This window comes from Syngnathoides biaculeatus, chromosome 3 (assembly GCF_019802595.1).
Source record: "Syngnathoides biaculeatus isolate LvHL_M chromosome 3, ASM1980259v1, whole genome shotgun sequence".
In the NCBI taxonomy this organism is placed as follows: domain Eukaryota; kingdom Metazoa; phylum Chordata; class Actinopteri; order Syngnathiformes; family Syngnathidae; genus Syngnathoides; species Syngnathoides biaculeatus.
In genome coordinates this window covers 25,171,325-25,306,430 of record NC_084642.1, presented here as the reverse complement: position 1 = coordinate 25,306,430, position 135,106 = coordinate 25,171,325, and the positions used below count along the sequence as shown (strand labels likewise).

The 135,106-nt window shown below is 40.9% G+C and overlaps 4 protein-coding genes and 2 long non-coding RNA genes across 9 annotated transcripts; 2 read left to right on the top strand and 4 right to left on the bottom strand.

Moving 5' to 3' along the window:
* Positions 1-13,537: 13,537 nt before the first annotated feature.
* Positions 13,538-15,211, bottom strand: LOC133498456 (BTB/POZ domain-containing protein KCTD12-like). The gene has a single exon (XM_061815296.1). It carries the CDS (start codon positions 15,068-15,070, stop codon positions 14,288-14,290), a length of 783 nt encoding a protein of 260 aa, XP_061671280.1. The 5' UTR covers positions 15,071-15,211; the 3' UTR covers positions 13,538-14,287.
* A 14,108-nt stretch (positions 15,212-29,319) lies between these two features.
* Positions 29,320-35,821, bottom strand: LOC133497802 (high-affinity choline transporter 1-like). The gene is made up of 8 exons (XM_061813977.1): positions 35,632-35,821; positions 34,876-34,989; positions 33,407-33,562; positions 33,188-33,336; positions 32,399-32,542; positions 32,093-32,246; positions 30,600-30,817; positions 29,320-30,504 (listed from the first exon to the last, which is right to left on the bottom strand). The coding sequence occupies exons 1-8, from the start codon at positions 35,813-35,815 to the stop codon at positions 29,830-29,832; spliced, it is 1,794 nt and encodes a 597-aa protein (XP_061669961.1). The 5' UTR covers positions 35,816-35,821; the 3' UTR covers positions 29,320-29,829.
* Positions 35,822-39,844: 4,023 nt separating this feature from the next.
* arl6 (ADP-ribosylation factor-like 6) lies at positions 39,845-50,323 on the bottom strand. Of its 2 annotated transcripts, XM_061815003.1 has the most exons (9): positions 50,145-50,323; positions 48,922-49,068; positions 48,679-48,740; positions 48,527-48,595; positions 48,357-48,451; positions 47,729-47,858; positions 43,162-43,217; positions 43,001-43,054; positions 39,845-42,876 (listed from the first exon to the last, which is right to left on the bottom strand). In XM_061815003.1, exons 2-8 carry the CDS (start codon positions 49,039-49,041, stop codon positions 43,029-43,031), a joined length of 558 nt encoding a protein of 185 aa, XP_061670987.1. In that variant the 5' UTR covers positions 49,042-49,068; positions 50,145-50,323; the 3' UTR covers positions 39,845-42,876; positions 43,001-43,028. The 2 variants fall into 2 exon arrangements, with proteins under 2 accessions (XP_061670987.1, XP_061670986.1); XM_061815002.1 differs by having other exon boundaries at positions 39,845-43,054.
* LOC133498316 (uncharacterized) lies at positions 49,075-54,035 on the top strand. Its single transcript, XR_009794262.1, has 5 exons — positions 49,075-49,664; positions 52,993-53,074; positions 53,327-53,497; positions 53,627-53,741; positions 53,909-54,035. It is a non-coding gene; the product is annotated as an uncharacterized LOC133498316 (long non-coding RNA).
* Positions 51,495-119,185, bottom strand: epha6 (eph receptor A6). 3 transcript variants are annotated; one of them, XM_061814998.1, is made up of 21 exons: positions 118,700-119,184; positions 106,424-106,488; positions 95,563-95,691; positions 94,902-95,051; positions 94,659-94,820; positions 94,333-94,561; positions 71,589-71,744; positions 70,295-70,636; positions 58,296-58,420; positions 57,884-58,046; positions 57,185-57,290; positions 56,307-56,377; positions 55,141-55,266; positions 54,313-54,498; positions 54,158-54,219; positions 53,848-54,063; positions 53,605-53,772; positions 53,338-53,531; positions 52,957-53,061; positions 52,395-52,544; positions 51,495-52,188 (listed from the first exon to the last, which is right to left on the bottom strand). In XM_061814998.1, the coding sequence occupies exons 1-21, from the start codon at positions 118,848-118,850 to the stop codon at positions 52,074-52,076; spliced, it is 3,171 nt and encodes a 1,056-aa protein (XP_061670982.1). In that variant the 5' UTR covers positions 118,851-119,184; the 3' UTR covers positions 51,495-52,073. The 3 variants fall into 3 exon arrangements, with proteins under 3 accessions (XP_061670982.1, XP_061670983.1, XP_061670985.1); XM_061814999.1 differs by lacking the exon at positions 52,957-53,061 and having other exon boundaries at positions 118,700-119,185; XM_061815001.1 differs by lacking the exon at positions 52,957-53,061 and having other exon boundaries at positions 53,605-53,754.
* Positions 93,287-94,582, top strand: LOC133498317 (uncharacterized). Its single transcript, XR_009794263.1, has 3 exons — positions 93,287-93,593; positions 93,693-93,777; positions 94,461-94,582. It is a non-coding gene; the product is annotated as an uncharacterized LOC133498317 (long non-coding RNA).
* Positions 119,186-135,106: the final 15,921 nt, after the last annotated feature.

Sequence of the window (135,106 nt, the reverse complement as noted above, 5' to 3'; positions counted from 1 at the left end):
ACTGATTGAGTAATGCAGCCCTATGGGGGGCACAAACCAGTGCAATCTGTAGGCCGGTCCCAAGCCCGGATAAATGCAGAGGGTTGCGTCAGGAAGGGCATCCGGCGTAAAAACTGTGCCAAACAAATATGAGCGTTCATCTAAAGAATCCCATACCGGATCGGTCGTGGCCCGGGTTAACAACGCCCGCCCCCGGCACTGCTAACCTGCAGGGCGTCGGTGGAAATTCAGCTACTGTGGGTCGAAGACAAAGAAGAGGAGGAAACCGGATCCAGCGTCAGAAGAAAAAGAGGAATGCACAGAGCCTACAACTGAGTGTAGGGACTTTGAATGTTGGGACTATGACAGGAAAAGCTCAGGAGTTGGTTGACATGATGATTAGGAGAAAGGTTGATATTCTGTGCATCCAAGAGAGCAGGTGGAAAGGTAGTAAGGCTAGAAGTTTGGGAGCAGGGTTTAAATTATTCTACCACGGAGTAGATGGGAAGAGAAATGGAGTAGGGGTTATTTTAAAGGAAGAGCTGGCTAAGAATGTCTTGGAGGTGAAAAGAGTATCAGATCGAGTGATGAGACTAAAATTTGAAATTGAGGGTGTTATGTACAATGTGGTTAGCGGCTATGCACCACAGGTAGGATGTGACCTAGAGTTGAAAGAGAAATTCTGGAAGGAACTAGATGAAGTAGTTCTGAGCATCCCAGACAGCGAGAGAGTTGTGATTGGTGCAGATTGTAATGGACATATTGGTAAAGGAAACAGGGGCGATGAAGAAGTGATGGGTAAGTACGGCATCCAGGAAAGGAACTTTGAAGGGCAGATGGTGGTGGACTTTGCAAAAAGGATGGAGATGGCTGTAGTGAACACTTATTTCCAGAAGAGGGAGGAACATATAGTGACCTACAAGAGCGGAGGTAGAACCACGCAGGTAGATTATATTTTGTGCAGACGATGTAATCTGAAGGAGGTTACTGACTGTAAAGTAGTGGTAGGGGAGAGTGTAGCTCGACAGCATAGGATGGTAGTATGTAGGATGATTCTGGTGGTGGGTAGGAAGATTAAGAAGACAAAGGTAGAGCAGAGAACCATGTGGTGGAAGCTGAGAAAGGAAGAATGTTGTGCGGCCTTCCGGAAAGAGGTGAGACAGGCTCTCGATGGACAACCGAAGCTCCCGGAAGACTGGACGACGACAGCCAAGGTGATCAGAGAGACAGGCAGGAGAGTACTTGGTGTGTCATCTGGTAGGAAAGGGGAGAAGGAGACTTGGTGGTGGAACCCCAAAATACAGGGAGTCATACAAGGAAAGAGATTAGCGAAGAAGAAGTGGGATACTGAGAGGACTGAGGAGAGGCGAAAGGAGTACATCGAGATGCGACGTAGGGCAAAGGTAGCGGTGGCAAAGGCTAAACAAGAGGCATATGAAGACATGTACACCAGGTTGGACACGAAAGAAGGAGAAAAGGATCTCTACAGGTTGGCCAGACAGAGGGATAGAGATGGGAAGGATGTGCAGAAGGTTAGGGTGATTAAGGATAGAGATGGAAATGTGTTGACTGGTGCCGGTAGTGTGCTAAATAGATGGAAAGAATACTTTGAGAAGTTGATGAATGAAGAAAATGACAGAGAAGGAAGAGTTGAAGAGGCAAGAGTGAAGGACCAGGAAGTGGAAATGATTACTAAGGGGGAAGTCAGAAAGGCATTACAAAGGATGAAAAATGGGAAGGCAGTTGGTCCTGATGACATACGGTAGAGGTATGGAAGCAATTTGGAGAGATGGCTGTGGAGTTTTTGACCAACTTATTCAACAGAATACTAGCGGGCGAAAAGATCCCTGAAGAATGGAGGAAAAGTGTTCTAGTTCCCATTTTTAAGAACAAAGGGGATGTTCAGAGCTGTGGGAACTATAGAGGAATAAAGTTGATGAGCCACACAATGAAGTTATGGGAAAGAGTAGTGGAGGCTAGACTCAGGACAGAAGTAAGTATCTGCGAGCAACAGTATGGTTTCATGCCTAGAAAGAGTACCACAGATGCATTATTTGCCTTGAGGATGCTCGTGGAAAAGTACAGAGAAGGTCAGAAGGAGCTACATTGTGTCTTTGTGGATCTAGAGAAAGCCTATGACAGAGTACCAAGAGAGGAACTGTGGTACTGCATGCGTAAGTCTGGTGTGGCAGAGAAGTATGTTAAAATAGTACAGGACATGTATGATGGCAGCAGAACAATGGTGAGGTGTGCCTTAGGTGTGACAGAGGAATTTAAGGTGGAGGTGGGACTGCATCAGGGATCAGCTCTGAGCCCCTTCCTGTTTGCTGTGGTAATGGATAGGCTGACAGATGAGATTAGACTGGACCATGATGTTCGCAGATGATATTGTCATATGCAGTGAAAGCAGGGGAGCACGCAGAGGAACAATTGGAAAGATGGAGACATGCACTGGAAAGGAGAGGAATGAAGATTAGCCGAAGTAAAACAGAATATATGTGCGTGAATGAGAAAAGTGGAGGGGGAAGAGTGAGGCTACAGGGAGAAGAGATAGCGAGGGTGGACGACTTCAAATACTTGGGGTCAACAATACAGAGCAATGAAGAGTGTGGTCAGGAAGTGAAGAAACGGGTCCAAGCAGGTTGGAACAGCTGGCGAAAGGTGTCTGGTGTGTTATGTGACAGAAGAGTGTCTGCTAGGATGAAGGGCAAAGTTTACAAAACAGTGGTGAGGCCGGCCATGATGTACGGATTAGAGACAGTGGCACTGAAGAAACAACAGGAAGCTGAACTGGAGGTGGCAGAAATGAAGATGTTGAGGTTCTCGCTCGGAGTGACCAGGTTGGATAGGATTAGAAATGAGCTCATTAGAGGGACAGCCAAAGCTGGATGTTTTGGAGACAAGATTCGAGAGAGCAGACTTCGATGGTTTGGACATGTTCAGAGGCGAGAGAGTGAGTATATTGGTAGAAGGATGCTGAGGATGGAGCTCCCAGGCAAAAGGGCGAGAGGAAGACCAAAGAGAAGGTTTATGGATGTGGTGAGGGAAGACATGAGGGCAGTTGGGGTTCGAGAGGAAGATGCAGGAGATAGGCTAAGATGGCAAAAGATGACACGCTGTGGCGACCCCTAACGGGACAAGCCGAAAGGAAAAGAAGAAGTAAAACTGATTGAGTATGGCCAAAGAATGCTGGATGGTCATTTGACCAGGTCACTTTAGAGATGAGGGAGTTGGTTTTCCCCAAAAGCCACTGGAGACATGTCTTATTTTTGTGGAGGGGGGAGGGGTTGACATTCTCCATATGCTCGGGATTATCTTGAGCCGATGGTGAATTCAAAGCATGTGTAGGAAATCAGGAAAAATGTACTTCCTGGCCACAACTTTAGGCACACATCCAAGCACAAGCTAAACGTTGCAGCACTCTCATAGTAATAGGGGTTGCCAATATTTTGGTTACTTATTCCGCTACTTGAAGATATTAGCTGTTTAAAACATCTTAGTACAATGTACTGTGAAGAAAATGAGAATTTGAATGCCTTACTATATTCCAAGTTCTCCCACTTAGAAATAATGGAGCGGTCTGAAATTTTCATCGTAGGTGCATGTCCACTGTAAGCGAGATAATCTAAAAAGAAAAATCTAGAAATCACAATGTAAGATTTAACGATTTGTGTGCTACAGCTGCAAATAAGTATTTGAACACCTGTCCATCAGCTAGAATTCTGACCCTCAAAGACTTGTTACTCTGGCTTTACAAGTCCACCTCCACTCCATGTATTATTCTGAATCAGATACACCTGTGTGAGGTCATTAGCTGCATAAAGACACCTGTCCACAGACTGTGTTTGGAGGAAGACGAATGATGAGTTCCATCCCAAGAACACCATCCCTAGTGTGAAGCATGGGGCTGGTAGCATCATGCTTTGAGGGTGTTTTTCTGCACGTGGGACAGGACGACTGCACTATATTAAGGAAAGGATGACCGCGGCCGTGTATCGTGAGATTTTGGGGAACAACCACTTTCCCTCAGTCAGAGCATTGAAGATGGGTCGTGGCTGGGTCTTTCAACATGACAATGACCCAAAGCACGCACCCAGGAAAGCTTAGGAGTGGCTCCATAAGAAGCATATCAAGGTTCTGGCGTGGCCTAGCCAGTCTCCAGACCTAAACCCAATAGAAAATCTTTGGAGGGAGCTGAAACTCTGTGTTTCTCAGTGACAGCCAAGAAACCTGTCTGATCTGGAGAAGATCTGTGTGGAGGAGTGAGCCAAAATTCCTCCTGCAGTGTGTGCAAACCTTGTGAACAACTACAGGAAACGTTTGACCTCTTTAATTGCAAACAAAGGCTACTGTACCAAATATTAGCATTTCATTTCTCAGGTGTTTAAATACATATTTGCAGCTGTATCACACAAAAAATCATGCATTCTGGTTTGTGATTGTTCTTTTTAGATTATCTCTCTCACAGTGGACATGCACGTACGATGAAAATTTCAGACCCCTCTCTCATTTCTAAGTGTGAGAACTTGCAATACAGCAGGGTGTTCAAACTGTATGACTGCTTCGAAAGAAAGTTGTACATCTGATCGTGCCAGTTCAAAGTGAACAATCCTTTTTCAGATCACTTTTTTTTTTTTTTATAAAACTACTGCAATGCATCACATGGTACTGTGAGTCTGTTCTTAATTTTGAAGCTGCTGAAGAAATTGTTTGGTCCACAAATGAAACAAGCAGTGGTAATTCATTCAAATAAGATGGATGTTTAAATGGATGCAAAAGAAGTCATTTCAAAATATGGCGAGAGACCTGTCAGCCATATTTTCTCATCTGCAGCAGTATGAGAATAGTTCTCGAGACAAATGCGATTGTTTTGATTCGGATCTTATGGTGGATTTACAATCTTTGTTTTGGAAGAATATCCCGTGAAAGTCGTTTTTTTTCCCCGTTAAATCCTGTGTGTATTCGGTCAATACTTTTGATCTATTTTTCATGGGAGTGGCTTGAAAGTGGTTTTATAAAAGTGCTTAAAGAAAATGTTTTCCTCCCTAGAAAGCTCTGTTAACTTTCCTTAAAAGGTTTATCATCTGTGAGCTGACTTCTTCCTGCTCTGGCCTCCCTTTTAAAAAAAAACTTATCTTTCCAAATGTTTGAATTTCTTCACTTTTTTTTATATCTGATTCTGTGTGACTCCCTCTGCAGCACATGCACTTAAAGTCTTCAAGTTTAAAGTCTTTGAAAGGGATCCTGCTCTCTAAAATGCAAAATGGCATTAACAGTTTCCATCTTCGGCCCTGCATTCGGTCAACGAAATGGTGACAAGGTGACACATTCAAATGTGATTAATGGGAACTAGTTCAAAATACGTAAAACTCAACCTTCAACAGTCTGCTATGGTTTAGCAAACTTGTTTCAACCTTGTACTGTTAGTGTGGACGACACAGGAAGCAGTGTGGAGCCGGGACATATCTGGCAAGTGTCTCTGGTCAACATTTCCCAGAAACTTTTTGTCAGGGGTGACATTTACTTGGGGAGAGAGGGCAGATTTTTCTCATGTGTCCCATAAGGAGTTAATTGATGCCTGTATAATAATACATTTTTTTTTAACTTTGGAAATCTGTTTTATATTGATCTTACATTGCATCTTGCCTATTTTATCTATATTATTTGCTTTGTTTAAGCTTTTATTTCATATTATGCCATGCTAAGCACTTTGATCAGCTGTGTTCTTAAAGAGCTTTATAAATCAAATGAAAATAACATGTACAAGATAATAATGTTCACAGTTTGTTAATTAATATGGTAATAAAGTGTTTTATTATGGCAAGGGAACATTAATATTGTGTGTGTGCATATCAATGGATTCTCTAAAACTAAATCATCAATTTACACAAAATCTTTTAAAGTGGTGGAGCAGCATAATATATTATTTTGGTGTATATCCAGATAAAAGTACTCACCCTGGATTATTAAATTAAATTATGGCAAGGGATCATTAATATAGTGTGTCTGCATATCAATGGATTCTGTAAAAGTACTCACCCTGTATTAAATTAAATTATGGCAAGGGAACATTAATATTGTGTGTGTGCATATCAATGGATTCTGTAAAAGCTAATTCACCAATTTACACAAAATCTTGTGAAGTGGTGGAGCAGCATAATATAGTATTTTGGTGTACATCCAGATAAAAGTACTCACCCTGGATTATATTTTTGTTTTGGCACTGACTAGTTTGGAGAACTCCCACAAAGACAAAGTACTTATTGTGTTACACTTTTTCATATGAGATAATATTCTTTATTCTCTTAACTATACTTGCAGTATTACAAAGCAGCCACTTATGCCTCTTTTTTTCTCTGAACTGGCAGTAGCAAAGTGTGTATCAAAAACAGTACTTTCAGAACTAGACCACAGAAACTCAGAGGAAACACTCAAAACACATGGGTTTCTTCACCCCCTAGACAGCAAGTGCTGACCATTTTGGATAATGAACACAATTTTGAGTTGATGAATAACAACTCAAACTGTAAAACAAATGGTTTTTTTTTAAATAAAACACCTTGAACTTTTTGTAGCACATCCACAGGATGATGTAAGATCCGTGATGGACTTCTAATCAGCTTGCTTCATGTCTTGCCCTTTCAGAAAGCTCTGCCAGTATCGAAGAGGTAAATAGGAGCGTGGGGGGGCGCTTGGTGTGAAGAGGAAGCCCAAGCAGTCACAGCAGCGGGAGGAGGATGTTCCCTCGCTTCCTCTCTGTTGCCTGCTGCTGTTGAATGCTGGCAGCCTTCAACCTCCTGCTTTACCGGCATAGTGTAAGGCTCAGCGTTGCTTACTGGGGGCTGCAGCCAATCTCCGGTTTGCCGCTGGGTGCCGAGAGCGCCTCAGCGGAGGCTGCCAACATTTATCCTCCTCGAGTAACATAAATAACACAAAAGCATAAAGGAGCAAAACTGGAAGGAAAATTAGCTGTGGATATGCCACTGCTTCACCAGCTTGTTTATGCAAAGATTTTTTGGTGAAAACGGACAAAGTCTAATGCTTATTATTGATGGCTAGATTTTGTTTAAATTCAGCATATTTCATATTTACTGTTAGAGGAGCAACCCTGTGCCAATGAACTCGTGACATCTCTTTTAAAAAAAAAAACTTCAAAGCTTTCAAAATTGCAGTTATTCATCTACTGACTCTCAGTAGTCAAATACAATTACTTTTTTCAATGCCTGCCTTTGCTTATGTGGTTTGCAAGATTTTTAGAATATAGTAGAGTAGAATCTTTCTCCTGCTCAATTTCATTACTGAGAGGAGTGACTGTGGCTTCAAAAAAAAACTGCATCTGTTAAAATGTAAAAATTTAATGGATTTTCTTTTTGGGTGTATGGTTGTTTGTCCATATGAGCCCTGCCTCTCGTCAAAGGTCAAGTGGCGTAGGCCCATGCTAATATGGAACAATCTTGAGAAAAAGCGGTATAGAAAACCAAAGGGAGGACGATCGGGTGTATTCACCAACTCAAGAGCTGAACTCCAATGAATCTAAACCAAAAATATCAGGAATAAATCACAGACATGGAATGAGACAGTGTGCAGTGTTGGAAAGAGGACATAAATAGTACATTTTGCTACATTCCGGTCTCTTCAATTCTACTGCAATTCCATATAACTACACAAAATATTGGGAACTGTCAAAGAAGTAACTTGTTCATTTTAGACAGAACATCAGGACAGGTATTTTTAAGGTGACCAGAGATTTCTTTTTTTCTAACCTTGTGACGCCCATGGGTTAATCTTGTAAACTAAAGTGATCATTCCAAAATGGTTTTAACCCTGCAAGATTTGTGATTATGGCTAACAAATGGCTGTTGATAGCTGGAGGACTGGATGACATTAACAAAATGATCTCCATTTAAAAAAAAAAAAAAAAAAAGTCATGTTTACACTGTAAGCTTTTTGTCCAAAGAATGGTTTCACTCTTCTCCTAACAGACTTCAGCATGACACTGGCTGCTTGTCTTGCTAAAACGACTACATTAGTGCTTTTAATGTGATTATCCACGCATGGGCGCATCCATCAAGTCTTCCTCAGAAGGATTTGCGAAGCAAACGCTTGTGAAACAAATAATCTTGTGTGTAGATGGAACATTTTGAAAATACGTGACCTCAGTGCCATTTTGAAACGTCCCTGGTACGCAAGTGTGCCATTACAGCAGTTTTGAACTATTTTATTTTCAACTCTTAAATAAGGACACTATGAAAGTGAAATTGGCAAGGAACTACTCATGTATATTTATTGCTTAAATGTGTACTTCAATGTTCAGACAACTAAGTGACTTCAATTAATTAACATTGTTAGCCTTCCAGCAATCCCTTCCTCAGCAGTAAACCTAGTAAAATGTTATTTTGTTATGCCCTGCAATATGAAAATGCACGCACCACTTTCATTTCGCTCGACTGCTTTCCATTTCCATGCTGCCATGAAAGACTTGTGAAATCATTAAAACGGCTCAATATGTTAAATTGAAAAAAATATTTAAAACATCTTGAGAAATGATGTACAACTTCCCCCTTTGTAACATGGGCACCAATTTTGAGGATCAGTTTAGTGAATGCTGTCCCTGTTTTGTAGTTCATTGTGCTCTGCTTTTGGACCAAAATGCTTAGCTGTTCCAAAAGCTTGCCATTGGTTTCCCCAGAACGACATGACATAAAATGATAGTGCAGTGGTATGGTCGCCCTACTTTGGCGCAGGCAGTGTGGGTTCAGTACCCACAGAGTGATGGTGTGGTTGTGAAGGTGTAAATGGTTGTCTGTCTGTATGATAGACTGGTGACCAGTTGAGGGCGTAGTCCGCCTTTTGCCAGGAGTCAGCTGGAATAGGCTCTACGCTCCCTCAACTGAAGAAAATTGATGGATGGACATTGATTGACTCGGTCTTGCCCTGGAACGATTTTTTTTTGGTGACTTTGTACATCAACTTGCAATTGGCGCTTGACGACTTGCAATTATACAAAAATAATATGATGTACATAGAATAATTGTCTTTCTGGTTTAGAAAACAACATTCCACTTTTCACAGAGATGATTGCTTGGCTCTTTGCTTGTATGGCTGTTCTTTGGGAATAGACCAGCTCATATTGTCAAACTAAGTATTTCTTTCGGCTTTTCCCATTAGGGGTCACCACAGCGGGTCATCTCAGACGAATGCTCATTTGTTTGGCACAGTTTTTACGCCGGATGCCCTTCCTGACACAACCCCTTTGCATTTATCCAGGGAGAAAAGAGCTGGAGCCTATCCCAGCTAACTTCGGGTGAAAGGCAGACTACACCCCGGACTTGTCACCAACCAGTCGCTTAGCAGTTATCGATAGCATCATTGAGTGGGAATTGATCCCACACTGCCTGCACCAAAGGCAGGTGTGTGTACCACAACACCATCAGTGACTACTCACATTGGAAAACTATCGACTAAAAAAAATGGAATGGATAAGTGTGTTTTCATTTTGTTTTATGTTATATTTGGGAAGAACCTGAGAGACATGAGTAAAACTTAATGACAAAAATGAAAGGATTGGGTGAGAATGAGACTTCAAAGACGAGGAGACTTTATGTAGTCAAGGGCCTTGAGATTTCCTTTTCACACTTCTGCCTGATTTCAACAAAGAACAAATATATCTTAGTGCACAAAAGGCGACTTTGTTATAATCGTGGCAATGTAGAAGGTCTGAAAATGTGAACAGAATTCGAGGCAAGCAGGTCACAGTTAACAAGCGGCAAAGGCTGTGAAAGAAGAAGTGTGAAAGATTTAATGAACCTAATTTGAAGAATGCCAGAGAATCTGCAAATGCTCTTGGCTCACTTGTGTCCTCCTCCACCAGTGATCCCTTGCTCTGTAAACGTGCATGTCTCATGTCTGGCTGACACTTTTCTCATGGACAAATCAATATATTGACTAAAATGTGTTTTTTTTTTTTTTTGTTTTGTTTACAAGGTTAAATCATTACACGCAGAGGCCTGTTTTAAACAAATTTGCCAAAGGACTGACGATTGATCACTTCTGAGCAGACGGGTAGAGTAGCCTAAAGTTAGATTCAAGTCTGTTACTTTTCAAGTATATAACTCCAGTCAAAGTAAAAAAAATAGTCCCCCAAATAATTACATGAGTAAGAGTAAGGAAGTACTCTGTGGGGGAAAAAATACTAGTTTAAAAGTACTGAATAACTAGTGAGTAACTTCTGGTTTATCTTTTTTGTGTGTGTGTGTGTTTCTTTCAGCTTGTCCCTTTCGGGGTCGCCACAGCATGTCATCTCAGATGAATGCATATGTACGTTTGGCACAATTTTTACGCCGGATGCCCTTCCTGACGCAACCCTTCTCAGGGAGTGGAGGCCCCAGTGGGATACGAACCCACAACCCTTGGTTTACCAAACCAGTGCTCTAACCACTGAGCTACGGGGCCTCGAGCGGTTTATCTTTTTTTGTATGTGTGTCAAATAAACCAATTAAATAAAATGCTAATGTGCAAATTCAGATATTGCTGAAGAATGTCATTTATTATAAAACTACAAATTTTTTTTTATCAAAAAACATCCATCCATCCATTTTCTTAGCTGCTTATCCTCACGAGGGTTGCAGGAGTGCTGGAGCCTATTACAGCTGTCAACGGGCAGGAAGCGTGTTGCACCCTGAACTGGTTGCCAGCCAATCGCAGGGCACATAAAGACAAACAGCCGCAGTCACAATCACAGCTAGGGCCAATTTAGAGTGTCGAATTAATAGTGCATGTTTTTGGGATGTGGGAGGAAACTGGAGTGCCTGGAGAAAACCCACGCAGGCACGGGGAGAACATGCTAACTCCACACAGGCGGGTCCAGGATAGAACCCGGGACTTCAGAACTGTGAGGCCATTGCTTTACCATATGAGCAAACGTGCCACCTATCAAAAAAACAATCCTTGTAAAATAACAAATTAAGGCAAATTCACCTCGAAATATATCTTTCTACTTGTCAAACACCACAATAATGAGGGCTCTCAGGCAGACTGCAAAAACAGGAACAAGCTCCAGTGGATATAAAAAAATCTACACACCCCTGTTCAAATTCCAGAGTTTTAACCAGGATCAATCATTTACATTTTTTCAACCATTATCTGATTTATCTTTTTGAGAGGTGGGTGGGTGGAAATAAACAACTGAAATAAGCATGAATATTATTTATTTGGACTTGACATTGAACTTGCCACCTTTTTGGCCCGGTCACCGTTGCAAAAGAAATGTTACATTTAACTGGTTAAATAAAATACATGTTTGACTTGAGACCATAAAATATTTCCCATATGGACAGCCAAAACAATGCCAAATCATCTGGAATTTAATGCAAGGTGATTTCTCCAGTTAGAGGTGGGCTGACATACCCAAGTGACAAAATTGCGCTGCTTGGCTGTTGTTTTTTGTAGTCTGTAATGTAAACACGAGTTGCGGATGGCTGTAACGACTCACTTTGATTGGCCCACAAAACCCAATGGAAGACTTTGTGTGTGGACGTGTGACTTTCTTGTGTCATTTGATTAATTAACGTCAGTCAAAGATCGCACTGTGATAATCACTGTGGATTGGAGCAATGGCACTGGACACTGAAGTCAAAAATGAAAGTCTAAAAATAGATGACATGCAATAATTGATAAATGGAAGTAACGAGCGACATGTGGATTACTGAAACTGAGAAAAAATACTTTCTTCTTCACATAGATACTGCAATAAAAGTTAAAAATATGCTTCATTAAAACTACTCTCACAAGTATAATTTATACAAAATGTTACTTGAGTAAATGTGAAGGAGTAAATGTACTGCATTGCGAAGAACCTCTGCTTATAACCACTGAAAATTATGTAAATTAATCGATGCCATTTCCGGCTATTGATTTAATTGTGTGCAGTTTTGTGCAGTCTGACTGAGAGAGGAGTCTATCACGCATTTTTTTTTTTTTTTTTTTTTTTACTGTTTCAGTTTACTCTTCTGGTTCTGGAGCACCATTTCTTTCTCAAAAGTCACAGTCATCCTTCCTATTTCCGGTCCAGATGGTCGGGTCAGATGACAGTGAGTTGTAGTTGTTGCTTTGTGTAGGAGGGAGGTTTGTCTGTTGAATGCACTTTAGAAATTTGATTTGATGCATGGTGAGGTTTACTGGACATTTGGAAATGAGGAAATAATTTTTTGTTTTTGTTTTTGCCAATGAACAAATTTTCAAAAAATGTGTTTTTATCACATAATGCTGAGCTACAACAAAGTCAAAGTCCCTCAAAAGAAGAGACACTTGATTTGTTCAAGAGAAATCTGCTTTACTTCCTACGTTTTGCTTTTCAGACCAGGGGAAATAACTGAGCCCCGAAGGCGGCCCACTTCGTAGTTATGGCTTCCCTCTGAAGGCCGTGATGACTGTGGACCTAAATGACGGGATTATCACATATAATTAATGACACGACAAATTGACAAATTTAAAACAGATAGCCTATAAAACACACTTTTCAATTACTACATTTATTTTCAAAGAGGGATTGGTAACAAAAAAATAGTTGCAACATGTTTATATTATTACAATAGAACATAATTAGCAATTTTTAATTGCTTTCACAGGCCACATTAAAATGACCAGATCTGGCCCTCGAGCCACCGGTTTGACACCAACGCCCTAAGGTATCAACTCAAGTGTGAAGGAGTTGAGTTTACTCTTGTACTTAGAGACTGGCCAGCAAGTGTTGTATTTTCAAAAGAATTGCACATAAAAATCTGCCAAACTTGGTTGTGTCAGCTGCAGCGGAAATGTGGTTTCAATTCTTCTTCTTCTCTCTTTTGAGTCTGAAACCCCATGTGTGGGCAGGAAATGGTCTAACTTTGTATTTATTTTTAATGTATGGACACTGCTCACATATCAATAGGCCCTAATAAGGCATGTGGCTCGAAGCCGCATGACCTGATGGCGAAAGTTTCAATTCCACTTATTTTGCACGTGTGACCAAAAGATCATTTGATAGTTGTCGGGGCAGGCTTCAGCCACACTATTGACTTATCAATATATCACTTAAGTAGCACCAGCATGTGCAAGTTAAATCATTTGAAAATAATTCAATGTATATAAGACATGACAATAGCTTGTTATATGAAATTTATGGATACCAGCTGTCAAATGGTCAGCACATTTGCCTCACAGTTCTCTGCACTCAGGGTCGGATCCGCCCTCACTTTGTGTGCCGTAGTTTGTATGTTTTCCCTGTCCCTGCGTGGGATTTCTCTGGGCACTCCTGCTTCCTCCCCCAGACCAAAAACACGCACGGTAGGGTAATTGGAAACTCTAAATTGCTTGTAGCTATAAATGAATGTGAGTGATTGTTTATATAGTGTATATATATATATATATTCCTTGTGATTGGCTGGCGACCAGTTAAAGGTGTGCCCTGCCTCTCGCCCAGATTCAGCTGGGATAAGAGCCACTACGCCCCCAACTAGTGAGCATAAGCATAATGGAAAATAATGGAATAAATGGATGCCAGCTGTTAAATCATGAGATATGAATTTCCTTGTCACACTTTATTCAATATAGTTAAATACACAGATCATACACATGTCACAGGCTATTTTGGGCTTTTTCTTTTAATCTGAGAATCAGAATGAGCCAATCTGACTCCCAGTCATGTAAATGATTATTATTGCAATACAAATATTTTACAAAAAAAATTAAGTGATGAGCATTTTCTTGTTGTTTATATAGACCAAGTACAATCCTGAGCAACAAAGGGATTTTAAAAATTATTCCAGAAGAATTTCTAAAGCTAAGCTCTGTCATAATACCACCAAAACAATAATACACGTACAAATAGTAGGTGCATTTAAACACCAAGCAAAACATTTTTACATTTCATGTGCTGGATGCGCTTGGCCATCAACAAGGTGAGGATCCCATGAGTAGCCCATAAGCATGTTCTAAAAAGAGCTACGCGTAATTGTTTTGTTGGAATGTTTAAGAAGTGATTATAAACTGAAACCACATGGGGGGGGGGATGTTGCACATTTATGTTAATCAATTAAATTGAATGACATCAAACTAGAGGTCATTTGAGCAAGTGTGTTACTTTTTGCCATGCGTCTCAAACTTTGATACTCACTTTCCAAAAGGTTGGTGACCCCCACCTGTATGAACACTTTTTCTCCTTAGCGCTTAAATACCGGATACACAAAGTGTACCTAGAAAACACACGGTAGACTACAATAAACACTGCAGAAATAAGTGGCCACTGCCACGTCCAAGGGTCCATTGGAGTTCACCGACTGAAAACGTACTCGGTGTAGCTGGTCCACACTTTGTCCTCGCCCGGGTCGCTGCTGGCGTACGAGCAAGTCCCCGTGGAGTTGCAGGCAACCATGTGGAAGCCGGCCTCGGCCAGCCGGTCGAACGCCTGCTCCAGGAAGTTGTACTTGAGGTAGTACCTGGACGTGTATTTGTCCGGGGGTCGGTCCGGGTCCCGGCTCTCGTTCAACGTGTCCCCAAACACTTCTTTGGCGAGGCAGATCTTGCTGCACACGGTTATCCTGGCCACCCGGCGGAATTTGGCGTCCGCCTGGATGTCTCTGCCGATGGTGTAGCTGCCCCGGTAGCCTATCGTGATGTAACCCGCGCTCGTTCGGTGTGAGGAGGGCGAGGTGGCGGACGGGCTGGCGAGCTCTGCCTCTTCCGGCTCCCCGCTGTCCTCCGTGGGGGAGCCGTCCTTGACGGGGGCCGCCAGGCGCCTCGACAGCTCCGCGAGCTGGAAGAAGTCCGCTTCCTTCTGCAACCTCCTCCTCTCCTTGAAGAACTCGGGCAGGAAGAGCTCCGAGTCCCGCAAGTAGTCCAGAATGTAACGGAACAGAAAGCCGTCTCGGTCGAAAAAGTAGCGACCCTTGGCGTCTTTGGGAAGCTCGTCCGGTGAACTTTGGCTGAACTTGGCCCACAGTAGGGAGTCTGGCACCGCCCTGAGCGTGTCCAGCCCGGTCACGTACACCTGACCACCCACGTTCAGCTCCACGATGTCCGGGAAAGTCGAGCTTTGGCCGTCTCTCGCCTCCATCTCTGCTCGCAGTTGAGGGCACGACAAGTTTGCTCGTGTTGCTAATTTTCAGATGTGTTTTATACGGTTTGGCGGAGTGGGAGGAGAAGCGACACGACAAGGCGGCCAGCACAGCTTTTAACTGTTCACTGGGAGTTAAGAAGCCCTTCCCTTCCACTGTAACCTCATATATTTGTTGGGAGAGAAAAAAAAGTTTGCAACGTACAGTGACAGGCAGAAAGACCATCGAAATGCTTTTCCATTAGATGGCAGAAAGTGCCACCAACTTCTGTCGTCCCACCTCTTGCTTTTCACAACAGAAGGAGTCATGCAGGCTTCCTACAAGTATTGCAGCTTTTTTTCAATTTAACAGGCCCACATTTCACACATTCTTGCTCTTTGCCCCCCCCCCAACAATATTAATAACAGCTACAAACTATACTTGAGATATTTGTCATGTCAAATGATTGCCTTGATTCAATAAATGTTCAGAAATTATATAGATAAGAATTTAATCTGGATATATCCATCCATTTTCTTAGCTGCTCATCCTCACATAGGTCCTGGTGGTGCTGCAGCCTATCCTAGCTGTCATTGGGCAGGATGCAGGGTACACCCTGTACTGGTTGCCAGCCGATTGCAGGACACATGAAGCCAGACAACAGTTGCACTCACAATCAGACCTAGGGGCAAATTTAGAGTCTCCATTCAATCTGTGTTTTTGGAATGTGTAGGGAGACCTCCAAGCAGGCTGGGCCGGGATTCGAGTCCCGGTCCTGAGAAGTGGGAGGCCAATGCTCTAACCAGTTGCCCCATCGAACCGTCAAAATCTATTTTTTTTCTTTAATGTATGGGAATTTAAGAAATGATGGTGTGCAAGGACATCATACATTACCGTGGTTTCATTCTTTCTTCGCCATGAATGTTGAACGGTACCTTTCCTAGATGAAGCATGAAATTGTTCATTTACAAATGCTTTGGAGAATGTTGGAGATACGACTTTCATGCAAGATCCACACTCTGCCATTGTCGGTGAATGAGAGTCGGCATTGTTCTCTCTTCCCTGTTGCCCTATGATTGGCTGGTGACCAGTTGAGGGTATCCCTCGCCTCTCTCCAAAAGATGGGTGGAATTGGCTCCAGCACACCCCCAACTCTAGTGAAGATAAGCGGTATGGAAATGGACAGATGCTCTCCTCGGGTTGTTTTTCAGGAACTCCAGTTTCCTCCCACCCTCCAAAAACATACATGCAAATGGTTGTTTGTCTGTGTGCCCTGCAATGGGCTGGTGACCCGTTCAGGGTGTACCTCTCCTCTCGCTCAGAATCAGAGATCGGTGACCCGAGTGATGATACGATGTATGGATGAATGTTTGTGAATGCCTGAATGCAGACAGTACTACCCCAGGACATGAATCGTCTTTGACCGAATCTGTGACCAGCTAGGAGTCCCAATTCATTATCTGTGATGTTTTACTTTGGAGTTGGCTAAAGCAGAAGGTGTACTGTTCTCGACCAAAGACTTTGGAAGAACTTGCAAGGCGATTGTGAGATGTTACTGGGGGTGAAATCGTCAATCTTATGCTGCATTTACAGCACTACGCCGGAGTACTTCAGGCCATAAAGAAATAGTTGACTTCCTCAAAGGTGTCCCACTTGTGTGCATTCACGGAGATGATGCTCGTCCACCAGCGGCGCGCTGCTTTCGTGATCTGCACACTGGGTGTTACCACAACAATGACGATTTGTCGAGTCTGGAAAAAAAAGTCTTTGTTGTATTTATGGAGTGATAACCCGTCCTACTGTGCCTCTGATTGGCTACTGGCAGGCATCAAGACAGGATTTTTAGTGGATATTGATTCGCTTAAGCACTTCAGCGACACACACGCATACATAGTTACACAATGCTGTGTTTCTCTGGACGCATATTGATCATGTTTTCTATGTCACTGCTTATTTTTGTGTGTCTCAGATGCACGATACACAAACGAGATCCCTGTCATAGTGTTGCATTGTTTTTCTTCACCAGCTACAGGACCTCAGTCATGATGCACTGTTTGACATTACTGTAAAATTTAGTGACTGTATTTATCACATACCTGACAGTAAAATGCTTTTAAATTGTTTTACAGCAATTAACTCTCATTTTCACTGGATCATAGGATAGCATGCATAAAATACTGAACTGTTGCCGTAAGAAATACGTTCATCCTTAATGTTTGGGAACAATAAAGATTAACGTAACATTGGCCATTTGTGTTGTATCACCCATACTTTGTTAAATGTGTATGTTATTTAACTCTTACATTTAAGGTGTACTAGAATGACTGTGAGTTGGGTGCAGTATATTGATTTCCAAGTCAATGCTGCGAAATGTGAACTAAAGTAATACATTGTGTGATTATTTATGAACAAAGGTGCACTTACTGTCATTGCTCAACTTGTGTTGCTTCTGCAAGCCCAAAAGAGCTCATGTTTACCTTGTGTGACTCATCAGTGCCACAATGAATAGAAACATTCATTTGACACGGTCACCAACTGGTAAGTTACTACGGTTCAAGTATACATTAATTAACTGGCAGCAGTGTATATGCAGTATGTTTAACAATGTGGTAGAAAGTATGAACAGGCTCAATCAGCAGTCCATGTTGGGACAAAAACCTTCTGGCTTTCACTGAAAAGCCAAATGGGAGTTTTGCCTTTAGACAGGACAAGGATTCCAAGTATATATTCAAATCACGAAAAGAATGGCTTCAGCAAAGCAATATTAATATTTAGTTTTTCCAGACTGAGCACAGACGTGAAAGAATAAAAATCTGTGGCTGCAGTAATATCTGAGGAGGGCTGTTTGTTAGAATTTAGAGCAATTTTTCAGAGAATAGCAGGTGGACACTGTATTGGCAAGTCAAGGCAAATGTAAAGAATACATCAGTTTGGACAACAACAAGAACAACATATAAGTACAAATTACTTTAATTACATCTCTGCAAATTTTTGGGTCTCTGGACTGTGAAATTATCCAACCAACTAAATATTGAGTCAGTTTTTTTGGGACAGACCAGTGGGGTTCATTTACACAACACCACTGCACTCGTATCTCCACTTAGGACTTGAAAAGTAAGATGGGTGAAGAGCCAAAATTCCAAGCAATGATTGGACTATGTAGATGCGCTATAATCCCATAATTGTAGTCTTAGTACAGTTGAACATTGGCTTCTGATAGGCTCCACATACTCTTCGGTAAAAGTTTCAAACTGAAGGCCTGTGGGCCAGATCCGGCCCACAACATAATTTTATGTGGCCACGAAAATAAATCATATGCATCAACTTCCATAATTTTACACAAATCTTTACCAAAATTTCAAATTTTCATATGTAAGAAATAAAAACACTTGAGATATTGCAACACATTTTTGTTACCAAACCCTTTTCTATATATACTGGAACAGTAGCTGTACAAACTATTATCCTGACTTCTGATTTTAAAACTAATAATTCATTTGTCATTTATTTGTTGTTCCTATGTAATAATGTAATGATAGAGTTAAACGGTAGTTGTAGTTAATAAAATGTGCAAAGTGTTCTGTAATTTTTGATTTTGGTGGAAGTGTATTTTGAAAAAATCCTGTTACAGACGTCACAATTTATAAACCAACGATTGAATTTGTCTTATTAGTGTAAATAAACACTGCATATTCTTATTAAGTGTGAGTAAAATGTGACGATACTTGTTACCAGATTATTTTTTAAAGGTATCTGAAAATTCTGCACCTTTTTGTCTTTTTAGAATATCACTTTGAGTGAAACCAAAGACAGTTTTTCACGTTTCAGTGTGAATATGATGAAGTGCACCTTGTAAAATATTGATCCTTACACAGACTAACAATGCTCGGTATCTTTACAGTTAGGAGTTATTATTTTATATTTATCTTTTTAAAGAACCATCACAACAACCAGATACAATTACTGTACTGGCAGTTGTTTTTTTTTTTTTTTCTTCAAAAGGGTTACTGCGATCATTCTTGCATGCTGTTGACATCTAGTGGAATTTTTGCCAAGGTGCACCATACCTACAAAGTTCTGAAAAGTAATGAATAATAATTACCTTTTAAAATAAAACACGAACAGTGACGTTATACCAGTTGCCTTGGCTATGTGTGACAATAATCTGCAATTTTCTGGAAAATGAGATAATGGCAAATGAATCATCCCCCATCACGCACGCAGTTTTTTTTCTCTCATTGTGTCCATGTCACTTCCTTTAAAGGTCACATTTTCTCTCTCTCTCTCTCTCTCTCTCCTCTCTCTCTCTCTCTCTCTCTCTCTCTCTCTCTCTCGCAGTTTGCCAGACCATAATTGGATAAAGGAAGTAAGATGGCAATTAGAATAATGAGAAATAAAGATATATTATACAGATAATATATGTAAAGATTTATATTCATGTTTTTAATTGTATCATAATCATGGACATTGCAAGCAAAAGTACCCTCCACTTGTCTTTCCCTTCTTCCGCAATTTTTTCCCCCAATTATACTCACTCCAGTCTGCTTGTATTCAGTTTTGGTCAGATGTTTTCATACACTCATCGTGGGCATGGAGTTCATATCATTTTTTTAAATATTTCATTCTTATAAAATGAATGTACGACACACATACATTTTTATGATGATGATGATGTTCTTCCTATACCTTTTTGTACTAGCAGTACATGGTGTCTCAGTATATTTGTGTTGTAAATTGTTTTTTAATTCTAGTTTTTTCCCCACTGCAGGTTCAAGAAAAAAACTTCACTCGAGAAAGCTCTCTTTCCCTCGATGGCAGATTTCAGCTCCACGTCCCAAAAGATTTTCAATTGGATGAGGATCAGGATTCACTTCTGGCCATTCTTAAACAGTCCATTTCTTCCCCCATTTCCATCATTGCTGTGTGCTTCTGGGTGTAGGCTTTGGTAGGTTTTTCCCTTACTTCCCTTTGCCACAAACCAAGTTTTCTTACACTGGGTAAGACATCCATACATCCATCCATCTTCTTAGCTGCTTATCCTCACAATTTAGCTTCCAATTTATGTTGCATGTTTTTTGGGATGTGGGAGGAAACTGGATTGCTCTTGGAAAACCCATGCAGACACGGAGATGGCATGTAAATTCCACACAGGGAGGGCTGGGATTGAACCCTGGACCCCAGAACTGTGAGCTTTACAGTTGCGCCTCTGTGCCACCTGGGTAAGACATTTCACCATAAAATCTCTTGATACTTGTCTTATTTCATGACAACTGTGATACACTCGAGGTCTCCAATATTAGACGTAGCAAAGCAGCCACAAAGCCTCATGGCATGCTTGACTATTGGCAGGGTTTTCTTTTTCATTGAAGCTTCACTGCGCCGTCTGTAAATATGCTGTTTGCGTTCATTGCTAAGAACCTCTAATTTTTCCTTCATCTATTCATAAAATGTTATCATTTGCTCTTTTGTATCAAACATGTTCTCTGTAGAAAACTTCATGCAGAACAATAATGGTGAGCATGATGGTACATCCTTACATACATAAATAACCATGCACGCACACACAGATACATAAGGTACATGGACACACAGGCAAGCACGCATGTCGTGTACATGCGTACATTCATACAGAGTTTTTAACATGGTGCTGAAGGATTTTGACTGTCTTAGAAAAGCCAAGCCCTATTAATATCTTTGTTGATAGGCAACAGAGAAAGGATTTGTTTGGCAGCACTCGTCAGTTCAACTGGTACTTAGAACAATGAGAACATCCAGTGAATTCAGTAAGTAGAATTTCAGGTTTACGCAAGCTGTAAGTCTTGCTATTGTGAGATCATCAATTCAAACAAGTGGATACAAACAAAAAGTTATTTTAGTGTGTTGTCTTAATGCCGGTGGAATACATGTGCTGTGGAGCAAGTGGATGGAATAAAGTAATGAAGAAGTAGTGCAATCCGCAATTCCTCAAATTCAAAGAAAATGAACATCTGAAGTTTAGACAAAAGCAAGTCTTCCAACAGGACATTGGTCTCAAGCACAGTCCTGAGATTAAATCTACTGAACATTTGTGGATCGTGCTTAAAAATCACCCAACTGAATTTAACAAGTCTGGTCAAGCACCCAGAGAGAATTGTGCCATCTTGTTGGTGGCAAAAAAAAAAAATCTGATCAAGGTACTTGAACATTCATTCATTCATTCATTCATTTTCCGAGCCGCTCATCCTCACAAGGAGTGGGAGTGCTGGAGCCTATCCCGGCTATCATCGTGCAGAAGGTGGAGTACACCCTGAACTTGTTGCCAACCAATTGCAGGGCACATATAGACGGACAACAGTCGCACTCACAATCCCACCTACAGACAATTTAGTGTGTCCAATCAATGTTGCATGTTTTGGGGATCTGCGAGGAGAAAACCCACACAGGCATGGTGAGAACATACAAACTCCACATAGGCGGGGCTGGGATTTGAACCCCAGTCCTCGGAACTGTGAGGCCAATGGTGTAACCAGTTCCCCACCGTGCCTCCGTACTTGGGTATATTTAATGAAATATTAGTGATGCATGAATATCCAGTATTAGAGTATGTATATATTATTTTGACTTTGTTGCAGATGGATTACACTATGTTTTAGAATCATTCTACCTTGGAAGAACAGAATGTTTCAACTAAATTGTTCGCCCCCCTGCCCTCTAATTAACATGACATGTAATCTTCTGGCTATAGCTACTCCGTCTTATTACACCAAGAAGGGATGCTGACAAGAACAGATGTCAGCATGATGAAGATAAAAACTGTCAAAAAAAAGCATAGAATTTTTCAATTGAATGAGACTATATAATTGTCCAGTCTTGTGCATGTGAGGGAATGTGTCTGTACAGCTTTGTGTGTGTGTGTCTACTTGCCTGTCTTGATCTTAGCATGCCAGTGACCCTCCCTCATCTTTGATGTGACTCCTAGTCAAACACTGTCAATCTGCAAGTTACTGGAGTGTGAACTCTCCTCCAACTTCTGTGCTCTTTCTACTCCTCATGTGAATGTTGCCTCTGCAAACTCACATTTCACGTTCAATCGCTCCATGGCAATACATTCGAAAATCATACTAAATTCCATTTATTATGTTCATTATTCCATTGCTTCCTTTGTTCATCCATCCATTTTATTGACGGTTAATTCGGGTTGCGGGTGTGCTGGAGCTTATCCCATTGACAGTTTTTCAGTGTTTTTAAAAGGGAAAATAAGACTCCATAATATTGCACTTTATAAAACGAAATAGTCATATCATGATTAAGAATCAAACAGTTTGTGCACCAGGATTAATTCATTGGGCCTCCTCTGCCCTCATGCAGTCATGCAGACTCAAACAAGGAAGAATTTCACAACTTAAGACCCAGGAGGCTGTGATAATATTAGTCCTTTTTCACAGAGAATAGAGATAATATGTTTGTGAGTAGAAGGTGTATTGATAATCTAAATGTATTGCTGCACCATCTGTATTCAAATATCTATTGCTGAGATCATTTTAACACTGACACATACAGTAGATGCTAGTAATGAGCCCATATTATATTTCCCATTATGTGCTAGCAATAAGCTAACAGCCCTTGAGGCAAAGTATTCTGGCTCTTTTAGATACACAGCATTTGATTGTCTTTGTTTTATGTTTAGTGTGTAAACTTCAACTGGGAGTTCCACGTAACAGGTTGGAACGTCTTTCTTGAAGAATTGCAGACTGCCATCCGCTGCCTCGTTTGTAGGGAGTTGAGTTCACTGCCGCCATAGAGTGCTGCTGTCTCAAAAATTTCCTTCCTAGTTAAAGGAAAATAGCCAGTCATCAGCACATATCTCGAAAAACTCAGATATGCAGCATCCAAAGCGCCATTGTATATGATTTTCACTTTGTAAATTGAACTACAGTAGTAAATTTTTTTTCATATAATCAAATTTATTGAAAGGCAATATTCTGTTTGCTGGGATGTGATAATTTCCATATCCACGTGACACCGTTAGTGTGGCGGCATCGTCAGGATTGACCTGCCTCTCCAGGCAGTGTGTAGGCCAATGTAAGCTTCTTCTGCTTACAGATGTCAAATGCAACTGTTCCTCATTGCCCCGTGAGCACCATCACATGGTAGGATATATATACACTCTAACACTTGCTGACACGTATGCAGTGTAACCAGTGTGTTTTAGTGTACTGTGTTGGACAAGTCACACAACATTTGCCAATGTTGGAATTCAGTGTGCACATAAGGTGCACCACATTGTAAGGTACCATGTCTGATGTGGTGCCTCATCTATTTAGAAGAGAATTTAAGACCTCTACGATCATGAAAATATGGTACATTTGGAAAAAAAACTTTGAAGAGCAAAATCCACAAATATGTGGGGGTCGCGCATGAGCAAGGGTACATTGTATTTCTGCCCAGGATACATGTAGGATATAAATAATCCATCCATCCATCCATTTTCTTGGCTGCTTATCCTCACAAGGGTCACAGTGCTGGAGCCTATCCCAGCTGTCAATGGGCAGGAGGCGGGGTACACCCTGAACTGGTTGCCAGCCAATCGCATGGCACTTTATCCATCCATCCATCCTCTGAGCCGCTTATCTCCACGAGGTTGGCGGGAGAGCTGCAGCCAATCCCAGCTATCATCGGGCAGGAGGCTGGGTACATTCTGAACTGGTTGCCAACCAATGGCAGGGCACATGGACACAGACGAGTCGCAATCACAATCACACCTAGGGGCAATTTAGAGTGTCCAATTAATGTTGCATGTTTTTGGGATGTGGGAGGAAACCGGAGTGCCTGGAGAAAACCCACGCAGGCACGGGGAGAACATGCAAACTCCACACAGGTGGGTCCGGGATCGAACCCGGGTCCTCAGAACTGTCAGGCCAACGCTTTTCCAGCTGATCTACCGTGCCCACTCCATAAATAATATAAATCTCAAATAAAGGTAAATGATATTTGGATTGGGATCAAGTTACTTGCTTGTTAATTTGTGATTTGTAAAATGTTTCTGTTATTATGAAAAATATATTTCGGACTTTGTCTTTTTTTTTTTCCATCACGGGGTCTCCAGATTGCCTTCCATGAAATACACACATCATCATCATCATCATTATGCAATCACCCTAGGAACTGAGACCCATAAATTCTTGTGTGGCTCCACCTCAAAGTGCGTCATACATGAATGGCAAATGTTCAGAAGTTGTGTGACGAGCCTTATGTGTGTGACTCAGTGTGTGTGTTGTCATCTTCACCTTCTATCAGGGTAATGTCTGTACCCTTGTCCTCTTCAATCAGCTCTAATGGATCCTCTGGCTCAGATTCAGCAAGAGCCCTGGTAATGATACTAAACACACACACGCAGAGAACAGGGTGTGGTTGGTGGCCATTACGCGTCGTGATGAGCTAAGAGGTGTGACAACCATCCCATCATTTCTAACCATTCTTTATCCTATTTTTTTGCCGTCCCATTAGTTTTGGGGAATGATCCTAATTTCTAATAATAATTCTAATGAATTCTAATAAGATGTGATACATTCACTATGATGGTAAAAGTTCCTTAGAAATGAAAATCCTTGTAATCTAAATATCACATCTTTACTTCCCCCACTGTGTGCACGATTGTGAAGGGTTCACATGGGTCCCATCCATCTTGCTCCTCTCAGCCTCGATTCGAGAGCGAACCGGTCCCCAGGGGCGAATGTGAGCTATTGTATGTATGTGTGGTCCCGACATTATTCCCCCCGCTGCATTTCTATGGGCGGGGGGGCTGGTTGTCCATCCTTTCTGTCTTTATGAAAGCACTGCGCTGTGAGGAAGATGATGGGACCTTCCACTGATGGAGACACACAAAATCAGAGGAACAGCCTACTACAGTACGCAACACTTTCACTACTTTTGAAAATGTATAGGAATGTCAGAGAGGAAAAAATATTCGAACATGTAATGTATATTCTAGGCTGCACAGTATGTAAGAAAATTAAATGCCAAGAAAAATAAATACAACAATCACATATTTACTACAAATGCAGAATGCCTATCTGGACATAAATTCTCCAATCTGTACAGGTTATCTTTTTAGTCTAACACATATTAAAAATAATACAAAGGAGCTATTGTGGGAGCTCCTTATGCACCTGACACTTCCTATTCATATGGTTATTTGTTATATTATGTCACTCCTGAAACAAATGTAATGGCAAATCTCAAATGTCTGTTTGCCGTGCAACTTTAACCTCATATCAGTGAAGCCGATTCTGACTTTGACTTTATCTGCCGCCATACCCGATACATGTACAGCAATTGGTGTGTACTCCTGCTGAGTTTCAGTCCGTCTACCTGCATCCAGTCTGAGTGGTTCTGGGGCCTGTCAGATGATTTGATTTTCCTGGCTGATTTAATTGAAGAAGGCACTACATTCATTTAGCTCACGATTCTCCTCAGCTGCTTGAAGAGGCTAATGGAGGAGATGGAGGAGATATATGGGAAACAATAAGACATGGCATTATCTTCGACTGTGTGATACATGCACAGTTATGTTTAATAGTTGGGATTCTAAAATCCATTGTTTTACCTGACACTTATTGCATGGCATTTTTGAATTTTTAGCATCAGTGCAATCTTTCATCTGCATCACACAAGTCTACTTTTCTTACCACATCCTCTAACTGTATTTCCAGCCTTAGCCTTGTAATTATATTAGAGAGGACATTACTTAAAAAAAGGCATGATAGCGGCCCACCTGATCCGGTAGAGAATGGAATCTCTTTGATCCAGAAATCAGTCACTCTTGTAACAGAAACAGATACCTTTTCTGGAATTTACTGAGCTATTACAAAAGGAGAGGGAAGGTTGCTATTTTGAAATCAACCAAAGTTGAATTGTAACAACATAAAATGCTAGGATTTTATGACACACTTAAATGGAATCAGACAAAGTAAATGGTGTCTTAAAATGTAACATCCAAATTCAATTGGCAGAGGTACAATGTATGTCTTGTAAATGTGATACAATTTTCTGGAATACTGTATTCAATTTCAAGACACAAGGAGTAAGAATTTAAAGATCATAACAGCACTGATTTGAATTTGTGCTATGCTGGAGGCGTTTCTTCTTGGGGAGGATGAAACCCTGACATTAGTTTTTAATAATTTGTGTTTATACTTCTTACTCTCATTTTGTAGGGAGAATTGGCATGTTCCATTTGTTGAAATATGTCCATCCATTATGTGAGCATATTCAGCGTCATTAAGACTTTGACTTTGGGGTACAGCCCAAGGTGCTCATTGGTCAAGTGCAGGGTTGCCAAAAACTAAGCCCTGGATTTCTTGGGAGGGTTACTCTGAGTACTACATGTTCCTGTCAAAGTGACAAAACTTGTACATTAGTACAGTAGTTACTGGAAGATTGGACTGGCAAATTCACTTGCGATCAGCCCAGGCCCAGTATGTACCCTCTTCAGTCATCTGGCAGTGGTTGCACCTCCCATGTGATCATGAACTTGATAAGAGGAAGAAAAAGGATGCATGGGTGAAGTGGTCTGGGAAGTGTGTTTGATTGACTAGAAGCTGCAACTGTCACCAAGTTCAAATGCTAATAGGAGGACAAACATTCATCATAGTCAAACCATTGCATTAATGTACGGACCAAGGGTCGAAGAGCAGCATAAAAAAATGGCGAGAGGTTGTTTTGAGCATTTGGTGTTATCATGATGTAGTTTGATGATTTTCATATTCAGCCTTGTGGGAAAATGTATTTACAGAAAGCTAAGAATGGAACAAAATTCTTCAACAATGCAAGTTTTTTTTGTTGTTTTTTTTTTTTTTAATTTTGGGTTTGTATCCTGTTTTAAAGCTCTCAGGACAAGACAGACAGACCCTGCCGAAGACAAATTCCTTGTGTGTTGTTAAACATTTGACCATTGAAGCTGATTCTGATTTTGTTCATTGCTGGACATCACGATTTTAAGACCAAAATCTGCTTCGACCAGACAATCAATGACTTCGTCATAGGACAATTTAAATACGTCGAGTCATCATGAATGAATGACTTTTGGTTCTGATCCAAACGGTCACTTCACCAGAGTCCTACGCAAAAGACTCCCCCCAACCCACCCCTCCTCCTCCGTAATGCACCAAATAAATGGATTGACTCTGACAAGCGACAGTTTTCCTCCATAATTGTTAATTATGGAGAGTGCTCAGTGAGGCTCCCACCATGAATGGAGATGAGACGTTCTACCCCCACCCACACCCCCATCCTGTGCATTTTATGGGATTGTTCTTGGTTCTCAAGGACACAAAAAAGGACACTTATGATGAAGGAGAAAGTGCAGGGGATGGGTGGGGCACTAGCGTCATTCTTGCTTGGATATCATGGCAACAGGCGCCAGGATTCTAAACTCCCCCCATCCAAGTCCATCAGATTTGACCACCAGTAACTCCGCCCAACCCAAGTCACTCCTGCTCGAGTCCAAGAAGAGAATCCTGCACTTTAGGTAATGTAAATAACAAGGGAGTGAGAGCTATTTTAAGACAGCCTCTTTCACTATGGCCTCCGATGGGGACAAAGACACAACCCAAGCGATCGTAATTTCACTCACGTTTTCAGACATGTTCTCCGTCTACCCTCTAACTGGCCTGAGAGCCTCCAGAAAAGAAAGCCCTGACGTAAGATGCGCTAAAAAAAAATATATATATATATATAAAAACTCAACAAATGAATAAGTCTGTGCATCCCAAAAATTCGGACGGCAGCACTAATGCATCTTTCATCATCTAAAAACTCAGGGCTTGTACTTACTCTACTTAAACTGCCTAATGTATGTCATTTCCAAATTTAAATGAATCATCAAACACTTATACTGGGTACCATAGTTTCAAAAAAATAAAATTCAATAATAAAATACTCCTAATAAAAACAATTTACTTTACCAAAGTAGATTTTATACACTGTTATAATGTTACATTTTTTCATCCTTACGTCTATGACATCAAAAATAAATAAACATTTAAATAACATTGTTCCGTCTTACATGATTAATACTAATCAGCAATTTGTTATTTCTATAGCTTTCTCCCCATTTTTACACAAACATACACATCACAGAGAAAATAATCCGTATATGGCCGTCAACCACACACACATTACAGACTCAATATTGAAGAAAATGGCGAACACACTATTCTGCAACAATCCGACTTGCGAAAAAATTGCAAACACGAACAGCAAATTACATTTTTCATGTAATGAGATGATTTGAGGTTACATTCATCTTTTTTTTCCATTGCAGTTTGAACAGCTCTGTGAAAATTCAGATAATCTGTCGACAAGATTTACATTAAGGCAGCAGAATAAAAGTGCTATTTACATTGATGCTTCTGGTGAAGTCCATTTCTCTAAGAGAACTACTATCATGGTTTACGTCAACTATTTTCACTATTGCTTGTATAATAAGTTCTACTGAGCTTGATGGATGAGTTGTCTGCTGATTCACAGTCATTTTCTATTTTGTTTTCTTGTATCATTAATCAGTAACAAAATCAGTTTTGGGGAGCGAGTTAACATGATTGATGTCGTTCATTTAAACAATCACAATCTTTTTAATGGGATGTTTAAATTTGATGTCATTATATTCAATAACTTCAATATAATGGCAGCATGGCTGGGAGACACATTGTCAGTTCATTTTCATCTTGGACAAAAGTACTGACGCCGGTCCTCATGCGGTGTTGTCAATAAACACGTAGGCTCAGATAATTAATTAAGGATACAACAAAAGCTCGCCTCATGTCACATCTTCTGCTACTTTACCAGTTTTACAGGAGTCAAGTTTTTACTCGCAAACTAAAGTTGAGTTGTCAAACCAAAACTGCTTCATGTCTTCTTTCTACTTGTGCATTTCAATAGTCAAATTGTCGACACATGAGACAAAAAAATCATGAAAAGGCAGTATATTTTTTTCAAACAGATCTTATTATTATTGAACCTCTACCGCATATGAGAGCTTGTGAGAGTGTTTATGACGTACTTCACAGAAAGACAACTTTATGTGCAATCAATAAGCTGCTATGCTACATTTCCGGAGGAGCCTTTCCTTACACGAGCACGATTTCATACAGAACGTAAATGCACTTGAATTTGTCAAAATAAAAACAACATGATATGGGTTATTCAAAAAAAAAATTTTTTTCATTAATAAATATTATTGAAATACATTTGCGATATTCCTACCTATGCCTAATGTTTATTTTCTGGCTCATTGCAATTAACTGTTCACAATATAACAGTATGCGGTTACTGACTCACCGAAGAAGTTCCCATTCGTGAGATGGCCTCAGTGTAAATGTCCATCTGCCTAAATGTGCCCTCTGATTGACCGGCACCCAATCCCGGGTGTCGTCTGCCTTTGACCAAAGTCAACCGGGGCAGACTCCAGTGCCAGTGGTATAGAAGATGAACAATGCATATTAGTATATGCATTTGTTTTTGGAGTACGGTATATTGAAGGAAGACTGGTGCAGATGGGGTGCATGTACACAAAACTAATACTGATGTTGTGAGTCTCATGGAGCTGCAAATAAAAGTTTCGTTTGAAGATGTGTTACAAACTACTTTTGTGAGAACATATTGCTCTGGAAATCCCAGCTACCACCAATCAGTGTTGTACTTCATTGTCCACCGGGAGGATGTTTGCTCATTGTCTTCTTTTCGATTGACAGATGGACCGGCTTTGTTGCAGTCATCCAAAAACGACAATGTGATGTTTTCATTCGTCATCATGGTGGGAGGAGTCAGGGCTTGACTCCTCCTCTTCCTCCTCCACAGTGTCTGTTGGCAGTGTGTCGCGGCGCGTGAAGGCGGCCGCCAAAGTCACGCTCAGCCTCGGTTTGACAGGCGCCATCTCAGACAGCGCGATGTTGTTGCCACGAGCCACAAGCGTCGTCTTATCCATAATCTCGCCACTGTGCTTGGACACGACGGCATCGAGAATGTCGTATTTATGAGACAGCTTGCCGCTCTCAAACAGGTACTTGGCCAGGTAGGAAAACGCAACATTACCTAAGAAGGAAGCGAGCATAGAGGCTGTCTTAAAAGGAAACCTTTGAACGACAACATCCTCCATTTGTCCAGTGATGTGGTCCTTGCGCTCCTCCGTGGTCCATCCGGGGTAATAAATGAAAGGGGGTAGATGCAGGTAGGGTTCCCCTCCACCTACACGCAGCACCATACCAAAGAAGTAAGCCGCCACTGAACCGTAGGTGTTGGTGCCTTTGACAAAGAGCACGCTGAGAAGTTGGGGGAAGATGATGACATAAACCAAGTCTGAGCTGAGGTACCACAGTCCGTAAACTGTCCCCGTAACCAGCGCCATCAACGTTGCGAGACCACCGAACACAAAGATGGTGATGCGCATGACCCACACAATCTCACGATCCGATGCCTGTGAAGATAAAGCCAAGTGGACACCTCATTATGACAAAAAAAAAAGGCGTCATGGAATTTGAGAATTGAGTGGAAAAACACACAAGCACTGACCGACTGTCTGAAGGCCAGCTGGTAGATATTCCTTGCAAACATGGAGCTCGCGGACAGGATGGACGAGTCGGCAGATGACATGACAGCAGCAGACACGGCGCCCAGGCCAAAGAAAGACACAAATGGTGGGCAGAGGTGTTGGAGAACGATGGGGAGGATCATATCGGCCTCTTCCTTCTCTTTTGGAGAAATGCCACCGTATGTTGTTTGGTTCCAGTCTGAATGTCGGACATGCATCAGACTTACTAAGAGAAATTGCTACAATATACAAGTACCATTAGTTTGTTCAAAATACAAGCAAAAGGAACCTGAATCAAAATTCAAAAGTTTCTCATTTTTGTTCCAAGGTAAAGTTTGACTGTAAGAGGAGGAGAAGGACACATTGAATTGGAATCCATCCCATCCCAGCTGCTTGTTAAGTAATCTATATCAACTACTACTACACTAGAACCACTAGCCTCTACTGTAAAACCATCTGGCAACAATAATTGTTGAGTATAGTTCTATGCTGAAAAAAGCGTTAGACCTAGCGAAACATTTCCAGATACACAATACTGTCAGAAGTGGGTAGTATTAAACTACATTGTTTTCATTGTTACTATCACTGAAGGAACTTCTGAATAAATTCTATTTGTCAGACACGGGACCACATACATTCTGCACAGCTTCAAGCAGAATCAATGACTTTAAAGTAACTTACTTATGTGAAACATGTCAGAAATCTATAAGTAAATTGGCGATAGCCTCTAGCTCGCACATGACCTGAGTGAGAATAAGCAGTACAGAAAATGGATGGATGGACCATAAAAAGAGCACCTACTAACTCAGGATGTCACGCACTGTCATCTATGTTTGGTGAAAATGTTGACATTTCAGCTTACAACAACTGCAATTGGGACTTGAGAAACGTAAGAGAGGATGTCTCAGCATGTGTTTGCAAAATGTAATGAACTGTGGAGTAAAACCGCAAAGTGAATGCAAAGTGCACATTTATTTTTTTTTATTTTCTGAAAAAATAGAAGGCAAACATCAGTTATTTAGCACTCAAGTATTTTTTTTTATCCCCAGTAAATACTAAACCATACTGATGGCAGACTACTTTTTCCTTATACGTGAGTTTTATCATTCGAAAGTACCAGTGCTTTTACATGAGTGCAATTTTTGCTCACTTTATGCCCCTCTGACTACAGGATAAATACTTAGATGATGAGTATGGTGAGTATTCAGGTGTACATGGTATACATGAAGATATCTGGAGAGTAAACCAATAATCTTCCAATAATTTGGTCTCTCGCCTCCCACCGAAGTAACATTTAAAATGGCTGGCTGCTACATTATAAATGAGTGGAACCAGCTGCTATTTACCCAGCCCTCTTAGATCTAAAGGTAACATGGATCCATCCTGCACGGCACACACCAATCATGGACAGACACACACCTACACGTAGAAACCTATTTCACGTGCATGTTTGCTTATGTGTGAGCGCCCAAACCTGTGGAGGCCCCGATAGCTCCAATAAGAACCGAGGGGACAGCCATGACGAGGCACCCGAAAGCGGCGATAAAGGAGAGGACTTGTGCGTAGGTAGCAGAGGAAGCAGATAGGACTCGTTGGAAATACACCTGCCAAGGAATTCCTCCAAGCATCTGAGGATTCAATTGCACAACAGTAAAATGCATCTGAAAATGTGTCCAGGGCTATGAACCATGCAGTAACACATTCCGTGGTAACACAATTCAAAACTACAGTGCCATTTTCATGAAATTCCAAAAAAAAAAAAAGTCATGGGTCAATGTACCAGGAGGCAAAAATTGTCAATCCAGACCCAAGTGTCACTCTTGTCGACGCTGCCTCTCCATGGCGACTGGTATACGTACTTCACTGCAGTCACCGTAATGTCCGAGACGGCTGGGTTGGTCAGAGCAAAAGGGACGCTGATCCACTGCAAGCAGGAAATATTTATTTACTTAAAACAATTACAGCCCCCCATCCCTCACATTTCTACAAGTTATACACTTAACAGTCATGACAGTAGGAGTAGGGCATTTGCATTATGTAATATCAATAAACATCTAAAGTTTTTTATTTTGTCTGACGCAATAATAATTGTACATTGGTTATTATGATTATTCAAGACTATAGATTGTGATGGTGAAGAACTGCATCAAAATGAGGGCTGTTTATAATATTTTTCCCCATCATATGGTTAATTACGAAGAGGCCCTGTAGCTCAGTGGTTAGAGCACTGGTTTGGTAAACCAGGGGTCGGGGGTTCATATCCCACTGGGGCCTCCACTCCCGTCTGGAAGGGCATCCGTGTAAAAAAAAAAAAAAAAAAAAAAAAAAAAAAATTGTGCCACACATATATGTGCGCTGTGGCAACCCTGAAAGGGACAAGCCGAAAGAAACTTTTATATGGTTAAATACGGCAACACGGTATATGGACAAGCCGAAAGAAACTTTCATATGGTTAAATACGGCAAGACGGTATATGGAGTGAATGTCGTTATCGTTGTGTGTCATTCCAGCAAACATACGAGAGAGACACCAATTTTTGACTTTCCACATTCTCTCAAAATGTACCCACCAGGCCGACAAAGATGCAGAAGAGCTGCACAACGTCAGTGTAAGCCACCGAGTAAAGTCCCCCCACCAGCGTGTAAAAGATGGCAATGAGGGCCGAGATCACCACTGACATTTTGATGTTGATGTCCACGATTACGCTGAGGGTGGCGCCTGAGGTCACAGGCACGCAGGTCAGAGGATGACGTCGCCAAGGCCAAACCGCCGCTTTGACGAGACTTACCGAGAGCCGACAAGATGGCGGCAGACCAGAAGATCTCCCCCATTAACGCGGGTATGAAGAGAAGGCCGCCCATGCGTTTGCCGTACAGTTGCTGGAACGGGTCTAACATGGTTACGTAACCTCTCGAGCGCATGGGCTTGGCGAAAAAAAGGCCTCCTATTTGACAAAGAATTCACGTTTTAACACAGCCGTGCTACACGTCAAGCGTTACATAGAAGCAACTGCATAAATAAATGTTGGAAAAAAATATTCCAAGATAGAAAAAAAATAAATAAATCCTCAACTACAGTTGGAGAGCTTTTAATGCTTTCACAGGTCATGCCTAGATAAATATATAGTTATTAATGGTGCGAGTTGTTGTCGTGTGGCATCTTGCAGCCAACAGATGTTGTTGCAGAAGCATTAAGCTTGTTTAAAACTCATTGCTTGCATGTCAATTAGCAGGCCAATAACCCAGCGTTGTAAACCATAATGAGTACAATACTACATACAAATATCGGACATTTAATCAGGTGGTATTTCGACCATGCTCTGCTGTGAATAGTGAAAAACCAAAAGATATTGATGCTCCCCCTTAAAAGATTCATAATGGCCTATGGATGACACACGATGGTAGCAAAGGACTACTTTTGTTGAAATGAAACAGCTCCACCCTCTCAAAATTATTTCCTTGGGACAAAGAGGACAAACATAGCATAGATTTGTGTTTTTCAGCAAATATCACAGGATAGGTAAATTGAAGACCCCAAATTGCCCGTCAGTGTGAATGTGAGTACGGGCGGTTGTTTGTCTATGTGTGCCTTGGCTGGCGACCAGTTCAGGGTGTACTCTGCCTCTCACCCAGAGTCAGTTGGGATAGGACCCAGCATGCCCCGACCCTAGTGAGGATAAGCGGTACAGAAGATGGATGGATAGACCCCCCCCCCCAAAGTAATCCATCCATCCATTTTCTGAGCCGCGTATCCTCACAAGGGTCGGGGGCATGCTGGAGCCAATCCCAGATGTCATCGAGCAGGAGAGAGGGTCTACCCTGAACTGGTTTCCAACCAGTAGTAGGGCACATGAAGACAGGACACCGTTGCACTCACAATCACATCTATGGGCAATTTGGAGTGCAAAAAAAAAATGGTCCTGTTAGAAATTATGTTGAGCATTCATTGCTTTAAAAATAACTAATAAATGTGATGGTAAATGAGTTTTCACTTGTATAGACCTTTTCTACCTTCAAGGTACTCAAAACAAGCAAGTTCTGTCTCCTCTTTCACAAACACGCTATTTAAACTGCCCCCCACCCCCACCAGGACAGTAAATAATTAAATACATAAAATTCACATTTTGCGTGGACCAAGCGTTTCAATGTACTGTAAAATCAACAAGATTATCATGTGTTTGGAAATATGGACAAAAACATGATCCTAAAACATGAGCATGACAAAATCACAGATCCTAAATACAGAAGCCTCACTCACCGACAACAAGACTGAGGGCATATCCAAAGGGGGCTTGTGCCCAAGCCAAACCATAGTCTGGCAGATAAACGTTCTCAGCAGTGCCGTTAATGTATCCTCCTCCGACCCAAGTTGCTGGAAATACAAGGGACAAAAAGTCTTTTGACTAAACATGAATCCAAAGTGGAGTCTACTCCTAAATTGAATTGTTTCCCCCGTGCAAGGCTGCAGGGTGTATTCAAGTATGACATTTTACGAAATGTATCAACACTCACGAGGCATTTCATTTGGTAAACCAGCACAGCGAATGAGGTTGGATGCGAGATATATTCGATATTCTCCTTTCACAAAGACTGATGAGAATTTTGACTTGTTGAATTTGTCGAGGCAACTTTGCAGTTGTACACGCACACTACATCAATGACTGAGACTTCCTTTTGAAAACATTAGAGTGTCTTATCCAGCAAAATAGATTTAAAATATGTAACGACAGTTGTACATTTGTGCAATTATATAAAAAAATATTGAGATAATAGCTATTGGCCTAACAAAGTCAATTATAAAAACTAACTCTACTTTCTTTGTAAAAGCAAATATATTCATTTAGTTTGTAGTGAACAAAGCGTCCATGGAAGAATTGAAAGGTGTTTTTCCACAGAATACGTGAAACTTGCACAAGCAAACGGAATATCGCGATTCCATCAAATCAGTCGTTTTGCGATTTTTTTTTTTTTTTTCTAATTTCACAGAACACCAAAATACTGCATCCTGCTTCACCGGTCATGGTAAATCCTCCGACGAATAATCCGATATCTCTGCCCCCGACCATGATGGTTTCGCTTCGGTCGGTTCCTTCGGCCTCGCCGGAGTGTTTGTTCTTCCATGCCGCCCAGATACCCACAAAGAGGATGAGGAGGTAAAAGACCGCGATGGCCACAAGCCCCTCCACATGGATGGTCATGGTCGCCGCCGGTCTTGCGCTAGGAGCGAAGACGCATGGAGACCTGCATGGGGGGCGCGCGCACACACACACACACACACACACACACACACACACGGGATTCTCATTTTAGGCGACGCAAAAGTCTGCGCCTATTTTGTAAAAGTTCTTTCTGTCATGAAGCGAAGTCGTGCGGTTGTAAAAATGATTCCGATGACATCAATTCGGGTTATATGAAGTCAGGGGGAAAAAAAGCATCCACGGGATGGAGACGTCTCGAAAATACTCTTCGAATATGATTTAGAATGTCTATTAAATGCCATTCTCCTGACAAACTAAAAGAAATATCAAACACAAATAAGCAGAAAGATCAACAGTGATCAAAAATATAGAATTACAGTCAAGATTTGCGCTAAAGATCCGTTTCATTGGAGTAAACCTACTGCGCGTAATTTACGCACGAAAGATTTCTTGGTCGCCTTATTAAGTGACATCAAATGTAAACTAAGTGAAATAAACTGGTTAACAGAGTTGTCAAAGTGCTTGAGATTAAGTGAAAGGGTACCTGAGACGTTTCTGGGCTCTTCAGAAGGTTCGGTCAAAATGCGACGTGCGTTCCAATGAGATAATGGCGGAGGTCTCCCGGGAAGACTTGGTGGGCTTTTAAGGGGGACCGGTACCGTCAGAGGACTAGTCACACACGTCAGAGGAACCGAAAGCCTCGCACCTCCCTTAGTGAGCACCTTGCACGTCATGCATGCTGAGCTTCAAATAATTTCGCCCATCTCGAGCGCTGGGCTTTAACCATATCTACTTGACTGAAACCACAACCCTAAGAAAGCCCTTCATGCATTATTAAGATATGAACACATGAAAGACTCCATTGGGGGCAGCTCGGCCTATGAGGTCATTTATTTATTTGTCGCATTCTACTCACGAGCCCTATCAGCTGACTCACTACAAATGTTTTTAGACTACAAAAGAAAAAATAACAATAAAAAAAAACTTTTGGCGCATCAACCAAAAGACACTGTGAATTATCATTGTACGGTATGTATCAAATGTAGTTATTTCCATTTAATCCTTCATTCAAATTATTTCTCCTGTTATTATTTCTCACTTGTACACCTGTAAAATTTAATGTGAGATGTTTGTATAGCCAAAAGATGTTCCGTCCATTTGAGTTCTAGACTTAAGTTTGTTTCTACCCCTTCTCCTCCATCCTTCTGTCCAGTGGAACGCAAACCTCACAATTATCACACAAAGAATAACACAAAAACTGACAACCTAATACCGCACATAGAAAAGGGGTTCGGTGGGGGTGGAGTTGTACACTATAAATGAGGCAGTTTGAATTCTGTTGTCCAACAGAATTATCTTACAAAAAAAAAAAAAAAGGGGCATGATGTGACCCTTAATTTCACTGCCAGTCCATGTTAATATGGAAATTTGAATTCAACTGCCACCACTGGCAGTGAATTAACTTAATATTTTACTCTTGCTTTTTCAGGAAATCTCTGTAGTCAAACCATTTTTTAGAACTGACCTCCGGCAGACCTTTGGCATCTGCACTTCACGAGCAAAGTGCTCCTGTCTTTTCTGTCACCACAGGAACATGGCCCCAGAAGCTGAGTGGCTCATCAATCCGCATTTCAGTAACCTCCCAGTCATGTTTGCAGGTTTTTCGATTCTTCAACATGAGCGCAGCAACATCAGTTTGTGCTGCGTGGACAAAAGAACACCGTACCTACTGTGAATCATATAGCAGGCTCAGTTGAGATCTGGGGCTGCTTTGACCAATCTGGCACAAGGTATCTTACACAGCTGGAGCTCATAGATGTTCCAAAAGGATAAAGACACCCAGGTAATTCCAAAAAAAAAAAAACCACAAAAGAATGAATTTTTTTTTCTTAATTATGACTTTGACTGCAGAAAGAAAACAACGCCTGATTTACATTCCTCAATTATCGGTCAGTTTGTTCAATTAATACTCGTCAGTTTCACATTATTTCAGTTAATTGTGGATGTTGTCAAATTTTGGCCATTTGTCAAAATTGTGCCAACAGAATATTCAGTGTATCCAAATGCACTGAATTTGTCAAAATTTTTCTCATCTATGCCAGTATTTAGAGTGACAGGGAGATCAAATGAAAAATTTGTTTTCAAAACGAGACATAGGCATTTTTTTCAGATTTACGAAACTCACGCCAAAATTATCCATTCGGAGCTGGATAATTTTGGCGAGAGTTTTGTAAATCTGAAAAAAATGCCTATGTCTCATTTTGAAAACAAACTCTTCAAATGCTTTTCCACTAATTGGCAGAAGCTAGATAATTTATGTATTCACTTTTTACGTTTTTGGCGCTGGTAAAATATTTGCCCTAGGTCAGTAAAGTTTATCTTAAAAAAATAAGGCTCAGCTGGTAGAGCGTTGGCCTCACAGTTCTGAGGTGCCGGGTTCAATCCTGGACCGACCTGAGTGGAGTTTGCATGTTCTCCCCGTGCCTGCGTGGGTTTCCTCCGGGCTCTCCGGTTTCAGCCCACATTCCCAAAAACATGCAATATTAATTGGACACTCTAAATTACCCCTAGGTGTGATTGTGAATGCGTCTGTTTGTCTCTATGTGCCCTGCGATTGGCTGGCAACCAGTTCAGGGTGTACCCCGCCTCCTGCCCGTTGACAGCTGGGATAGGCTCCAGCACTACCCGTGACCCTCTTGAGGATTAACGGTGAAGAAAATGGATGGATGGATTACTACCAATTTCAATGTGTGCATAACTGTGGCATAACAATTTAGCAAATAAAAGCACATTAATGGGGTGGACTTGTGATGGTCTAAGAGCACCATGTCCATCAATTAGGTGGACCCGCTAATGGCGTCCTGCGTGGAAGGTAGGATAGTCGTGTCAAAGCTGACAGGCTCCCAATTAGGAGGACTCCTGGAGAGCAGCAGGGATAATGACACAGCTGACTTTCTCCCGGACACACACATGCACACACATTTATGCAGGTTCAGCACAGACGCATACAAATTGAAGCCATATTGTTGCCGCACAGAAGCCTAATTTGAAGGCTAGGGAGACGAGTTCAGTGTAACACTTTAGTATAGGCAGCGCCCCCTGCTGGCAATGGGTTGGAATTGTTTCAGAAACAAGGACACAGGCACGTCACACTAAGCTTAAATACAAAAATAAAACCTATGCAGTTGTCATTAACTAAATCGTGAAAATCCCACATTGTATTATTATATATTTCCCTCCAATTGAATTCCATCAAAAAATATTGATGGACTCAACGTTACTGAAGCATATTCTAAAACACAAGATGCATTTTCATTGCTTGTGACGAGCAGTTCAAATGGTAATAACTGCAATACCAAACATTTGACCAGATCAGTTAAAAATACTCCAACATTAAAAATAAAAAAAATTTCTGTTGCATAAAACAAAAATGAGTTTTAACAAAAGGACTTGGTAACAATCTATCGTGTGACACCAGTGCCAGCATCTAGAGCACAGATTCTCAAACTCATGGGTTGGGAATCCATTTCGGGTGGGTCACAGCTGGCTGGTAAAAATTAAAAAGGGATCATTTGTTCACGTACAAGGATGAAGTAATAAAAATAAGAGGTTTCAAGCTCACCAGTGGCTCACAAAAAGTGTGTGTCACCATTTTTTAAAATTTTATGGACTGAAAAGATTATTTACATTTCACAAAACTTTCACGTAAATTACATCTTTCATTCTCTAAAAAGGCTGTTAATATTACACTTTTCTAAAAAATGAATCCCAAGGTATAGAGTAAAAATCAGACAAACAAATGTGTTTCATTAAAACAAATACGAATAAAACGGCAAACTTCAGAAATCTGAAAATAAATCCTAGACTCATATAAAAAGCTTGTTTTTAAGAGTTCAAGCCCCACTGGATGGACATTTAATGAGCAGGTGTTGCTGGCAGGGCTGTTGGATGGAAGAGTGAGCAAAAGTCATCCAGACACACACACACACGCACACTCAGAAAATTAAAGAGATGCGAGAAGAGACCGTCTGCCCACCAAATGTTGTTTTATTCTTTGCAAACATTTACACTGAAATAAAATACATACATGATATTAAAGACCATTCAGTCATTATCTGAATCCTAACCATGTGCTTTGAGGGTTGTTTTATATGCATTCATAAATAAAAGCTATGTTTCAAACAAAATGCAGTTTTCAAAGCCACCAAACGTTACACAAGCGTACAGACCTTTGCGCTGCCCTCAGTCATAATACAAACGCACAATACGTCCGAGGACATAGAAAATGAGATGAAAGCTACACAAATTGCACCATAATAAGACCAGATTCTCGTATATAGTATTTTACATTTATCACAGCAACATTGTGTGCTGTCTTGTCTTCAATGATCAACCAAAGTAAACACGGATAAGCAAGTGTAGCTAATTGGTTACATTCCGTGTTCATACCTTCAGTCAACAACAAATCAAACCATTAATATATTTTAAAACGAGACTGATATCTTACCACATGTCCAAGTTTGACTGGAAAAGTAGCCTGATTGTGAAGTTAACTTTCAGTCATGCCATTAAATAAGGCAAGAATAAAACTGAGAAATTTACTTGACAGTCTCCCTATTAATAAAGTAACTGGTGTGTAACGTTCAGTTATTGACAGCGTCTAAACGTAGAATATATTCAAGCTTTACCAAGAAAAAAAAAAAAAATCCTATGAACCCAAAAAACAAAAAAAATAAATGTCAAAAGAAAGCTGCACATGGATTAGCTGCAATGAATGTCGAAATGATGGCTATGACGTGCATCCCTGTTTGTGTGGCCTGCTAACGATAAATGAAATTACTGAAACAAAAAATTTCCCAAAACCGTTTTTAACTGCTAACTGTCAACTATGGAATGTTAAAACGACATTCAAAACTCGAAAATGTCCAAAATACATGTAAAAACAGACATGTTTTAGTAAGAGGTGCGGTCAACAAGTGAAAAGACTGTTTAGAATGCCACAATGACTAGCAGATTGGGATTAGACATTCCAGAATATATATTTTTTTATAAATGCCTCAAGAAGAGAGACAAAAACCCAGTTTGGAATTGTTCAGAAACTGGAGTTATACACTCGGTAAGAAAAGCATTCTGCCCCCTTCAAATCTTTTACTCTTTGTTGTGTGACAGCCATTTGCCAAAATCATTTAAAGCCCAATTTTTACTCGTTAATATACACATAGGACCTGGTATTGAGAGAAAATATGTAATTGTTGAAATTTTTGCAGATTTATTAAAAAAGAAAAACTGAAATATGACAGAGGTATTCAAACGCTTTGCTGTGACACTCAAATTGAACTTGGGTGCTGTCCATTTTCTTTCTGATCATCCTTAAAATGGTTTTACACCAACTGTGTTTGATTATACCGACTGAACTTGATTAAGAAAGCCACACACTTGCCTATAAAGCACATTCCATGTTAAAATGTGAAATGAGAATCATGAGGTCAAAGGTACTGCCTAATGAGCTCAGAGACAGAAAGTTTGGCAAAATCTGTCCAAGGTTACCAAAAAAAATCTGCTACATTTAAGTTTCCTAAGAGGAAAGTGGCCTCCAGAATCCTTAAACAGAAAACATTGGAGAAACTGCAACCTTCCACCAGTCGGGGCTCGATGACAAATTTGCCTGATGGAAGCCTCTCCAAGACAGATGAAAGTACGCATGGATTTTGGTTTAAAAAAAAAAAAAAAAGAAAAGAACCTCCTGAAGGACTCCAAGATGGTGGGGAAATAAGATTCTCTGGTCTGATGAGACCAAGATAAAACTTTCTGGCCTCAATTCTAATCGGTATGTGTGGCGACAACCAGGCACTGCTCATCACCTGCCCAAAAAAGTCCTAACAGTCAAGCAGGGTGGTGGGACCATCCTGCTGTGAGGGTGTTTTTCAGCTGGAGCGACGGGATGCCTGGTTCGTCAATCAAAGGAAACATGTATTCAAATACAAGGACATCTTGGACGAAAACCTTTTCCAGAGTGCTCAGAACCTCAGACTGGGGCAAATGAAGATTGACCTCCCAACAAGACAATGACCATATGCACGCGGGTAAAATAACCAAGAAGGGGCTCAGGAACTGCTCTACGACTGTTTTTGAATGACCCACCCATATCCCTGACTAAAACCTAACTGAGCAACTTTGGAGGGACATGAAAATGGCTGTCCACCAACCTGACATAATAGGAGAGGATCTGCAAGGAGGAATGGGCCAAGATCCCCAAATCCAGGTGTGAAAAACGTGATCCATCATTCCCTAAAAGACTCCTGGCTGTATTGGGTCAAAAGGTGCTTCTACTAAATATTATATTTCAGTTTTTCTTTTCTAATAAATTTGCAAAATAATTTCAATAATTCTCTTTTTTTGTCAATATGAGGTGCTATGTGTACATTAATGATGAAAAAAATGAACCTGAAGGATTTTAGCTGATTGCTTCAATACAACAAAGTGAAAAATTTAAGGGGCTATGACTACTTTCTGCACCAACAGTACATGAAGAAAAAGAGTAAAAATTAAGCATTGGGTACTTTTTCAAGTTACTTCAATCATGGACTTTACGTTCAGTAGTGTAAGAATAAATGATATTGGCACAATTATGTTGGATTGCTGGTTAATTTCTATTACATTTTTAGTGCCACCGATAAAGTAAGATACTGTATATACCTATTCTACAACAACATAAGGGTTGCGTCAGGAAGGGCATCCGGCGTAAAAATTGTGCCAAACATATATGTGCGTTCATCTGAGATGACACGCTGTGGCGACCCCGAAAGGGACAAGCCGAAAGAAACTTACTATCAGAGTAATCCTGAGATAAAAGTGTTTTTTTACATTTGAGTGTTTTTGTTGTTGTTAAAGAATCGTTTTACAAAATGGAAGTTGTCAATGGAGAGTTTGTGAACTTGTAAAAAAAAAAAAAAAAAAAAAAAAATGCATTCCGAGCGAGGAAATGATACACTATACACACCGACTATATACAAAAGCCAAGTGAAATTTAAAGGAAAGGATTCAAAAAGAAGACACTACACCTGTAAATAAAAAAAAGTATACATATCATTCTTGCTGATTTTCAGTGATTATTGGTGTTGGAGAATCAAACACATTCATCATCTTTCAAGTACACCACAGGTGTCTAAAAATGGTTTTTGGTACCTTCTTCCACAAAAGATGCTTGACACCATCATGTTCTCATCGACTTAATTTGATCTGGGGGGGGGGGATGCATCAAAAAATGAAACCAATATAAATAATATTTCCATTTAGAGAAGATATTTTCTCATATTACATAATAATACACACACAACACCGTTTACCTTGTAACCATTCCACTCCTTCCTGTAAACCATCTCCTTTCAATGCGTCAGTAGCACTGAAACAAACATAAGCATTAAATGTTTTAGATTGTGTTGTGTTAAATTTGAACATATTTACATCTGATGATGAACAAAAACTATGAACAAAAATCTCATGCTAAGCCCACATATGTCATCCCAAACACAAAAAATAGGAAGCTCAGATGCCAGAAGTTCTCTGTTGAAAAGGAAAAAAAGCTCTGCCTGCAAATGTGTAGAGTCAATATTTATGTTAAGTAGAGTTGGGCACTGACACTAAAGAACACTTTGGAATCAAGACTAATGTTCCGGTTCTCCCAGAATTTTAAAAAATGCATAAATTTCAGTTCCCAGTTTCGATGCCTCAAGTCCATTGACCCCAAAGAAGCAGCAGCGAAAAGCAACATACAGCAAGTGCACGAAGACGTGCTTGCGCCCAACGCTGGCGATGGACAAAAGTGTGTCTTAACTTTGTTTAAGTGAATGAGCAGTCACCTCAGTGTAACACTTGAATCAGAGTAAACTGTGCAAAGGAGGTTTTTACGATGAATCGAAGTCTGCCCAACTCTCTTCTGATCAGCGAGCCTCAGCTTGTACACTGTGTAGAGCTTCGGTGAAATCAATTGGGTGAGTGAAGCAGTAAAATACGACTATGCCAACATTGAGGCAGCTAACAAGGTAAACAGTTGGTTGCACTTTTGCACTGACGGTTTTTAGTGTCTATTGTAGTCTTCAAAACAAAGTTAAAAGCCCATGACAAAGAAAAATAAGCTTAACATCAAGCTAAAACTTTACCCTAACAACTTTACATTACAATATATTGGGAGAAAAATCACAAACGTTTTCTCACGGTATCATAAGCACCAAGCTTGTGCCTCATCGGTGGGGAGGAAAAGGAATTGACATTTTTTAGATTTTGGTTCCGTTCATTAAAAAAAAAAAAAAGAAAAAAAAAATCACCTGTGTCATGTGAGGTTACTTTTCGTGCCAATATACTGAGTCCTGCACAGACCTTTGAAAATAAAAGGCTGCCTGCTTAAAACAGGAAGCCATGATAAAACTTGCACGTCAGTCAGACAGTCGCAAATAACGCAACAATGCTACATTTAAAGGTCTACTGACTTCCCTATATCTTCTATTCCATTCGGCTTGTCACTTCAATGTCTATACAAAAAAATAAATATGAGCGGAGAGCGTGTCATTCAAGCGCAAAGTTGAGGAAGACTCATTCGACATCCAAGTGGTTGCCATATTGCCTGCTACATCAATTACAGCTGTCACAATGGGACATTCGCCATTGAGAAGACGCTGTGCCACCTGCTATGAGATGAACAACAGAGATTTTGGGATTTTTTCGACATCCTTTCTGACACGGAAGCTCTTTTCGAAGAGAATATTTCACAATCTACTCAGGAGGACCCATGCCGAGCGAAGTAACTACTTCAAGGGTGCCCCAGACGCCGGTGGGGTGGGGAGCTCCTTTCTCCTCCCGCAAACGGAAAACCCCCCTCCCCACTGGCGATGAACAACGCCGGCCCCAGCGGTGGCGGCGATGAGCAACACCGACCAGCGCACATCGGCACATATAGCACACCTGACTTACATACTTTATTAAAGGTCTAATCCAGAGGACCTGTAAGTTATTTATATATCACACAAACGTAGCTCATTTTTCATTAAAAAATGTTTAAAAAATTCTCAACACAACAGAAATGAAATAAATTAGCGCCAAAGTACACAATTTTCTTTATAATCCCAATACCTCCAATTTCTGTTTCAAACCGAGGCTTGTTGAAGCTTCTTCCGTGTGACGTCACACCTAGACAACCCCAGTAAAGACAATGGATTCCTACACAGACAATCACACACGCTGCGAGTGGGATCTAGAGGAGATAGACAGCAGTGATGAAGACGTTTTTCTGGAATGCTCTGTGGAAGAGATTGGAAACTGAAGAGGAGGAATTTTGTATTTCTTCCCGTGTTCGAAAAACATCCCATGCAGGTGTAATTAAACCATATATGTTCGAACCGGAGTTGACGATTCAGCGAGACCTGATGAAGTCGGCGTAAAACAAAAATCGAAACCTTTGGTATCGTTCTGTGTTTAAAGATCTCATGTTTATAGTTACATTTAGCCCATATTTTAAATAACACACCTAACACTTGAGAGCAATGTCAGTCGAATTTCAGGAAGAACTCAACGTCAACAGTACACTAACTTTATACAGTGTCCAAATTTCGTCATCTCCTAAACATCACATGGATACGGATATATATGACATATATATTTGTATCGCTATTGTACTACCATTTAAAACGAGGTAGATACTTGTCAATACTAGACAATTGAACACGTACGTACTTATTTGCTACCAAAGCCAAGTGAACGCTGTACCGGGTTTTCAAAGCAGTCCTCTGTGAAATGCTTGGAACATATTACTGTCCACTTTGATTTGTAAGTCCAATGCGCCCACTTTGTCTTCACAAACCTGGTCCATAACCTGCCCATCTGTTCATCTTTCGGCCATTCATGTAAGATGACTCCATCAGTGTTTGACGCAAAACAGCCGTATACGACACACTTCCTCACCATCTTTGCTAGCTTTTTCACTCTCTGGCTAAATGTTATCGTGATGTGACGACACATTCCGGGGAGTTATGGTACTTGCTGAATCTAAGTGACATTTCGAACAAAACATTGAGACTGACTTTGACGCTAATTTATTTAATTTTTGTCGTGTTGAGAATTTTAAAAATATTTTTAAATGAAATTTTAACTACATTTGTATGATAGACAAATAAAATAATTTCCTCTGGATTAGACCTTTAAGTTATTATGACGCGGACCTTTTGTTACGTTCTGAGAGGATTACGTCCCCCCCCCCAACTATTATTATTATTTTTTTTAATCGCTCTATACACACCTACCTGTCATTTAGAACCTACAAAGCTCTCGTCCTTTGCACCTGTGCAATCCATTTTTTACGACAAACCGGGTCTTTTGGAAAAGTGTGAAGAATGAATCTATCCTCCCGAGTGTTTGAGCAAAATCCAGCAATACAACGAGACAGCAATAACACGCAGGAAAAAAACAGCTTGTTTCCCATCGGTAAAACTGGTATAAACACACGAATCCACCAGTGTGGGTGTCTGTAAAAAAAATCACTTCCTGCTTCTTCTCCAAAACAAATCCCTCGAGATTTTTATGGCGGGAGACGCAAAAATCCATCTCTGATCAGTCTTCTCCTTGTTCGAGGTGAAAGTTTAGAGGGTCTTGGTAGATTTGCAGTGGTCTGATACGCCTTCCATTTCAATATGATTGCTTGCACAGTGTTCCTTGATATGTTTAAAGCTTGGGACATTGTTTTTGGATCCAAATCAGGCTTTAAACTTCTCCACAACAGTATCTCGGACCTGCCTAGCATGTTCCTCGGTCTTCATGATGCTTTCTGCGCTTTAAACAGAACCCTGAAACTATCACAGAGCAGATGCATTTATGCAGAGACTTGATTACACACAGCTGGATTCTATTTATCATCATCAGTCAACATTGGATCATTCACAGATCCTCACTGAACCTCTAGAGTGAGTTTGCTGCACTGAAAGTAAAGGGGCCAAATAATAATGCACACCCCACTTTTCAGTTTTTTGCTTGTTAAAAAAGTATCCAATAAATTTCGTTGCGCTTCATGATTGTCTCCCATTTGTTGTTGATTCTTGACAAAAAAAATGTTGTATCTGTATGTTTTAAGTGAGAAAGAGGGCCGAATACTTTCACAAGGCACTGTACGACAATGTCATGACGTGTGGTGAAAAAATGGATGGGTCCATTCTGGCTGCCTTTTTTTTAATTAAAAACATACTAAAAATCATGCTTTACGTGTCAGTAGACCTTTAAGTTTCAGCTGAAACATTAATTATTGAATATTAAGTCAATTGGGTTAGTTCCACCCACACATGCCTTTTCACAAATACGTTTGATATTGATGTTGTTTATGAAGAACCCAGAGTCAAATGTTCATTTCAGTCATGCTGCGGGCTGCTTAGAAAATGGGTGTTCATAAATCAGACACCCTTTATTTTAACCATGCAAAACCATCCCCCCGAAAGAACCTCAACTGAGAAACATTTGGAACCGGAATAGGGATCAGAGTCGCTAAAATTCAAACAATGTCAACCCTACTGTTAAATCAAACAAGAAGTAATGGTGTGTGATCAAATACGCTAATTTATTTTTCTACTTCACAAGTATATCCAAGAATGCTTTCTAACTTTGACAAAATAGAGCTTATGTGTTTTGCATGTCTACCATGCTTGTGGAGTGTGCTGCAGATGTAAATGAGGTAATCACTGCAACCTTGGTTGTAGAAGACTTGCACTCGTTGCTGAATATGAGTACAGTCATCAACAGAGCACATAGTGTTTTGAGTTCTCTCTCTACAATTTCCGACAAAACACTGAGGAGAGGATGTTAACTTTAACAAGTGTACAAATAAAAGTGAGCAAGATTTCGCAGCAGACTGCAGTACAAGTGCAAATATGGTCATACCAGATGTGCCAAGGTTTGTCCTTGATATTGTCCAAGCAGAGCAGCTGGGAGACTTTAACCGATGACAGAGCATCTCGGACATCCATCTTGTTAGCCAAGAACAGGATGGGAATTCGCCTGTGTTTAATGTCTATTGTGAGACAGACACAGATGTTAGATCATTAAATATAATATAGCGGGACGATTTAATATTATCAATGAGACAAGTAAAAAAAAAAAGTACAAACACATGCAAAATGGAAAACATAAATTTCAGCAAGTGCAAAAAGAGAACACAGCCCATTAAGTGCTATGATCCGAGATAAAACAAATATAAGATGATAATGCCCTACATAAAAAAGGAAATATTATATTTCACAGCCATATCATGAAACATGCTCAAATGTATTTTTTTTCATTTTCAGTTAGAATAACTGATGCTGAATTTAAATTTGATCTGGATTAAATTGCATACATTTCATACAATCCTGCGCATGGCAGAGATGATTTGTGATTTAAAATTAGTCTGCTTGAAATCAGGGAGTTCCACAAAATGACTGTACTTTGATATAAAATCCACAAAAACAAAAATGTAATGAGTTTGACACTGGCATTGTTTCCCACACACACACACAAAAAAAAAACTTACCAGGATGATTTAATAACGTGTCCAATTCTTCTCTGGCCACCACCATCCTGAGTTTATCTGCACTATCAATGACAAATATGACAGCCTGGCCTTCCCTGAACAACACAACAATTTGTCCAAAATTAATAAACATGAATAAGATAAGAACAAAGTTTGTGTTACAAACTGACTTGTAGTAGTGCTCCCACAAGTTTCTGTATCTCCCTTGGCCTGACATGTCAAACACTGTGAAAGAAAGACTACACAAAGAAAAGAAATGTAACAAGTTACTAGATGTATCGAATACACAGCATTAAGTTACTGTTTTATGACAAAAACCAACCTGGATGTCTTGAACTTCTCAATGCTGAAACCAATGGTTGGGACGATGTCTAGTGCCTGAGCCTGTGAGTTAAATATTTCAAATGTTGTTAAAACCATATGGTCAATATATAGTCATAGTAATCAAGTAAAACAGGACTCTTCAGATGAATCTTATGGAGTGTATTCGTGATGAATCTACAAGGTTCATTTTGATTAGACAAAAGACTGATTCCCACAAAAAGCGACAGGTCGACTTACGTACATTAGAAGGTTTGAGTTTGTTGATGATGGTAGTTTTCCCGCTGTTGTCGAGGCCAATACAGAGGACATTCACCTCTTTCTTGAAGCCCAGCCATCCTGCCAACTTGTCAAACAGCCCCATTGGCAGCAAACAACCGCTGTCTCTCCTCTAGAACACAGGACAATCTAATTGTGAAACATTTACAGTTGAAACATCCATATTATGGAAAATAGTATTATTTTGTCAAGCATTTTTTCAGCGAATAAAAATTTGGCAAACACCAACAAACCGGTGAAACCAAAAGATCAATGGCCACAAAGCCATGGTTGTGCAAAAAAGCAGCAGGAAAACAGTATGGCCAGGTGATGAGGAAGTAGAAAAAAAACCATGTCCTCCAATATTTGTAAGTAGTGTTGACACTTGTGTAGTTATTATGTGCAACTTGGGCATTTGCTGTGTTAGTGGTGATGTGTGCAGGGTCAATTTACCACACCAGGGTCCGCTGTGAATATGACTGTTGTCCAAGATCGAGATGGGTCACTATCTTTTTGACATATTGGGAGGATTTCTGCTTTGATGTATCAACAATGAACTAAGAAAGATCATAGCACTTAATGGAAAGCATTCAACCATGATTGCTTTAATATGCACAGAGGAAAAAATATGGCATGACGTAAGGATTGCTTTGACAGTCGAATTCTGATTGTTAATTGTCCTTATTTCATTTAACATTTAGAGTTCACCAACAGCGTCTCTCACTCCAAGTAAGTATCAAGTAGCAAGAAAGAGTATCTCGAATGACGCCCTGCCAAGATGCACTTATCTGAAAGAACAGTAATACTGTACAATACTGTAGTTAATCTCCATTGTGTAAGGACCCTTAAATGTTGTCACAAGAACGAGAGGAAGTAATGTTTTTTTTTTGGAGCTCGTTCGCCGTTAACCCCGACTAAAGAGATTGTATCGTAATTAACAGCCCGTTCCTACTTACTTAATCTGATCTGCCATACAGGTTAGCCCGAGCTCAAAACTTGGTAGGAACACCAATTTTACGGTTCACTTCAGATGATTTATATAAGTAAGGAGTTGGAACGTCTAAATGTGTGCCAGATGAGCTGCGACACTTGCAAAAACAAGTGAACTGTGCCCCATAAACAGCTAACGTGAGAGCTAGCTGTGCTAGCGTTAGCATGCAGTTTGTAACGCTTATACAGGCGCCTTTGTTTACATTTGCTCACTATTACCTGGAATTACTCTTGGTGTTCTTGACGCCAATGTCCACAAAAGAGCAGCGTGGTTAAATTTATTCCATCACCGGTTAGTCCTGTCCAGCGGTGTTTTCATTCAATACTCGTGCGCGATTTCATTGTGTCCAGGATACGCTCCTTGGATATGATGCATTCGGGGGAGTCAGGATTTTACACCTCAACATCAGTCAACAAAAAGCGGAACGCCCCCTGCTATAGGGAATTGCGTCGCTCTGATGGATGGTTCATGAACGCGGCATACGTGGCGAATTCGTTTTCTGCTTTGTCTTCACAAATACATGTGTATAATTCGTGTTTCATTTCAAGCGCTCCTCTGCAGTTTTTTTTTTTTTTTTATCGCCAACGTGTTGCTATCGAGTCAAACATGTTACCTGCAGGCTAAACAAAGTTTCAATTAAATTTCCTTTTACTAAGCCCGCAACGACATCAGTCATATTACTCAAATAAATCGATATGTTTGGAATTATTAAAATATGGGATGAAAGAAACATTTCATGTTTTTGATGTTTTAGTTTTATTGCACAAGCACATTATTCCCCCTACAAAAAAAAATGGGATATTGCATTCAGTATAATATTAATACTGTATGTAATTCATGATAAACCCAAAACGTACTATGCTATAACCTTTGCAGGTGTTATCAAACAAGCATCTGAACTTGGAAGATGTGTTTGAACCATATGACCAATTGACCAATAATGTGGTTCAATACAGCCCTCTTCACTTGGGTGTTCACATTTTGACAAGATGAAACCAAGACAGCAGCAAAGATACAAAGAGACTGGAAGAGTCACAAAAAATAAGCATAAACCTGGGTGTCTTTGAGGAAAAACGAAAACAGCTGTTGTGAGTTTTTGCCGTTAAGCACTCTGAGAGAACAGCAAAAAGTACTGAAATAGTGAACAGTTGGACATGTGCTCTCAAAACTGTTGTCAAATTAAGTTAGGACATGTGGATATGGTGCATTATTGGTTCGTCCTGAAATTTCATTGAAATAAACATAATTTTATCTTTTTGTGAGTAGTCAAATCAACAAAAGCAAACTATTACCATAACATTAAATAAACTTGCTTGCACACAGTGACTAACTTACGCCTCCTCCCTCCAACATAAGCACCTAATTGACAAACTCACCTGACAATTCTTCATGTCCACAAAACATGTCTCTCAAGTGACAGTTAAGAGGTAACGGTTATTGCGTGTGTCTGTGGATCCATGGATACTTTTGTCACTGCATGTGTGTGTCATAATATTCTAAATATGCCCGTGTTTGAAGTCAGAGAGGGAAAACAATGCATTAAAATAGAATTGTTTATTCAGGAAGAAACACACCTTTCACGTGACTTTCAGTACAAGACACTTTGCAATACTATGAGGATAGAACACATTTCTATAAAATCTTTTGACATTCGGTCGTCTTCAGTTCAAAAAGAGGATTGCGTTTACCATTTTGTCAATTTTGATTCTTGGTGAAATGTTTAATAAACTACCGATATTATTTTTAAACTAAAATAACATACTATATGGCATAGATTACCAAATGTTCTCTCCACATTATCTCTGGTCTTGAGGTATCCGATTTGAGTCAATCAAAACCACTGGATTGTCACTTAGAAAGAGCAGAGAGGCATTGACTGGCACTTGGATCATCACAGGAGAAAAATACTTTTAAGTCTTAAAATTCAAATGAGTGCTAATACTGTATTTGCTGAGCTAATGGGCATTTCGCTAGAGCTGACTGAGGTTATCAGATGTTGTTGAGTGGCAGCATTGACAAGGTGTTCACCGGACTCCACGTTGTCAAGGTCCAGATTTCTCTCTTCAGCCGTGTGGCACTTCTAAATCCTGCAGTGTGGTGTGCAAATTATCAAATGTATGCACACAGTCTGACTTTGTTTGATGGCCTCACACTTGGAAGCCACTATGTTGGATATGGTGAAACTGCAGGCGCAGAGACTGTATGCTGCTTATGATTCTCCTCTGGTGGCCAATCAAACAGATCCCAATTCTCCTGATGTCACTGAGGAGAAAAAACAGTTTTGAAAGAACCATTCAAAGTTAGTACAACCCACTTTGAGAGACCAATTGTTTTGTTTGTTGAATTTGCAACAGAAACATTATTTGTGTGAATATTGTAGTCGTGAGAAAAAAAAGAATCCAACTAGCACGTGTTGGGTCAAACGCTCTGAGGAGAAAATGCTATGATTGACGTTAGGGCTCACTCACTCTATGCTCATTGTTGAAATGGAATCCAGCGTTGTATATCCTGCTGCAATAAAGTTGTTTTTGTACTGGCTCATTTTGATAGAATCAAGCCAGTCCCCGATAGAGATGAAGAGAGGGTAGTCGGGCATGTCATCAGGAGAATCAGGAAAACTGAGACAGCATTTACAAAAGGGAAGAAGCAGTCGGTTTACAAGCAAGAAGACAGTACAGTAATTAATAAATATCCTTCAGAGGTCTTCACATGAAGCATTCAAGGATACATTACGCATCTGCTGTATATAAAAAAAAAATCGAATGTGTCATTTGTGTACCTTGAAATACAGTGTATACTATTTTTACTCATGTGTTCATTTATCTTTGCCAGTGTGGCGGATTTAAGTCAGCCATGAAATTTTAATAGGTGCTGGCCAGAGAACTAAAAAATTACTGTGACTAAATAGTGTCTAGGCCCAGAGCCATTTGCACTTTGTTCATTTCCCATTTCTCTGATTACCGTAAGTTTGGTAGTATCACATATTGTAAGAAAAAAAGGCCAATATAAATGTTGACTATATGTACTTACTCTGATAATAACGCTTTTCTCTTTTCGCCATTACAGTCCATTTGCATTGGAGCCATGTGGTGCAGTGACCAAGTGGATCCAGCAGATAGTGCTGCACCTACAGGGCTGGAGTGGAAGAGTATGGCCTGCTTGTCAGGATTTCTCAATCAAATAAGTCAATTGGACACAATTAGGATTGTTCTGCCTTTGTGGAGCTCTGGTGTGGTCTCTGATGAGAATCCCATTGTCTACGCTACCTATCTTCATAAAGGCACATGTAAATTCTAAACTTATATTGCTTGTGAGCATGGACCTATCGGTATGTGAGCGTATGTTAATGTTAAACCTGCCAAGCCATTGATTTGCTCCTCTCATCCATTGTATGTGTAAGCTAATGCGTACTTGTGTGACGCGTTCACGAGAGTGAGGAGACCGCTGGGGTTGATGATGAGTTTGTCGAGGAAACAGAGCACATTGTTGAACCGTGGGCGCTGACTCGGCTCCTTCTGCCAGCAGTGTAACATCAGCTGGTGCAGCGTCACCGGGCAGCCCGTTGGAGCAGGTAATCGATATCCCTCTTCCATTGATAAAATGACCTGAGTAGATTGGAAAGAGAATGATTTTTCAAGGTGTGCTCCAACTGCTGGCATTCTAATGTCTGTATCTTACATCCTGATTGGACATCTCCCAGTACGGCCTCTCGCCATATGACATCACCTCCCACATGACGATGCCAAAACTCCAGACATCGCTGACTGAGGAGAACTTTCCATAAGCAATTGCCTCTGGTGCTGTCCAGCGTATCGGTATCTTGCCTCCCTGATGGTAAAAGTAAGACTGAATAATCGTTTAAGGATGTAGAACTTGAGCAGGGTTGACAAAACCCGCAGGTATTCTTAATCAAACACTCACATTCACCGTGGCAGTGTATGCTGCGTCTGTGTCTTCTTCCATAACTCTGGACATGCCAAAGTCAGAAACCTTACACACCAAGTTTTCATCGACCAGAATGTTGCGAGCCGCCAGGTCTCTGTGAACGTAACCCATGTCTGAGAGGTAGGCCATGCCCACTGCGATGCCGCGCATCATCCCCACGAGCTGGAGCACGGTGAATTGACCATCTCGTGTCTGGAGTGGAACACGGAAAGGTTCATTGGGGATTTGAATAAAAATGATACGGAAAGAAGTGCACACTATATATTTTGTGTCAATTTATTCAAACCCGAAGGAAAGAGTCAAGTGCTCCATTTGCCATGTACTCCACCACTATCATCACTGGCCTGCCTGAGGAAACACATGCGGTGTGAAGGTCAAAATAAAATAATATATAGACCTATCAAGACACCTACAAACAAAAATTGCACAGAAGCCTCTTACTTTTAGTGACCACTCCCTCCAGCCTGATGATGTTGGGGCTATCAAACTGTCCCATGATTGACGCTTCACGCAAAAAGTCTCGCCTCTGATGCTCCATGTAGCCACCTTTCAGGGTTTTTATTGCCACAGCAATGTCCAGCCTTCCAGGTATGCGCAAACGACCACTGCAGACCTCTCCAAACTCCCCTGTCGGGGCAGTTACTCCATGTGAATGTATGCAGTCATGCAGAGGATTTCCTGAGCTCGGGTTTAAACTCAAGATGTCACTAATGTGAGGCAGACACACCAAACACTCCCTCATAATATTGATAAAGTGCAACATTTTTTAAAGCGTGTAACTTAATAAATATTAATTTACATTTTTGTTGTTAATTTTAAAAATGTTACTGCCAGTTGATTTATTCATTTAAATTAGTCAAGAAAAATGTGAACTGCAAACTGTTCACAGCAGATGATGCTGCGTTTGCCGAAAAAGGAATCAATGAAATTGCTTTGCTCTGATCATGCTCATAATTAGTATTGATTCTCTTTGAGATATATCATAAAATGTAGGTGGTGAAATGTCAAAAAACATTGAAATGCTACTTTTCTTATAAGCCCCATTTGTTTCACCCCCTTTTTTTTTTTTTTGCAATCTTTGCAGGCCCGTTTGCAGTACTATACTGACATGTTTCACTTTTTTTTGCAAACTTTGCAGGCCATTTGTGCAATATGCCTTAGGCCAGATAAGGCTCATTTTCTCTGTACATTATACTGACAGTACTTGGTCAATGACTTTGTACCCCTAGTATGGGTGGACACCAGCATGTCTACATTATTTACATTCACCTGTGCCTATCACCCTGTCGATGCATATAGATGAGGGGTCTATCTCCTTAGCAAATTCCTCCACAGCCTGAGTGGGGTCTTCATACGTGTCCGGATCCACATATGTCTTTATGCCAGAGAATGGAACTGGTAAGAGAAGGAACACGAAGATTCATCTTCTATGTTGATTTAAAGCTCTGCCAGAAACGTTCGACGAAGCGAACCAGTGATTTATTTATTTTGTGAATATTTGCAATGTTAGTATTTGTTTTCTGCTATATTCAAGAATATCAAGCAGAGAAATGCTTCTAAGGAACACAAAAAATAACAATAGATGCTGGCAGGCTTGAGTGTCCGCAGAGGCTGTAGACACGCTGCCTTGTATCAAAACTTCATCTGGAGAACGCACAGACTTTACAGCAGCAGGCGTTCAAACTGAAAGGAATTTAGGGCTTCTTCTAAACGAGATTTCAGTTTATAGTTAACTTTGTGTCTCCAGGGTGACTACACTCTGTGCTATGACTGAGGGCTTTTTATCATTATTATTTTTCTAAACACATTATTGTTGAATCCTCTACCCTCACCCAACTAGATGACCAAATGGAAGCCCAATGGAAGAGTTAGAGTTACAAAGGCATCAAGCATCTGTCCATTTTCCAAGCTGCTTATCCTCACAAGGGTCACGGGACTGCTGAAGCCTAATTCAGCTAACTTCAGGCGAAAGGTAGAATACACCCTGAACCGGTCGCCAGTCAGTCGCAGGGCACATATTAACAACATCGCTGAGAGGAAATCGATCCCACGCTACCTGCACCGAAGACCAGCGTGTCGCACACAACACACTCCACAACACCATCAGTGACCTCCATCAAACATAACTAACTACAGGATTCAATTATTCCCTTTTATAAGCTCTTACAGCGTTGCATCATACAGGAAAGCATCTTTATTCACTTGACGTTTAAGCGGTAGACGTCGGAAGTGCAAAGGACAAAACTGACATTGTAGATTTAAACCTTCACTAGAACCAACTTTTATTCAGGAACACATTATTAACGCCATGGGAAGAATCAGATGGATTTAAACTTGAAAAGAAAAACTACACTGCTAAAACTGGAAAAAAAAACATAATTCAGAAACAAAATAATCCACATGTCTATAAAACAGTCAACAAAACCGATAATTACCGTGGCCACTACGGAAACGTGTCCTCCTCTTTTCCTGTGACTTCATCCTGGCTTTGATATAGCCCTGACACCTGTGAAGGTGAACACATTTAGTACTAAAGAACTTCATGTTAAATGCATGGTGAATCATTTCTGCCTCTTTCACTACAATCAAGCTGTCGAGTCAAATCAAGTCACATTTGTTCAATGTCATGCTTGTTTTTGGAATCTTTAGGAGAAGGCTTGATGAAAAGCCAAAACCAGGCTCCTGAAAGCTAAAATCATTCATACACTCTTTACTTTGAAGTTAGCTCAAAGAATGAATTACTTAATATGATCCTGGCATCGTTATAAAATTAAAAAAGCTCAGATATAAAACAGATTACTGGCAAGCAATTTTGATTCAATTAATATCCATTTAATTCCAAATTAAATCAATCGTAAGTGGAACAAGTTCGATATGTCTATTTTTAGAAGGAGATACATTTGAGAAGAGCGTCACCACAGATCACACCCCAATCAGCTAAAGTTGAACAAAATTATTGACTGTTTCTTGGTCATTTTTCATTGTTTACTACGAGCTGTTGCTGATGAAAAAACTCAGTGAACCAGAGGCTCACTAATAAGGAGAATCTGAGCTAACCAGAGGGAGTTAATGGAATGGATCAAATGGTTGGTTGGTGCATTACATGCTGAGTAATTAAGCAGAAAATTTGTTCAGTCATTTGGAAAATAACAGTGCCTGCTTGGTGGTAAAAGAGAGTCCATTAGGAGACTTGGAGTGGCTTGTAATGCATACAAGCATTTGAGCGAAGGTGTGTGTGTGTGTGTGTGCATGCGTGGGTGCGTGTGTGTGAGTGCGTGTTTGTGTGGTGGGTAAGTGGCCTGAACTGCCTCACCGTCCAGTTATGAGGAGGAAGAGGGTGAGGATGACCAACAGTGAGAAGCCACCAACGGACGCCGTGACAACAACCAACACTTGACCCTGATCAGCGACATCAGGATCTGAATAAAAAGAAGAAAAGGTTAAAATGATAAACCACAGTCAGAGACCGAGCAATCTAACCATTAAATCTATTGTTATTTTGTCTGTACAGTATCTAATCACATGATCAGTTTTTCCAGTATTTTGGTTACCAGTATTTAGGTTAAAACAGGCATTCGGAACTAATGCACTGTAGTTCTAGACCCATAAAAACAATGACCGCAATAATACATACTCTATAAGAAGATTAATACATTGCTGATCACATCAGTCAAAACTGTCTGTATTATTCTTGTACGCATTTTTTGTATCAGATTTTACTTCTATTACATACATAAAATTGTCACTAGTCACATTAAAATAGGTATGGAAATGTTCAGAGTGTATCCCAAAGGAAGTTTCACATCATTGGATCGTTCATCTTTAGAAGTAGGGGAGAATTATATAGCCATGAAAACTATTTCAGCAAAGTTGCCCAGCGTGAAGTGAGTATGTAGCTGATCATGATTCGTAAGAAATGGTTAGTGCTTGATGGACTGATGAATTTCACTCATCCAGACAAAAGGTCCATAAATTGTACTGTGTCTTAACGGCAAATGATTGGTGATCATACCTTCAGCTGCAGTCGAGAACTCAAAGTTTGAGCTGTATGCAGTGTAGCCAGCGGTTGTTCGTGCGCGCACATGGAAGATGTAGACAGTTGAGGGTCTGAGACCTGTTACCACCACACTAGGACTCTTAGTCCGTGTTGACGAGTAGCTCAGCTGCTCCTGTTCCTAAAAAAAAAAAGAGGAGATGAACCTATATCAAGGTTCCCAAGTAAATTTCAAATAATAATAATAATTACTAGTAGTAGTAGTATGTAGTATTGTAACAACAAGAACAGTAGACAACTGAAATTAAACAATCCAGAATGTGCCCAACAATTAATTGTGAATCTTCTTTGTTTGCCCCGAGGGCAGTTTATCAAATGTACATGTTCATACCACTGAATCTTTAAAGTAAGCAGTAGATTATTGAGTCACCTTCTCATAGTATTTGACTTCATAATCCACAATGTCTAATGGTGGATGTTCCTCTTCTGTCCAGGAGAGGGCAATGCTGTTATCGGAGGACCAGTCCTTCTTGATGACACCCACCAAGGCAGGACCTGAGGACACATGGGGTACCACCGAGATGACACAACTGCCAATGCTAACAGGTGAACTATGAACATATTTCGGTTATATTCTTTATGGTACGTTCTCATCACTCTCCATCCAGCACTTTAACAATCAAACTTCAATGAAGATATCGCATATGAATATTATGTATTGGAAATACACAATACTGGTGTATGAAAAACAGAAGTCCATATTGTCAATATTGACAAAATGATTCATCTAAAGAAAAGAGATCGACTGCAGTCTCCAAACGTCCTAAGAAGCCCACATCAGATATTATTCATTGATTGAAGTGGACTCTCAAGTGTTTCACAGAGGTGTCTTCAAAACATAATTTCTGATGCATCTTCAGACAACATGAGAAAGGCTTTCATAAATCAAAAACAAACACGCACACAAATACCTTGAAAACAGTGCCACTGGCACATACATAATGTAAAACCTCACTCAGTACCCGAAGAAAGCAATTGGGATGACTTGGTGGATTCACCCTATGTTAAATAAAGTATAATAAATGATCAGCATTAGGGATGTTACGGTTTGCTACTTAGAGTACACCGATTGCAACTGTCATTGACATTAACTTTTTGTGTAGATTTTCCTTGATGTAAGAGGTCAGATGACGCAAAAATATTTACCACCCATTGTTTAAAAAAACTCTTACTAAATAGAAGCAAACTAAAAAGCCCATGCGCAGTGTTTCCAATGTTACACACTCAAAAAGTATTTTGTTGATACAACCATATTTTCTATTCATAATGTTAACTTTATACCACATGCAAATGCATTTGAATATATCGCTCAAGCTTAGTATGATCAGCTTAATATAGATCATAACTTTTTTAAATTATGATCAACAATTTTAGGAAACAAAAGAAAAGAACCTTTTGTGGTCAGGTGATGATGTGTCCTTGTTTCTATAATTGCTAAGCAAGCTGTGCAGTTTATTACTTGAATACAAATTCTCCAAACTGTCATCATCATCTGCAGATGGAGATGACCGTCCTAGAAGTTGCAAAAGGCCAAAAGCCAGAAATCAGCACTTCAGAGAGGTGATGCATCACAGTAAGTCGCAGGCAGTGGGGTGCAGACGATACTTCACATCTTGTCATAAAACCAAGATTTTCTAGCAGCAACTCAACTCAACACTTCACAGTTCAGCAGCTCCACCACTGCAGCTATTTTTAAGCAAAATCGAGCAGGGAGACGGTGAGCACGCAATGTAGAAGTTTGATGCTGACTGCTGCAAAACTCATGCCCAAGGTGGGAAAATATGGAGAAATAAAGTATGTTCTCTTGTGGTTTGTCCAACATCTCGTTCTAGTACAAAAATTAGGACTACTCAGTATTAATGATCAAAAATAAAAAGCTTTCTTTCATTTAGAATCACCGAACTGATATGTACAACAGTCGGTTGAAACTCATTCATATCAAAATGGGTCATTTACAAAAATCAAGCTGTTTCCTTTAAGCATTTTACGGCCTGATTATACATTTGCCGACATCTGCTTTTCTTGGAAACACAGACCCCGTTCTAATGTGGTGGAAGGTTTGAACGGAGACATAAAGCATCCTAATTGAGTCGACTGCTACAGGTATTAATAGCTTGCACATCATCAAAACAAAATGAACCTTATGAACAAAAAAAAATGCAAAAACAAGGATAAACAATTATCTGGTTATATTGCCAACACAATTAAATGTTGCAAATCAAATTAAATGATGACAGTTCTTTCTTTCATTTTATTTTGTCTGTAGAGCATTTTCAAATGAAAATAAATGCACACTGTAATATGCATAATACGACAATATAATGCATTTACCGTCATGACATCTTTTCACATGACTGAGTTCAATCCCATACATATGTATATATAGTAGCTGCTGAAGCTGCAACACTAAATGATGTTCCTTTATTTTAGTCAGTTGCTAATTAGAACAGATTTCACTATTGTTGTATTTGATGCAGCACAAAATGTAGGTGATCATGTTTTCTTTGAAAACCGCAGCCTGCTGGAAGAAAACATGATGCAGAAGGTAGTACAGTAGTTGCATCCTGAGGGGACCCTACAACACCTGGCAGGAAAGAATTTTCTACATTGCTTTGCGAGAGATGCCCGCCCTTTTGCAATGTTGCTTAGGCTCTGAAAGGTCATATGGTGGCTGACAAAGGGTGAGCGGCGGACTGCAAACTTGGTGAAAAAACACAGAAACAGGCAACCTTTCACACCTATGGGAAATTTAGAATGAAACACACAAGCACATGGAGAATATGCATGCACACTTCCCACAGTATTTTAGCTTATCACTACATAGAGATTTTTCAGTCCATATTGTTTTTGAACAAAATACAAATTAGGCTATCAGTACATCAGTACATACATCAACTAAGAAGTGAGATGTGATTTGGAACACTCTCAGCAGGAACATCAGCCATCACAGTTACGCTAAAATAAGCAAGCGTAATGATTTTCAGCGCGACCGGATACCTAAAAACGCATAGATCACACCGCTTGGTGGAGGAGAATCCCTGCTGAAGTCGCCATTACTGCAGGGGATCTCTCATTGCAGAAAACTGTTATGGATGCAACACCATGCATGCATATCACCAGACTTTTAACTGTGATTTTTTTTTTTCTTTTTTTTTAGCTCTGAGGCGCTGAGGAGGTTCAGTTATAAAAACGGATTTCCATTAAACTTTATAGAGAACTGGGTTATGGGCCAAAATAATCCATTACATTGGGGTGAACCCTGATAACTGTAACAATGCTGGATTTTTATTCCTCACACATTTGTTAATATGACATTTGTCCTCACTTTCCCCTTCATTTCTCACTGCATTACTATAAAGGATGTGTTTTAAAATTCAGAATATATATGAAGAGGGCATCTTTGAAAATTTACAGTTAGGCATGCAAAATTTGGATGGTCTTCTGTGTACTACGATATTGCTGCCATAAGGGACAAATATGTTGAAAAAGAACTGTTTATATATAAAGCAAAGCAAAGCAAAGCAAGTTTATTTGTATAGCACATTTCATACATGAGGTAACTCAATGTGCTTTACATGATTAATGGCATTTGATAAAAAAGAGATAAAACATTTAAAATGGGATAAAAACAATAAAAATGATAAACAAAATATTTTTTTTAAAAAGACAATTAAAACCGCATACAGTGCAAGTAGTATGATCAAAAAGTGGATATATTCTAAAAAGCATGAGAAAAAAAAAGAGTTTTAAATCTGGATTTAAAAACATTCACACTTGGGGCTGACCTCACCTCTGTTGGCAACTTGTTCCATTTGTGTGCAGCATAATAGCTGCTTCACCATGTTTGCTTTGGACTCTGCACTCCACTATTTGACCTGAGTCAGTGGATCTCAGAGCTCTACTGGGTTTGTATTCCGTAAGCATTTCTTTCAGGTATTCAGGACCTAAATCATTTAGTGATTTATAGACCAGTAGCAAACCTTTAAAATCTATTCTAAAGCTGACTGGAAGCCAGTGCAAGGACTTTAGGATTGGAGTTATATGCTCTGACCGCTTTGTTTTGGTCAGAACGCGAGCTGCAGCATTCTGAATGAGCTGCAGCTGTTTAATACTCTTGTTTGGGAGTCCAGTCAGAAGACCATTACCGTAGTCAAGTCTACTTGAGATAAAAGCATGGATGAGCTTTTCCTTGTCTGCTTGACACATACGAAACTTCATTCTAGATATGTTCTTCAGACGGTAGAAGGCAGTTTTTATAATGGATTTGATATGATTGTTGAAAGTCAGGTCGGAATCAATCAGAACACGAAGGTTTTGGACTTGGTCTTTGGTTTTTAAAGATAGAGAGTCCAGGTGTTTAATAACAGCAAGTCTCTTTTCTTTATTGCCAAAAATAATTGTCTCAGTTTTGTTGTGATTTAGTTGAAGAAAATTTTGGCTCATCCTGTTATTTATCTGATTTAGACAGTGGCACAATACGTCAATTGAACTGTACTCATCTGGAAACACTGCTAAACATAACTGGGTGACATCTGCTTAGCTATGGTAGTCAAAATTAAAGTTTTGAAGAATTTGACACAAGGGTAGCAAATAAAGGGTGAACAGGAGAGGTCCAAGAACTGACCCTTGAGGGACCCCATAGGTCATTGCCATTTGCTGAGAGCGAGGACCTCCAATTGTCACAGAGTACCTCCTTTCCTCCAGGTAGGACCTAAACCATTTAAAGACCGTTCCATTTAGTCCTACAGAGATTTCCAACCTGTTTAGCAGTATATTGTGATCTACCATATCAAAAGCCACACTGAGATCCAACAAGACCAAAATTGACACCTTTTCTGAGTCAGTATTCAACCTTATATCACTTAGCACTTTGATAAGAGCAGATTCTGTGCTGTGAGGACTTCGGAAACGTGATTGAAATTTGTCAAAAACTCCATTTAAATTCAAGAAATTGCTGAGTTGATTAAAAATAACTTTCTCAAGAATCTTGGCTATGAACGGGAGATTTAAGATGGATCTATAGCTTGCTGACATGGAATTGTCTTTGTTGTTTTTTAGAAGAGGCTTAACAGCAGCTACTTTAAGAGCTTTGGGACACTCGCCAGACTGAAGTGAGCAATTGATTATTTGCTGCAAATCAGGTCAAACTGACTTCGGAGGCCCTGTAGCTCAGTGGTTAGAGCACTGGTTTGATAAACCAGGGGTTGTGGGTTCGTATCCCACTGGGGCCTCCACTCCCTGAGAAGGGTTGCGTCAGGAAGGGCATCCGGCGTAAAAATTGTGCCAAACATATGTGCGTTCATCTGAGATGACACGCTGTGGCGACCCCAAAAGGGACAAGCCGAAAGAAACTTTTAGGTCGAACTGACTTCACAATCATTTTGAAAAAGTCAGATGTAATAAAGCACAAGGTCCGCCATTGCAAAGCGCATATTTGTCAACATTAAAGCGATCACAGACAGAAAAGGGCAGCAGAATATTTGAAAGAACTGAAAAATAAAATTTAGTCAAGCGATGTAAACTGATTTAACGATAAATAAAATAGTAATCTTCCCACAGTACATACATATACATATTAGTTCCAGTATATGGAAAGGACAGGAGGTGGAAAGGGAAGAAGACGTGAAGGAAGGAGCTGGGAGAGCTGTGAAGATGTCCCATGGGGTTGGATCTCTGCAGCATCTGAGTATATAAATAGATGTTGGCCTTATTCCCAAAGGAAGGTAGTTGAAAACAGAAGCGGGGACACCAGAGAAAAGGAAGAAAGTAAAGAGTAAAAGCAAGAAAATCCCCCAAATAAGGACAACAGAAGAGAAGAAAAAGAAGACATCACCTCATTAGTTGAAACTGTCACATTTAACACGGCATTACATTGCACAAGTATGCCCTCGTTCCCAACTGGGTAAAGGATGTGTCTTGGGGGTTCTGAACACAAGTGGACAGCTGCAGCGGAGGCAACATATTCTTCTACTACACTACACTTCTAATACACTATCATGCCACATTTATAATATAAATATAATGTAACATGAGCTTTTGTATCTAATTACACTTATTTATTCTGATTCCCAGTGTATTTGAGGTGTGCAATTTTTAATGTCATCACAACTCTTGGCAAAGACTGACTAATTTTTATGCATCGTACTGAAGTTATCTCTTAACACATACATGAAGCTAGTGTTTTTTTCATCTTTGCTTCTGTGTGCCTCTTTGCAGTGCAGTGAAATCTGGGGGGTGAATATTGCTTGAATAACGCTTTGTTGAGCAATAACGCCAGTATATTTAGAGCAGAGTGCAGTTCACTGTTGAATGCGTTCAAGTGATTGTCCTGCACTCTCTCCCTGCACTGATGCATTGAGAAGTGCTAGCGTATCACCGAAAACCATCAACCTAATAAATAAAGAAATCAAAAAGAAACTTGAGAAACTTTCAACCAGGCTTGAATCACAAAGGGTCATTAAATGCAAATGGATACTTATTTTTTTCTTTCCTTGTTGCCTTCTCTCAGAGCATCCAGCTCATGTGGCTGGTTGAAAAAAATCTACAAAGCATATGTCCACATATTTAGTATGCTGACCACATGGAAAGCCACATCAGACACATCACCCCTCTCGAATCAGAAACACTTGTCAAACTGTCACTGATCTTTAAAAAAAAAAAATATATATATATATATATATATATAGATAGATAGATAGATAGATAGATAGATAGATAGATAGATAGATAGATAGATAGATAGATATAGATAGATAGATAGATAGATAGATAGATAGATAGATAGATAGATAGATAGAGATAGATAGATAGATAGATTCTGTTTCTTTTGGACTCTTTCCAAACATATCTAGTTTCACTTGACTGAACTCCAGTGAAGAGTACCAAAGTTACAGATTGTTGTCTGTTTCGGTGGTATTGCGCTTAAGGGGTAGCCCTGGACCAGGGGTCAGGAACCTATGGCTCGCGAGCCATACCTGTCTCTTTTGGTGGTTGCGCATGGCTCGCGGAGCCCTCATAACGATATAGTGTACATGTGATATCTGTCGTGCAGAGAAGGTTTGTCCTAGTGGGGTTGCCATAATTAGGTGTGGGAGGCAACGCAAATGACGTACAGACAGTTTGGCCTAGTGGGTTGCCATAGTTCTTGCGTGGTAGTCGATGTCCAGAGGAGCAGAAGGGTCTAACGCCGATCGTGTTGGAATAACTAATTATGGAAACGCTTTTGACAAAGGTCGCTCAAAGAAAAAAATATGAGTACCAAAGTTTTCAACAAGAATGGACAGCTTTTGTGGAGAGGGAGGGTTCTGCTGTGTGTTTAAAATCACAAATGGGGAGTATGCCAAAGCATTCGTACTTGACGTTGCCAATCAACATTTTGCCAACTTCGCATATAGACAAGATAATCAGACGAATAAAAGACATGCGTTTGTCGGCAAGAACTGTCCACCATCCTAACAGCATGATGGAAAATCTAATTGAATTAGGTTCACGATTAACAGATGGAAATCTCAACGCCTGCGTGAAGCCTAATGTGACGATGTATGAAACAGACTCCAAAGCCATCAGCAAAACCAGGCAGCACCAGAAGTCGCATTAATGGTAAGAAGTACTTTCGTCATCTTCGGTTTGCAACATCATAATGTTATTTAAAAGAATTCAGAGACTTTATTGTACTCTAAAAGTGTTGGTTCTACATAAATGTTCAAATATACCTGTATTTATTTTTTTTAAATATTGAATGGCTCTTTTGAAATTACTTTTTAAAATATTAGACATTTATGGATCTCTCACTTGAAAAGGTTCCCGACCCCTGCCCTAGACAATCAAGACAGGGAACGGAATGAGAGGAAAACAAATTTTGTCTGTCACATAATCATTTACGTGGTGTGTCAAAAAGGTTGCAGAACTGGTGTCACAAAAAAGATGTACTTCAAATGCAAACTATCCATTTTCCACTTTATTTTGGGTAAGACTATCAATCAGCAAAACTAAATTTGCCTTGTGGTCAGATCTAGGCATAAGAGAAATAGGTGTTTCAAATTATTTCTAACTAGTTTAGTTATTACTAATTTAGTTCTTGTAATGTAAGGTGTTAGAATGTTGAATGTATTCAAACATCCATGGCTCTATTTTTTGCAAACGGCAGAGTGTAAAAACTGGCATATTTAGATTTTTGTGCAAGCATGTTCGCATTTCCTAATTTGGCAGATGGGTCTACGACACGTTGTGCATATTATGGCAACAAGGGTGTGCTCATATGTGTAGTGGATGTCAGACGTAATCCAAATTAAAGGGAATGAGAGGAGCCGCATTGTTTGACAGGAGTGAAGTAGCTTGTGATCACGCCGCCAACAGCGCAGAGATCCCTCTTTTCGATTTACTAGGGTATGCTGGTCCACAAAATACCAACACCAGGTCTAACTCGCACTGTAAGTACAGCAATCACGAAAAGAGAGCCCAGTCTTAATTTTTCATAAGGCAAGGATATCTCATTCATGAGACTTGGGAACTGAAGGGTCACAGTTTGACAAACCCCCAAGCTCAGTTATCTGTTGACAATCCTCCCCTCCATCTCTGCATAATGTGTGCTCTTGTTTTCTATGTACTGTGCAACAATACTATGCAGAGCCGTAAAAACTGTATTTCCCCCTGAGGAAAAAAACAAATGCATGAATAACAGTCGAAAGTTGAATTTCCAAGTATCCAAAAATTGTACTATATATCTCATCACTATCTAAACTGAGATTTATTAGGATTTTTAATTTGTTACACATGCATTATTTATAGAGTTGCAGAAAATTAAAACAACTACCATACTAAAATTAAACCATAGCAACAGATCATCTCTACCCATGCAACTCAGTTTCCTCCCATCTTCCTATCACTACTCTCCTTTCATTGCTTCAAATCATAGTTATACAGGCTAGTCTATGCCAAGCATGAGAGGCCATTTATGCTGTTCGCTGACTTCCTTGTGCTCCATCTCACCTATAGATATGTCCTAACTCCCATGTCCCACCAAGGTTTGTCCCTCATGAAGATTTCTAAAGCCATCTTCTTTCATTCCAGTGTCAAGCTTCCTGGGAGAGAGCGTCCTTCACACTGGACTAGAAGCACTTAATTCATAAAATGACATGATCCACTTCATCCTGCTGTCAGATTTAAATGTCAATTATACTTAACTCTCTCTTCTCTCATTTTCTTATTCACTTCTCTTGGTTGAACTGAAAATCACTGCCATAACTCTCAATGTTGGAATGAAGCAATTTTCACTCAGTTTACAAGTTCATAATGACACCCAGTGAGTATACAGTAGTATGATGCCATATAAAATCAAGTCATAAAATACAGGTAGCCTATACAGTATATATGGTATGCTAATGAGGAAAGCAGGTGGGCTGCTGTCTACACATGCAAAACAGTAAGTAGGTGGTGAGCACAAAAGGTGTCAATATCTGAATGCGTGTGCATGTGTGTGTGTGTGTGTGTGTGTGTGTGTGGGTGTGCGTGTGTGTGTTCACACTATGTCAATTGAGTAGAGGCAGTTTGACAAGTTAATCCTTTCCCTGCCCCCTAATGGGAACATCTCCCCGGGCCGCTTCTCCTCTCCAGAGATTATTTTGCATCCCAACTTCCACCTGTCAGTCTTGTGGCCTCAGGATGGTTTTTGACACGCATACCTGACATCGGGTTTCTATATGACAACAACCCAAAAGCAGAACATTTCAGTTTGGTAAAATGCAAACTTGGAAATATTTTGCTTCATCTTAAAAGGGCATATTCCTGACTCAAGGTATATTCATAAAGATTATAAAAATATACAGTAACAATTTCTGAGATGGTTATTTGTAAAAACACGCTTAGGAGTGACAGGGAATTTTTGATGAATCACTCTACAATTTTTGTTGAGGTGTTATCATTTCAGATTTTGTTTTTGTTGCAAAGAGCATCAGTCACAAAAAAGAGAGTAATTCTCAATTACAGTCGTTATTGAAATGATATGATGAAACCCACTCACTCTGTTATTATTCTGAACATTTTTTGGGCCATGTTTCATGCTCTCTGAGTTCATTTTAATTTGGTTCCAAAACATCTTCTGGTTAGCACTTCAGTGATGTGGGTTTAATACAGTTAATAATACAGTTTTCTTGCACACTGAAAACGTTCAACCCAAATGAATTGAAGATTCAAAATTTTCCATAGGTGTGTACAGTATGTTGGTGTGAATAGTTCTTTTGTCTGTAGGTGTCCTTTGAATGACTAACAATGAGTGTACACCTCCTCATGCCCAAAGTTAGGTATACAATGGAAACTATTGTCTATCTTGGTCCCTGTTAATTACTAACTAAGCGGTATACTGAGCATTCTGTCATCTTACTCTATAACCACCAATAGCAGGAATAACATTCGATGGCAATCTTTGGTTCTGCAATGGTTTCATTCCAGTGGCGCCTGTCACTCCAAGTAAGACGAAGATAGACAACAATTAACTTTGATTTGAAGACAAATAAAGTATAATAGAAATTATACCGGCTCTGCTTTTCGGCACAATCAACTGAAGGTATAAGCACATGTATCCCATATACTGTGTATGGAACATTCATAATTTATTCATCAGCTCTCCAGATTTTCCTCAGCTTATGCTGATCCATCAATAATTCAATCTATATTTGTCTCCACAGAATCGAGTTCAAATTACCTATGAACTTTGCATTCCTAATTCAAGGCCAAGACAAAGCACCGTTGAGGATTGCACATTGCAGATGACCTCAGACCAGCAGGGATCTGCAAATTAAGACAAACTTCAACATCACAGTGGTCGAGGCAAGCTCCAAAATGGGCTTCACCTTTTGACATTATCAGCACAAAAAAAGACGCCAAGAGTCTGGTAACTAAAACGTAAAGCTCAAGAGACCAAATATGGCTTCAAAACAAATACTGTAAGTTACCGTCTGCCAGCACTAATGGCATTCATACTGTATGTCACGCCAAAGATATTAACATAAATATTTATAATCATGATTTCTCTGCTAACTAAAATGATGACCCAATTTTCCAGGCACATTTGTATTGGACCCCACGTGGAATATTTTGCAAGCAGTTGAGCTTGGGTGTGCATTAAGCATTTTTGGCAGCGATATGATGGATATTTGCAAAAGATAATATCCTGGTAATTTTGTGCAAGCATACCAACTTTTAAATATATTTTTGTTAGACTCAAACGATAAAGTGTGCCACTTTTTTTTGACTTGACAAAATACTTGCAGGATAGTGATAACCTAAAATCACAACTTAATTAGCCAGACATGAAACACCTCAAATTTACCATGTATGGTAGCAGGAATCGCTTTAAAAAATGGAATGAACTACATCCCTCTTCACAATCCTGGTAAAGAGGACGAACAAAATGAATATCTCAGAAACCAACATTGATCTCTATTTGTCTGAAATGTGGAAAAAAAACTATTGAATGATGTTGGTAACAATTAATGCAGGTGTTACCAAACAAAAGTAAAAAATGACATGGCATATTTTAACTGTTGCTGTTAAATATGTTGGATTACATGAAAAGCACAATCTCGGAAATAAAGAAAGTTTGACATCAGATCCAATGCCAAAATTGGAAGCTCGGCCTGTAAATGAAAATCTATTTTTATTTAACTGGAGGAGGAAAACCAAGTTATATTCATATTGCAAGCATTATTGGGGACAAGGCCTCGACTAGGTGTCGATTGCTAAATGTACCATGTTTTCATTCTCCTGCCAAAAGTCCCACTGGGATGATAGTAGCTCACTGTGCACTCTTCATGTGTACTTTCACTATTCTACCACAAAGTTTTGTGTGTACACATAGTCTGAGCTGTGTGTAAATTTAAACATCCCCCCACATAAGTCCATCTTAATAAATCCCATATGTTTTGTGAAAATGTTCATACACCTGCCGAACCCACACTTCCGCTTGATAAACAAGGGCAGGGGACCTCTTGACCATGAGGAAGATGTGCTAAGCTCTGCCACATGTATTATTTTGCTATTAATTAAAGGCATTTACATGCATACATACATCTAAAGTCTGAACTGCTTATCCTCACAAAGGTCGTGAGTGTGTTGGCACCTGTCTCGGCTGACGTTTGGAGAGAGGCAGGTACAGCCTCAACTGGACACCAGCCAATCTCAATGAAAAGCATTTACAAACAGAACAATATATTAGATGCCAATATTTCCAGACCAAAATCTATAATTTGTGCTAACATAATGTAACTCATCCAAGTCAATGTCAATTATATTCCAAATTCCAACAAGCCTGAACAGAACTTCCTGAGGACAGTCAAACAAACTCAAAGTCTCATATTAAAAAATGACACTCACCAGCTTGGTGTGTATTGACAGTGACGTTTATCAGCGCACGTGAAGCCACACCCAACCCAGATACGCCATTCACAGCCTCCACAATGAATGTATAATTGGCGGGTGTTGCGTAATCGAGTATGGCCACAGAGATCCCAGTCAGACCCAATGGCCGCGGGATGAATCTCAGGTCCGGCTCACAAGGATCACACTGCATCCCGCCGGTGTCGTTATTGCAGCGCTGGCACAGGACATTGTAGGTGATGTCACTGCGGCCTCCTGTGTCACTTGGAGGCATCCACTGGAGGAAAAGTGCCGTGTCATTGATTAATGACAGCAGGTTCCTGGGTGCTGACGGAGGTCCTGACAGGAAAGAGAAACTAAGTCAAACCACACAGGTAGTACACAATGCACTTTGATACTTGTGCGTGATGTTACACCAACAATTGGTGTCCATATGGTTCTTTAACGATTATCCTTTTCACAGTCATCAATCAGGAGCTGGAGCCTATCCCAGCTAACTGTGGACAAAAGGTGGACCACACTTTGGACTGTCTACCAGTCAATCACAGGGCACATGTGGACACAAGCAACCATTCACATTCGCAGTCACATGCTCACAGAAGTCAGATGACGAACCACTCCACCATCAGTAAATACACTTACAACTTAAGAGGTAAAAACTAGAGTGATATCGCCTCTCAAGAGCTGAATATAATGATGAAATGAGCTGCAATGCGGACAACAGTGTTTGTTAGAATTCTACCCAAGTCTGACCTTTTTGAGTAGGAAGGTGTTTACAGGAATGGTTTAAAGGAGGTTCTTGTATCAAACTGCTCACACTCAAAAAATAAAACAAGGGCCTTTGGGCAACAACCGTTCCAATTTTAAACCGAGAAATGCATGTGTGATGAAGGTTCTTACTTGGCAATGAAGTATTTTATTTTGCAAAGTGAATACAACTAGGTGGCAAGTGGATATTTAAATACCATGCGTGGGTGAGCTCGTGCGTGGTGGTCACAAGTGTCTGTATTTTATTCCAGCATTGCAGTTGCCAATTTCAAAGATGTTATATATTATAAATACAAATAATAATAATTATTATTATATTTGGAGAAATAAAACATTAATTTTATGCAGAGGCTTTGGTGAAGCCACATAGTGTAGGTATTTGCATTGGTGCCTGTCGTAGTCGATGTAAAACATATTTGAAAAGCACAAACATAAAGGAGGAAAGGCATTATTGTTATGCAGAAAGACATTATAAAGCAAACACAATGTTTCACTAATTTGCAGCTACTTAAACTGTGCCTACTTGTACACGCCATGGTAGAGGGGTCCTTGTTCGCCCTGTAGAAGCCTTTTTCACAGTGGCACATGGTGGCGGCCTGGTCATGGCTGGAGCTATGTAGTGGACACTGGGAGCATTTCATGTTACCTGGATACGGCTTGAAGAAACCAGGCTTACACGCTGGAACATGAAGAAGCAGACAAGGAAATCGTTCAGAAAAATGGTGTTCCTTCGTGACATGATGAGTAAAAAATACTCTGGGGCCACTCTCACTTTCTTATTAGCTGTCTAACAAAGGATCACTGTTACACCATTTTAGTAGGACCATTTTCTGAATTCCAAGGTGACTATCAGTTTTAAAAAGTTACTTTTTAAGGATCTACACACACCTATTCTGATGAAAAATTAATGGGAATATGTCCAAAAGCAAAGCAGTGGACCACACTAGTACTGTAGGGTGTATTTGGATGTATATGGACAGTGAGCAAGTTTTTAGGATTTTTTTCTTAACACACTATGACAGTATATTTTAAATAAAACCACCAAAATGTGACTAGTGTTGACTTTCACACCAATTTAGTTTGAGGTTGAAGAAAAATCTGTCATATTTTGCAATAATTGAAATGAAAACCCATCGATGACCACTCCCTGGAGACGCTTGAGCCGGTCTCGATTGCCACCTTCAGTTTTTGCAGTTCTTATTTTTGACAACTTGCCCCTCCGTATGTGAAAAGAATGTTACACAGGATGGTTCCCAACACGTTACGGACATGGCCATTCAAGACTATTCTATTCATTTGCGTTCAAAATGCAATGAATGGCTTTTCACAGAGGACAAATACAACATGATCACCGAATCATTTCTTTATTGAACTAAAATACTTCAACAGTGCACCAAATACCAGCCACTGCCAGTCCCAACCCCAGATTAAAAATAATATGTGGGCTATGCATTCAGTATAAAAATTGTGCCGAACAAATCATACAACCGACTTGCTGTTGGCAGCCCCTCATGGGACAAGATGAAGGTCACAACAACAACATGGTTTTCTCTTTGCTCACATTCAGCCAAATACTACCAAATTTAAGGGCAGCACTAAATTTGACAGAAAGATGATCTGGCAACCACCAGTCATCCCCTGGGTCCTATAAATACAGGGGTTAATCAACCATGATGAGGCGCAGGTGTGCTGGGACGCACCCAGCCAGGGCTGGACCGGCAGGACCATGACAGTACCCTCCCTCCAAGGTGCGGCTCCCAGACGTGCCTAAACTAAAATTAACATGTCCAGGGGCGGGCGGAAGGGGGTCCGTGGGACCAAACGCGAGGCGTCCGGCCGGACAGGTCAGGATGACGACCCGGATGCCAAGCACCAGGATCCCCACGGGACGATTCGGGTGGACGACCTTGGGGAGGAACCCAACAGCGAAGCAGGAACCAGACCAAGGCATGCAACTGTGCCGGACAAAGGCCTCCCCAGACGCGGCCGCGAGACGGCCGGGCATTGGTCGCCGCAGAGGCTCGGTAGGAAGGTGGCCAGTGGCCGGTCGCCAACGAAGCTTCAACATGAGGCGGCCGGGAATCAGTCCCTGCTGAGTCTAGGTCATGAAGCGGCCGGGAATCATCTTGAGTGAGGACGCCGGAGAGAAGGATCAAAGCCATGACCACCACGATCACCATCACAGCCATTCCGAAGCCCTTCCAGTTCCAGAGTGGCCCATCAGAACTCCCCAGCTCCTGTTGCAGTCGAAACAGGGGCGTGGGGCGCCCGCGGACTGATCGCCGCCGGTACTCCTGGACACGGACGAGAGACGGCTGAGGAGCCCTTGCCACCGCCTGGACAGGAACGTGAGGCAGCTGCGGAGCCCTCGCCACCTCCTGGACAGCAACGTGAGGCAACTGCAGCGCCATTGCCGCCTTCTGGACAGGAATGTAAGGCGGCTGCGGAGCCCTCGCCAGCCCCTGGACAGGAACGTGAGGCGGCTGCGGAGCCCTTGCCACCTCCTGGACAGGAACGTGAGGCGGCGGCGGCGCCACCACCTCCTGGACAGAAACGTGAGGCAGCGGTGATGCCACCACCTCCTTGACAGCAACGTGGGGCTTGGAAAGTGGCTCCTGAACGCCCACAGGCAGCACAGCACTGGATTGTTGCTCCTTCGGTGCTCGCCTTGGCACTACAGAACTCGGCGCTTGTTCACGAATGTGCATGAACAGATCATCACTGGGAACAGGGTGGAGCGACGGGGATAATAAGGTCCTCCCCCTCTTCGCTGGAGGAAAATAGTTCGCTTCATCTTGATCTGAATTCCCTCCATCCTCGGAACTTAAGGCCTCTGCAGCTCGTTTCTGAATCCTGTGCTTTGGGAAAACACATGTTGGAGACGCTCTGGCAGGCCCATCCAAATGGGCAAATTCCATCCTCCTTCGACGGTCGCCCAGAAGCCTGTCGCCACGGCGATGTGGGTGAGACGCGGTAGTGAATCTGCTGCCAGCCGCGACATGGGTTCGACTGGGGAAGGAGTCGATGGGTGCCGTGGCGTGAGAATCAGTGAGCAGCGCGTCTGTCAAAACCCCAACGTGAGCATAAAGCGGCGGCGGATCTGTTTCCATTGCAACGTGAGCTTGGACTGAATTTGTTGATACAGCGACGTTGGAATGGCGTGGTGGTGGAACCGTTGCCACAGTGACGTGAAAGTTGCTCGGTAGTGGATCCGTAGCCACTTCAGCGTGGACGTGAGTCAGCAGAGAGTCTGTTGAAACCGTGATGTGGGCATAACGTGGCAGTGGATCCATTGCCACAGCGACATGAGCCTTGCTTGGTAGCGGGTCCGTTGCTACTGCGGTGTGCGCATTTCAGCAAGAATCACAAAAAATGATGATGATCTGCTTTTGGGGGCTACATACTGTAAATTGGTGTGGTGATGTGGACCGTGGGCCTTAAGTTGGACACCTGTTCTCCAAGTGTTTGTGTGGGAAAATGTGTTTTTAAAAAATCATACTCCATAATGCTTGTGGAGTATGCTGAGGCACGATTCATGTCTTTTTGGGGAGTGCACAGTGAAGGTTTGGGGATTCACATGGAGCTTGCACAGGCAAAGCACATCCAGTTAGAAAAGCAATACGGTTAAGTTTTCATAAAGTCCCTTGAGAGTCTCTCTCTTTTACCGCCTGGCAAAGTTAGGGGTAGACTGACAATGGTTTTTGGTGCAAGAAGCCTTAAGTTTTTGTTGACAACTTCTTTTAGACCACGTTATAATGGAGTCTATAAAAGCCCTATGCGCCGCAGTCAGGCTAGACCTTGAATATCTGATGCAAAATTCATAGCTGTCCATCTGAATATTGCAAGTATATTTTACTCTAAGCCGCAAATATCCATCCCATGATGCTGATGTTTTTTACAACCTCAGTAGGAACAAATCCAGTCAGAAATATTGGAATGGCTGTGACTGACAGAAAGATAAATGTTATTAAGCCATAGTTATCCTGTTACTTATTGTCGGGATTGGCTTATTTCATACTTAAAAACTGAAATGTTCCATAAATAATAGTTTAGCCCGATGCATTTCAAAAGATTTTCGATCATCATTTATGTTTTTCATGCACATTAAAAAGCTATTAGCATAGTAATAACCTAACATTAAGGCCTCTTTCACACAAAATATATCCACATATTTATTTTGGGTCATTCTACTGAGCCATGTATTCCAGCTACATCTCCTAACTATGTCAGGTTCTCAGGATTTCTACTGACAAACGTTTATTTTAAACTTCTCCCTTCCTACCATGTCATTTTTATCTGCCCCAATTTCAACCTTTTTTTAAATATATTTTTATGATACTTTCCTCTCCTTCATTGTTTCCACCAAAAGATGGAAAAATATTGTGGATTGATTCCTTCTTCCCTGACTTTATCTTTGTAGACAAATACACCACTAATAATGCAGTCACAGTTAATTTAGTCAGAATGTGTGCAAGGCCGAATTCTATCTAAAGTACAAAACCTGTAGGTTGGATAATGATAGACTTAAAAAAAAACAAGAAAACAATGGCAGATATGAAGTCATGAATAATTATTTTAGCATTAGAATTATCCAATAAAAGTATAGTACACCTTCCATCTGTTTATTCAAAATGGCTCTTTTCTTTTCCTTCCAATGATCTGTATCCGCATACGGCACTCTATCATCATATCTCTCCATACAAGTATTTATTATTATGTATAATCTGAAATTCAAAATCAAGTTCCTGCGTACTCCTAATGAGAAAAGTTATTTTGTCATTTCATCTGGTCACTGCAAAAACCACTAGTTGGACAATTGATCAGTACTGTGACTCTATTTAGACCCCTTGAAGTTATAAATAAACATTACAACAGAAATAATAAACACCTATCCATCCAGTTTCTGTATCACTTCTGTGTATGGTCACAGAGAGCTGGAGGCTGTCCCAGGTGACTTGGGGAGAAAAAGTGACTGGTTGCCAATCACATATTGAGGCTGACAACCATTCACGCTCACCTTCTCACCGTCACTGAGTGGGAGCTGAAACCTACATTGCCTGTCAGGCCGGTGAACCATCAGTGATGCTTGTTTTACAAGTAGAGGCAATAAGCATATGTTTCTATTGCATTTGTTCCAAAAAAGAAAGCCAAACTTTGACCTTTGCAGCCTGTCCACCAATTCTGAAGCCATAAAAAAAAGATGTTCGTTCCTACTGTGATCTAATACATTCATAGGTAGCATGGAAACGTACTGCACTAGCATATATACCAGGGGTGTCAAACTCATTTTTATCGCGGGCCACATTGTAGTTATGGTTTTTGTCACAGGGCCAGGATGTGTGAAACCATAAAAATCTATAATTGACCCATCATATTTACACATTAAATTTACCAACTAGTTTTGGAATCAGAAATCCGGGGTAATGGGTTTTTCAGATATTATTGATGTTTCGTAACACAATAATGCTTGCAATATCTCAATGTCATCATTTATGATATGACAATTTAAAATTTTGGTTCAGAATTGAACATGAACTATGGAAGTTGACACACATGATTTGCCTTTACAGGCCACATAAAACCATGAGGCGAGCCACATCTGCCCCCCGGGCCTTGAGTTTGATACCAGTACTGTAAGCAGGACTAGGTACAGAATGTAACTTCCTATGTCAGCATGCGACTGCGATTGATCTAACTTTCCTTACACAAGAAGAAAGCTAATGTTTTGCACTAATGGAAGACTTATATCGGGATTTCACAATGACTCTGTATGCACTAGGAAGAGTGACAATCAAATTTAAAAGAACAAATGCAAGTCTGCAAATCTAAGTGTACATGCTATAAGTGATTAGAAATATCTATATCTGTGCTGAGTCAGACATTCAAAATCAAGTTCCTGCGTACTCCTAATGAGAAAAGTTATTTTGTCATTTCATCTGGTCGCTGACCATTTGACCATATTCAGTTCAATGTTACATTGTGCCTATATAGCGGTTGTGCCAAAGGTAAGAAACTGATTTGAGTTTGCAGCTGTTTGTTGCACTCTGCTCGAAGCTACGAAGATCACCTTCAGAAAGCAATTTCAATCCAATTTGTTCACTATCAGTTCTATGGCATTTTATAAGCCAGGGCATTCTTATTCATGAAAGGCACAATTTTCACAAAAATATGTATTCACAATGCAAACCAATAGTGGCCTCGCGGAAAAAAAAAATGCAAATTTGCTTAAGAGGTAAGAAACCGCCTCAATGAAAGTGAGACCATAATTTGCTGAATGTGCCTCCCAAATATAATTTTACAGTATTGCGTATGAATAGATACAGTCCTATTACAGTTCGACTAACATTAGGAATATGCACATGCACACAAGTTGTTCCCCCGTTGTTTGTGTAGCGATATAGGAACAAGTTTGCTCTGGTAAATGGAACACAAAACTGGAAATATGATGGACTGACAAACTGATCATGGACTTAATTTAGAAGTCTCATTAAAAGGGCGACTGTCATGAAACACGTTTTTTCACCACAAAACATGATTTTGACGTATATAGCTTTTTGAACTCCCGCCATGAAAAACCTCTCGAGGGATTTGTTTTCGAGAAGAAGCAGGAAGTGACGTACAGGACAGAGGACAGGGCACCAACACCCTCAGCTGGAGTCGTTTGTTTCTATTAGTTTTACTTCCGGGAAGGTAGCTCGTTGTTCCTTCGTGTTAGCCAAAATGCAGACTCATTGCATTGCTGGATATTGCTCGACCACTCAGGAGGATGTATTTACCCTTTATAAGTTTGCAAGAGACCCGGATCGTCATGAAAAATGGATTGCACGGGTGCAAAGGACAAGAGCTTTGTGGGTTCCAAATGTCAGGTAGGTGTGTATAGAAAAAATAAATAAATAGTTGGGGGGGGACCAGTAATCCGTCTCTCATCACGTAACAAAAGATCCGCGTATGTATGACAGGGGTGCTAAATGTGTCGATGTGCGTGTCGGCGCTGTCTCCAACGATCACAGCTTTGTCTAAGCTTCCGTGTCCCATGAGCCACTGCCAAAGCCGTGCCTCACGGATGAGCCGGCAGTCAAGCCGTGTGCCTCGCGGACGAGCCAGCAGCCAAGCTGTGTGCCCAGCGGAGGAACCGGCAGTGAAGCCGTGTGCCTTGGGGAGGAACCAGCGGCCGAGTCGTGTGCCCCGCGGATGAGCCGGCAATGAAGCCGTGTGCCTTGGGGAGGAACCAGCGGGCAAGCCGTGTGTCCCGCGGATGAGCCGGCAGTCAAGCCGTGTGCCCCGCGGATGAGCCGGCAGTGAAGCCGTGTGCCTTGGGGAGGAACCAGCGGCCGAGTCGTGTGCCCCGCGAATGAGCCGGCAGTGAAACAGTGTGCCTTGGGGAGGAACCAGCGGGCAAGCCGTGTGTCCCGCGGATGACCCGGCAGCCAAGCCGTGTGCCCTGCGGACAAGGCAACGGCTAAGCCGTGTGACTCGCAGCGAAACCGGCTGCCAAGCCGTGCGCCCCGCAGACGAGTCTGTGGTTAGTTAGAAGTAATACGCATATCATCTAAATATGACTCGAAACAATAGGGTAATATTGCCCTGGTCACTTTACTCGATTGTGAGATGTTCTCTTCTTCAAAAAGAGAATCTGTATCAGAAGGGGGGTATTCGTCTCCCATAGTTGCGGCCACAGCGTGTTTTCAATGGCGAATGTCTGGGGTGACGTCACGGACAGTAAATGCAACCAATTGGTGACCACTTGGATGTCGAATGACACTTCCGCAAATTTGCGCATGGATGACGCGCTCTCCGCTCATATTTATTTTTTCGTATAGACATTGAAGTGAAGAGTGTTATATGTATTTTTCATTACAATATCTATTTTAGAATGGTTATGGGGAAGACACTTGACCTTTAAACTCAAAATAAAGTCCAAGTTGCATCACAAAAGACCTACTCCCAGTTATTGAGCGCTAGCATGAGTTACTTGTGCTTATGTGCTCCAATCATTTATCTTTTGTTTTTTTTACTTTGATATTTTGGGATTTCAAACTTGCCACATGGGGCTGTGTTGATGGGTAGAATATATTGAAAAAAAAAAGCAAATGTGTATCAAAATAAAATATAGATTGTATCATGACTAAAACTTAAAATACAGTACAGTACTTGAATTTACGTGAATTTATAAAAAAAAGACTTGTACAGTATTTCAGATATTAACCTACCCATACTACTTCAACAAGCATCATATGTTTTAGAACATCACAGTATGCTTTACTCGGCATCTCCACTGGCCACCAGAAATATCCACCAAGAATACACTTCTCACATTCTGTTTGGGATGGACGCAATCAAGACAAGAAAGGATTCCTGTAACTTTGTTTTACTCAACAGGAGTCCCGGAACCAAAATCATGTTTTTAGAATTAGTTATGCTGCAGTGCTTTCACAAGATCATGAACCAGCTCCTCCCCCAAAATTTAACCTGAACATACCTATAACACATTTTCAAACATCAAACACGTGATTGGATACGTCTAATAAAGTTTGCTTACGGGGTGTTGTTTGCTATGAAAGGTTGATTATCGAGCAGTAATGGATTGAAAATGGACACGATTTTCATGGGCAGTGACAATACACTCATTAAACGAGAACACCTGCAGGGTCTTATGCACATTTGCATGAATGTAATGACACAGTTGATGAGAGTTGTTTGGACCTGAGGAGCTGGAAGTTTTCTCTTGGCTTTTCGTTGTCAGAAACAGATGGAGCCAGAAAGTGTGTTTTCCCTGGTCTCCATGCTTTGATATGCAGATGGCGAGTTCACAGAGAATGAGTGATACCCCAGTCTGGGAGGATGACGTACAAGGCTGGAGTAAACACGTCCTTAATGGACAATGACTCAGATACAAGTAAGAGAATGTATTGATTTCCTCATCGCTCATCCCACATTACTTTCCAACCCAATCAGGGCCTTTAAGCACTATCGGAGAGCAGAGCAGATTGCAAGCAAAGTAAAACTAACTGACCTTTGGCACTGAGGGTCACAGCCAAAGAAAAGAAAGACTGTGTTTGTGTGTGTGTGTGTGTTTCTTTATTTATTTTTCTGGAACTCATGCTTAACAATTCAACTCAGTGTGTTAATCACGGGAATTTATTAGGACATTGTATTAAATATTAAAGGTCAAGTGTCATGAAATGGACGATTTTTGGTACATTATTAATGAAAAACCCATAGCCAATATGGTCCCGTGTGTTTTTTCACCACAAAACATGATTTTGAGGTATACAACTTTGAAAATGAAAATCCTCTCGAGGGATTTGTTTTCGAGAAGAAGCAGGAAGTGACGTACAGGACAGAGGCGCCCCCTCGTGGTCTCGTTTGTTTCCATTAGTTTTACCTCCGGGAAGGTAGCTCGTTGTTCCTTCGTGTTAGCCAAAATGCCGGCTCAATGCATTGCTGCACATTGCGTGAACACTCGGGAGAATGGATTTAGCCTTCATAAGTTTGCAAGAGAGCTGGCTCGTTGTGAAAAATGGATTGCACGGGTGCAGAGGACGAGAGCTTCGTGGGTTCCAAATAATAGGTAGGCAGTAATGCGCCCGGGCTCGACGGTGTTCAACAAGTACTGAGGCGGCTTTGAACATACTCCTAAAAGCAGCATGGCTCGGCTCCACCTCATCCTTATACGCCACCACGGCGCAGAAAATCAGCTATACCGGCTGAGGCGCCGCGTTCGGCGGTGACTGCTTCTGCGAAGGCTGCGCATCGCTACGATGGCTCATCTCCGCCACGGAAGTGGATCGGACAGGGATGAGGTTTGGCCGTGATCGCATATCATCTGAATATGGCTCGAAACAATAATGTAATATTGCCTCAAAGGCTTGAAACAATAACAATATTTCCCCAGTAACTTCACTCGGTTGTGTGGTGTCCTCCTTTTCGAAAAGAGCTTCCGTGTCAGACGGGGCGCGTTTGTCTCCCATATTTAGGGTGCACCGCGTGTTTTCATTGGCGAATGTCCGGGTGACGTCACGGACGGAGGACGCAGCCAATATGGCGACCACTTGGATATCGTAGAATGACACTTCTGCAACTTTATGGATGACGCGCTCTCTGCTCACATTTATTTTTTCGTATAGACATTGAAGTGAATAATGTTATTAGTATTTTTCTTTACAATATCTATTTTAGAATCTTTATAGGGATGACACCCGGGCTTTAAGCACTATATTGCATTTGGACTGCATATATTTCAACGACATGAATGTCACAAAACTTGTGCTTGAGATGATGCTTCTGTAAAAATATGTCGGGCTTTTAATAATGACTGCATAAAATACCACGATGAGGTTCTTCAGCCAGACGATAAGAAGAGGCATGGCGAAGACAGATATCTTCAAAATGAAATGCGAGCTGTTACATTTAAAAAGACTGGAGCCAAAATATTTGGATGTGAAAATGTGGAATCGCTCAGTGCACTTGTGGGTTTTGGACTTATTTGCATCCATATTTGGATTCTAGTCATGCTTTAAAAGACGTCTCTATTAGCTTTCCCTGTAGTTCAGTGTCTCCGATGGAATATGATGGTGTGATGAAAGGATGTGGAACAAATAGCATTAGTACTATGATGTTGCCTTATCTAGGTCATGATATAACCAGACTATCTTTGAGTAATCCTCTAGTGGCTGACACTGAATGAAAGGAATAGAATAATAAGGCACTCGATAGAGATGTCAAAACAGTCTAGCAGCATGCTATCGGGGTGGAAAGCAGGGTTTGATAAGTGCTGATACCTTTGTTTAGGCTGATGCGAGGGAGAGACGGACATGTTGGAGAGAAGCTCTGCTCATATTTGGGAGCGCTGGGGTTTTCCCTATTCTCTCTCACTCTCTCTCTCTCCGCCTCTCCGGCTCTCACTCGTTCCCCATGCTGCCTCTCAGACAGCTTTGATCACAGCTCCCTTTGAAGCAGTGTTCCAAAATGAAAACGAGGAGAAAGCAGAAGTCATCGCAAGTTCACGCCTAAACTTCCTGCAACTACTTGCAAAGTGCACTGCTGCTGTACTGCAGAACTTCACCAAGTCCAATGGCAATTATTCATGTGAACTAAATTTTACTAATTCAAAAGATGACACTCATATGTGCTGTAAAACCATTATTTTATAATCTGAGGGGCGTCTAAACCAAAAATATAATTTGGCTCACACATAAACACACACACGGACACACACTGCTAAAAGTGTCATGCACACAAAAATACTTACATGCACCCAAAAAAATACCCACTAAAAAGCCTCCCAAAAACAAAAACATCATCAACATATACACCCCAAAAAAAGTTCATTTAAACTGAGCAGATAATCCAAAATCTCAAATGCGCTCATGAAAACTGTCAAACACACCCAAAAATGTCTCACAGCTGGCAAAAAAACAACTTCAAACTCACCAAAGAATCAAACAAGAAACATTTTATCCATCCATGCATCCATCCATTTTCTTAGCTGCTTATCCTCACAAGGGACATGGGAATGCTGGAGCCTATCCCCGCTGTTATCGGGCAGGGCGGAGGGTACACTGTGCCAATCACAGGGCACATGGAGACAGATAACAGTCACACTCACAGTCATACCTAAAGGGGAATTTAGAGTCTTCAAATAATCCCTGTTTTTCGGATGTGGGAGGAAACCGGAGTGCCCAGAGAAAACCCATGCAGCCACAGGGAAAACATGCAAACTCCTCAGAGGACCGGGATTGAACCCTGGTTGTCAGAAATGTGAGGCCAACGCTTTACAGCTCCTCCACAGTGTCGACTAAAAACATTTTAGTCAAAAAAAAAAAGTTTTACATTCACATAACTGAGTAGCATGTGGCCATTTGTACTGGATCAATCGGGCAAATATGAATGAGCTCTAGATGGTATTATTTTTCACTGTGGACACAATTTGCCTGCTAATTTGTGGGTCATGGGTGCTTATACTCTCCAGTATATTGTGGTTCCAGCCAGTTAAAAAAGTAGAGTACACACAAACATTAATTATTATTAAATTGGGTGACTCCATTTCACAATAGATTAGCAGGTAGTGTGGGTTCACTGTCATCTCCAGTTGATTACTCTTCATCCTTCATTCATGACAATGGTACTTAACAGAAGTGTGGGTTAGTGACATAGCAGAGAACTCATACATCAGGTCATTTGTAACTCAAGGGACCAATGTATAGACAGCTATATACAGTATGCTATACATAAAGCTTTGTGACCAGGAAAATACTCAAGGATCTTACTAAATTTTGGGATGGCCAGTGGCTCTGTATCCCACTAGAATTGATCTGTCCCTATATGGAGCAGCAGTGTTATTACAACTCCAACATAAAAAGTGCAATCTTTCTCAAGATGACCTTGGCATGGAGCAGAAATGGTAATAAACAATTAGGATTCACGCTATTTATTGTAAGCAAAGGAAAGCATTCTTTTTGGTAGCGTACTTCCTGCACAAGGTAACCTCACTGGGAACTATTTACATGATTGAAAATGACGAAAATAAAAGACATCTCAAAACAGTCAAAAACAAAGAGAAAAAAATCCATATGAAAATAACAATGAAAAACCTGTAGTGGAACAACGATAATTTAAAAGTGGAAATTCTTGAAAATACTTAATCATAGGCGTGACAAAAATATTAGTTTTTAATCTGTATTCAAAAACAGTCACTTGGTGACGTGGCTTCTTTTGGCAGCTTATCCCATTTGTGTGTAGCGTAACAGCCAAAAGCGACCTCAACATGTTTGCTTTGGAAAATGTGTGCCATTATTTGACCTCAGTCTGTAGATCTCAAAGCCATCTTGGGATCATATTTCACTCATATTTGTTTCATAATGTATATTCAGGACCTAAACCATTTTAATGATTTATAAACCAGTAGCAGAACTTTAATGTCTATTCTAAAGCTGACTGGGAGCCAGCAAGGAGACTCTGAATTGGAGTAAAATGTTCCAACCTCTTTGCTGTGGTCAGAAACTGAACTGCAGCATTCTGAATGTGCTGAAGAGCTGCTAAATGCTGGTTTGAGGGACTCTAGGCAGAAGTCCATTGAAGTAGTCAAGTCTATTTAAGATAAAAACATGGATGAGTTTCCGATGGTCTGCTTGGCACACGCAAAGCCTAAACCATTTATAGACTGTTCCTTTTAGTTCTACCCACGTTTCCAACCTGTTTAGCAATATGTTATGACCTTTTGTATCAAAAGCTACACTGAAATCTAACCAGACAAAAACTGACAGCTTTCCCGAGTCGGCGTTCAACCTTATATCGTTAGCACTTTGATAAGATCTGATTCTGTGCTATGATGAGTTTGGAAACCTGAATGAAATTTGTCAAAAGTCAATTTGATTTCAGGTAATCACTGAGTTGATTATAAAAAACTTTCTCGACAATCTTGGCTGTGAAGGGGACATATGAGATGGGTCAAGTGTAGTAAAAAAATTGTGATCATAAAACTATTCTAATGATTTCACTGGTTGTTCATTGGAAGAACACAAGGAAGAGTCCCTGACCGAGAACACAATCTGAGGACTTTAAATGTTGGGACTAAGATGGGAAAATCTTGTGAGCTGGTATACATGATGATGAGGAGAAATGTTGATATAATGTGTGTCCAGGAGCGCAGTTGGAAAGGCAGTAAGGATGGAAGTTTAGGGTCAGGGTTTAAATTATTTTACCTTGTCTATTGGTGCATATTTTAATTGACATGAAGGAAACATGGTTGATAAAGAAGCAATAGGTAAGTATGGCATCCAAGAAAGGAACTTGAAGGGACAGATGGTAGTTGACTTTGCAAAAAGGATGGAAGTGGTTGAAGGAACATCGGCAGAGACATGTGGTGACCTACAATAGCGGCGCTAGAAGCACGCAGGTGGATTACATTTTGTGCAGACGATGTAATCTGAAGGAGGTTACTGACTGTAAAGTAGTGCTAGGGGAAAGTGTAGCTCGACAGCATAGTATGGTGGTATGTAAGATGACTCTGGTGTTGGGGAGGAAAATAAAGAAGACAAAGGCAGAACAGAGAATTATGTGGTAGAATCTGAGAAAGTATATGGTGTGTGGCTTTTTGAGAATAGGTTTAAAAGGTCTTGGTGGACAGGAGGGTCTTCCAGAAGACTGGACTTTTAAAGTCAAGTAATCAGAGAATTTGTGAAACTTGTTTTTTTTAAATATGACTAACGACTGAACAACAGCCATTGTTAATTTCTTTATTATGTTTTCTTTGATGATAATGCTTTTTTTTAAATGCTTGACAGTTTAATTTAAATACCATCTAAAAAAAGTTTCCCCTGGGCCTTCATGTTTTCTTTAAAGAATTGTACTCACGTTTAAATTCTGCCCAGGTAGTTAAACATAAGCACAACATTGTGTTTTCTCTTTACGAAATAAAAGTAGGGCTGTGAATTTCAAAATAAGAGCAAATAAATAAAAAGAAAGTATGACGTGTTCAAAATAAACTGCTTAAATTCAGAATAATTAATTGGCAAAAAATACAGAAAACACTTTTTGTTTCGATCATATGGGTAGAAGCAAAATTACGCATTGTAAAAATGCATTACAAATAGAACGGTTTTCCAGAATTTTGAGGTCAAGTTTTGGTGACTGACTGGCAACCAGTTCAGGGTGTAGCCCACCTTACGCCCGAAGTCAGCTTGGATAGGCTCCAGCGCCCCACAACCTGAACCAGGATAAGGGGTGTTGAGAATGGACGGCTGGATTGATTTATTTAGATTTTCTTGGTTGTGCCGGCTCTGAGCCTATTCCTGCTAACCTTTAATAAAAAATTAATTGCCTTTTGATTGACCTGCAGCTATTATAGCGTTGACCATTCTTGGGAGTGGAAAAGATGGTAAAAAATATAAGAAAAGTGTAAAAAGGTATCATCTGAGCCTCATTGAATAGTTACTTAATGTGCATGTGTCACCAAGTGTAAAGAAAAAGTAGAAGTATCTTCTTTACAAAAAGCTTAATGATAGCAGATTGATATTCCAGGCAACTCCCATAAGTCGAGTTAAATAGAGTGATAGAGTTGGTATTCCTGCCTCACTCCCAACCATACTGACACCAACTAGCATGACTCCATAGGGGCTGTATAAGGGAGGTGAAGGTGGAAGCCATGCATCTTAAAAATAAGGCTCTGCTACAGTAGGAAGCCGCTATAAACGTCAGTCCTTTATCCACACAAACACCTAGGCCTTGTCCCATGACAGTTTGGAAGTGAGTAGGCACACTGCACTAGTTCCTCCTTTCAGAGAATCTGAAGTGGACTATTATTTCAATGCACTTGAATCAACTAATTTAAGTAGGTTAGTGAAGTCCACTCAGTGTGCAACTCTCTGACAACATATGTATATGTGTGTGTGTGTGTGTGTGTGTGTGTGTGTGTGTGTGTACACAGTATGTGTATACAGTGGTACCTCTACTTACAAAATTAATCCGTTCCGGAAGTCGTTTCGTAATGTGATTTTTTTAGAAAGCCGTAGAAGCGCATTTTACATCAATAGCGTAATCCCTTCCAAGCCCCACCTCCCCCTGCCCCACTCACCCAAAATAAGCATTCAAAGTACATAATGTAAAGAATAATAATAAAATATATATGTTCATTTACCTTTGGCATTAGGTGACTATGCAAAGAGAATGGTGAGTGACAAGCAAAAGGCATCATGGGGGACAGAAGAGGAGGCAAACTTTGACAGCCGAGAGAAAACACATATGAACGTACATATGTACACAAATTAATTCCACTAAAGTTTCATGGGGCCCATGGTGAAGAAAGATTAATAAACTTACAAAAGTCACAAATAAAAAAGTTGTACTTTTCCAATGTTCATTAGCTTATGACAGCATGTGACAGCGCTAGCATGATTCGGTGGCAGTCTAGTGTCCAAGAGAATCAAAAAGCATCATGGGTAAATACTGACATCCCTCCTAGCTAATCGGATGCTAGGCAGATAGCCAATGGGAGAGCAGCTCTATTGCGCCACACAAACCAAGATACAGGAGGTTTAAGTTTGGTGGAATTTGGGGAATCCACCACCTATATTTTGTTTTCGTATTCTGAATTTCCTTTGTAACTAGAAACTAGAATTTTTCTGAGAAGGCGTTTCGTACCCTGAATTTTTCGTTACTATAAACGTTTGTTAGTAGAGGTACCACTGAATATATATGCAGTTGTAAAGCATTGGCTTCACAGTTCTGAGGACAGGGCTTCAATCCCGGCCTGACCTGTTTGGAGTTTCCATGCATTAATTGGACACTCTAAATTCCCCCGAGGTGTGATTGTTGTCTGTCTCCATGTGCCCTGCAATTGGCTGGCAATCATTTCAGGGTGTACCCTGCGTCCTGCCCCATGACAGCTGGGAAAGGCTCCAGCACTCCTCCAATCCTCGTGAGGATAAGTGGCTCAGAAAACGTGTGTGTGTGTGTGGTGTGTGTGTGTGTGTGTGTGTGTGTGTTGTGTGTGTGTGTGTGTGTGTACACAGTATGTGTATACAGTGGTACCTCTACTTACAAAATTAATCCGTTCCGGAAGTCGTTTCGTAATGTGATTTTTTTAGAAAGCCGTAGAAGCGCATTTTACATCAATAGCGTAATCCCTTCCAAGCCCCACCTCCCCCTGCCCCACTCACCCAAAATAAGCATTCAAAGTACATAATGTAAAGAATAATAATAAAATATATATGTTCATTTACCTTTGGCATTAGGTGACTATGCAAAGAGAATGGTGAGTGACAAGCAAAAGGCATCATGGGGGACAGAAGAGGAGGCAAACTTTGACAGCCGAGAGAAAACACATATGAACGTACATATGTACACAAATTAATTCCACTAAAGTTTCATGGGGCCCATGGTGAAGAAAGATTAATAAACTTACAAAAGTCACAAATAAAAAAGTTGTACTTTTCCAATGTTCATTAGCTTATGACAGCATGTGACAGCGCTAGCATGATTCGGTGGCAGTCTAGTGTCCAAGAGAATCAAAAAGCATCATGGGTAAATACTGACATCCCTCCTAGCTAATCGGATGCTAGGCAGATAGCCAATGGGAGAGCAGCTCTATTGCGCCACACAAACCAAGATACAGGAGGTTTAAGTTTGGTGGAATTTGGGGAATCCACCACCTATATTTTGTTTTCGTATTCTGAATTTCCTTTGTAACTAGAAACTAGAATTTTTCTGAGAAGGCGTTTCGTACCCTGAATTTTTCGTTACTATAAACGTTTGTTAGTAGAGGTACCACTGAATATATATGCAGTTGTAAAGCATTGGCTTCACAGTTCTGAGGACAGGGCTTCAATCCCGGCCTGACCTGTTTGGAGTTTCCATGCATTAATTGGACACTCTAAATTCCCCCGAGGTGTGATTGTTGTCTGTCTCCATGTGCCCTGCAATTGGCTGGCAATCATTTCAGGGTGTACCCTGCGTCCTGCCCCATGACAGCTGGGAAAGGCTCCAGCACTCCTCCAATCCTCGTGAGGATAAGTGGCTCAGAAAACGTGTGTGTGTGTGTGTGTGTGTGTGTGTGTGTGTATATATATATATATGTGTGTGTGTAAACATGTAAACACACAAACAAACATGTAATGTAAACACACACACACGTGGATATATATTTATGTGTGTGTGTGTGTGTGTGTGCGTGTGTGTAATTCATACGTACGTTTTTACGTACAAACACCAATCCAATGCATGTATGCATCCATATACGTCCAACTATATTTTCATATATTGTACATACAGCATATACACGTATATAGACAATGTATAGATACATAGATGTACCCACGAATATCCATAGACACATACAGTAAGCACATAATTCTATGCATAATATTGAGGAAAAAATGTTCTGCTTTATGTTTGCGAAGATATTCAGTCATTCAGGTCATTGTGAACCGGTAAGGTTGAATCAAGGCAAGTAGATTGTTCACGTTTGTTCAATTTGTGGTGGGTTTCTTTCATTGTTTTCTGAGAACATTTAAAGTGACTTGGCCAATTATGCTATTATTCTGATGAAATGTAACTTTGCAATTCAAGCACCATTGGATGGTGCTTGAATTACTGTCCTATTCATTGAAGTGAAAGTCAAGATTCGTTTGACACTTGTGCAATTCTCTTAGAAAAAAGAATGTCAAACTACTGTCAGCAGGGGATAAGCAAAATGGAGGATAAATGTAGGGCACCCTCTCTCGTCTCATCAGTAACCACTTGTGACAGGCCTCTGTGGTGCTTTACAACACTTTAAAGTGTCACAAATATACAACAGAATAAATGTCAACGATACAAAGTTAAAAGTTAAAACACAAGTCGCTAACAAATCATATATTTGAGCTTGTCCTACATACGGGCTGCGCGAGTGACCATTGGCTCCTTGTAATAACTGCAGTTACTGAATTCCCACTGGTTTTGTATCTGAGTATCAACTGGGCCTGCTGAGACTCTTTTTTCAGTCTGTAAAACAAATGGCAGTGTGTGCACTTCAACTGTAACCATATAGAGTGTCTTAATTTACCACATGCCTTCATTAGTGGAGTATGTATGAGTCTTATAAATGAAAAAGAGGGTTGGGGGACTTCTCGAAAGGACAAGACGCAAGCAAAATTAGCAGTGGAACTAACAAATGTACGCAATTAGCTCGGTACCCCCTCACTCTGTCTGCACTAATTGAGAAACCAGTCCAGCAACTATCCAGAGCAACCCAACAGCTGTGGTAAACTTTTCGTCTGACTCTCGGGGCACATTAAGTAATGCTGATACAACTAATTAGAGTACCGTATCACAAAAAGCCTTCTACAGAAACCTTGTGGCATTTATCAGTGTTTTCTAGTCTCATAAAAATATTTCGTACATGCAGGTTCTACAAGTTTTGCAATTATTGAAATAAAAATGGACAAATGAACACTTTGATGTGACAAGTATTGCTTTCCCACTGCAACAACACAATTGAGTCCAGAAACGTCATTATGAGGGCAGTTGTGATTTTAAAAACTCAGAACGTAATACTCGTACCAATTTTTGATTTTAGAGATGAAATAATGCTCATGAGAAACAATATGAAGGAAGGAGGAAAATAGGGGAACAAGCAGATTATAAAAATAAAAAGACAAGGAAGACAATGAAAGTAAAGAAAAAAAAGAGATGATAATTGGAAATGAAATTGAGAGCCTGAGAGAATCCCTTGAGGCTGGGAGTTTGTTTAAGTCTCTTACGAGCAAAAACTACAAAGTGAGTGAGGTATGACTGTTAATGTCATGGAAAGTTATCAGCCATGTTCCAGGACCTAATGGCACCCTGGGGAGGGTCTGATTTTGTTTTGGTCTATTTTCAAAACAGCAATTCATAATGTACGTATATGCCATATGTGCTAATATTCAACTGCGCAGTACCAGCCGATCGTCACTGGGGGGGCCACCAAATGCCGCTCCCAACAAGCTGCTCATATCGCCCAGATGAGAAAGCAATGTAAGTTATACTCTTAAATTTATTATTATTTTTTTTTATTTCCTCCAGAGATTCCAGGATTTCCCAGGAGAAATTTTGCTGGCTATGCTGCAAAATCAGATTAGCAACACAGAGATTTAATTTCCTCCTCATGATTCCTCCTTATGATTATTATTGATTACATTTACCAGTCCCTGCGGATGTCAAGATACCATCATGGAGTCATTCAAAGATTTCGTCGATAGGTCTTTCAATCGCTTCATCGCGCAAGCTAGCAAGGGCCACCATGACGACTGCAGCAATCCGCTGAAAAGACCAATGGTTACCTTGCACTGAAGAGCAAAAATGTAGACTCAAGTAAAAAACTTCATCTCGACAACGCTGAAAATCCCGAAGGAAACATTCGCCAGTCTTCCATTAAGTAACAAGACATGAGGACTGTGAGCAGGGAGTTATCCCTGTCTAATCATCTCCAAATGAAAACATTTTCAGTAGAAAGTATTTGTAAAGTCAAAAGGACGGGTGCTGAAGCGTAGACATTTTGGGATGAATGACCAGTTTCCACGCAAAAAAATCAACGAGCAACACAAACTCTTGTACCCTCCACTGAAGAATTACTGGCAACAAGGAAAACGAGCCTCACTAGATGTGGACAAATTGTACATAGATGGTTGTCACTAAATAATATGGATATGAAATCACATTTAAGACTTTATCCAACATGCTAGAAAAAAAACCCCACAGTTGATATATTCTGAGCAAACAGGTTTCATTAAAGGACAGAGCACCACCAATGTCATGCGACTGATAAACCTAATAAGTATGTGTCAGTCGAACAGTTATTATCACTAGACACCCCAAAAGCTTTTGATAAAGTTAAGTGGTCTTTTCTTTTTGATGTAATTCCAAAATTTGGCTTCAGTGAGTCATATATTCACTGTATTGAAATTTTATACAACTTACACAAAGCAACTGTAACCACAAATGGGGTCACATCACAAAGTTTCACTTTACAAAGAGGAACTAGAGAATGATGTCCTATCTTGCCCCTGCTATTTGCACTACTTATCGAACCACTGCCAGTACCAATCTGGCAGGACACTGGTATTAAAGGTATCTGTACTCCCATGTCAGAAAACAAAATCTATCTATACACAGATAATATCCTTCTTGATTTACAAGAACCCAAGGACTCACATCGAACAGTTTTTAACCTAATTAAAACATTATCATTTATACATCCATCCATTCATCCATCTTCTGCTTATCCAAGGTCAGGTCGTGGGGCAGTTGCTTGAGCAGGGAGGCCCAGATTCTCTCTCTGAACTCCCATGCGCCCTTGAGGATCCTGCCGAGGGTGTAGACCTGGTCCACTGTTCCACAGCCAGGACAAATGTCATACTGCTCCTCCTGAACCTGAGATTTGATTTCCCAATGGACTCTCCTCTCCAACACCCCTGAATAGACCTTACTTGGGAGGCTGAAGTCTGTGATCCCTCTGCAGTTTTTATGCACTATCCAGTCCCCTTTCTTTCTAATCACCACCGCAGTCTGCCAATCTAGAGGCATTGTCTGCCAATTTAGAGGCATTGTCTCTGATGTCCATGCACTGCTACAGAGGCATGTCAACCAGGACAAGATCAAGAGCCTGGTGAATCTCACACCCCCCCAACCACACACACACACACACACACACACACACACACACCACACACACACACACACACACACATCCCCATCCAACACATAGCCTGCCTCAGAGATCCCAGGCTATACTTCCTCCTGGGAAGACATGTCATTTGAATTGAGGAGGTCTTCAAAGACTTCTCCCCACAGACTCACGACATCCTGAGTCGAGAACAGCAACGAGCTCATCCCCGCGATACTCAAATATAGACAGTGTTGATGGTCCACTGCTTCCCCCTTCTGAAACAGCATTTCCTCAAAGCTGTCCAGAAGTCTCTTTCTATGAAATCACCAAACTCCTCCCATGCCCAAGTTTTTGCCTCAGCGACCATCAACGCTACATTCTCGGGCATGAGCATTTCACGTAAACGATCGTTCCGTTACCGTGTAGTTACCCAGCCTGAGAAAACACGGAACCGAAAGTCCATTTCCCAGATCTCAGGGCTTACTTTTAATAAAATTCGCCCATGTGTGGAATGTAAAACAAGTTCTCCACGAAATAGAATAATCTGTATAAAACGAACCTACATGAACCCCTTTATTTTTAATGGTTAAAACGCCCAGCTTTGTCAGTGTGGTTTATAAACAGCACCGGTTTCCGCTTCTGCGCTACCCATGCGCAAGGTCGAGTTATTCATATCTGGTCACTCAAACGCTTGTCAAACATGTCGGTTGCTAAGCGTAAAAGACAAAATGCTCATGCCTGCTAAGGCTTTATTCTGAAGTACGTGTAAAAACCGGTTCCCATGAGCATTATCAATGGGAACCGAAAAATCGTTTACCACCGTTTCCCAGGACAAAAATCGGTTACCATACTTGCCGAAATCCTCATGCCTGATTCTCCTTGGAAGGCATGGTCCACTCTGACTCAATTTGCCCCGCCTCCCTTGGAACATAAGCAAAGGTCTGTCGGAGGTGGGAGTTGGAACTCCTTCAGGCAGGGGATTGTGCCAGAAGTTCAGATCAAACCCTTACAATACATTTGGGCCTGCCACATCAGAACAGTGTCTTCCCCAACCATTGGAGTCACCGCACCACCACATGGTTATCAGTTGACAGCTCTGCCTCTCACTTCACCCGAATGTCCAAGACAATCCAAGACAAGACTAGAATAGTCTGGTGGCATAACTAAAAAGTCAATCATTGTGGTCACGCCACTGCCGTGTGCACAACAGCTCCTGGCAGCAGCTCCTCACCTGCACCTCGTTGGTACTAATTATGCCATGTATTTAGGCCTCATATGTTGGGTCATAAATTGCCAGTTCGTTGTGTGAGTCTAGCATGAGTTTATGAACTTCTTGTGTGTGTTTTGCCTCATTACCGCATTCCTGTGCCACCACAGCCAAGTCTAGTCAAGTCTTGTTTTTGCATGGTAGTTATCAGACCTTGTTTTCATGTTTTTGTCATTGCCTTCTGCCACATACTTTTGTGCTTCTGGCTTTTTGGACTGTTTACCTGTGTCTGACCACAGTCTAGACTTAAACCACCTCAAAAACCATGTCAATACCTTGGAGTGCTGCATTTGGGTACTACCCAATGTCCCGTGTAGGTGAGAGGTCAGTACTATCAATATCTGCAAATTTAACCAATCAAGAAGTGACCTAATGCTTGCGATATTGGTGGCTACAAATGGAGGAAATGGAGGTTGTGTTTCATGTTTGAAAGACTTTCTAAGGTCAGATGACAGAAAATAGTTTGCTACCACAATGTAGTTGCCAGAAAATTTATCTTAACCTAGCTTCTTCCAATACTTTTTTTGTTTTTCAAGCAGTCTAGAGGCACTGTGCCAAGTTGTAAGTTGTAAACATTTTTGGATGAATCCAACTTTCACTTTTCCAAATAAACATTCCTAAAAGCTTTGTTAAAAAAATGGGCTGAACTAAATATTATTATAAAACTACAAATCTAATTGAGTTCCTATAATATTGTATAAATAAATAGATGCATTAATCAAGACTTATATTTAAATTACAAATGCTTTGAAACTCATATCTGCTCAATAATGTTCCTAAGCATTTGCTATAACATAAATATTGGTGAATACCACATTGTTCGTGCAAAGTGAACAAGCAGGGTGAAAGATGAACAAAACTGCCCAAATTAGTTCTTACTCTGACAGTAGCCATCCATTTCCTCATGGCCAAGGCTACATACGCAGTGACCCAGTGGCACCAACCAGTCTCCATCAGCACCACAGTATAATTTTGGTGTGTCTTTCTCTTCTGCGTTTTCGACACAGGAGCCCTTAACCTCCACCAGAGAAGAAGAGTCCATATGTGGTACAGTGTCAGGAAATACCGCCAGATTTCGTAGAGTTGATGGGCAGCGTTTGTAGAAAACCTAAAGTAAACAGTTAAATAGGTAGGTCAGTTGGCCATGCAAGTGATTAACAGGGGATACATCTTAGCAGTGACCCTGCTCAATGCTTTCTACTGACCTTAACAGAGACAAGCGCGATACAAGCACCAACATCCTGGAAGGCCAAGTAGAAACCCCTCTGTGCCAATGGGCCCACCTCCCTGACTTCAGTGTTGAGACGGAGAACACGATCTCCAAGATCTGTCTGAGTAAAACTCTCATCTGCTGCAATGGTATCAACCTTGAAGTAACCATAAATTGTTTATTAGAATAGCCAGTCATTTTCACACAAGATTTTGTGCAAATGTTTATGAATACTCACCTTGGCATAGTCTGTGGGCCGAAAACGTGTCCCTGAAGGCAGCGGTTCATTTGTCTGTAGGTAGAAGAGGTTGAAAGTTTCCTTACAGGTGCCAGACACCCAAGGAATGGAGTTGCAGTCTCTCAGAGTGAAACGAAGCTCCACATATACCTACATGGAAATGGAAATACATTCATAACAATTGTCACAATAATATTTTCAGTGGTAAAACTTTATCATAAAACAAAAAAATGAAAAATATTGAGTTGGCATGGAAAATAATTCATTTGGCAAATCTATAAACTATTGGATTGTAAATGTCTTCTATGTCACTAAGGTGCAGTCAAACTAGGCTGTAAACCAATAGGGAAGCCTTTCTGTACCATTAATGATTTAACAATATGTTTGCTGATGAACCTATGTATATTGGCATAAGCTTTCATAATCTGTTTTCTGATATATTACTTGGAAGGCTGCCTTCCCTGCATGATTATATTTACAATGTGCTCTTACAGCACTTATGAATTTATAAGCAACCGAGTTACAGTATGTGTATGAATGTATGTATGAGTGTATGAAATGTAAATGTCACACACTGTGACAGACCTATCCCACGTTGTTTCTCTGATTAGTATCATAGACCAGTGCTGGGGATATACTAAGAATGTAAAGCAACCCAGACCCTTTGTGCGGCTTGCCGTTGTATCCATCCAGATCGAAGCCAGTTGTTTTGGTTTAGCTCCATTACATGGCAAACTTGGAAGGTGTGGATTGGTCTGTTCTGTTCATCCATCTCAGTGATTGCATCCCACTGGAAAAAAAATGAAGAAGGGGGATGTGTGGGAGTTTTAACTGTGCCAAGAACAAAAAAAAACATACCTTTGCTAAACCACTTTGTTCTGTCTTCAAAAGATAAACATTTGAGCCTTTTTGGGGCATTAAATCACTTTTTGAAAAGCAAAATCAAGTTATATTTTGTTTCAGTTTTAAGTTGCATTTTGTGTTTTAAACACGTTATGTATACTTGCTGATTTCTGTGAGGCATATGCACAGACAATTGACCCCTCCGTAGAAATTGCGTCATCCGTGTCACTGACCAATCAGAGGCCAGAGATCTGCATAAACCACGCCCCTTGTTGGCGTCCGATATTACCTCAGACAACGTTGCATGGTCCAGTATAGCTTTTGTTAGCGTTTTATCGCGTATTTGGGTTCTTTAACAACAGATATGGTTAAGAGGTGTAGTCACGGACTTTGTAATAGTGACGACAGGTATCCTGAAAGGCTAGTTGGTGGAGTTCAATTCGTACCCTTTCCAAAACAGAAGACCCAGTACAAAAAATGTCTTCGATGGATCAAACTTTGTGGAAGACCGCATCATCAACTGAATCCATCTAAAATCAACCGGAACAGAAGACCGAGTACGAAAAATGTCTTCGATGGATCAAACTTTGTGGAAGATCGTATGATCAACTGAATCCATCTAAAATCAACCGGAACAGTTTGCACGAAGGTAAGCCCAATATTTGATTTTCAATACGTGTCTCATATAAATGAATTAGCAGTTCTTCGCTTGCATAACAAAGTTACGTGTGAATGATTGACACACTTGATCTGTGTTGAGCGATATTTTGCGATGATCTGACTGCACAAACGCGTCTCTGTTGGCGGGTACCGAGCTAAATTAAACCCGGACTATGTTTGCACGAAGGTATGCCCTATATTTGATTTTCAATACATGTCTCGTATAAATTAATTAGCAGTTCTTCGCTTGCATAACATATATACGTGTGAATGATTGACACACTTGATCTGTGTTGAGCGATATTTTGCGATGATCTGACTGCACAAACGTGTCTCTGTTGGCGGCTACCGAGCTAAGCTAAACCGGACTAGCGAGTCCTAAAAGCCTTCGACGTGCACCGAGACACCAAGACGGGAGGAAGGATGCTTGAAGAGACTATAAAGTAGTGATAGTCGTACTCGGTCGGGACTTACATAGGTTCGGCACTAATTCAAGAATAATTATTGAGGGGAGCGCGTGACGTTACACAAAGAAAACGAGAGAAACAACTCGTAAATCCAGCCTCGCTTTATTCTTTTCCTTCATACGGCGGTTCACAAACGGCGATACAGATACACATACAGATTCTGCACACAAGTGTGATAGGTCACAGGAAAATAGGAAACTATCAATGACGAATTAATCTTTAGCTTATAATATATTATATTATGTGGCTTCTCGGTCTTCCTCTGACTCCGGAAAGATCTCGCGCTAATATCAATGGTTTCTCCGTCGATATGCATGTAAATACCATTGAAAAACCCCTCGCTGAAATACTTGAAGCCCTGCTGTCTGCTTTTCAACGATATTTCACTATTTGCTAAGAATGCGAGTGAGAAATCAGCTGGTAAATCGGACAATTTCGCTCTAGTCTTTTCTTCCTGCGCCGCCATTTTTGTTAATTGTTTGTCTGAGGTTAGTACGCGTGGGGTGACGTAACTTCAGGAGGCGTGGTTAAGTGCCCTGTAAGGAGGGCTCAATTGAAACTAGTATGTGGACAAAAGCATGGGGGACACCTTAATTAGTTTAACAATACCAGTCAAGAGAGTAACCCGCCTCTCACCCTAAGTCACCTGGGATTGGCTCCAATTCACTCGTAACCCAAAACAAGATAAGGAGCAGAAAACAAATTGCAAGGCTAGTTACAGGTAATCAATCACTGATTGGGTTAAATCCCATGGCAATCGGAGGAATTCCTTTGCATCCATAACAGTACAGGTGGTTCTTTTCCTCTTTGACCGAAAGGACATGGCATCCACAATTACCATAAACATTGTGAAGTGTGGACTCATCGGACCACAGAGTATTTTTCCATTTTGCATCAGCCCATCTTAGATGAGCTCGAGCTCAGAGAAAAGCTGACATCGGTTTTCTGAAGTATTCCTGAGCCCATGTGGTGATAAGCTTTACACATTGATGTCGGTTTTTGATGCAGTGTCGCTTGAGTGATCAAAGGTCACGGGCATTCAATGTTGGTATCCGGCCGTGCCACTTATATGCAGTGATTTATCCAGTTTCTCTGAACTTTTTGACGGTGATATGGACTGTAGATGATGAAATCTCTAAATTTCTGGCAATTGTATGTTGAGGAATATTGTCCTCAAAAACCGTGTGACTATTTTCTAAGGCACTTGGTAATGAGGACCAGGGTTGAAATCCCAGGCTAACGTGTGTGGAGTTTGCATGTTCTACCCATGCCTACATGGGCACTCCAGTTTCCTCCCACATCCTAAAACGATGCATTAATTGGGGACAATCTTTTTTCACTTTTCAGTATTTTTTTTTTCACCTGTGCGACGTTTATCGAAGTATGTTGAGTATATTTTCTAAAAACAATAAAGTTTATCCATTTGAATATTAGATATCTTGCCTTTGTAGTGTATTCAATAAAATGTAGGTTGAACAAGTAACACATCCCAACTTCATGAGAATTTGGTTTGGATTATGCATGTAAGATTTAATATCAGAACAACTGGTTAGAGCATTGGCCTCACAGTTCTGAGGACTGGGGTTCAAATCCTGGCCAGTCTGTGTGGAGTTTGCATGTTCTCCCCGTGCTTGTGTGAGTTTTCTCTGGGCACTCCGGTTTCCTCCAACATCCCAAAAGCACTTTTGTATGTCTCTGTGTCCTCTGCAATTCACTGGCAACCAGTTCAGGGTGTACCCCGCCTCCCGCCCAATGATAGCTGGGATAACCTCCAGCACTTGACCCTTGTGAGGATACGCGGCTCAGAAAATTGATGGATGGATGGATTTTCTATCAATAAAAATGTTAGTTTGAGTTGTTTTGAGGACGTTGCGCATGTGCATGGTAGTCCTGTGTAAGTCAGTCACTCCAAACCACTGTGGTATGCAATATCATGAGCTGTATCATGGAGAAATAATCCCATTTAACTTCATTGATCCCCAAAATTTGTATTTATTGACAAAAAATAATGTATCTTTGTTCATCTATGCTACCTGCATAGTGTGACAGGCAGAACAATTAATTAACCTGTTGCCTTTCATAAAAGAATAACAGCTTGTAGTTCGACTCAGCATACAGAGGTTTCATACTCTTTGATGTAAAATAAAAGCCTGATCTTAACAACGTTTAGGAAATGTGGGTTTAGATTACTGATATAAATTTTGACAGGTTTGATAATTAGCTTTCCAGTAGAGCCTAATTATAAGGGAAAATGAATTAACATGGATGTTCCATAAAATTAAGCAAGTCAGTTTTTATGCATAATTGTGGGAAAAAGAAAGATCATTTTGTTTATTAAAAGCATGGAATACACCAATACCTTGCAAAAGGAATGAAAACTGGATATTTCAAGAAAATTCTCTTTTTGTCAGTTTCTGTGTGATTAGGTAGCAAGCAGGGTTGTTTGGATTAAGGCATTTCAAATCAAGTTTCTGTCAGGCAAATACATCGCATTAGTGTCATGATCCTGCTGGCCCAGCCCTGGCTGTGCGGGTTCCCGCGCGGCCGCGCTGCCTGGGAGGCGCACACCTGCGCCTCATGCTGGCTGATTGGCCCCGGTGGATATAGGACCCTGGGGACGACTGGTCCTTCGCCAGATCGTTGCAACTCATGCCCTGTTTCTGCACTCCCATATCTCTGATCGTGAACCCGTGTGTACCGACCTTCGCTTGTTCTCCGACCGACCCCGTAAGCCTGACTCCTTTGACACTTCTGCCTTCTTCGATCGATCTCCCGTGTACCGACTCCTGCCTGCCTGCGGACCTGCTCTCTACGCCCGACGTCCTGACTACCGCTGCTGCACCTGACTGTCTGCCTGATCCCCGACCTTGGAACAATAAACGTTTTTCCCGAATTACCTCTGCGTCTCCCTGCATTTGGGTCCTCCCTCCGTATCGATGGGTCGTGACAATTAGAAGTACAGCAACTGCTAAAAAGTTACAGATGAGAAATAAATGTGTGTTTCTGAAATCACAAGAAACTCTCAACGCAGGATCCTCCAAAGGCCTGCCTGTCATGCATAAGGCTTTATTACACCACCCCGAACCAATGGTCATACAGGTAAATGTTTGCAGTGAGCTCAGAAAGAAAACTATTTTATTTTATTTTTTTCCCCTGAATTTGTCTTTGGGGAAGATAACAGTTTTTTCAAAGATCAATTAATAAAACTGCCTTCTACGTTCTGAAGAACAGGCGAAAGCATATCCAAGTGTGCATGTGCCAAGCAGACCAAGAGAAGAGACAGGCAGGAAAGTACTTGGTGTATCTTCTGATAGGCAAGGGGAGAAGGAGACTTGGTGGTGGAACCTCAAAGTACAGGAAGTCATGAAAGGAAAGAGGTTCGTAGAGAATAAGTGGGACACTGAGAGGACTGGGGTGAGGTAAAACGAATACATTGGTACTTTGAGAAGTTGATGAATGAAGAAAATGAGAGAGAAGGATGAGTAGAAGAGCCAAGTGTGAAGGACCATAAAGTGGCAATGATTAGTAACGGGAAGTTAGAAAGGCACTGAACAGAATAAAAAATGGAAAGACAGTTGGTCCTGATGACATACCGGTGGAGGTATGGAAGCAATTTGGAGAAGTAGCTGTGGAGTTTTTGACCAACTTATTCAACAGAATACTCACAGGCAAGAAGATGCCTGAAGAATGGAGGAAAAGTGTACGAGCTCTCATTTCTTAAGAACAAAGGATTTGCAGAGCTGTGGGAACAGTGGAGGAATAAAGTTGATGAGCCACACAATGAAGTTATGGGAAAGAGTAGTGGAGGCTAGACTCAGGACAGAAGTAAGTATCTGCAAGCAACAGTATGGTTTCATGCCTAGAAAAAGTATCACAGATGCATTATTTACCTCAAGGATGCTAGTGGAAAAGTACAGAGAAGGTCAAAAGGAGCTACATTGTGTCTTTGTGGATCTAGATAAAGCCTATGACAGAGTACCAAGAGAGGAACTATGATACTACATGCGTAAGTCTGGTGTGGTGGAGAAATATGTTGTATGTATAATACAGGACATGTATGAGAGCAGCAGAAGAGTGGTGAGGTGAGCCGTAGGTGTGACAGCAAAATTTAAGGGGGAGGTGGGACTGTATCAGGGATCAGCTCTGAGCCCCCCCCTGTTTGCCATGGTAATGGATAGGCTGATAGATGAGGTTAGACTGATATCCCCTTGCGCCACGATGTTCGGAGATGACATTGTGATCTGCTGTGAAAGTAGGGATCAGGTGGAGGAAAAATTAGAAAGATGGAGCCATGCACTGGAAAAGAGAGAAATGAAGATCAGCTGAAGTAAAACAGAATATGTGGTGGAGGGGGAAGAGTGAAGCTCTCTGGAGAAGAGATAAGGCGGGTGGACGACTTCAAATACAGTACTTGGGGTCAACAATCCAAACCAATGGTGTGTGTTGTAATGAAGGGATGAAACAGGTCCAAGCAGGTTGGAACAGCTGACGGAAGGTGTCTGATGTGTTATGTGACACAAGAATCTCTGCTCGGATGATGGGCAAAGTTTATAAAACAGTTGTGGGGCGAGCTATAATGTACAGATTAGAGATAGTGGGACTAAAGAGGCAACAGGAAGCACAGCTGGAGGTGGCAGAAATGAAGATGTTGAGGTTCTCTCTAGGAGTGAGCAGGTGGGATAGGATTAGAAATTAGTTCATTGGAGGGACAGCCAAAGTCAGATGTTTTGGAGAAAAAGTTAGAGAGAGCAGACTTTGATGATTTGGACATGTCTAGAGGCGAGAGAGTGAGTACATTATATTATAGTATAATATAGTATTGTATATATAGTATATTATATATATATATATATATATATCGAAGGTGGAGCTGCCAAGGAAAGGGCGAGAGGAAGACCAAAGAGAACGTTGATGGATATTGTGAGGAAACACACGAGGGCTGTGGGTGTTAGAGAGGAAGATGCAGGAGATAGGCTTACATGGAAAAGATGACGTACTGTGGCGACCCCGAACAGGACAAGCCAAAAAGACAAGGAGAAGAAGAGCCAGTTGCACAACATAATTGGGAAAAATACTATAATCATAATCATTAATAAATTATGGCTACAATATCCATCTATCCATCCACCCATTTTCTGAGCCGCTTATCCCCACAAGTGTCTTGGTACTGTTGGCGCTAATCTCAGCTGTCATCGGGCAGGAGGCAGCATTTCCCCCTGAACTGGTTGCCAGCAAATCACAGGGCATAAAGAGACCAACAACAGTGTTGCATTCACAATCACACCTATGGGCAATTTAGAGTCAAATCAAAATCAAGCAATCAGTTTTGTAAATTTCACACTGCATACACAGTACATGACATTTTTTATGCTTGACTATGCTGGTTTCCTACTTACTGATAATGTAGAAAAAAACATGAATAAATTAGGACTTCATACTTTGAATAAGATCACCAATAAGTAATTTAAGATCCATTGTGCCCTCAAACTGAAAATGACTATGATTTGTTATTTTACATTTCTCAGCGTTCTAAAATGCACCCTTGGGATGTGACAAGAAAAAGGTTGTGGAAAAAGGAAGGGAAAAAAAATTCTGACCTCTCGTCTGAAAGATGGGCTGCATCAGATATGCACTCACTAATCACGGAGCCTATTAGCTGTTATAGACACGCACATGGCACATGCACCCACATGCACACACACACGGACATACACACAAATGCATACATGCAGTGGTTATATAAATAACAACAGTGGAGAAAGTCAATCTGGCAAATAGCAGTGAGATTTAAATTACAACTGCCCAATTTGTCATCTTCTCCCTGTAGGTTAGACAAGGAGAAGTATTATGAAAATAATGTTAAATCAGTTGTGATGAATTATTGATTTGATGTGAATCTGCGTGGTGACGTTTTGTGTTATTGTTCATCCAATTACAGCCAATGTTAGGCCACGCCGAAACCTTTGGAGTTTTTTAATTGGAAGAAGTTTTTTCAAGGTGGGAACCATATTTGGCCACTTACTTTTTCTGTATGTTGTTGATTCATATTGGCTTTGCTGCAAAGGATTTAATATTTTTTTTAATAACAGCCAAGAGCACAAAATGTTCTGCTATCATTTCATGTCCAAAATTAGACCTGACATTTTAGAAAAATTACTGCTGCTCGATGCCGATGGTGGCACAATTTGATCTGATACATTTATAAGAATGAAATCATCTGTGATTTCTCATTAAGATGAGCTCTTTCCAAGGATTCTGAATAAAGATCTACATGCCAATGCTTTCATCATATTTTTAGGTTTCAAACATGTACAGAATATTCTTTATATGATCGTGTTGATAGTATATTTGAGGGTAAGTGATTTATATATTGTACGTAAGTGAATGCAAGAATAAATCTCACACGTTGCTGAATAAAATGGCTCATGTTGCAATTGTAATCATTTCAATAAAAGGCAGTGTATATGGAAGTAAATATGTGCCACCATGATTTGAATTTGAAACGCCACAGAAAACAGGATTTGAATTTGAAATGTAAAGTGATCACATTTTCATTAGTTGTATTTCAGTGTTACTTTTCAATGTTAACAATTCAACTGGCTACAATTCGCTGTCTAAAATTCACCATCTGTGCCACCAGGCAGTGTTACTTCAGGTCAAAACCAAACAGCCAGCCAATCCACTTACACGTTCTTATTATGTGATGTCACATGACTAAGAAAGCGAAACTGCAATTGGCTGGGTGCTCGGTTCCAAATCCACAAAACACATGTAGAGTGGTTGTGCAAACTCTTATGCACCATCTAGGATTCTGCCGAGGGTGTAGAGCTGGTCCACTGTTCCACGGCCAGGGCAAAAACCACAATGCTCCTCCTGAATCCGAGATTCGACTTCCCGATGGACCCTCCTCTCCAGCCTGAATAGACCTTACCAGGGAGGCTGAGGAGTGTGGTCCCCCTGTAGTTGGAACACACCCTCCGGTAAACTTTCTTAGAAAGGGGGACCACCACCCCAATCTGCCAATCCAGAGGCACTGTCCCCGATGTCCACGTGATGTTTTCGATCCGTGTCAACGAGGACAGCCCCAAAGCATTCAGAGCCTTTAGGAACTCCAGGCGAATCTCATCCACCCCTGGGGCCCTGCCACCAAGGACCTTTTTAACCAACCTTGGTGACCTCAACCCCAGAGATTGAAGAGCCTGCCTCAGAGCATCAAGACTCAGCGTGTTGGTGGAATTGAGGAGGTATTCTCCCCAACGACTCACAACATCCCGATTTAAGGTCAGCAGTGCCCCACCCACACTATACACAGTGTTGACGGTGCACTGCTTCCCCGTCCTGAGACACCGGACGGTTGACCAGAATTTCCTCGAAGCCATCTTGAAGTGGTTCTCCATGGGATCACCGAACTCCTCCCACTCCCACGTTTTTGCTTCAGTGACCACCGAAGGTGGGTTCCACTTGGCCAGCCAGTACCTATCAGCTGCCTAGGGAGTCCCACAGGCCAAGAATGCCTGACAGGGCTTCTTCTTCAGCTTGAAAGCATCCCTCACTGTTGATGTCCACCAACGTGTTCGCGGGTTTCCCCCATGACAGGCACGGACCACCTTACAGCTACAGCTCCGGTTGGCCGCCTCAGCAATGGGCGCGTGGAACATCATCCACTCTCTCCTCCTCCTACACTCCTCTGGGACGTGAGCAAAGTTCTTTCGGAGGTGGGAGTTGAAATTCCTTCTGACAGGGGAATCTGCCAGCCGTTCCCGGCAGACCCACACAATACATTTGGGCCTACGACGTCGGATCAGCATCTTCCCCCACCCATGGAGCCAACTCACTACCAGGTGGTGATCAGTTAACAGCTCCACCGCTCTCTTCACCTGAGTGTCCAAGACATGTGGTCACAAGTCCGATGACACAAACACAAAGTCGATCATCGAACTGCGACCTATGGTGTCTGTGGACACCCTTATGCCTAAACATTGTGTTCGTTATGGACAATTTGTGATGAGCACAGAAGTCCAGTAACAGAACACCACTAAAGTTCTGATCAGGGGCGCGTTCTTCCCAATCACGCCCTTCAAGGTCTCACTGTCATTACCCACATGGGCATTCTCCAGCACTCCCTCGAAGGACTCCAAAAAGGGTAGGTACTCTGAACTGCTTTTTGGTGCATAAGCACATACAACAGTCAGGACTCGTACTCCCACCTGAAAGCGGAGGAAGGCTACCCTCTCATCCACCAGGGTATACCCCAAAGTACTGGCCCCGATGCGGGGAGCAATAAGTTTTCCCACACCTGCTCGGCATCTCTCATCGTGAGCAACTCCAGAGTGGAACAGAGTCCAACCCCTCTCAAGAGGAGTGGTGCCAGAGCCCAAGCTCTCAACCTCATGCAGCAACTCGGGCTCGTTTCCTGCCAAAGAGGTGACATTCCATATCCCTAGAGCTAGTTTCTGTAGCTGGGGATCGGATCGCCAAGGCTACCTTTTGGCTACCTGACTACTATGGCCCCTCTCACAGGTGGTGAGGCCATCGGAAGGGAATCCATGTTATCCTTTCGGGCTGTGCACGGCCGAGGTCCATGGGTGCAGGCCTGGCAACCAGGCCCTTGCCTTCGAGCCCCACCTCCATGCCTGGCTTCAGACGGGGGCCCCGGTGACATGCGTTGGGGCAAGGGAAACCAAGATCCAATTTTTGTACTCGTCATAGGGGTTTTGAAGTTGTACTTTTTTCTTGTCCCTCACCGAGGACCTTTTGGCCATGGGTGACCCTACCAGGGGCACATGAAGCCCCAGACAACTGAGCTCCTTGGATCATTGGACACACAAAGCCTCCACCACGATAAGGTAACGGCTTGAGGAGGGGCACAATAATAATAATAATAATAATAATAAAAGATACCTCCAAAATGTGACACAAGGAACCAATTATGTTTATTCTGTGAAAAGAAAGGCATAACTGAACATTCAACGGAAGACCATTGTAAATGTCTTTTTAAATGTAGAATGTCTGTTAAAACTTTTGTATTTGACATAGTTACACTGTGCATGTGTTCCTGTAGTGTACATGCATTATGCAGTCATTTTATATGATATTTATAAGTACACAAGAGATGAAAACATTATTCTGGAAAATAATAGTCATCAACGCTGCAATATCTCCTGAATCAGCTAAATCTAAGCTGGCTGTCTGATTGAATGGTACGTTGCATCACTATCTAATGGATTTTGCTTCATAAGCTCTGCTATTCAGAAATGGATGATATGACATGTGATATTCTGCAAATATTTCATCACTCTAAATCATTGCTGGGAGGGGGAGTGGGGGGGTCACCTTGATGTGTGGATAGTTTGTCTCCACTTGCTATACAAATCACAGTCCAAGTTCAGATGACCGTCAGACACAACTGTATTTGTTGACAAGTCATCAATTGATGTAAAAAGGGGAGTTTATTTTGCAGTTAGTCCTCCAGATTCATCAGTTGGTTCCAGTCTATTGAGGGTAAAGGCTTTCAATTCATATTTCATTCTTCTCATTGCTATTATCACTCACCCCATTGACAGGATAGGTCTTCCAGTCCAGTTCCCCTAGTACTGCTGTCGTGTCCAAAAGAATCACTGGAAAGAGCACAGAAAGTCATGTAAAATGCAAGGAAAGAGCAAGAGCATGATGGAACAAACAAAGTGAACGGCAGAAGTGCAGCAAAGAATGAAAAGGATGAGCGTGAAAGAGGTTGGACAGGGAAGTTATAGAGAAGAGAAATGGAAACAGCAAAATGGGAAGAGAACAGACAATACTTATCAAGCTGTCAATGAGCAGCAGAAAGAGTTGTACCGGCCTTAACAGATTCTACCAAGTGTGAAATAACACCTCTTTGGACAACACAGCTCTAATAGACACCTGGCTTCCATCTAAGGGAAAGTCAGGAAGATGAGAACTTTCCTGTGAAGAGGTCAAGGGGGATTGTTACATCACGATATCCAATCACAAGGACTAATATTACTATTTTATGAATAGACATATGACTCAATGTACCCCAGATCTCGTTCAGTATTAGCTGTGGGAACCACCAGTGGTGTTGACTTGAGTGGCATAATTTGAACTCGTGTTTTGACTCGTAACTTCACTCCAACTTGAGTCTTTTCCTTGAAAAGACTTCTAAAGATTTCTAGTCTTCTAAAGACTTCTACCAAAATAATGAAAAATGAATGCTGTACCTCAATTGGTTAATATGCCAATGGTTATTTTAATACAGGAATTTCAGAATAAAGCAACTATGAAGTTGATGCAGTTATGGGCCCATCAAACAGATATCCCACCATAATCCATCTGAATTACAGCATTGCCGTTTTAACAGTTAAACTCTCATTTTGTTCAAGATTTGTTTAATGTAACTTCAGAAATAAAGTGAGAAAAAGTCAATGGTAAAAATAATAATAATAATAATAATAATAATAAAATGTTCATAGAATAAATGAAAACACAGTATTGATTGTTTTTTTTTATAAGGGCAAAAATTAAGCACCCCACCCTCCTCGTAGTGACAATCAGGTTTGAAGGTGCAAAGATTTTGATCAGCCCCCTTGCTTTCATATTAAGGCTTAATGCACTTTAGCAAATTTGTTTTGATAAGTTAATATGACTTGTAAATGGACATTAAAGACATAAGTGTATAATGTATTAATTAAATATAGAAATTTATATTATATTCAAATATGTAATCACTTGGAAACGACTTGAAACTTAAAGCGAAGGACTTGCGCCTTGACTCAGGACTTGCCTGTCTCGACTTGGAACTTGACTCGGGATTTAAGGGTGAAGACTTCAGAATTACATGACTCGGAGGGCAATAACTTGGTCCGACCTCTGGTAACAAAAGGTTAGATTTTTAATTTAAAGACATGTTTGTATTGTTACATGACTTTTCTAATTAAATGTAATCCAAGCAGACAAATGTGACTGAGAAAGACATTTCACTGCCATCTGTGGTGAAAGTGCAGGAAGAAACCACTTGTGTCTGAGTGAGATGCAGCACAAGCCATTCCTCTAAAAATAAATCTGTTCACGTCAGTATGAAATGTATGGAGACGCTCTGGAAATGGTATGCAATCCAAGCTTGCTCAAAATCCTTCAAAAATCCAAGCAAGTAAAGCATATTGAGATTAGAGCTTTTCAACCATCTACACTCACTATTTCTGCAAATTAGAAATATCTACTTGCTCTCCGGTTATTGGTGCAAATGGCATTCGCAAATTAGACTGTTCCAATTACCTGAAAGTTCCATCTTTGACATCCAATGCTCACAGTTTTTTCTTTTGTTTTGTTTGTTTTAACTATGCAATTTCAATTATCATTGTGACTGCTGATGCCTTCTGTTGAAGGAGATTGTCACCATGATAGTGTGTACAGAAGAAGCTGTAATCTTAATTTTGAAAAAAAGAATGGTTATAACTGTCACTGTGATTGCGAGCCATCGCACTCGCAAATCTGCACAGTCGAGCATGAAAAATCACACGCATAAAATTTGTTACGAGTAGAAATTCATAGATAATGAAAGACGTTGCTTATTTTGCGTAGTCTTGACCAATGCAATTGCGCATTCGTCGCATATTCTCAGGACACATAAAAAACGATCGACCGCAGTGAACCACAGCCTGACTTCTTCTTTTTTTTCAAATTGGAAGCACACTTCTCCTGCTAGTTTACCGAGTGCTAGACTCCGCACCCCTCTGGCTCTTAAAGGGGTACATTCATAATTACAAACACCACCAGTTAGCAACACTGTCTGGGGAACGTAGAGCGAACAGAGTTAGACGTGCTGCGTGCGTTTACTCTTGATAATAACGATAAAATTAAAAAAAAAAAAAAAAGTGCTGTTGGTTTAATGAATGTCGGGGTATGTGAATAATAGAAGAAAAAGAAGTGAAACTGGACGGGGTTTTATCTTTTTTGAGTAAAAAAGGTCTGGTTTGAAGCCAAAGTAGAAAGTACAGGATGAGATGGCGTAGAAAGTACAGGATGATATGGTGTATAATGTTACAATTCCACCTTGGCACAGCCTAATCGAGGATGAAAGCACAGACAGAGTGTATAAATAGCTAATTCTGTATTTTAAATACGGGAGGCAACATAATATTAACATTAAAACTGTTTGGGAGCATTATTCAGCTTTCAACATGCATTGCTAAAGATATTCCGCAAGCATCCATCCATTTTCTTTGCCGCTTATCCTCATGAGGGTGACGGGGTGTACTGGAGCCTATCCCAGCTGTCAACAGGCAGGAGGCAGGGTACAGCCTGAACTGGTTGCCAGCCAATCACAGGTCACATGGAGATAAACAGCCGCACTCACAATCACACTTAGGGGCAATTTAAAGTGTCCAATTAATGGTGTATGTTTTTTAGGATGTGGGAGGAAACCGGAGTGCCCAGAGAAAACCCACACAAGCACCAGGAGAGCCTGCAAACACCACACAGGCTGGGCCAAGATCGAACCCGGGACCTCAGAACTGTGAGGCCAATGCTTTAACCACTCTTCCCCCTTTCTGCAAGCAATAATTCAGTTTTACACAAAGAAAAACAGACATGGATATCATTGTGGGTTAAAAAAAATGAAACAAAATTGCAAGCGACCTTTCAAATTTACAGTTCATAGTTGGCTTGGTTTCGTTAGCAATGCTTTTTTTTTGTTTGTTGACATTTTCATTGTAAGTTTGCAAAAACACAAAATTGTTCTTAAAAATATTCTGATGGGAATGTAAATGCTGTAAACCTGAATCTTTGAATGAGCCATGTAAGTTCAATGGATGACACTGATCTGACCACAGTGCATACGTCTGATTTTGCTCACAGTGGTCAAAGGGGGCGCTCACGGACTTAGTGTGTTTGCTCAGACACGTAAATAATTAGAGGGAACATTGGCCTTGACATTACTTTACGGGTTTATTTCATAAACGTTGGTAACAAAAGAAGGCTGATTCTAAACAATCAGTATTCACCCGGATTCAGGAAATGCAAGTTAACTGTACTGCGCTTGTTCCGAAGTGATGCCAAAAGCACATGTTCCAAGCTGCTTCACGTACTGCGAGCGCATTTACATCGAAAGCCATGAGCCATGTCAAAGGAAATTCAGTTACACTGAAAACATTTCTGGGATGTAACACAGATAATGTTTCAGTATCTAACTATTATAAGTATGAGATTGTGATTTACTTTGATATGATCTAAGTTCTAACATTAGACAAGTTTGTCCATATATCTAAACGCAAACGGTCATTTTCTCCCATGGTACCGCGTTATCTTGAAGTTGAAAACTTTTCCCCTCTACATGCTATAGGAAGATATAGATCATCTACTGCTAGCTTTCATCAAAGGATTGATACACCCATAAATTATGCTAGAATATACATCATGATGAAATGAAATTATTTTATTCAATGAATATTTAGTTTTGAAAGTGAATTTCTATTAATCGCTTTAAAAATGCCTGTCTCAGTCTGTGCAGTGTCAATAAATTATGCATATGGTATTAGGTAACATCTACATACTCGGGTATAACAACTCAGTAAGTTTTTTTTTTTTTTTTAAGGTCTGGAGATTCCATCCCTAATCACAACCATAACTTTATATCTGCGGGCATGACTGACCACACCCGTACATTTTTCAAATGCGGGTGGCTGGTCATAAGCAAATTAGCTTATTTGTGCACTTTCATATTAAATTCCATTAAAAGCATTTTTATAACTGTTTTAGTTGGTACTATGGTCTGTGTATTTATGTTTTAAAGATCCAAGTGTTTTAGTTCCTATTGAAATTAATTGCTGCATATCTTGGTAGTAATTAAAGACGTCAGCAGACGGTCACTCGTCTCCCTTGCATTTTTATACAGGTGGCAGAGTCAGATTCGATTTTCTTCAGAACTGTAGCTAGGTTTTTTATTGGATGCAGAACCTCAGGAACATTTAGTTGCAGCATTTCCTTGAGAGTTTTGTAGAAGTTGCAATTGTAAATTACTAATTCTGTGGTTGGGCAGCACGGTGGATCATCTGGAAAGCGTTGGCCTCACAGTTCAGAGGACCTGGGTTCCATCCCAGCCCTCCCTGTGTGGAGTTTGCATGTTCTCTCCTTGCCTGCATGGGTTTTCTCCAGGCACTCCAGTTTCCTCCCACATCCCCAAAACATTAATTGGACACTATAAATTGTCCATAGGTGTGACTGTTGTCTGTCTCCATGTGCCCTGCAATTGGCTGGCAACCAGTTCAGGGTGTACCCCACCTCCTGCCTGATGACAGTTGGGAATGGCTCCAGCACTCCCGCAACCCTCGTGAGGATAAGCGGCTCAGAAAATGGATGGATGGATTATTCTGTGGTTATTATTTCTCTTTACTGAATAAAGGTCCTGCTGCTGTTGGTGATTGTGAGTGTGACTGTTGTTTGTCTCTATGTGCCCTGCAATTGGCTGGCAACCAGTTAGGGTGTACCCTGCCTCCCGCCCAATGACACCTGGGATTGGCTCCAGTACTCCCTCGTCCTTGACCCTCTTGAGGATAAGCAGCTCAGAAAATTGGTGGGTGGGGTGGTTATATATGAGTAGTTTTTTTATTCTTCCTCTTAGGACCATAACAAAAAGTAATCAGATGTCCCATTGGAAAATAAAAGTACAATTGAGATTGTAATTACCCTGTGATTTTACCTAAGAAAAATATTTGGCAAACGAAAAACATGATGCACATTTTCACGGGCTTTGTCAAAAACGAGGTGTGAGAGAATTTCATATTAACCACACAGGTGCTCCGCCTCTTTGACCCAAATGTGTTTACAAAATGTGCTCATTAATGTATTCAACAGCAAACTGATCGACAGTATGTGTTAGTACTTGGTAGTCAGAGTTGTTTTAACACGTTTTTTCTCTATGCAGGAGTACAAACGAGCATCATGTGGAGATCTGCTCTCTGGTCACAGTTCAGGTTAGAAGGGAGTCATTATCTAGCAAAACCCTGGGAGCCAATTTGATATGATTAAGGTGCAATTTCCTTTGTCTCTACAAAGACAGTTAATTCCACTCTTTATCAATAAACATAGTCTCACTGCAGTGGTTGACATCATAGACCCGAGAGACGCATCTTGAGAGGACCTGCCACTCCAGCATTACAGCTGGCTTTTCCAAATGTGGATTTATGCACTGGTCGCACGGAAAAGAGCCGATAGCCTTTGATTAGACTCAATGAAGCAGTTACAATTTAGGGAAAACCTTGCCAGCACAGATTCTCTGTCCTTAAATAAGGCTGATTTATGACGACAGGGTTGCCCGTATCACTGATCAAAAGGACCAATATTTTCTCATATAATGTTTTGTAAAATGCTTGATGGCATCTCTTTTGTGCTACTTTAACTCCCATCAATGTCTCAATCACTATCTCTTCCACACCTAAATAGAGTATACTCAGGCCTCAAACTAGACATCATCATGAAATCTTTATTCGTACCAAGCATCCTCCAAACCAAGATGGATGGATGACCAAAGGGGAATGTTTGCGTTTGTGAGACTGTCTTCTTCAACTTAACCAATGTGTGATACAGTTTTTTAGGGGTTGAACTGGCTAGTCGACACATTAAATTTGCCATTGCGTAATGAAGGTTTATAGCTTAAGGTTGACTATTCTCCACTGAAGTATACTGTAGCACCTGCTGACAAAATGAAACAAACTAGTTCTGGTAGCGCTCCTTCCTACAGTCAGACTTGTGTGCTTGGAGCCCTTCTGGTTCTCAAAGATAGTCACATCTTATAAAATGCTTGCAACGCTCCAAGTAAAACAACTGACTCTTTGCTACAATACATTATTGAAAACCACGTCCTCTCATTTTTTGTAAACTACAGGATGTACTATTCTTAGATAGTGCAGCAAGTAGCTACCCTGTAGTTTTGTCACAGGAATTGGTGTCAAGAGTTGTACAAATTCCGACTAGGTATCTGAACAGGATTGGATACGCGAGTGTTTGAATGCAATTGGATCTGTGCAGAGAGTGAGTGGGTGAGTGGGTGAGTGAGCTTGTGTTTGTACTTTTGAGGCATTCACAGCAAGTTTTATTTAGTTTATTGTAGAGCAAGTGGAGAGTATCCTGGATTATGCGACCTTGACTTACCTATCATCACCTTCGTATCAACTACACAAAAAGCTGAAGTCATTCAACTCTTACAGATTACAAACGGACACAGATTTATACACTGTATATTGTATTTCATTTTTGACGTATCACATCTAATTATGTAATTAACAGGTCATTTAAATGTTCAATGTATAGAGTCATAGGTTTCAAAAATATTACATTGATGATTCAAGACTACTGTAGTACTTATTTTAGATTTATTAATTTATTTTCAGTGGCTGAAACATATTTGGATATTTGGCATGATTTTAAATATAAGTTAGATAATCCATACAGTCTAATTTTGTTCTACTTTTTAATACTCAGATGCAAATCCTTTGCGGTCACTCACAGCCTGCCGTCTGAGTCTGCCGTCAGTGCGTCCACATTCAGATTCTGCTGATTTCTGGGCGTAGCCCTGCCTTCACCTTGTCTTCAGCAGGTGAAAAGCCAATTCTGTTGGTTTTAGATCAGGCTACTGACACGGCAGTGGTGATGTAAGCCCCTTCACAACTTCAACAAGAACATTCTAGAGAAGGTATGTACTGTTTATCATTGTCCGAATGAACACTCAAGAGAATGACTTCATAAATACAAATATAGGAAATTTCAACATGGTGTTATCTTGAACTCACAAGAAAGCAAATTTTGACTAGAAGGCAGAGATCATGATAATTTTGGTATCATTGCCTACGAGGATAGACGGTTCGGAAAACGTATGATCGGATCGTTACAGACGGACAGTTTTCTAGCAATGGAAATGCACTGTGGGGTTTGTACATGCATAACGGGCTGTTTTACAAGTTTTAGTGCAAGGAATTGATGAGTAAATTAGTTGTTGACAGAAAACTAATATTAATAAACATTTATTGGGCCAAAGTATGCGTCCCCAATGACTCTCAAGACGGAGCGATTTGTTTGACTTTTCCGAGGCCACAAACATGTTCCAAAGCTACTCAGTGTCCACGTTTCATCCAAAAAAAAAAAACTGAATACAACGCGTCAAACATGGGGGACACAATCGGAATGTGACGCGCCAAGAGGGAAGATACTGGTATTTGGTATTTTGGCTGAAACGTGGTGCACCTTTGAGCTTTCACAGCTTAGGGAAAAAGGGTCAAAATCCAATATGCACCATGGCGCACATTTCAGGCAAACAAGGCTGCCTGCTGTGGCCACAGGAAACATGAGCGTTATGATCCAAATAATGCCACACCATGGCTGAAACACAGGCAAAAGAAATATTTCAACAGCTTCACAATCTTTCCTATTTGATATGTTGATGTATATGTTGATGCACACAGTTCATGACACATTCCAATAATGCATGGTGATTTGTGGATTAGTGCATTAATATTTAATAGCTGATACTTTCTTTAGCCACAATTTTAGGTCCATCTCCAAAATTTATGAGAGCCATTATTTTTACTTGTTTTAATCAATAACAATATTAGCAATGCATTCATTACTGTAACCAGTAGATGTAGTGGGTATACTGACTGATATTTTTAGAATTTTGGTTATCTAATATGACTTTATAGAAGGAGCAAACATTAGAAACATACCTCAGTATTATTTAGTGCAGTTTTACAACACTGTAACCAACAATAATAAATATATTTATACTGTATACCTAAATTCACACCAGTATAAGAAAGCCATTTTAAACATTAAGATTGCATTTTAGTATTGAATCTCATTAGATTACATTCAGGGATCGTCAATGTCAAACATCCTTGCTATAATGTTTCCGCACACAATTCTAATATATACTTCTACTGTTGGAAGGCCACAACAACAGATAACAAAGAACAGTTAAAAAAAAAAAAAAAAACATTCCCAGAGGGAGATGGGGAAAGAAGAAGGAAAATGGAGGGGGCCATGAATGTTGCAAGTGTTTGTTCTCAGAATGAGGCAAACTTCTACTCACCCATGTTCAAGCCAGGGAAAATCAATGCAATTAAGATGGTAACACTTACCCAATTTATATACCCCTTCAAATCAATTACATCCTTTATCCTACAATGACCCCATTCTTTAAGAGCTATCAGTCCACTCAAATAACAGTGGGGGGATTTGGGTTCCCTAAATACTAAGATAATGGGGAGCAGTCAGCTTCTCACAAACTGTGAGAAACACAGGCTGACAGTGATCATTGAACTCTGGCATTGATCTGCTCTGACTGCGCCAGTTTGTTCAAAGGACTTCCCCAACTACATTGGTCAAAAAAATAATCTAGAATAAACACATAACTGGACATATTTTATATTATATATACACCACACACATACAATCTCTACATCTCTAGTTGGAAGACTATAAACTTACCGTGTATCCATCCTACAACAAAAGGGTTACCTAAGTAATTAAATGACTGGATTGGACACCTTAATTTTGGACAATAATCATAGATTGATACATATTACATTCTCAATGCAGCACGGGCGCCACCTGGACAGTGCATTTCAACCCAATACTCTGTGAATGGATCCCAGCGGTGACTTTAGCTGGCATGCGTGTGTCATAACAGTTGATTGTTTTGTTTTTTTGTCTTTCTTTTTTTGTCCTCTTATGTTATGTATGTTGTTATGTTATGTTATGTTGTGCTATGAGGTGATTTTATATGATGTGAATTACTGTACATGGACCAATATAATGTAACAAATCACTCACTTAAATCACTTCACAAGGAGGCAATGAAATGTAGAAGAAGCAGATGTCAGCACTCGGCACCTCCAGATGTTTGCTCTTGTTGGCCAAATTCTGATTGCTCGCAAACATAATGTGATCTTATTTAAGAGCTGCAGCTGCAACTGTAACTACATCAGTAGGCCATGTCTTTTTACGAGGCAAATCGCCAGAAATATGCTTGTGTGAGAATTTTGGATGGAGAATACGATCTGTTTTTTACAACCAACATCCACAATACACAATGGGACTTTACTGTTTTTTTTTTTTGGTTGTTTTTTTATCGCAAAGGTCTCACCGTGGTACAGTGATATTTAATTTTCCACTAAAAAGAGAAACACTGTAGTATTTACTTATGTTGAGTATTTAAATAATCCAACAGATTAGTACATTTAAATGTATGCACTAAAATTACTGCAAATATGCTTAACAGTGAATTCATGAATACACTTTTAAAATGTAATATATGCAGTATTTATTTCAAACAGGTCTTTTTTATTGTATTACAAATTGCTCATATTGGGACATTTTAAAATCATTATAAAATCACTACAATGCCAATCAATGGTTATATATAGTCTTTCACGCATTTACTGATGCATCTCGCATTTAAACAAACAACACCTTACATAATAATGAAAAATGTTATCTGTGCGCACTGTTTAACTGTTCCTCGCTGACCGTATGCATCACACATAAAAACAGAGTTTGGTCTTTATTTATAGACGTTACTTTCTATTCATAGATAGCCAACCGGAAGAAAAGTCAATACTATCTCAAAATGTTGGGGTTTTTTTTTCAACTAACATGACAGAGCTAGATTTAGTCACCAGTCAGTGCTTTTAAATATCAACCTATTGGGAAAAAAATGTATTTGGGACTTTTTAACATTAACCCCCCCAAAGTAATATGTAATATTTTAGTACTACCTGACAATGAGGTGTCCATTTTTAATTAAGTTTAATTTACCTTATATCAATCCTTGCCCCATAGACGTTTCATGTAAGTATGCCATATGCCGGTAACACTGAGTTTTGAGGGTTTGGCAAGATATTAAATTAAAGGTATCAGGTATCAAATACATCTCACCTACTTCATATTTTAAACTCATGGTATCTAGTCAGTTTTGACTCTTTGTGAGTGGATTTTAAACTCGTCACGTTGTAGTTTTATCAAGTTTCTCCCATATGCCTTACGTCCCCTTCAAGTCTGTCTCCGGTACAGACAGGCAAGCAGGCAGAAATGCATCCTGTGGGGAAAACTCGGAGCACTTACATAAAGCGATGCGCACACAAAGATAAAGTGAAGGAGACTCTGACATTTGGCTGGTGCAAGGGGCTTTCTGTCCTCTTTGAAAATGTGTATCCTAAACATCAAACCCTCGACAAAGAATATTAAACTGACCTCTGTCAATGTGTGAAGTGGAAGATTTCAAGAGGAGATTGACATGAAGGAGACCATTTACCCTTGTGGCTTATGAGTATAAACCAGAGTCGATAACATTATTATGATATCTAACCTTTCCTCATACAATATATTAGACCCACACTGCCCATTTTGGGTGGAAATATTTCAGAAAGTCTTGTTGTATTAAGAATCCACCACACTAAGATGAGAGCAAATCCTGATGTTTTAGTACTGGGGCGTGAGTTTGCGAGCGGTTCTTCTGGGACTGTCGAAGCCAAAATGTCTTACATAAAGAAAAAAAGCACAGAGATGGGAAATGGCAGGTCCAAAGCATCCGTAGAGCTGACAAGTTGCCAGAGGCTTGCATTTACTCTCACACTCACTGTCACTGCAACAGTGTTTCTCTGCCCTTAGACTTTCGAGTTGGAGAACAATGTCATAGCATTTTCCGTAATTCAACCCTGAACATGCTTGTGGAGACAAACTACCACTTCATCTCGGAGATTCTTAAAAATAGTTCATAAAAACAAAGATGATTATGACTGCAGGTAAATTTATCCACCCAATGCATCTTCTATGGGTACATGACATCAGTGAGCAGGAGCTTATCCCATCTCAATTTGGGCGAGTAGAAGGTCACACCCGAGACTGGTCAATCACATCGAATCTATTGAGTATTCAATTAATCTATCATTTTGGGATGGTGGTGAATGGGGGGGGGGGGAGACCGGAGTAGGTGGACGAAAGCCAGGCAAGCACATGGAGAACATGCAAACGCCATACAGTGATGTTCCTAAGGAGATTCGAACCCAAACGTTGTGAAGGTGAGGCAGACACTATTTTGAGGGCAAAAATTAAGGTTAATTTTTACTATGCTTAGGGAACCATATTTCTCGATTAACCTACTCCACAACCTGCTCATGTTCAGTCTCTTCTCGTGTACGGTATTTCTTGTATACAGGTACATCTCAATAGATTTGAATATTGTTGGAAACCCTTGGATTCATGAAACCGAGTGAAATTTCTTGACTTTATTTTGTATTTTATTTGGGTGGTTGGAGCTTTATATAGCTAACAATAAAATAAAATCCAAATCAACCATTTCGAGATATGAGAATATCACAAATTATTTTTAGGTCATATTTCTTGTATTTCTTTACTTCTTTCATGTATCTGTACATGAGATTCAGTTTTTGAATTTAACTAATGATATGGATTGACTTTTCTTCAATATTGAAAATCGTTAATATGCACCTGTATTTATAGTTATCATGCATCCATACAGTCCAGTTTTCTGTACGTATCGGGTAAATATGACTTGGAAGACCGGTGGTGGAATTATGCCAGGAGAAGTATAGATCATTGTGAAATGCAATCACGAGCCCCGGTGGGATTATATAACATATTTATGAACTGCAGTATTTACACTAGATGTAACTAAAATGGAAGGTGGATTTATTTTTTTAGACTGATTAGCGCACCGTGTACCGTGAAATTGGGCTAGGCCCGCGTTTTTGTTGTTTAAATTAAGTTAATTGCAGCTTTAAACCCTTTGTTGTCAATAAGTTGCAGGACACGTGTCGTCACCTTGGTTTGAGACTCCTTGGTCGCCCAGGTTACTTTTGGTGAGCAGGACCAGAAGCAGGCAGTACTTCCCACAGGAGAACATGGTTGAGTCACAGACAGGTGCGCGAAGCCCTCGATAGCGCCTCCAAAACAAAAGCTGCGGGCTTTTCATCAAATGACGCGGCGGTGACCAAACACGCGAGGTCGTCGTCAGGCCCACACGCGCTGCTCCTATCGCGGCTCGTTCATTTGGAGCTCCAGATGGAGGTGAGCGAAAAGGCGATGGAACCGCGACGCCATAGCGCGCGCAGACTGGCGAGACTTCGCCTGGAGCAACTTCCGCAAGAAGACAAGTGGCGGGCTCCTCCGGACTCTTTCTCTGCTGCGAACTTTTCAGGGAAAAGTGTCTTATGTCATTTCGCTGATTTAGTCCTAAAGCAGAATAGAAGCCAAATGAAGGAAGAAGATCCGCATTTACCTCTCTCTCTCTCTTTCTCTCTCTCTCTCTCTCTCTCTCTCTCTCTCTTCTCTCTCTCTCTCTCTCTCTCTCTCTCGCCCCCCTCCACCCCCATCTAAACAAACAGGAGAGAACAAGTAGGTTACAAGTTATTTTCTGTTCCTTATCTGATTTCTACCTCGTGTTTTGTGCGCGAGAGATGGAAATGTGGCTGGTGTGGGAACACGAAGCCGTTACGCTTTCGCGCTATAGTGCAACTCATAAAGCTGCATTGGATTATGTGGTTTTTGGGAGCATTGACGTGTCTGGGGCTGTACAGTATGTAGAAACACAGTCAAGCAGATAGCTTTCTGATTCTAAATTTGCGCATCACACGTTTGCAAGCATCCGCGCACATGCACAATATGTCCTTGTTCAAGGCAATTAGTCACTTTGTTTACCAAATGAGATTGCTCAAACAAATGAGTCATCCATTATTAAATTCTTGAAAGTTGTTTTGCTTCTTTTTGTGTGCAAACAGTCATGTGTGGTTACCCAGGAGTAAAAGTGCAGCACTTCATGTGAAGTGATGCATATGATTTTATCATCCCCAGCATCAGCGCACTATGAAGTACAAACAGAAAATTTGACATGCGTACACACCATACAAAATGAAATTGTGCTGATGATTTACAATATGCTCATGTAGGATGTTACTGTTACGACCTTTTTTTAAAACATTTCTGTTTCCATTGCTTGTGAAACAACCTATTTGTATGATTGTCATTCTGTGCATTATTGACAGCACATCATGACCGCTGGTGTTGATTTTTGGAAGATAAAATGACTGGTTGTTCAGTGTTTGGGTAACTGCGCTCCATTGGCAGAGAAGATTTTAGTCAACATTTTGAGTTGAGTTCACACCTTGGGGAGCTGTCCGTTTTGCCCATACTTAAATCAGCAGCCATTATCACCAGCTCATTCTGTACGACTATGGCTAGAGCACTCACAATGCTCCACTCGGGCGTGGATCGCTTTGTTACACATTATCATCTGCCGCAGAGAGATACCTCCATGTGAGGGTAACACATTTAAAGGGAATGAGAGGAGCCGCTTTAATTGGCAGTGATCTAAGTCGATTGTAAAGACTCGCAAGTGCACAGCCCACCAACCTTCAGATCCGCCAAGCTTTGCCCATGAATGAAATTACCAACACCAGTCTAACATGCCTCTGGCGGACATTTATGCCACCCGCTGTTCACCAAAATAGGGCCCTTAGTGTTTGCTCCAGCCCTGGTTTCTTTGTCACTTTGTTATATTGCAGTACAGCCATTCAGTTGCTACTGTTACTAAATACTGTAGTCACTGGCTTTGTTTGTTTCTTTTGTCTGCCTTTTAGAACATTGTCTTTAGTTGCCTAACCGCTGCTTTGTTCAACTTTTTGTGTGATTAATATTTATCAGGCCAGCACGGTGGATCAGCTGGTAAAGCGTTGGCCTCACAGTTCTGAGGTCCCGGGTTCAATCCCGGACCCGCCTGTGTGGAGTTTGCATGTTCTCTCCGTGCTTGCGTGGGTTTCCTCCGGGCAAAAACATGCAACATTAATTGGACACTCAAAATTGCCCCTAGCTGTGATTGTGAGTCCAACTGTTGTCTGTCTTTATGTGCCCTGCGATTGGCTGGGAACCAGTTCAGGGTGCACCCCACCTCCTGCCTGTTGACAGCTGGGATTGGCTCCAGCACTCCCCGCGACCCTTGTGAGGAAAAGTGATAAAGAAAATGGATGGATGGATAACATTTGTCAGTTCACCTTTTATTTATCTTATCGTAACAGCTATATGGTTTATTTATTAATCCTTCAATTTACTTTGCCACATTCCAATTGTCTTTTTTGTTGTTGTTTTTTTTTTCATCTGTTCCAAAAATACCTTTGTGGCAACTCAGAGAGCGTTAGGTATTTAAGCACAAGGCACGGTGACCACTGACAGTGGAAGACTTTAGCTCAAATTTGATTTTCAGGGGACATGTTTTGTAAAATGTACTACCCACCGATCAGGTGCGAAATTAAAAAACAAACGAAGTATTCAGTTATCTGCTTATTTCTGACTCTGTCTGAGTGAGTCGTGATACAATTACGACCCAGTGTTGCAAAAAAATTTCATCTGTCCATTTTCTGTACCTCCTTATCCTCACGAGGGTCGCAGGTGTGCTGCCTTTGGTTGAGAGGCTGGCTACATCCTGGAGTGGTTGTCTGCCAACATGATAGAGCCAAGCACATATGAAAAAAAAGCAACCATTCACACTAAGATACACACCACCAAGTTAGTAAAATGCATGTTTTTGGGATGTGGGGGTTAACCGGAATACCCAGAGAAAACATGCAAACTTGAATCCCACCCCACCTGAGTAGCATTTACCTGCTCTCCCCTGTGCTTGCCACGGTTTTCTCTGATACTCCAGTGTCCTCGCACATCCCAAAAACATGCGTGGTATGTTGAATGAAGAGTGTGAGTTGCCCATAGGTGCGCCTGTGAGTGTGAATGGTTGTTTTTTTATACTGTATGTGCCCGTGATTGGCTTTCGCCTGTCAATACCTCAAGTAGGCGTCAGCACACCTGCAACCCTTGTAACAAAAAGCGGTACATAGAATGGATGGATGGATTTAAAAATGGGCAATCCAGTAAAACCACAAAAACAAAACCGTGATTTCATGAGTGGCAACTGGATTAGCAATGCCATGAGATATTTTTTTTATAACCTGTCCTTTGATTGGATTTTATTCGGGTTTGCTGGAGAACTTTGAAAATGCCCAGAAAGTATGTGATATGTCAGGCGACACGGTAAATGATTGCTTAGAGCGTCTGCCTCACAGTTGTGAGGACCTGGGTTCAAATCAAAGCCCCTTCTGTGTGGAGTTAGCACATTTTCCCTGTGTCTGTGTGGGTTTTGTCCAGGCACTCCAGTTTCCTCCAACATCACAAAAACATGCATTAATAGGAGACTCTAAATTTCCTTTAGCTGTGATTGTGAGTGTGATTGGTTGTTTGTTTCCAATTCAGGGTATATCCTGCCTCCTGCCAGAAGGTCGTTGGGATATGAGGATAAGTGGCTCAGAAAATGGATGGATGGATAGATGGTTGTTACTAAGAACATTGGAAGTGTTTGTGGAAAAAAATGACCCTAAACACCAGGGATTTTTTTTCAGATACATTTTTTTGCTTTAATATACCACTTAATCCTCTCTAGAGTACCTGAAAGACTTTTACCATGTGGTTTAGTGCTATAATGGTCAATTCTTAAGCCATTTAATTCCTGCTGAGTGAGTATAGCATAACTACATGCTGTACTCCTACAAGTCTATTTTTGCTCTTAAAGTGGCTGAGCAGATGGAATTTTCTATTTGTTCACAGCATGGCCCCATAACTATCTCTCATGATATGTGTTGCAGGGAGTCATGATCAATGAAGACATATTTCTGTGTTGGGTGTAAAAGTAGTTGCTGGTAAAATGTTCTTTATTTTGTCACTCAAACTGAATAGATATACAGTACACACCAAAGCCAATTGTGCTTACTTGAAGATGAGGCAATTTTTATTTAAAACGCCACATGAGTTTTCCCATTGCAAAGGAGAACAGAATGTAGCATTTTTTTTACATGCAAAAGAAATGGGCCCATTGGCAACAGATTTCTGTGGAGGCCTTTTTGACTGCTGAAACACTGGAGGTTTTCCGACTAGCTCCTGATAATTCTCTTTGCAGACAAATATTCTGTCCCCCAATAAGTGCAAGCGGGGATTATTTATTGTTTGAACGCCAAGGATCTTTTGTCTTTGTATTTCTATTGAGTTGCCTGCACCTTGACCTCACATTAGTATTTGTTTTTGAATTGGGGTTCCATTTGCTTGCCAAAAAACATACCAGTGTAGTTTTTTTTTTTTTAATACAGGCATAAAACATGTAATGTTCACCTTACTTTCTTCTAATAACATCACATCTACTCACAACAATGGAGTCTCCAAAGTAGAAAACTCTGTTTTCAATTTGTATTTGTATCAATTTGGGAAACTCACAGTATTGTAAGAATCACAGTATTTTGCAAGAAAGTTCATAGTACAAGAAAGACAAAGTTGAAAGTGTAAGAACTAAAAAAACATTCTATTTCTTGCTGGCTTAGTCCTTCTCAATAAGTTTTTGTACTTTGGGTATTGTCCCACAGTTTTTTTTTTTTTTTTTTAAAGCCAGCTTCAAATAATATATTACGATGCACTTCTATCCTCGTCCATCCAGTATTCACATTTGAATACTCATCCATCCATTTAGCTCCGCTTATCTGAGGTTTTGTCACGGGGGCAGGACCTCTAGCAGGGAAGCCCAGACTTCCCTCTCCCTAGTCACTTCCTCCAGCTCGTCCGAGAGGGTACAGAGGCTTATCTTGGTAAGGAGAGAGATGTACTCTTTCCAACGTGTTCTGGATTTTTCCCTGAGCCTCCTCCCAGTGGGACATGTCCAGAATACCTCACCAGCGAGGTGTCAGGGAAGCATCCGAAACAGATGGTCCAGCCACATCATCTGGGTTCTCTCGATGTGGAGGAGCAGCAGCTCATTTTGTTGTTTTGGTCAAAAGACACAGCACATGACAATAGGTAAGGTTAGGAACGTCGATTGACCAGTAAATTGAGTTTTGACTTTTGGCTCAGCTCCTTCTTCTTCTTCTGACCGAGTCCGCATCACTGCTTAGCTCTTGGGACCATTGAGGACTTGCAACCCCCTCCACCAGCAAACCAGCTGGTGAGAGTGGTGAGTAGATACAGAGACAGGGCATCAGGTTTTCTGTTGTGGGAACCTGGATGGAAAGAGAGGCTGAAGTTAAATCGGGTCAAGAAGAGGACCCAGCAAGTTTATCTGGGAGTTGAGGAATGTGGCGGAATGGAGGTAGGCAAGGTTCTTGTGATCACTCCAGATGACAAATGGTGAATCAGCCCCCTCCGCCCAGGGTCTCCACTACTCTAATGGTGAGATGAGGCCAGCAGCTCTCAGTTGCCAATGTTATAGTGCCCTTCACCAGGCGATAGAGGGCCAGAAAAGAAATCACAGTGATGAATTTTTTGGGAAGAGGTGTCCCACGATAAGAGAACAGCCCCCAGCCCCATCCCGCCTCCCGTACAAACAGGTGTGTACCGACCTTCATTTTAGACAAGCTTAATTCTGAACAAAGCACTTTTCTAACCACATTATCTCAGTTTATTATTACTTCCCTTCTTTTTGAGTTGCAATTGAGTTGTTACAGGCCATTGGTTAATAGCCACACCCTTTGTTTCTAGTCGCACATTTTTGTTTTTTTTTTAACTTGAGCACCTGACCCAAAGATGTCTGTGCACACGCCTGCTTAACACAATAGTTGCAAATTACTTGTTTGGAATAACGCCATCAAGTTTGTGACCCACTGACATTTAATAGGACACATCTGGAAAACAATACATACCTTTGAGTGACAATATTTTTTTCTCAAATGATGACTGTCTCAATTTCATCTTTAGATGTAAAACCCAAATGTTTTCAGTGTACAGCAAAAATAAAAGAATTGGCCTCACTGTTCCAAAACCTTTGAATAAGATTGGATCTCATAAAGTCTGACGTAAATTGTATAAAAAAGGAAAAAGGGAACAATGTCAAACACCAATCCAGCATTTCCCAGTGTATTGACAGTCACTCCACCTGAGCTCACAAGAACGGCTATAGTTGAAACAATGTCACAGCTTTGAAGTGAAATTGAATCCGGCTGTGCTTGCACGAGCATTTCCACCCAGCTATTGTGAACATGTTTATCATAAATTGATGTGTGAAAAACAATTGTTGACAAACAGCTATGCTGTAATTGAGCTATGCAGGAGCTGAGTGAGACATCCACAGGGCATCATAGAGCAAGCCACTTCACACAAAAGTCAACAACCACATTTGCAGCTCCATTAGGCGATCTTATTCTCTGTACGGAACTAGAATCGGAAATGACCCAATCTTGTCAATCCATAACATTTGTTGTATTAAGTAATGCATTAACTAATTAAAAAAAATGTGTATTACAAATCTCATATTTTTGTGGTCAAAGTTGCCAGTATTGTTCCTTCACCAGTCTTATCTATTTGGGGGGAAAAGATAAAATCGAAGATTTGACCATGAAGTGCTTCAAGAGGTTGGTTGTCATGTACATCAAAGACTGACTCCCCCCAACTTCGTCTCCCCACCAGTTACTGAGTGAATGGATACTTGGCGAATAGATCAACAGAGGATGCCATTGGCATTGCTCTGCATGGTGTGTTAAGTCACCTGCACCGCAGAGCTACGTGAAGCTGCTGTTTGTCGATTATAGCTCAGCCTTTAACACATTCATTACAGACATTCTGATGATTAAACTGGATATCTTGGACCTCTCTCCTCTCACATACACCTGGATAAAGGACGTCTTGACCAACAGACCCCAGATTTGGAAAATGAGCTCCCACCTTTCATCCACCCGTACGCTCACCACAGGGCTGCGTGCTACGCCCCCTCCTGTACTGTCACTACACCTTCTGCAGCCCAGTCCACAAAAATAATATCATCATCAAATTCTCTGACAACACAACAGTGGTCAGTCTGATCTCAAATAGAGATGAGGCACCATACAGAGAGGAGGTCCAGAAGGTCACAACCTATGCACAGACAACAATCTGGCACTCAACACTATGAAAACAAAGGAGATTATTGTGAACTTTAGGAGGAACAGAACTTAACTGGCTCCTTTCTTCATCAACTGCGAGTGTGTGGAGAGAGTCTGCACATTCAGATTCTTGGGAGTCCTGACTTCTCATGACCTCTCCTGGACAGAAAACATATCAGTGGTCAGCAAGAAGGTTCAACAGCAACTTCACTTCGTCAGAGTCCTCAGGAAGGATAACCTGGACACAGGGTTACGGTTGGCCTTCTATCCCTCATATATTGAGAGCCTGTTGACCTATTGTGTCTGCGTTTGGTACGGGAGCTGCACTGAGACAGACAGAGCAAGGCTCAGAGGACAAAGCAGCACAGAGGATCGCTGGCTGCCTTCTCCGCTCTGTGACAGACGTTTATTCCTCTCTGTGCCTAAGCAGAGCTTCAGAACATTAAAAAAGACACTACACACCCTGGTTATCAACTGTTTGAGCTCCTGCCTTTTGGAAGGCATTACAGACCTGCAAAAGCAAGGACAAGGCAAGGACAGAGGAACAGTTTTTTTTTTTTCCAAGAGCCAACACCACCCTGAACTCTCATCTTTCGTCTATTTGTTTGTATTCCTATTTTTATTTTTGGTTTTATGTATGCACTGACACAGGAGAGGGTCTCATTATATGGTTTCGTATGATGACAATAAATGGGATTCATTCAATTTTTTCATAGAGATGCCTTAAGAACTGCTGAGAGAGAAACATTGGTTTACTTTAGTTGTTTTCACTTCAACCTCATGTCAACATCATCGATGAGCACAATTTTACCATCACAGTCAGAATCGGAATCATCTTAGATTTCCAACTATGTCAAAAACATACAATGAATTTGTCTCTCCGTTGTCCACTTGAGTAAGACAACAGACAGCCATTTGACATAAAACACTTTTGAGACCTAAAAACAAAAAAACACAATCACTGAACAAGGAAAGGTTACCAGTAATACAATAATACGAAACCGATACGTTTTAAAAATCACTGCCCTTAAACATTTGAATTCTTTCTACAAACATGAACGCAGAGGCCACAACAAACAAGGTGAAACAGGATTTAGCTGTTGTGTTGGAAAAGTTATACTTAAAATATTTCTGTTTTAGACAACCTTCGCATGCTTTAGTGATAAGTTGTCATGTTATGACTATGAGCTCTGTGTGTGTAATACTTGTTACTTGAATATGGTAGACAATCATCACATCTTCTACTAATATGTTGAGATTTAGAGCTGTGTGTGTCGTTCTTGTTGCAGATAATTGTTTTGTTTTTCTTTCTCTATTCCTCACTTGAATATAACAAGGGGATTTTAGTCTGAACTTAAGTAAGGGGTGACAACTCATAAGACTTGTACCTTTTGGTTTTTTTTCAAAGACTTCTTTCTTTCTATAATGAACACCCACAAAGAAGATTGCTTGTTCACTTATTCTGTCAAAAAAAGATTTGCCAAAACACTGTTATGCTGCACGCAAATGTAAAAAGTTGCCAGTAGAAGTGAAAACAGCCCCAAGTGTGAATGTTTTTAAAAAGTCCAGGTTAAAGACTTTTCTTCCAGTTTGAAATGAGCTTTCTTGCACTGTATATTGTTTTTATCCATCCATCCATTTTCAATACCACTTATCCTGGTTCGGGTCACAAGAGGCTGAAGCCTATACCAGTTTGTATTAGGCGGAAGGCGGACTACACTCCGAATTGGTAGCCATTCAGTCGCAGGGGACATATAGACATGGACAGCCATTCACACTCAAATTCCCACTCACTGAGTGGGAAATGAACCCATGCTGGCAGGCGTGTTCCACTACACCATCAATGACCTTCAGCTGGAGCCTTAAACATCAAAATCAATGCAATAATTGGATTCTGAAGTCAGGCTACCTCCAATTTTTTCCATGAGAAATTGTTTCAAAATACCCCAAAATTGGAGATTGACCACTCTCTTGGAACTGTTTGTATTTGACTTCATAGGTTCCACTATGCAGTATCTCTTGAGAGGTTGTTTCCAACTTTCAAGGAATTAATGCAAAATTGCAGGAATTATTTGCAAGTATGATTTCAAATAAAAACTGTGATGCAATCATTCATTCACTCGTTCATCTTCCACACTGCTTCCATACTACAGGCGTGCTTGAGCCAATTTCAACTATCTTCGGGTGAGAGGCGGGTTATGAACTGAACTAGTCCGCAGCCAAACGCAGGAGACATTAAAACGAACAATAATTGAAGGAATATACCATTTGAAGGTTGGAAACAGATTTAACTCTTGTACATTATTTCCTATGGACAACAATGTTTCGGTGGTTGACCAAATCAGACTTTGAACACTGTGCAAGAAAGAATTCTGTTCAAACTCTGAGGTTCCACTGTATTTATTGTGAGATACACTGGCAATAAGATTTTAAATTACTATAATGAACTTGATGATTGATTGAAATCAACTGTGTGGCAGGTATGAACAGTCTCTGAGCAAATCAGTACAAAATGAGCAATGACAGAATAAAGCTTTGTGGAAACGTGTGATCACTGCTCACCTATAGACTGGCTTTGATTATATGGCAGTCCCGAGAACTTGTTCAGCTTCTTTAATTCACATTCCTCCTTCACTAAAGTGCACCATGAAATGTGTGTACTGCCTAATTATTACTGGTTTAATCCTCCCATCAACTGGTACCTGTATTACAGAAGCCGCCTCTCTCCTCCCTTTGCTCCTTGTACTGTCTTGCCCTTCTCTTTGTCTTTATTCCCTCACTTTTGAGCCTTCGTTTGTCCTGCCTCCCTCGGGACCTTGCTCTGCATTTCTTTACCTCTTTTTCCTTTTCTACAAACAACCCATTCCTTCTCCTCAGATCCTCTACCATAGCGCCTTGGCACCTGCCTACACACTTTTTACCCTCAGTCCATCTTATTCTGTTCTATATGAACTCTCCCTCTCGCTCGGTATGCTGTCTCTCTTTTCCCAATCTCTCTCTCGCTCTGAATATTTCATGATTTGGTGGCAAAATGCTGAGGTGAGGAGCCTGTCTAGAGCTTGCACAGCACAAATATTTACACTCTGAACTGGGCTTAGTTGAGTGTTGGGACAAACTATATGTGTTTGTGTGTGTGTGGTCTATGTAACAGTGATTACATGCGACATTGCTCCCAGAGGAGAGCGAAGGACTTTGGTCTCATCATACATTGTTGATGATACCGCTCCATTTCACCCTCTCTGACATCTTTCAGTTGATAGATAGATAGATAGATAGATAGATAGATAGATAGATAGATAGATAGATAGATAGATAGATAGATAGATAGATAGATAGATAGATAGATAGATAGATAGATAGATAGATAGATAGATAGATAGATAGATAGATAGATAGATAGATAGATAGATAGATAGATAGATAGATAGATAGATATAGATAGATAGATAGATAGAATTATTCAGAGGACAGGAGTTGAAGGTGGAGGACAAAAAAAGCCTCGCATTGGCAAATGTCTTTTCTATTTTGGCTGGCAAAAGTGAAGCTCAATTGCAGGTCTGGAGGAACATCAAAACACAATTAAGGGCTGACATGGAACCGGTGATGCAGAAGAGTGAGGACACGCAAGGAGGAGTGGAGCTCGGCAAAGAGAGAAGGACAAGTGAGGGAGGCTCTGGGGAAGTTGACAGAGAAGCTCAGAGAAATAATTGTATTTTATTAAAGGAGAAGTGATAGAAAAGAAGCAATCATTTGGATGGCATGTCTTGGTTTATGTGTGAGTAAAAAGGAGAAAATAGGTTGGGTTAAGTTTATTACAGATTCATCACATTATAAAGTGGATTTACTTCCATCAGTGCAGAAACCCTTGGTGTCCACTGAATGAATGCTAATGACGTTGGTAATGCCCCGGCTTCATATTCTCACTACCTCCAACTCCAAATGTGACGAGAGACAATGCCCAATCAATTGGTCTTTATTTTGCTTTTCACTTTTAGGAAAACTGTCCATCTTTTGTTACATTTGTCTCAGACTTGCTTTACAAAGTACTAGAGTAGATAGTGTAAAGATTTTGGGCCTAGTCACACTTCTGTGGATGTATCTTGTCTCCGCTTGTTTCTCGGGTTGAATGTGTCTTTTCGTGGTGCGATGCATGCGATACAATTTATGCGGAATAGTGACTGAATGAGTGTGGATTCATTTTCTATACCGCTTATCCGGTTCAGGGTTACGGGGAGGTTTATCCCAGCTGAAATTTAGTGAATAACGTATTAGAGTTAATCACTGTGCACATAAGACAGACAATTATTTACACTCATATTCACACTATCACCGAGTGGGAATGGAACTCATACAACCAGTACGTAAATCAGCCAAATGTATACGTATTTTTTTTAATTGCCCTTCACTAGATTTCTCTAAAGTAGAACAACTTTGACTGTTAGGAAATATCAGTCACACTCAAGAGAATAAATCCAATGTTATTTAATATGAACGGGTATGTCTCCTAACGACTGCATCAGTGCGGCGAGGATTACAATAGTGAAACAGCTACAGGCGATCATCTCCCCAAGCAGAGAACAATAAAGGACTGACTCATTGCTACAGATTTGAAAAGGAAACTTTTACAACTCACAACCACCCAGCCGCACCATTGATGACCACCATCACAACTCTGACCCCTACACCACCTTCTACATTTCCATTCAGGAACAGGACATGAAACATGTCTTTAACAACAAAGTGACTGGCCCGGACAGTTTCTCCCCCTCCTGTTTTAAAGTCTGTGTAGACCAGCTGGCTCCAGCTTTCACACAAACATTTAATAGATCGTTGAAACAGTGTGAAGTCCTATTGTGCCTCAAATGCTTAGCCATCATCCCAATCATCGTGAAATCTGTAATTTTAGGACTGAATGACTACAAAGCTGTCGCTCTGCCATCTGTGGTCATGAAGTCACTTGAACGCCTCATTCTAGACCACCTCAAAAGCTTGACAGGACCCCTCCTGGATGCCCTGCAATTTGTCTATTGAGCAAACAGGTTTGTGGATGATGCAGTCAACAGGAGACTGCACTTCATCCTGGAACATCTCGACGGCTCAAGTACCTATGCGAGGATCTTGTTTGTGACTTCAGTTCTGCATTTTTCACCATTATCCCCAAACTCCTTCCTCTGAGGTTTTCCATTTCAGTATCTCAGCCGCCATCTGCCAGTACATTTACAGCTTACTGAAAGCCGGGATGCAGCAGGTGAGGCTTGGGGACACCACCTCATCCACATGCCCACAACAATGTGTCCACTCTCTGTTGCACTTCTGTCTCTACATGAACGACTGCACCTCACCCCACACGGCTGTCAATGTCCGGAAGTTTGCAGACAACACCAGCCAGTCATCAGCTTCTTAGACAGTGACAAGTCTGCATACTGACAGGGAGTGAAGCGGCTGGAGCTTTGGTGTGGCCGACACCACCTAGAGCTGAACACGCTCAAAATGGTGGAGGTGACTGTAGACTTCGCAAACATCTTTTGCCACAGCTGCCCCTTGTGCTGTCCAACTGCCCTGTGTCAACCATCGAGACCCACAAGTTCCTGGGAATTACAGTCTCTCAGGACCTGAAGTGGGAGACCAACATCAACTCCATCCTCAAAAAGCCCAGCAGAGGGTGTACTTCCTTCAGCTCCTGAGAACGCACAGGCTATCACAGGAGCTGTTGAGGCAGTCCTACACAGCAGTTATTGAATCCGTTCCATGTTCATCCATCAGAGTCTGTTTTGGTGCTGCCACAAAGAAGGACAAAATCGTATTGCAACGGACAATCAAGACTGCTGAAAAAAAGTTAACTACTCTTGAGGAGTTGCACACTGAAAGAACTAAGCCGATGGCATGCAAAATCCTCTTGGACCCTCCACATCCTGATCATCACCTACAGTATTTCAGCTCCTTCCCTAGGGATATCAAACAACGCAAACTAAAACCTACAGACATTCTTCTTCCCCCTTGGCATTAACTTCTTTTTATAAAATATAATACAATTAGAACATGCTGCCTGTTGGATGCTTCTACATTGTTTGTACACTGACTTTTTTTAAAATATGCTGCATTATTTGCATATTGTTGTTGGTTACTAATGCCCACTTATGTGTTTGAGAACTCACTGAAGCATTTGCACAATCATCAATGTACCAGATCATTGCACTATTATTCACTCTAAATTAAGGCGTGCGGTATTTTGACTATTTCAGTATCAATATCACCACACTAATGGTACATTTTCATTACTCAATGACTCTCCACACTCACGTTTTTATGCCCCAAATGTATATTTCGTCCATACCAGGCTGTTTGTTGTTATACTTGAGTAGCTCCAACTGTGTGTCATGTCACTAAATGCCAATAAAGCTGATTCTGATGTCACCAAAATACCAACCAAGTATCTCACATAAGGAACTGCTGTATAACATAACAAAAGTGCAAATGAATTACGTGTATTCTTCCCCAATCCTCATCAGTGTAACCAAATTCAGATTTTCATTGTAGCCAAATTATAGTGGACATTGTTTTTTTTTTTTTAGGCAATACCCATCTTTTCGTTGTGACTCAGAGCAAGATTTGAGATTTCACATCTAAAGATGCTGTCGTTAAATTATTATCGTCATGCATGAAAAAAAAAATTCTAAATAAAGCCATCACTTCTGGCTTGTAAAAGGGCAACATGATCCTTATGGATCTAAAACTGTACATTTTTTTTAATATCCATGAGGATCACGCTGCCCTTTTAAAAGCCTCGAGTTTGATTAATATACAGTGTACTTTACCTCCCTCCAGGGTGGTACTGAGTTTTAGTTTTCTTAAAAACAAAAAGGTCACAATTAACATTTGGTAATGTGTTTTATTTTGTGATCCCAGTAAATACTGCATGTAGATAAAGCTATGAATGACAGAGCCATAGTTTTAAGGCTGTGGTGGGTGGCATGAACGTGTTTCAGGATAATATACGGTAGCATTAATTGTCCCTAAAATGGACAATTTCTATACCACATTATCCCCATTAGGGTAATAGGTGAGGTGGAGTCCATCCACACTGAATTCAGGCAAGGTTCCATCTAAGATTGGTCTACTCAACCCCATGGCATACAAGGCCAAATAACCATTCACACATATTCACACCAACGAGCAACTTACCGAGTCTTCAATTAACCTTAACATGCATGTTTTTGGACCATGGGAAGAAGTCAGAGTACCCAGTAAAAACCTAGTGTATATCAGAGATTGCCAACTTAAACAATGTAGGCGTGTTCAAAGAATCCTAAGATCCTTAGAACTGTGAGCCAAACATGCTAACCGCTCTACACTGTACTTCCAAAGCATCAAATAACTTGTTAAAAACAATGAAGCACTCACAAGAGGGTTCCAATCACATTTCATATTTTATTTCTTTTTTTTTCTTGTCATTGTCAGAGGACATTTTCGGTATTCAACTTGTTAGCTACAGTGAAGAGGCAAGGTGACACATCAGCTCACGTCACCTCCAGATGACCTATATAAAGTGTGATCCTGCCTCCCTGTGTCCCACTGAGCTGATTGCCTTTGTTCTAAAGCCCAGTGAGGCTTTCAGTCGATGTGCACCTGTTGTTTGAACATCGATCCTGGTAGCAGGAAGTGAAGGCAAGATTTGTGGTTAAAGAGTTTGACTGACGCTGTGTCCAAATTGCCCAGTCGGATGTTAAATTCTTTCTGTGATTATGGGATTTTGAAGGCTCTGTGCCCTTCAAAAGTTGAAACACACTAATCTTTGACAGACATTAAAGGCAACTACTGTGTACAGTCTATCGATTCCTGGATGTAAAAAAAGCCGGCACGGTGGCTCAGCTGGAAAGCGTTGGCCTCAAAGTTCGCAGGTCCCGCGTTTCATCCCGGACCCACCTGTGTGGAGTTTGCATGTTCTCGCCGTGTCTGCGTGGGTTTTCTCCAGGTACTCCGGTTTCCTCAGCTGATAAAGCGTTAGCCTCACAGTTCTGAAGTCCTGGGTTCAATCCCGCACCCGTCTGTGCGCAGTTTGCATGTTCTCCCTGTGCCTGCGTGGGTCTCCCCCGGGGGCTGGGGTTTCCTCCCTCATCCCAAAAACACGCATCATTAATTGAAGACTCTAAATTGCCCCTAGGTGTGATTGTGAGTGTGGCTGTTTGTCTCTTTGTGCCCTGCGATTGGCTGGCAACCAGTTCAGGGTGTACCCTGCCTCCTGCCTGTTGACAGCTGGGAAAGGCTCCTGCACTCCTGCTACCCTCGTGAGGATAAGCCGCTGAGAAAATGGATGGATATTATTAAAAAAAAAGGACTGTGATTCTTCACAGTGGAGAATCTCTGTTAATCAAATTACATTGTATGATATATAATCTGGCGGCAGGGTTGCGTAACTAGTTAGAACATTGGCCTCACAGTTTCTGAGGTCCCGGGTTCGATCCCGGACCTGCCTGTGCGGAGTTTGTATGTTATCCCCGGGCCTGCTTGGTTTTCCCCGCGCACTCCGGTTTTCTTCCACATCCCTAAAACATGCACTAATTGAAGACTCTAAATTGCCCCTCAGTGTGATTGTGAGTGCGACTGTTGTCTGTCTCCATGTGCCCTGTGACTGGCTGGGCACATGTTTCAGGGTGTACCCCGCCTCCTGCCTGATGATTGCTGCTATAGGCTCCAGCACTCTTGCGACCCTTGTAAGGATAAGCAACTCAGGAAATGGATGGATGGTATGAATTGTCAAATTAATTTAAATATATATACAGTATGTTAGGCAATCTATCCAACTTCTAGGATGTTGCTGTTACTATACATTTCACAGTACTTCTGTTTATTCAAAGTTGAATTGTTGAAACCACAAGGTAGACTTGTCCATTTGGAAAAACTCCCCTGGCAGCTTTGTTTCTCTTTGTTTGCTCTCCTGCTATTTCTCCAAGCAATGTGTTGGGATGCGGATTAAGCTGCAGCCTCAGTTTGATAAAGATGAGTCAGTGAGACCTGTGTAGTGTATCTGGTCTCTGGGGGAGAGCTTTAAAAGGTGGCAGCAGGTTCCTGCCCTCTCGTTGACCACATACACAGCCACACGTGCATTGCTCAGCAAGATCTTACCAACAACAAAGCAGTCAAGCTCTTGGAAATTCTTCAATATACAAGTTCAAGGAAGTATTGTTGGTGATTTAAAATTTTGATTGAAGAACTATTTAATGATTCTGTACATTCATGCTTCCCTGTCTGTTCCCGGCGCTAAATTTGCCTGCTAAAATTGGCCAAGGACAAACCA

Bases quoted from the DNA above. Each gene is read 5' to 3' on its own strand.
- epha6 (XM_061814998.1), bottom strand. From the start codon at position 118,850: ATGAAAAGCCCGCAGCTTTTGTTTTGGAGGCGCTATCGAGGGCTTCGC. The intron at 54,064-54,157 runs GTTTGAATAAAT...GTTCCACTCCAG, and splicing joins CACTTGACTCTTTCCTTCGG to ACACGAGATGGTCAATTCAC. The intron at 52,545-52,956 runs GTAAGTACATAT...ATGCTGTCTCAG, and splicing joins AGAAAAGCGTTATTATCAGA to TTTTCCTGATTCTCCTGATG.
- LOC133498456 (XM_061815296.1), bottom strand. From the start codon at position 15,070: ATGGAGGCGAGAGACGGCCAAAGCTCGACTTTCCCGGACATCGTGGAG.
- LOC133497802 (XM_061813977.1), bottom strand. From the start codon at position 35,815: ATGACCATCCATGTGGAGGGGCTTGTGGCCATCGCGGTCTTTTACCTC. The intron at 32,247-32,398 runs GTACATTGACCC...TTGAATCCTCAG, and splicing joins TTGACAATTTTTGCCTCCTG to ATGCTTGGAGGAATTCCTTG. The intron at 30,505-30,599 runs GTCAGTGCTTGT...TTATCTTCACAG, and splicing joins AGCTGGCCTTCAGACAGTCG to GCATCGGATCGTGAGATTGT.
- arl6 (XM_061815002.1), bottom strand. From the start codon at position 49,041: ATGGGGCTGTTTGACAAGTTGGCAGGATGGCTGGGCTTCAAGAAAGAG. The intron at 48,741-48,921 runs GTACGTAAGTCG...TTTAACTCACAG, and splicing joins ACAAACTCAAACCTTCTAAT to GCTCAGGCACTAGACATCGT. The intron at 43,218-47,728 runs GTATGACCATAT...TGTTTGTTTCAG, and splicing joins GACAAACCTTGGCACATCTG to TGCTACTGACGCATTGAAAG.